The sequence below is a fragment of the Cuculus canorus genome, chromosome 1 (genome assembly GCF_017976375.1).
Source record: "Cuculus canorus isolate bCucCan1 chromosome 1, bCucCan1.pri, whole genome shotgun sequence".
Taxonomy (NCBI): Eukaryota; Metazoa; Chordata; class Aves; order Cuculiformes; family Cuculidae; genus Cuculus; species Cuculus canorus.
The window spans coordinates 67,118,705-67,249,384 of NC_071401.1; the positions used below are offsets into that span (position 1 = coordinate 67,118,705).

A 130,680-nucleotide genomic window follows, 5' to 3' on the forward strand; every position below is an offset into this window, starting at 1 on the left:
TATCTGAATGCACTGCATTTGTTAGGCATGTATCTGCAAGAGATTGCTTCTATTCCTTAAGAGTATAAAAGCAAGTGAGTGAAAAAAGAGTGAAAAATAACGTAAAAGTTGACTAGGTTTTCTTTTTTTTTCAGCACATTTGGGAAAAAAAAAGTTGCTTCTGTGCAGCAGATTAGGATTCCCCATTTGTAATTTTAAACTCATTAAAGTTGACGAATATAAAGATGATGAAGAGACGTGACTTATCTTGCACTGTATCCTGGAAGTTTGTTATAATCCCTTCTAAATGTTTCAACACTTAAAAAGTTTTTAATTTAGAACCAAATTTTTTTTTATGGATTGAAGTTCACAACATTGTAAACAAGTGTAGTTGTGTAAAAAATCATTTTGGCAAACCAGAAATTAATAATCACTAGTATGCATTTGCTCTTAAATATTGATGTCCACATTTTTATTTCAGCAAACATGATTCAGGGTTTTTTTTCAAAAGAAAAAGGTTGCCATTTGTGGAAACAGTAAGCATTACTGCAGGCTTGAAACATGCTGCAAGGCTGAGCCTCTGTTGCTTGCATGAGAAATTCTGAAAAGCCATCTCACATTCACAGAAAGATTTTATTAAGATCAGTCTGATGTGCCATCCTCACATCTTAGCATTCTGCCATTTTCACGTCTTCTGGAAGTTGTTAAGTCTGAACTGAAAAACAGCAGTAGAAAGTCTATTTTCTTTTATAAATAAATTTTGGTAAATTGCAGAAACTTCTTAGATTTTGTTTCAGTCAACATGGAACTTCAAAGGAAAAAGAATTTTCAAATACTGCAGGTTAATGATCCTATAATTTTTTATTTTAAAAAGTGATAATTTTTTATTAATAAAATAATCCAAGGATACATTGAAAATATTAAAATGTATAACAAAGCACTGTGCATTGTGTATCTGAGGGCAGTAAGAGTGCATTTGAGAGGAAAATGTATGAGATACATTCTTCAAAATGCCTCTTAAAATGAAGTTTTGTCTATTGTTCTTCCCATCTTTCTATCTTCCATGATGGAAGGATGATGGCACTACCATTGGCTGCAGCTGCAATGAGGCTGCCAGGGCAGAGTGGTTGTTTTTGTTAAAGTTGCCTGGCTCCGCCTTTCACATTTTAACATTCATCAGTAATATCATTCAAAAGTAAAAGGCAAAACCCGTCTCCATACTCTGAAGTGCAGCAGCACTCCAGGTGGACTCCAGTTTAGTAACTAAGCAACCACATCCTGCATCTCTAACTCACATACGCTGATCTTACCACAGCATTTTCTTTGGCAAATTTTACCTTGAATCACTTGTAGATCTGTAGTTCATGTTTGAAATTTGCTCGTTATAAAATTGTGAATGACTTACTTCTGTGAATAATTGCAGGTCTGCAGATCATCTCTTTAATGAATTCTGAAACCCAGATTGAAATTTTCAACCAGGAATGTACCTTCTGTAATAAATTTAGTGATGTTAATTTATGACCCGTGCATCTTTTGATCTATATTCATATTGTTTTTTAAATTAACAAGGAGAATGTAATGTTAATTGTCCCACTGACTGTAATATTGCCAAGCTTTGCTTTGTTTTATCTACAAGGTTTCTAACATTTAATTTGAATAAGTAATCAAAATAAAGACAATAGAAAATTCTGAACTGCCTTTTGGTGACCCACCATTTCAATTACATGTTTGCTTCCCATAAGTACATCACATGGGAATTCTCACAGACAAGTGTTATTCTAGTTAAACTCTCATGATCACATATTCATAGGAAATAAACATGAAAGGATTACAAACACAGTTAAATAGAAGTTCCCTTTTGAATTCAAATGAATATTTAGGGTATGAATTCACTCAGGTCTAGTCCTTGCTCAGGAAAAACTCCAACCGTACCAACCAGAGAGCCAGCCCTGTGTTACAAATAGCTCACAGTTGAAATAAGAAGTTGGCAGTGGTGGAAATAATTTATGTAAGCCCTCTGAGGAATGCTTAGCAGTAAGGAATGTATTTCTAAGTGTCAGGAATGATGGAGTGTAGTTCAAGATCAGGGTGGCAAATCAGGACAACAAATCAAGGATGTCAGAAACCCATCACGGCTGCTCATACACCAACGCCCCCAAGAGCTCCTTCATGTTAATGCAAAGCTATGAAATCAGTATAAACACTCAAGCTCCTCCAAGGGGGATTTCATATCAAATGTTTCACAAGGGTTTATTTTGTAATTTATTCCAATGGAAATAGCAAGTATATATTAATACAGAAGATATAATCTCATCCTAAACCATATCAGTCTAATCTAAATTGTCAAACTGGGAAAAAGAAACACACTCTTCATTCTACCAGACCAATTGTTCCCAACCTTAATTCAGCTTTGTGGTTGCTGCTTGCTTCAGATCCAAAACAATCTGTGTGGGCTCACAATATCTGTATCTATTCTATCTGCATCAACTGGCCTAAGAGGCTTCTTCTATTTATAAAATTTGTCTTGGCTACATCTTCACATTGCTGCAGCTACAGCGATGCTGCTGCTAGCAACATAAATGAGTGTTCTACTTATTTGAACAAAAGCCAAACATAGACAAATCACGAATACTTCAGATGCAATTAAGAAAGAGACTGTGCAGCAATCATGGAATAAATTAGGCTATGAGGGATGTCTGGAGGCTGTCCACCTCCCTCCTCAAAGCAGGGTCCTGGTGGATCTAAACAACTCAGATGTGTCCTGGGATTCAGGTTCTCCTGTTCCTGAAGTGGTTGTGTGGTAATGCTTATTAAGTCTTTTAGGGTGTTTTCTCTCTCTCTCTCTTGTATTTATTGGTAGTCTCAGATATAAGTATTAAATGAAAATATCATTTATCTAACTAGAAGGCAGGTAGAAATCATGCTATCTCCTGCTACATTTTGAGTCTGAAGGATAAAACAAGACTTGTAGAAGAATAGTAGGAATATCGGTCTTGCAAATATGAAATTTGGAGAACGGTTACATAACAGTATACAGTTTTAACCACATCACCTCTGAAAGTATAGGCACACAACATTTCTTTGTTGTGCCACTTTGGCCTAAGACATTAAAAAGCTGGGAAGATAAAACTACATCATTCGTATAATACGTGCTTTGCCTTCAAAGATCTATTGAGGCAGGATTTTTATTTGTTATAGTAAAAGTCATTCTCAGAGGAGATTAACTGTTAACTGCGTCTTCATCTAATTATGTCAAACTTATGCTGAAGCTTTCAACAAACACCTTCAAGAAAATTGTTTAATCTGCTGTTTATGTGAAACATTTTTACTTGTCTTTTTTAACTTAAAAAAAACCCCCACAAAACAGAAAGCATGTCTTTTCACAGTAAAGTACAGTCTGTATTTATTCTGATGGAGGACGGAGACATTGTCTCTCTTTTCAAAATTTTTGTAGCTGGACTTCACCTTGAGCATATTACCAATTTTTCCTTAATGCCATTCCTTCCTTCAAAACTAATTGATTCACTCTGTAAACGATTCCTGGTGCACAAATACAGTCAAGGGTCATCTGCATGTCGTCTGCAAATCAGGAGCTAATATCAGAGCTGCTGTTTGTTCCACGAGCCTTTGAGGTAGACTAAGCTTTCTGTATGAGTTGCTACTGCTTTTATTGTAAAGAAAAAAAAATATTTTTTTCTGTTTAAATTACTGTAACATGCAAATCCAGCATCACTATTTCAGAGTTTATAGCACAGCCATTAATAACAGATAGTCCTGTTAAACAGAAATTTAACTCCAGTGTACATCCAGGATGTAGAAACAAAACAAAAAGCACGAAATTAACGAATGGGGGAAGCAGGATCAAATCATACTTAGAGGTGAAGGAGCAAACAGAGCTTCTTCTGCCAAGTGTGATTCTTCCTGCAAGTATTACCTCAGTTTCTTCTGGACCCATAGGTTTTTATACATATTTCCATCTTCATGAGTTACTGTATCAATTGTTTGGCTACCCTGGGTGGGTCTAAAGAGGGAGAAATATAAAGAGCAGGTGTCATCAGCACATGATGGAAACCACAGTCCTGAGCTCCAAGGTCACCTTCCTAGAGGCACTGCAAGCACAGCGAGCATGAACGATAACCACCATAGCTCTGTGAGAAGCATTCACACCAGAGCATTCACACTCAAGACAAGAGACTATTGCAGCAGCTCAGATAGACTCTGCTGCCATGTGTGGCAGGGCCAAAAGCAGTGAAAGAACAGAGATATCTGCAAATGCTGTCATGATACCCTCTTTCTTGATCCTAGTCAAAAGGACATCAGTAGCCAACACCGCCCTACATTGCACCAACATAGACTTAAGTGTTTCAGACTCTGTGTGGAAGAGATTTCCACTCAGTCTCCCCGCCAGGCACTCCAAAACCCAGTGATCTGAGGTGTTGTAAGGACTGGAGCAGTTATCAGTGACTGTTCCCCATCTCAAGTCACCAGACCCTAAGCCTCCCTATAGCTTCACATCATTCAAGGGATCTTAATCATGCAATGATTACTTTGTTTCAATCAGTCCATTCTAGTCCTCACACATCCCAATTCACATACTATTTTGTGCTCCCAGCTCTGGCATTAATGTTTAATGCCTTAATTCAGCTACGAATCCCCGTATCTCAGCAAAACGATTCACCTGAGTACATACTTAAAGTTAAGCGCATTCTTAAATACTTTGCTGAAATTAAGTGGTCTTACACACAAGCTGGAATGCTTTGCCGAACTGAGTTTTCATACACAAAGTTCTCTTAGGAGAGGAGCCTTCCTTCCCCTCATGTGCATTCATGTTGAAGTGTGCAGCTTGTGAAGGGCACAGAGTTTTCTACCATGTCAAAGCATTATATTCAAGGAGAACGTGGTTATAAGCCTGTTTTGGCTTTGCTGCTTCTCCAAATGTTGTGACACAAGCAGATATAATCTTTTGTGTTTTCTGAATTCTGTCAAACTAAAGCTTGAAAGATAGCTGTGAGTCTGAAGATCTCTGTTCACAGTAAACTGATCAGATCGAGGTAATGCCAGATCATCCGCTTTATTCAGGTAAGGAAGGAAAAGTAAGTAAACCCTTGCACAGTCACAATTTTGTGCCTGGTAGGTGTGATGATGTGTTCCATTCCCCCTCCTTTAACCAAACCAGGAGCAGTTTGGTTCAGGCTCCAGAGAACACAAAGGCCTGCACACAGCCATGCCTCTAAGAAACCCACAAGGAACAGAGCAACACAGTGAACACCAGTAAGGACCTTCATGCATAGCTCTACTATATGCCATTTGACTACGAGTCAACCATTTTATCCTATGACAGCCTAGGTGAGCCTTTTTTGAGCTCTGCCTGCCAGCCAGTGTGGCTGTGTGGCAGTCTGCCCTTGCACTGGGACACCTCTCAAGGGTTCTCCTTGAAGCAACGAGATATTTCACTGGTGGCAGATTGCTGGCAAGCCCCATTTGAATCCTCCCTGGATGGCAGTTGGACTGCACGAACAGACAATTCTCCTTTTGTAACAAAGATTAGTTCTTTAGCCTAAATAAGAGAAAGATTTTATATAGAATAAATCATTTAGAGTTATAATAGTGAGTGATTTAGTATGCTGTTTTCTTAGCACGAGTAGCAGGACTTGAAGCTCTGAAACACTAGGTCACAAGCTGGGAATTTCCAGTCAAAAACTTTCCCTGCGTGTACAGCCTGTTTAGTCAAAACATGGCCTCCAGAATCAATGAAAAACAGGAAAATGCAGAGGCTTCAAGGACACAGACCATCAACACCAGCTGCACCAAGACAAGATAACAACTTGTCTGAAAGACAGCAAAGGAACCCAATGAGGAATGAGAAGACTCCAGACCCCAAAATTACTACTGGACTGAACCATCGCATGAGGGGGCAGATGAATAGTCCATAGGGGTATAATTACCCAAGGATTTCTTGGTTCATGTCAGCCTCTCTCTGCAGAGTCAGTCTCTCTCCACAGAGTTGACTATGTTGCTGTATCCGTCTATTGAATTATTTATTTTATAGTATCTGATTCCTGATAGTCTTTTGAAAAACCTCGGATTTGAACTCTGGAGCAAACTCACGCCAGATGCCCAAGCGACATGTAAGTGAACTGGGGATAACCATTATGAAACTTTGAAATCTTAGCCAAGTGATACAGGAAATCAGGCATGCATATATAATACTTTGGTGATAAACACATATAATCTGGTTTTCCCTCAAATATTTCCTCCATACAGTGATTAATAGTGTGACCTTATTATCAAGCTCTATTAAGTCACGCTTTTAATTCAAATACAAGTTTTATCTAAAGAACTATTCTGTGACTGTAGGTCAACTAGTAGAGACAAATCAAACAAACAAGTAAACAAACTACACTAATTGATTTCTCAAAGCAGGATATTTACTTTTGTCTATCAGGACTCTTATTCCAACACTGACCAAATTCTTTTTTCATACTGAAGATATTATAGTACATTGCTCCAGAGCCTTGATTTGGTAGGTGAGAGGGAGGGATTTGGTTTTCTGTTTTTACTTTTTGACCTATTTTACTCATTTCTTTCTACAGGAGAATAAATGAAAAAAGTACCATAGAGGCCTTTTCAACTCTAGGCAAAAATAAAATTAATTGCAGTCATATATTTTCATTGCTGTTTGTAGTGGCGGAAGCGGTAGTGGATTCACTTGCTTTCATGACTGTTTTATATAAACTGTAGCTTAAATACTTAAAAATCTTATAAAGCACTTATTTTAAATATTTTAAGCAGTTGGAAGGTGCTAGTGCTTTACTGTTCCTTTACAAGAGAGCAGTCTCCAGCAATAGCTCCTAGATGGTCCATTTACCTCTACAGCAAAGAATAGTTCACAAGGTATCTGAATCTCTTGAATACAGGGGGATGAGGAGAGGGAGGAATCTGAATAGGCAGTTTGGTGCTAAAGACACTCATTGCAATATTTTGGAGATGTCTGTGACCATAAATTTTAATGTAAATTTGCCCTAGTTGCAGTTGGAAGTCAGAGGAAAGGAGTTTCTTTAGCACACCTTTTAATCAGTTCAACCATACTCCTAATTTTAGGTCAAAATTCTGCTCATTGAAAGTGCTTGTTGATTCAATACTCCTTCATTTTGCACAGAGAGGCTGCCTATGACAGCAATAAACAGTTTTGCTACTTTCAGCTTATGCAAGAATAAAGACTTACTACCACTTGACCTGGTGTACATCCACTCAGTCCTATCTAACTGGATTAAACTGAAGAAGCAGATTTCAGGTTTTCAATCAAATTCTACCAGCAGCTTGGTATTTAAAATCAGAATCCCCCTTCTCTTCTCCCCTTCTTGCTCCGTCCCTTCAGCCTGAGCAAAAGTATTAGATTTATTTGAGAGGTTAAAAAGACATTTTCTGAAAAACAGGGAAAAACCCCTGAATTAAATAATAATACCATCAAAATCTGAACAGCACACAGACACATCTAACTCATTATTGTGATTTGGAAATTGGGCAGTGGACACTTTCTTTGTGCATTTTCTTTCTTTTGTCAAAATTTTTCTGAGTAGGAGGTGTTGTCCAGGGACTTTATGATCTGTGTGACTCCCTTTGCTTTTAATCACTACAGAAATAGTCTGTATATTTTTTTTCAGTTTTAGATAAATTTTAAAGTTTTTTTTTTTTCCTGCTTAGGCCTATTTAGGTGTAGAGAGCTTCGTGAACTTTGTGGGATTTCAGATAGTCCGAGTAAGTCAGTTGTTGGCTGTGAACCTTGAGAACTATGACCAGGTGTGAAAGCAACATGGACACATGTAAGCAAGCCAGTTGCTGGAAATTGATGAGGCTTCTGCTTTCCCAGGTACATTAAGGGAGAGGCACTGCTATGACTGTAACGGGGACAGGCACATCCGAATCAGCAGCCACCGTGCGAGGCATGGGCATGGCTGCAGACTCACAGGGGCAGCACAGTCTTCAGCATCTGCTGCAAAACCCATTCCAGAAGCTCTGTAAGCACTTACATGACAAAATCAAGTCTTAGGGTTGCTGCAGTTGCTGCAGTATCACTGGTGCTGGTTATTATGGCAGCTGTTTTAAACTACCTTAGGAAAGCTCTCACTTTACAGTACTGGTAGAAGTATTTGCTGTGTAAGCTGAATATCTCATAGCAAATCATTGACGTCAGATTCTACTGATTACGGTGTGTATACTAACCTGTGTTTTAGCAGACAACATTTTCAAGGCTTTCGTTTGGGTCCTTGTGAATGAATAGTGTTTTCCCATGGGCTTCTCAACACAGCGGGAGGCTTTACAGATTAAAACCAACATGTATTATACATGACATCTGCATGCACTGCTTCTCAAAAGCAAGCTACATAGAAAGACTAGAAAACCAGCAGCCGTCCACCACAGATTCTTCTCTCCTGGTCCCCTTCCCCCCACCTTTAGTATTGCTGTCTACAGACACACAGGCTTTGGTCATCTTGTCATAACAAAGCAAGCAAGCCGGTCTGTGTCATATGTGGGTTTCCAGCAGCTAATTAACACGAGGAAGCCATGGGAGTTTCTGAGAAGCTGAGCTCTGATGTAACCCAATGCCATCCACCAGGAAGCTTTTAGACGTTCCAGCCATACATAATTTACTTCCACCCAGTCACACGGCAGCAAAGCTCATTTTGCATAATGGCTACTTGCAATGGAAAAGTGCTTACAGGGTTTCAGTGGAGCAGACAGCCCTTTCATCTGTCTCTATCAAGAAAAAATAAACAATTAGGGGAGTTTATGGCCTTCTTGCAGAAACCTCTGAAAATAACGTTTTAAAGGTGTGCAAAACCAATTAAGACAGCGCATTGAAACGGATTGCCGCGCAGTTGTTCATCCACGCCTCCTGATTTCCATAGAATTCTTTCCCTCACCGCCGTTGCCTATAAAACCCATAGGTGCCAGGGGCGGCTGGGGTTTGGAGCGGAGCCCCGAGAGTGCCCCGAGCATCCCTGAGCATCCCCGAGCATCCCCATCGCCCGGGCGCTCCCCGGGGCACCCCTCCAGGGTGGCAGCGGGAAGCGTGCCCGTAAGGCGAGGAAAAGCCTCATCCCCCGGCGGGGCTGCGGGGCCGGGATGGTGGATGGGGAGCCGGGGAGGAGGGACCGGGGGAGCCGGAGCCCCGGGGTGCTCAAACGGCGGCGGCTCGCGGGCGGCCGCTGGTACCCAACGGCCCCGCCGCCGCCGGCATGGCCAAGGGCAGCGCCTCGGCATCCCTCCAGGAGTCCTCCATCACCAGCTGGTGCGTGCCGGAGGGGACACAGCCGTCGGGGGGAGCCCGGGAGGGGGAAGGTGGCCAGGCTGGGATCTCCTGTGGGGAGTTTTTCACGATACAATTTCAGGAGTTCGTGTCTCAATCCCCTCAATCTCCCACCTCTCGCCTCCCGCCCGGTGGGGTTTTCTGCAGGGAGGGCAGGGACCCCGCTTGTAACCCTTATCGCAGCTTTGTAAGATGAAAATCTGGTTTGCTGTCAAGGCCACATCACCACGGTGGTGCCTGAATGATGCCATGAAAGCAGGGAAATTACACTGAAAATCCACCTCCTGCTGCAGACCTTGGAGGTGGTTTGGCATAGGGGAAATGGGATTTTGTCTCAGCCTACCCACAATCTGGCTACCAGAGTGGATGTGATGCTGCGGTGCAGATGGCAAGGACCGTCCTTGGCTGGACTACTTGTGTCTGGCATGCTTTTACAACGTGCCATAGGTGGCTGTGAGGCTGCACAACCAGTGGCTCACTGGCATTCATAATGATGCTGAGTGGCTGATGTTCTCCAAGGTTATGTTTCCTTGAAGTGAAGGTAATGGTGGAACTCATCAGTGAGATACTTTCTGTGGTGGAGTGAGGTTGTCTTGTCACCGTCACTTTCTTGTCCTTTGAGAAGGAGGCATCTGTGTGACAGTGAATGAGAAAACCGTTTCTTTCATTCTTTCCCTAAGCACAGCTGAGTCCAGCTAGTAAACAGTGTTGAAAATTTGTGTGAAACAGTAATGAAGCACACAACCGAACTTCTAACTTGACAGCAATATTTTTATTCTCTTTCTCAGTATCTCTCATATCTGAGCAGCAAAACTTAGTTTGTGCTTTTGCTGTGATATAGATATCGTTATTCCCATTTTAAAAGGACTGAAGGAAGACATTCATACAAGGTCACCCAACAAGCTGGAGGCACTGCATAACACCGAACCATAAACAGTCCTTGAAACGATGAACCGAGGGAGTTTTTTCATCAACCTTCTGAGTGACCTTTTCATGTTTTGAAATTTTTAAAATATTCCACTTCATTTTATGATCAGTGCATTGAACAACAGTAAAACAGATTTTGGTCCAGAAATGATTTAATAGCAGACTTGCAAACAGGTTTAATGACCTGGCTACCAATGGTTCCCATATAACAGGTGGCGAACCCCAAAAACCTGGAGTCCGCAGATGTCCTAGATCTGATCAGATAACAATCCCAAAGGAAACTGTGGGTAGAAAGCAGTAGATAAATGAAGGAGGTCCTTTCCTACGTGCTTTTTCTTTAACATCCATCTTCCTCCTTTACCACTCTTTCCTTTTGATTTTGTTGTCTTTATTAACAGTTTTGTTTCTATGAATGCCATAAACACAGATTTGGAGAAACTCAGGGCTAACCGACTAGAAAATGAGCACTGTGCTTTTTGGGTTTTTTTTTTTTGTTTTGTTTTTGGTTTTTATTCTGACAGGCACTATTTTTGTATTATGTGCCAGCACTGAGAATGTGTTTGACTAGTTATTTGAAAAAGGCTGGCAGTTTAATAGAGGGTAAATTCATGAAATGAAAGTCTAAAATATTTTGTCACTAAATAGTTAAATGCTGAGGCAAAACTCTTAGCAGAAATCAGTAACTGAATTAATTTCTGCTGCACTTCCAATGACTCTTGTGGTGTTATATTAAGGATGAATTTGGATTTAGGCTTATCTCCTCTGGGACTGCTCAATTACGAAGAGTTTTGAGATGGTTGCTCTAGAAGAAACAAGCATTTCTGCCTGCTGGGAGGAAAAGCTCAGTCAGAACTCTTATCTAGAATAAATTGTAATACCTTTCAGCCGCATGGCAGGAAATACCCCATTCAGCACAACATCTTCAGTGTTTGGTGCAGGTTCTGTCTCATGTCTAGCCATGAAGCCTTTGCTGTGGTGTGGTGGAGCTGGACGTGGTGAGGAGCTGGCAGGCAGCCCAGCAAAGCTCAGCCCCGAATATTAGCAGCCAGCCAACCTCTTGGGCTCTGAGGAGTTAAAAGTGAGGCATTTGGGGACCTTTTGCTTAGGAGAGGGAAACCTGGGGAAGGCAGTCAGCCTTCTTCCCTGGAGAAAGGCTGTGAATAAAAGCTGAGGTAGACATCACCAGACTTCACAGCTATCACAGTCTTGCTCAGTTTGTTCTAGCAACCCAATTCACTGAAGACCTTATCCACTATCTGCTGCCAACAGATCTAATGCAGAAAGATAAATACTGAGTCACCTGAAATCGGTCTACTAATAAAACAGAGGATGCTGATTTAAAATCCAGCTGGTTTATCTCACCTGGTGATTACAGAAACTCTGCTTCCCCAACCAAATCAATTATCAGTAAAGACATAGTGAGTAAGCGGCACTAGGCTGCACTACCATTCATTTAATAAATTAATTAAACATGTATAAATCATTTGGTGTAACGGAAACAGAGTCACAGTAAGAAAACAATGTCACACAATCAGTGTCTCATGCTTTGAAAATTACTCTCTTGGCTTCTTTGCTCCAGCTTTGCTCCTGTCTTTGTGCTGCAGGAGGCTGTTATCTTCTGACATGGAAACCATTGGCATTATCTCATAATTAAAGGGCTTTTTTTTTCTGGTGAAGGTATTACTTCGGGCTGATAAGTAACTAAGTTTACATCTTCCTTACCTTATTCATACAAATAGTGGCCTTTACTTGACTATGACCATTCTGATAAGTAGGATTAGTAAGGGGTTTGGCCAAAGGGTGAGTATTTAAACACCTAAACCAGTTTCAGTCCTGGCAATTCTGTTACCTAGTAACTGTAAACCAAAATTCTCTTCCTATTAAACTTGTGCTAAAATTGGTGAGGTTGTATGAGAACAGAATTTGGTCCTTCATAGTTTGTACACTCGCTATTCCAAAATATCATACTGGCCATTTTAGATGGAAAAGTGCTCATCATATTATCTTTTGTATAATGAAGACCTCTACAATTGGAAGATTAAAGTTGCATCCTGTTAGAGAGATGTTAATATTCTGTGTGTTGGGGTTGATGTTACAATCATATTATTAAGTTGTATTTTTTTATTAAAAACTATGAGATCTAGTTAATTTATTAGCAGAGTCCCACATAGCCTTTCTTCCACTCTGGAAGCTAGGAAAGTAGAATGTAAAAAGTTCAAACCAAACATAGAATATATATGCATATAAGATGTCTATTTTTTTTTCCTTTGGAATACAGGTTAATGTAAAAGTTTCTATGCTTGAAAGTGTAAAATGCATAAAAGATTCAGTTCTTCTCTAAAAGCAGGGTAACTATTACAGAGTACACTGTAAACCTGGTGAGCTATTACAGTCACAAGCTAACAGTTCTAATTCTGACGTAAACCAATCAATGGTCTTGTTTTAAAGGATAGCTGATAATTTCTATTCATGTGAAGGATCCACTGTACCCCGTTGGCTACTCTATGAATTGTATATTGAAAACTGCAGTCCAGATTGCGAGCATCAAGTAAATCCATCCAACTTTGGAAAGGTACAGAGTAGATAGGATATATAAGATAAGAAGCAGAGATACTTAAACAGAAAATCTGATAACAAATATGCAGACTGTGTGTAAGAAGAGATTAAATAACAAAAAAGAATGAATATGCAATGTGTTATGATTGTGTCTTTCCTAAAATATTTCTAGTAAGCTCTCATGTTTATACTGTTATACAAGGGAAAAGATTACTTTTTGTGGTGGAGTTTATTTTCTTCAGGGAACTGGTGTATTTAATGCTACAAAGACTTCTCCAGCCATTATATTTTAGAAGCTTTACCAGGGTAAACAGAGCAAGGTTAATAAAGGAGGTGATTCTTCTGTGCTTCAAAGACCCTTTTGGCTGTTACATAATGTTATATTTCCCTTTTTAAATATACTTACAAAGATTTCGCTCCAAACACACGCACACATACACACAAAAAAAAGCTTTTACAGAATCTTTCAAGCAAAACAAATGCAGAAGTAAAACCCAATCTCCTTCACACAGTTCCACTTCTCTAATACATGGATGTTGATGCAACCCACAGAGCAATTACCACTTAGAAACCCCAACTGCATCAAACACTCACAGCTTTTCAACTACATTTAGCAAATTAAGCAAGATAGAATGCCTTGCGATTATGGTGCTCAAGACTTTTCATTCAGGATTTTCTATTTTTATCACTAATGGTAGGAGCTCCCATGGTAGGAGCTGCTAAGCATTTTTTTTAACACAAAACCAAAATAATTTAAGTAGAAGTTGTACCTGAAATCAATTTCGTTTGCTCAGATAACTTTGTTTTATGAATAATTTACCTCAATTCACATGAATTTACATTTTTTTAATGGGGTAATTTAAATCAATTTTACTTAAAATTAAGATTTGAGTGAGTGCTCCAGTGTGATTTATTACCATAGCTTCATCAGCCAAGCCCACAGATAGAATTCGCTTGCCTCAGAGTAGAAGTCTGCTGTGAAACCAGTCACCTTAAAAACACTTGGTAGTCAATGGAGAGAAATAAGCAGTTATGTATGATTCCTCTCACCCTAAATGAGTCATTGCCAGCAGCTTAGATTAAATGTGCCTCAGAACTGTCTGTTTTTCTCCATTAACTACAGTAAGCAGTGACTCTCTTAGACAGCTCTGTCTTGTAGTCACATAGCTAAAATTAATCCCATCCTGTCTGTACACTTTTAGGTGCTCCTGCATGATTGAGTTACCACCTGTAAGCTAAGCTTTCTTGTGATTCAAGTTAATGCATTTACTTTTAAGTTGGGATAGGCAGGGATGAAATGTGAGTCTGGTCACGCAGAAGAGCTTAGCTGATGAGCCATAGCTTCTATAGGTTAGTGCTCGCAACTGTTTGTTCACAGCCTTAACTGACCCAGCACATTGCAGTACAAGTTCGCACATCCCAAGTGAGCAAGCCGGGGGCAGTTCCTTAGGGGGTTTAAATGATCTGCCCTTCTGAAGCAAGAGGCGGGAGCATGCAGCACGAGGCTGAGGAGGACAGAAACTGCACCAACCCTAGTTTAAACTAGCTAATGGGCTGAGCTATTAATAATTCATCGAGCTGTAGTAACCTGACTGCATTACATGCATGTAGATTGTAAGGACTTTTGCACTCAAGTCCCATGTGAATCAAACTGTGATGATTTAAGACACTACTAATTTAATTTGCCCTATCCCTCTGCCCAAATACACTGCTGTCTCTGCAGAAGAGGCAGTGGGAAGAAGTATGTGTCTCACGTCACTGAAGACCCAGTTTCATAGGTTGTCCCTTTAGTAAAACAGAATTGTGCTACAATACATGGCTGAGAAAGGGTGGATGCGCCCAGAAACATGCAAAGAACAGGACCACTCCAACACTGTCAAAACTAGAAGTGCACATTAGTGTGAGGTGAGGAAATTTGTCACTTAGTAGGCCTTTGAACCACCAAAGAACATTTTGCACAAAGTCCAAACTTCACACTGCAAACTGGAGGCTCCCCTCCTCCTCCTCTTCACTTCTGTTCCTGCAATGTAGGGAATGTTAGCTCCAGCTGTCCTGCGTTAGTCTCTGTCTTCATGGAGTAGCTCATGCAGAATAATCATAGTGAAGTGCATTATTACCCTGACAGTATCTTATTACTCTGTAGAGCTAACCTTGACAGATGCTGCGTGACCTCAGTTCACATTTACTAGTGCAGTGGTCAGAAGGTTCTTTGCAGCTTGATGATTCAGGTCCTTTTAAAACAGATAAGGCAGGTCTTATCCTGCAAGTACTCCTTGCAAGAGTGAGTGGGTAGGTAAAGTCCCTTGGGTAAGTCCTACTAAAATGAATAAGGCTTGAAGGACTGACAGAGTACTGGAGAACCACAGCACCTTTGAGTTCCCCTAGCTGATATGCCCCATCTGACTGTGGGTGGTCTCCTCATGTGTGCACTGACTGTGTTTCTGTGCAAGGTAAAACAGACTAATTCCTACCTGAGGGAGCTAATCCCTTAAATGACTTAGCTTTCGATCCACAAAAGCCTAATGGAGTTCAGTTCAGTAATTACCGTTTCAGAGAGATGTAAGAACAGGTATTAGCTTGCAAATGGTGGAAAGGAAAAGAAATGATTAAGGAAAAAAATGTAGCAAATATGTTTTTGTATTTTAGAATGAATTTTCCAAGTACTTCTAATTTTCTGAGTTTTGGGTTTTTTTTTTTCAGCTTGTTCGGTTAGTTTTCCCAGGTCTACGGACTAGAAGGCTGGGCAAAAGAGGGAGTACCAGGTATTTGGTTTGCTTCCTTTGGTTAATGTTATTCATAACATTTTTGAAAAGCTGAATTTTCGGCCCCAGCACTGTAATACAGCAACTGAACTATTGTTTGCAAACCTGTAATACATTGCAAGATCCAGAGTGATTTATGATGTCACCATGTATATTAAAACAAATTAATTCTACAAAAGCCACCGCATTGGAGCTGCTTTGGTAGCGGATGAATTCCAGATCAGACTGGGTTTTAAAAAATTGTCTCTTTGAGTTGTAATAGCTTTTACAGCATGGCTTTCATGAGGCATCTGCCAGACATCACAAACTTACTCAGAGCTCTTGAGACACCTGGTCAGGAAATCTTGGTTCTGGGATTGCATGGGGGTGGCAGCCGTGATTAATGTCAGTGTTGTGCTTTTCATTCTTGTGCATATCTGTGGAGTGACCCAGCACGTACTGGTGGTCAATGGAAATGTTGTAAACCATTTAAAATCACTTAAATCAGACCACCTCACATCCTCCTGCAGGTCCTTTCTTTTCCCTTCTACCTCTTATTCTAGAACACAAGTAGTTCAATACTCTTTCATTGATTGAATGTCCAAACTTATAATCACACTCTGAATATCTAGACTAGAAAAAGGGATGTTTTAAGGGCACTGAGACACAGTAATTTTACAAGCATTTTGAGTATCTGTCAAGTACTGGCTTTAGGAATAACATGTCCATACTTGATCTGTGATTTTTCTCCACCAGTCTGGACTTGCTATCAGCTTGATCCAGCGAGATCCTTTATTTTGGGAGCACCTTCCTGGAGACACTCCCAGGCTGCTCCTCGTGGCTGGCAGGATTTTGGACTGTGTGTGTGATGCCCCTCAGCCTCCATGGTCTGTCTTCCCACCAGCAGAAGGTTACCCCCTTCTGCCTGCTGGTGGTCCAAAACCACTGCACTGCTCCCCTGGCTTCCAAGCGCTCCAACCTGGCAAGAGCCAGATGTTAGCACCTGGGTAGCAGGCATGGTCTGGTGGGTTTCTTAGGTGTTAACTTGCTATGACCACTGACAGGACATCCAGTCCCTAAGCTACTGTGAATGGCTGCAGAACAACAGCACTAAACCTTTCAACTTCCATAAGGACACTGGGTCCTCTAGCAGCTGAGACTCTGGTCCTTGACTTCTACAGATGTCTTGTACCAATCTGTTGCACCCTGTTCACTGGCTAAAGTTTTTTTTCATATTAAAGAAGGTATCATTCCAGGGCAAAAACAGTTAAAAAGAATTTGTAGAGAGTGTGTTGGGGAAAATAAATTTTCAACAAAATTAAAATAAAATATGTAGCTTTTTTTACTTTGTCTTTTCTTGTTTAAATAGGATTATCATCTGCTTTCAGAGAGGAATATGAATTATTTGCTGACTTATTGAGAATCATATGCTTGACAGTTGATAGTTTTTTAATTTTCTAGGTACCATTACGATGGAATAGCTATCAAGAGCAGCTCTTCCTTTTATGCACGTTATTGTTCTCTTCTATCTGAAAACAATCATCACAGGTTTGTTTTTCAAATGTTTTAATCATAAAATGTCACATGACAGTCTATATGTTGTATGTATACAAAAGTCTGCCATTCATCTGTTGAACATTGATGATAGTGTTATATTTTTCATCTTATTATGCATACTGTAAAAGTACTGTACTTTTAATTACTATGCCCTAATAGAGAAGCTCCATTTTTAAAACATGCCCTGCCCAATCAGACTTCCATGAACTGGGCATTTTAGCTGTGTAGATCTTAAGAACAGCAGCTCGTGCCAAGCCTAAAAGAAGAGCTTAATATACTGAGACTTTAAACGGGAAATTAGATAAACATATTGACAATTGCTTCATGGTATTATCACCTTCCTCAATAAGCAGTAGGCTGAAGAGACATATATTAAAGTATAAACGACTGCACTGTTTTGAAGTGCTGTATGCAATCATGCTATCTGACTTTTTTACTACTTGAGGCAGTGAGGCATACTACTTTGAAGATACCTCCTTCACTTTGTTTTAAAATTTCAGATTTGAAGATCACCTCTTGTAAGGGAACAACAGTGAGAAAAAATTATAAGACAAGAATAAATTGATTGCAGAAATTCAAGGTCTGAATGTAAGATATTTTGGCGTACTAATGTGTAGATATGAGAACGGTCAAGTTGTGGGCAGGCAAGGAAGAGTTCTCATCATTAAGCTCATGGTTGAGATAAATAAACCATGGGCTTGCATGTCTTCCCAGGGGAAAAAAGGAAGGGAAATGCTGCTACCCCTCAGCAGTTTTACACTCTTTTTAAATGCACAGAAGATAAATAGGTGCAGCCAATGGCTTGGACTTGGAGACCAGGCTTATGCTCTCACTCTCTTACAGACTTGTACATGGCTTTAATGTGTATGTGGATAAATTTGGTGCTTTGTTTTCCATTATTTAATGTGGAGATTTAGCATTTTTCCATAGCATACATGTTATAGAGGGATACAAGTTAGCCTATTAAGGACTCAGATATTCTGGTGATGATGAAACTGTTTCAGTGTCTGTGATATTTTATGTTGTAGTTACTTGATTGAGTGCATGCTCTGCAAGAGCATGGAAAAACTATACCCGTAAGCTTATTGCCTTTCTCCACGGCCTTTATAGCAGAGTAATGTTGCAGAAGTCCACAGAGTGGCAGCAGTAAAGAATGGGACAGGGCAAAGGATCAGGTTCTGCAGATGATTAAGTAGCAGTCAGTTGTTGTGAGGCCAAAGAAATTATTCATAGGGAAGGGAACTGGAGGCTTGTTTCCTGCTAACCCCTTACTAAAGTGATATCCCTCTCTACCAATGCACCTCATATAACCAGATTTGACATCTGTAATCAGGAAAGATCTTGGCCACTATCCAAGGAACACTGCAAGTGTCTGGCTGAATCTCTGCTGATATGTCTTCTTCAGGGAAGGAAAGGTGTTTTCCTGCAGCGTCACTTGAAAACAGCAATCTGGCTGGGCATAGTAGAAGAGCTGTGGCTATAGAATAGATGAGAGAGAGGCCAAAACAATTAGAATTGTCGCTCTTTCTCCTCCCGGTGTAGAAACATGAGAAAAAATTACAAAACATGGGAGGAACCAAAGAAGCGATGTTGGCTGAGTCCAGGCCAGGTGCAGAAACAAGGACCTTAGCCACTGCTGGGAACCTGAAGCACCATGTGTTGCCAGCAAAACTGGTGTCCTTGGATCTCCTTATGGAAACAAGCCATGTTCTCTGATGTGCTGGAGAACATACTATAGCCCATGCTTAACTGTATGGGAGCTGCTGCACAGGCTGCAGGCCTCCACTTTTCTTCTCCAGTAGCTGCCAGAGCCTAAACACTTACTCCTAAAAAATGTATTTATTTGGTCAAATCAAAGAGCAGGAGGCATATTCCTGACAAAGGACTGACATCAGCCAACCATCTAGTAATTCTTATATAGTTTCTTGGAATAACTTTTCTGATTAAAAAAAATTATATCAAGAGGTAAATATATTCAGACAAAGATTATCTTCCTAGTTGCAATAGAAAAGTCTCTTAACTACAAAATTATCTGATCTGATGCTTAGTTGGTTTAAGAAGCTGGTGAGCTGTTGCATGAAGCCAGACAACTGAAATTAGCTTCCATTCTAAATGCAGCCACATGTCCCTGTCCCAAGCCAGCGTGCAGGCCTGCAACACCAGAACACCTGGGTGTCACAATTACTTCTTTGTGTCTCATAAAGCACAACAGAAAAATGGAAAGAAAGCAGTAAAAAGTCACAAAACACAGCCAGAGAAGCATGAGTAACACAACTCCAGAAGAAATAATTTGGTCATGTACAAAATAAGCAGCAGCTTCAACAAAATAAGCGAGTTTTTTCCAATCTGTATTGAATTTTGTACTTTCTTTGCAAATAAATCGGAACACATCAAGGAAATATCTCATGTTTACTGTACTCTCAGTAGGAGTCAGTACTCATTGAAATTAGAATTAATTTTCATGATACAATGAAGTCGAGAAAACCAGCAACGGCAAAATCTAGACATTTTTTTTAAATTAGAAAATTGAAATTTAGAAAAAGAGTAATGAAAATATGAAAACTTCTCTACCTGCAAGAACAGCTTTTGTTCTCACAGAGGTAATCATATAATTGCAGCAGGGGTGTTTGACCCATAACATATCAGGTTTTGAAAGTGTATTGGTGCAGAAATTTTCAGATTATACTAAACAAGATTTTTACCATACCATTTCAATGCAGTCCAAATGTTTATCTGTGGACCAGACCTGGCTAATGGGATATACTTCTCTGGCTTGTTGCCATTTCTCTCTGGCAGAGACATGGAATGTTTGTTTGAGCAGTGAACATTTATGAAATAACTGTTGCTCACTCCCATGCCTGAATAGACTCCAACATGAAGATGATTTTTTCTGGTCCATGTGCCTGAAGGGAAGGAGGAGCTGGGAGAGCAGCTGAGAGACCAAGGCATCCACTCAGCTTGTGGGTTGGTGTATAAAGTTATGGTTTTAAAACTACGACCCACTGTCTCAAATTGCTAAAGAGAATGTTTCTTGAACATATGAAGATAGTAGGCAATTGACATGATGCTAGTAGTGAGGAACTGAGCCCAGGAAGGCAGGTGGGAAGCTTTGCTTGGTGGTGTCACAGAAGCGGCAGTAAGATTATAATATTATAATTGCTTTTGACTGCAAAGATGGCATTTGCCTTTTGATGGTCAGCAGTCCTTTGGATGTGTTGGCTTGCTGGGTTGGAATGTGTTCACGTGAGGAGTGATGAGGATGCTCTTATAAGCACCTGTGAAATGGCTTGTTTAGAAATCTTGGATTTTTTGTAGGTATTTGTACTGCAGCTCTGATGATGATGTTATGAGAGCAGTGCAAATAAACACAACTGTAATCAATGAGCTCTCCAAATGTGTTATAGAGACTTAAGGCAATATAATATTTTACTGGTTTGCATTACAGTATGGTGCCCTGTAGAAATGGGAACTTTGAGGAGAAGCTCTCCCTAAAATGATACCTGTTATGGCAGGTCAAGGGCGCTTGGAGTATGGCAGTGTTAAAAAAAAAGGGTCAATGAATTCTGGCTTTATAAGAGGTACTTTATGGTTCTATTAATAGGGAATAGGAATAGCTTCTGACTTTCTCGTGAAGATAACTCATGATTTTTCAATAAAAAAGAAAATCTGATATGATAGCAAATTAGATTTTCTAATCTCAATGTAATCTGACAGTCAATAGAATGCACATTCACCACCCTCCCTTCTTTAGTTTTTCCTTTGTCCTTCCCATTCACCTTCTCTATTAGTCTTTTTGTCATCCCCACCGTTGTATTTCCCATTTTAGCTCTAGCTCCCACCACATAGCAACAACCAAACTCTGCAAGAGACAAGGTGAAGCTCCTTGTGATTTTGCTGTCACCCATTTTCCCCTTCTCCCACCCACCTTTTCTTTTGTGCCCTGTCTTTACCCAGAACCAGCACTCCAGGGGAAGCGAGCAGCTCTACGCAGCAGCTGAGCACCTATGCAATCACCAGGTCAGTTGGAGCCACCTTTGCTAACAGTGGGAGGACATAGATGTTAGCTTTCTGTAGGTATTTGTACTTAATTGTCACCAAGCTCCCGGCTTGCTGTTGGGGCACAGGAGGACCCATGAAGCACCCATTTTCACACCACACTATCCTCACGTGAGGGAGCAGGGAGCCAGCCTGCTGGTGGAGAGCGATGCTGATATGTGTTGCCATAGTAGCAGCAGCAGAAGATACAGCTGTCCACCTTCTCAGGGAGAGCAGGAGCTGGGAATACTCATTAATTTTCTTTCACAGTCTTTTAGAAATCTGCAGGAAGGGCCCATTTGATAGAAAGATTATGAAACACCTCTGCTTACACGTTCTTCCCTTTGTCCAGGCACCAGCTTTAAATTGTCAGGAAGAAGGAGTTGATAGGGTTACCAAACATACCCATCATGAATGTTGTGCCATGCTTTCAGCAGCCAGTTCGGTGTTTTTGCTGGAGCATCACCTTCATGGCAGAGAGTAGTGGCAGAGGGAAAGGTTGATTTTTCAGGTGGCAGGGGTCAGTCCTGTGAAAAACATGAGGAGGCATTTTCAACACCTTGAGTTTCCAAGCCGATAAGCTGTTATGTTTTCTCTTCTGCTCCTTCAGGACGTATGGTTTTAGCTTGGCTTATAATGCATCACAGCAGTAAAACCCAGCAGCCAGGCTCTGATTAAATAGCCTGACTGTTGGCAGACATCAGTGGAAACACATTTCTACAAAGCCCCTGCCTGTCACTCTTTACAATAGCTGAGTCCAAAATGACATTGGAGTTTGAAATGCCTTCACAGACAGTGAGCAGGTGTCAGCAGCAGGTGGGGGATTGGCTAGAGGAATCCAACTCTCACAGCATGTACTTTTTCCTAGCAACATTGCTTCTTCCTCACATAGGATTATCCTCAGCCAAACAGGCTATCTATGGTGCCCACACTCCTGGCTTTTCAGCCAAAAAACAATGGTCAAGCCATTGTAAGCAGGTGAATTCTGACCGTGTGGAACACAATGGTGAGCTTGCAAAGTAAACGGGGGACAACTAGAAAAAACCAAAAAAGCCATTTAAGCTAATCTAGCTGTACAGGGTGTAGAAAACGGAATGACTGTGAAATCAAAACACAAGGATGATCATGCTTTCATTATTTGCCTGTTTATATTTGCTACTATCTTTCCAGATGAACTGCAACTACAAATATCAAACCATGATTTTGCAAGAAGCTGGGAGATATCGGGCAGTTAAACAGCGAATACCTTGCCATCTTTATAATGAATGGTTTAGTTTCACATTAAAATTAAGAAATTGGTCTTCAGACTTATTAGGAAGTCATAGGGCTGCTAAATGACAGAAAAGAGTGGGGTTTGTTTCCTAAACACAACGCTCCAGTCTAGTGCACTCTATCCAGTTTGTGTTCATTTTCATGCTAAGTACAGAATAAATCGGTGGGCTTTTAAAAGTTTTTTTCCTGTTGTATATTTTACCACAGTAGAAATGTCTGCGGCTCTGGAGATGCGCCTGGTTACAGGAGCAACAGCCAAAAAATAAGAACAGTGAGTTTCAGATACATTAGACTTATAACAAAATGCCTAGATGTGTGTTTAATTAGAACTACTGTATAAAATGTTTTGATGAAATACAGTTAACTCATCATATTCTTCAAAATAATATCTGTCTGCATAATCCAAATAAATTCCCCCAATCCTATTTCACTTGGTGGCTAAATATTTTTGTTGTCTTAATGTCAGCTCAAATAACTTTATCTGTGCTGAGAGTAGAAATTGTGGCTGACAGCCCAGGTTTTGTGTATTACGGGAGTCAGCGGGGCACAACTAACTTCCTTGCTTGAGGCCCACAGTAACAGACCCTCATGCTGCTGAGCTCGTGTCTTTTCGATGCACTCAGAGTTTATTGGCACAAGTATTTAAATACAAGGAAATGATTAAGAAAAAAGAGCGCAACTCCTGCTCATTGAAAGGGGCAGATATGAGGACGACCTGTGTCAATTCTCCCATAAGCGCACTGTTAAGGGTTGGCTTGACACTGAAGCTGTTGGAAATCAGCCAGCAGAGCATTAGCAACAAACTTACTTTGAGCAAAGTGAAAAAAAAACAAAAGGAGAGATTGGATGTCTGTCTTATTTTTACACTGAGTGCTCTGAAGTGGATGTAATGACAGCTGACAAAAAATGTGCTGTCACCTTGACAGCAGAGCCGACTATCTCTAGCCTTTTTTAGAGGGTTACAACTGTGACATCAGTGTTACAGAAAATATATATGGAAGACATGTATACCATTGAATATTTACTGGTTTTGAAAAGAAATTAATATACTGATTAAGGATTTAAATATTTAGTCAGCCATAGCTGTTTCTTTCATCCACCTCTACTTTCTAAAGAAAAGGACAAGCACTCCTCTGAAGAAATATATCTTATGAAAAAAACATGCTAAACAATTTCAAGAAAGAATGTAATAACTTTAACTAACAAGATAACTGTTATTTTTTTTTTTTTCAACTGTTCAAAATAAATTCTGGTGCATTAAGAGCGAGACTTTGCACTGTTTTCCAACTGTCATTTATCTGAAGACTGAACAAGAGACGCCTTGGCCTGAACTGAGCAGTTACTGCCTTTGGGAGCAAGATATGGGGAAGAAATATCCCTACGAAATGGTACGTTCAAGTATTTGGTCATCGAGCAAGTTAATTCTTTGACTGTGTCATCTTTTTATACCCTCTTTTTGGTCACCTTCTGCAGATTGCACTGATTGCCAATGAGTACTACAGCCATTGTCAAGATATTTTACACATGGTGAGAAACAGCCAGTTCAACAAGGTATGCCTTTGCTTCAGGAACACTCGTTCTGATGACAGCAAACAACAACTCTTAAGGATAAAGTTGTTTCTCTGTAGCTTATTTGCTTGATGGTTTGATCTAAGGTAGATGATAATTTATAGACTAAAAGAACACCCAGCCAAATTATTCAGGAGTTCTTAATTAATACAACATGCTCTGAGAATCTGAGTTTCTAGGCATATGCTGAGCACTCCTGGGACATCCACAGGTCTGATATCAGAACACATGGCCGTGGGTACGTATCTTTCATTATACCTATATACTCACGGCATATCCTCTTTCCTGCACCGCCTTGCGAGGTTCAGCTTATTGCCTTAGTGTGCTTCCATTTACACTGGAGCCCAGCCAGGACAGGAACAGGCAAAGATCTCAACTCCATGGTCATTCTTTTGCTTCTGTGCTTGTGTGTGTGGTTTCACTGAATTACACTTCAGATTTCACAAGTGTAAAATCAGTGAGAATTCATAAAAGACTTTGTGCAACAGGTGGAACGCTGTATCATGTCATTCTGGAGGTCTCTGCAGCCTGAAGGAATAGCACTGATGTGCTTGCCAGGTGTATGCAAGCTGTTCAAAAGCTATGATAGGCAGCTATTCAAGGTACTATAGACACCCTTGTTTGTTGTAATTATGTTGTTATGTGTTTGTGACTTTTTGGTAGTTCTACCTCAGGAGAAGGAGCGGCTTTTTTCTCATGTGCTGTACAAAGGGATTTCCCTTTGTACCTTAAGTCTGTTCTTTGGCTTCTTTTGGATTTTTGAAGAAGCCAGTGGAATTCGAGATAACTTCCATTTTGCTGCTATATATTCCTTTGAAAGTCCCCAGTATCAATGGAGTATGCTATTATAAATGTTGTCTGTGATCCTGGCACGAAGTTAGGCAACTGAAATTTCACATTTCTACATAACAGTTCTACAAATTACAAAAGTTATTTTTCCTTTGAGAACACTACTGCATTTCTCAATGACAATCCACATATAAATATGCAGTTTCCTGATAGAAATAATTTGGTACTTATTTACAGCAGGTCATTAGGTATTGCCTAGGAATTAATTGAGGAGACAGTGATCATTGTTAGGATCTTTTTCTTTCTGCTAATAAATGTAGAATCATGGAATCACATAATGGTTTATGTTGGAAGAGACCTTAAAGTTCCTCCAGTTTCAACTCCCTTGCCATGGGCAGGGACACCTTCCACTAGATCAGGTTGCTTATAGACTCATCCCACCTGGCCTTGAACTCCTCCCGGTATGGAAGGGGCATTTTTTATTTCTCTGGGCAACCTGTTCCAGTGCCTCACCACCCTCACAGTAAAAAAATCTTCTTAATGTTTAATCAAAATCTGTCCTCTTTCACCTTAAAACCATTACCCCTTGTCTTATCCCTGCACTTCCTGAACAGCCCCTCCTCAGCTTTCCTGTAGGCCCCCTTTAAGCTTAGCTATTGGCTTAACTGGAAGAAAAAAAAAAAAAAAAAGGCTTGTTTACAGTTAAGCTATCAATGCAATTTTATGTCGTGCTGCTATATATATTCATAGCACACCAATCATGTGGCTCTATGAATTCATATTCTAGGAAATTGAGAACATCCTATTTCATGATTTCCTGGAGGAAGTGTCCATACAACATGTGAAGTCAGTCACATTGTTCAGTGAAAACATTCAGGTTTGGCTGCTTAATGCTTTGGAAGAATTTCCATTACTGATCCAAACATCCAAATCTGAGGGTACGTAATAGAGTGAGTAGTAGAGAGATTTTCTTAAATAATATTTGTTTAAACTGCAGAAAAGATTGTGTTACAAGACCCCTACAAAAATGATTTTAAAAACTTCTTTAGCTGATATAACTTTAATAGTAATGAGGACTAGAGTTAGTTTGGGTACAGTTAAAAATAAATAGTCTCAGATAATGTCTGAGAATAAATTTTAGCCAAAGTTATTCCCAATTCATGGTAAATGAAAGTGCCCTTCAACCTTTTTTAAGATCTATCTCTTGCCATGATTGCTTTGGCTGTGTAGATGACTGAATAATATGCAGTCTGCCCTCTTCACTTTGCAAGCAGTTTTATGCAGATACATTTATTAATTATAGAATCATTAAGTTTGGAAAAGACCTCTAAGATCATCAAGTCCAACTGTCAGTCCAACACCAACATGTCTACTCAAGCACGTCCTGAAGTGCTACAGCTGTAGCACAGTTCAATATAAAGGGAAAAATAGCCAAAGTTCCATAGGAAAACTATGATTCTACCATAGTTAGAGTAGTATTTGAAAAAATCTGTACTATACAAAGTTGTGTGTACATATGCATGTTTGTAAATACGTATGTATGTACATACGTAAATTTATCAATGTTGCTGATGATTCTAGCCAAAACATGTTGCTTAGCTGTTCATTGAGTGAAAACCATCTATTCAGTAGTAAAGCAGAGCTTTTCTCTGTGTAGAGAAAAGGTTGCATTAACATTTATGTACTTGAGGAAGACTTGCAGATAGTCTTAGTTTTCATATTTCTTATATTTGAATACTTGACAGAGCAAACTTAGTAATGTGTTTTTAACGTGTGTCCATGGAATTATGTGTGATTAAGCAGCTGCAACCTCTTGTATATACATCCTGGTCTTTTTGGTTTGTACAAACTTCAGGGAAACAAATTTTCTATTGGAAACCATTGCCTGTCTACAAAAATTTCTAAGTTGCTCTATACTTTATTTTTCCATAATGAAGAATCAGGGGTTTTGGTTTTTTTTTTTTATTTGTTAAAAAGCACTTTCTTGGATCATGCTTGTCATAATTACAAGGCATTATAAACAAGAAAAAATAGAACCAAAGAAACCAACTCCTATTAACAGGGCTGCAGAATTATAGATACGTAAAGGTGGAAATGTAGAACTCTAACCAACATATAGAAGGTTTAGAATTAACATTGATTTCATTCATCTTAAACTATACTTGTAAAAGAATATTAGCCTTGATTGAGAAGTCTTTAACGTGAAAAAAATATTAGAAGCATTTTTCCTGTGTGTCACAGATTAACTGATTTGCAGTGAAAAAAGAGTGGTGACCTGGGCAGCTTCTGCTTGCAAGCTTAAAACTGTCAATGTCTCCAGCCGTCTTGCTGGCTCGGTGTCTCCACTGTGCCCTTCGACAGCCTGTTGCTCCCCTAGGAATCTACTTTTTAACTTTAAAGTTCTCTCTTCATTACTGGGTTTTAGACTGTAAAATATCAACTATGTGAAAAATCTGCCTCTTCTTTTTCTTCTTTAACAGAAGTTACACTGTTTATAAAAAGACTCAGGAGGAAGATTGACCTTTCTAGCATGGCCGAGGTACGTTCCAGAATCTGTGAAACAAAAAAAGCTGGGCATCTCATTCACTCAAGCAGTTTGGACTGTTTATGAGATATTCCATTGTAGGACAACAGCTGCATCACAGGTATTCTTACCTGTGTACTGACCATGGTTCCAATCATGCTCACCTTCCTAACCATTTCTCTCCACACTGTAAGTATATAGAGGAGGACTTTTCCTCACGATGGATTAACGAAAGCTTCTGAGATATGATCAGTGGTGCCCCATGGAGAGGAGAACATCACAGTAGCTGGGTCTAATGACAGGTTTCAGCACCTATGCCAGGCCATGTGAAAACCAGTCAGATAGTACATAGTCTAAAATTGGTTTTATGCTGCATGCTGGTCACTGTCTGTGATGAGTGCTAACAGCAGCCTGCACAAGGGAAATTGCTAATATGTCAGCTGCAGCAAAGCTGCACAGTTGGGGAGCAGACCATGAAGTCTGTAAGTGCACAAGACCCTCACCTTTTTAATGGATCCCAGGGATCAGCTGGCAAAATCTTCTCCATCCTCTGACTAGATAATATTGGAAGCAGCGCTGCAGGGAAACATCTTCTGAACTTTACTCCTCAGGGTCATCACTCAGATTGGCTTCTTGCCTTGGGAAGAAAGAGACAAAACTCTCTAACAATTAATATCTCTGCCTGCTCTTTGCTCTACACTATCATTCTTCTCAGCTACAGAGGTGCACTCAGGAGCTGCATTTTTAACCCTTTGAACACTGTAAAATAAATTATTTCATTCTTTACTGTGTTATTATCAGAAGCTGTATCCTTCCTGCAGAGTTCCCCCCACTGGTGTCCTTACAAAACCTTGGGTTTTGAGGTGATCCAGTCCACAACAGAAGAGATAGGTCACAAAAAGAAAAGAAAGCAACATGTAAAACACACACATCATTTACTTTGGAAAAAAGTTAAAAAAAATTTTAAAAAATGCACAAACATGCATAGGTGTGCCAACACAGGCAAAAAGTTGACTTTGTGAAGTGCTGAGCACAAGCACTACAGCAGCCATTGGAGATACTAAGCACTTAGAAAGCTTAACTTCATGTGCTTCTAAACAGAGCTTCTTATGCAATAAAGAATGTGATCTGGCAAGATCACAAGTGCTAACTATTCCTACTTATTTGCACTTTATTTGTGTGCTCAGACTTTACATTATTATCCTTCTTGTGCTCGAGCCATGATATCAAGGGACTGGTTGTAGGTTTTTGATTCTTCCCTGCCTGTTCCAACTGTGCAGAAAAACTGCTGAGAATCAGTATTGAGTTTACACCCTCAAGATTTAGTGCAAGAGAATTGCAGCCTTGTTGGGGGGAATTCTCTACTAGCAGCAGTCTTTGGCTGTCCTACAACCCCTTTATGCTGTTTAATCCACAAAAAGTGAGCTTTACAGACTAGAGGATCTGGGTCAGATCTACACTTACAGCTGAGAATATTCTGAGTATGGTTCTCCTTCATGCTAATGAGCTCTTGGCACTGTTGTCACAAGTAAATGATGTTTGCACCTTCTCTAGAGCCTCTTTAAAATGTAACAGAAGAGCAAAGGAGTTTCAGTGTACCTGGTGATTAGTCCCACTGGCAATTTAAAAACAATAGTTTCAATAAGTAGAATTACATAAGTCTTGTAAATGAGCGTGTCCATAGTATTTCAGCAGTCACATAACCTCTATAACAACTTTGGTTAGAGATTTTGCCAGAGTCATGGATACTGGGCTCCAGCAAAGCAGAGCAGGAAACATACCAGCTAAACTTTCTCCCGCAAATGTGTCCTCCTGTCCAATGCAAACCAGAAGATGGTTAGCTGAACACCACATGTGTTTAAAATTTTCAGCTTGTGAGAATCGTGCTATTGCTTCATGAGGAGGTAGATATCCCTCAAAAAGAACTGCTGAGTGTTTCAATCAGCCAGAACCAATCCTAGGCTTGTGTGTATTTCTATCCCACTTCTCCTGGTGGCCCTCATCAGGTGCTCATGTGAAGTATGTATGAGTAGAACAAGTGATACCTTACTCCTCCGTTGTACTGTCCTGGACTATATCCACATACTGGTATTTAATAGCTTGATATTGGCGTCCGCAACACCTAGGGTAGGGAGTTCCAGGGTTTGATTATATGTGGTGTGAAAAAAATACTTTGTTCTATTATCTTTAAAGTTTCTTCCTTTCTTCACACAATTATCCCTGCAAGCCCCCCTACTACACCCTCTCAGTTATTTCTATATGAAGCTGAAGTTTATCTCATCTTCTGACACAGGAATCACTTGATATTTCTAATAATCACTCTTGGTTTTCTCTGTCTAAATGTACCTTGATTTTCAACTACAGACTGATGGTCAAAGCAGGTGAGAGCGTTCCTAATAATAAATACTACAGAGGAGCTCTGCAGCTTCATCCTCTGAAGGATGTAACTGATCCTTGTAGAGTACCTTGCAATAATTTAACCACCTGATGACCAGGGTCAACATTCAAAAGAAAAAGTATCTCTCACAATGTGTAGATAAAGCAGACTGACATCTGCTACTATCTGGACATGCAGAAGCAATTAGAGCACTAAAAAGTGTGAATTCCCTCTGAGAAAGGAACATGAATATGATGCTTGTAGTTTCCTGGAGCTAATTCCTGCCTCTGGTAAGCTGTAGTTAAGTGTTGTCAGAGCTGGTTCTCAGTCATTTAGAACACTGCATTTAGTAAAGTGCAGTATCTAAAGGGACTAGTGTAAAATGCTGGGGCTTGGAGTCGGGTGTTAGCAGTGCACTGAAGGTACTGCCCCTGATGGTTTCCAGGGTCACTTGTTCTTGTTGGAAGCAGCAGTTCTTCTGTTTCTGGAAACTCCAAGCAAAATAAGAAAAAAAAGACTTTTTCTGTAATGTAGTTGTAGGGGCTTACTGAGTGACAATCAGAGTGCTTTTGGTATTTCAGTAAAGCTAGCAGAATGACAGAAAAGAAAAATTGCTAGACTGGGAATTATGTTTTTAAACAAGTGGGTGGCTGCATTCACTTCGCTTGTGAGGTTATGGTAAGGACCTTGTGAATGGGATTTGTTAAAATGTTTATGAATCCTGAAGTTTTCTGAATTTTACAAAAAATAGCTTTCCTTTGGGCGGCCAGATTGGACATGGAATATTCATGTAAAGCTCAAACTTCAACCAAAGATATAGGATCTTACTGATTTCCACATGGAAGTGAGAGACTAGATGAATGGATTAACAAATCCATTTTAAACAAATTTTAATGGATTTGTGTTTCATTTCTTTCACTTTTTTTTCATCATTTCATCAAGAATAAGAGGCAGTACTGTGTGATATTAGCAATTAATTAAGAAAAAGTGAAGAGATGAGGATCAAATGTTAGGCTGAAAATTATTCGCAATATCTTTGTGAGTTATACTTTTTGGGACAAACATGAAGCCAGATTCATTCACAGATGACTTGTAAGCAGATAAATGGGATAAAATCCCAACTAATTTTAGCTAATATATTTCTAATATTATTTTTATCTTCTCAGTGGTTTGGGCAACTTGAGAAAACTTGTCTTCCAATCTAACTGAAATATACTACGGATGGGTAGCACTGAGGGAAAGTCAGTCCTGACACACCATTTCATATTTTAAAGAAAATACCATTATTTGTTGTAACCACAATAACGTTAGGCAAAACCAATTGCTCAGGCAGTTGCCCAGATACTTCAAGAGTGTTAGCCATGTCTCCTACACCACAGACAACACCACAGACTGTCATTACGAATACCTCCCAGAAGAAAAAAATCTTGAAGACAACTTAAGATTGTCTTATATCCTTGGATTTTTTTTTTTCCTCCAGTTTGGAGACTGGCTCTATAAAGTCAAGTATTGAATAAAGGAAGCTTTTTGGGTGACTTAAAGGCTCAAGAATATGAAATGCATTAACTGTTTTCTTCTTATCTATAGACAATGAGAAAAATCCTTAACAGCAACAACAAAGTCACTGCTCTGAGATCAAACTTGCATGCTATCATCAATCAGGGACTTCTGGAGATGCCTGGAAACATCTTTGAAACTAATTGTAAAAATCCAGAGGAGCTGCAGATTGACATAGGAGTCAAATGTAATTTTCTTTTACTATATTTTGTTATCCATTTAAGCCCTTGCTTGCCATTGTTAGAGCTCCAGCATTTCCTCTTGTTTATTCATCGCATCTTCCCTAATGGGAATTATAGTCTTTCCATAACCTGACTGGAAAAGAGCCAATAGAATAAAGAATAGAGCATGTAATCTCCTTTTAGCTTTAAAAGTTAAGAATGAAAGGCTTTCTCTTAAAGCTTTCTATGGCAACCAAAGTGAGGTTTGTGTAACTAAACGATGTATCATCTAGAAGAAGGCTGACAAACAGGGATATTTACTTATTATCATTTTCTTTAACAAAAAGAAGCTTCAAAGAGTTGTATTTTGCATTTTTCTCTGTTATTAATCGAAGTACACAAAATTATTTATTGTGGCCAGATTTTAAAATATTGTATGCTGAACTGGACAAGGACTATTGGCCTTTCAGCCTCCATGTCCTTTCGCAGTACTGCAGCCTGTGCTGTGCTGTGAGCAATAAAATACACAGTTTATATGTAGCCATGACATAATGTGTTTACCAGCCTAATGAAAAAGGATTACAACATAGTGGCAAGTTAATTTTTAGATTAATGGGCAGACATTTAGATTATTAGCAAAAGATGGGCAAGATGGACTAGGCTGTGCACGGAACTGATAGGAGGAAACCTCAGTTCATTGTTGCTGGCCCATGACTAACTCACTTGCTGACAAGAGATGCACCACAGCCCTCCCATGACTGCTTTCAGTGAGTATAATAATTTGCCGCCTTCACAGAACCATCAGGAGAGACATTTAAATAATATTTATATACAGCTTAAAATAAAAAACTCTGTGTAGAATGCTGTTATTATCTTTTTTCATTATACTAAAGGTGATCTTACTCTTTCCAAAGTGGATTTATTGCATTCTCAAGTTTTGTTGCTTTTTCAAACTGTTTTTTATAATAGGCAAGGTTTCACAGACCCTACCCATATGCCCTCTTGAAGGAAGATGTCTCAGTTAGACAGTAAATTCTTCTTGAAGAAGGATGTCTCTGTTAGAGGAGTGTAAATTCAAAGAGGTGCCAGAATGGTGTACCTTTTGGCACTGGTAGGTCCCAATCTTTTGGGGGAACAGCTGCACTGCTATGTGGCAATATTATCTGTATTTCTGATGGTCTGCAGAATATTCTGCATTTTCTCTAATTGTTTTGCAACTGTTTTGTCCCCTTTGAAAGATAAACCAATATTTTTTTTTCTCCACCACATAAAATCTCAGACAAGTAAACTGGTATTGCATATAACCAAATCCCAGCTTTCATGCAGAAAGTGTTTATTCTTGCCACCTTTGCCGTGATGACCAGGTCAGTGCAGATATGGTGGAAATAGACGTAAATGTGAATTGTGACTGATTTCAAAGTGGAGTACTATTCCTCACTAAAGGAATAGTAAAATTACATTAAACAAAATGCTATAAACAGATGTCTTAATATATTTTAAGCTAATGATTAAAAAAAAAAAAAAGCTAAAACCTGCAGAAACAGATAAAAAAGAAAGCCAATCGCTTCAAGTAATGATCTTCCTTCTATATTTCATAGGTTTGAACGACTTACTGCCTTTGCTGGCACCTTACACAGATATTCGGGTTCTCCTGAGCTGCATGTCTTCAAATCTCCAGGCTTTTGTCATTAAGGTATAAAATTAATGTAATAATTTCAGAAAAAAGAAAGAGTGATCACATCTTTTATCATGCTACATGCTCACTGCCACTAGTCTGCAGGAGCTACATTGTACTTTAGCAACCTGACCAGACTGCAGATTTGCATAAATACAATTTATGCATGCTGCAGAAAAAGAGAGAATTAATTGGTATACAAATATTCCATTCGTGCAAACAGCTACAAGCACATTTCTGCACATATATCTAGTCATGCAGTTTCAGTATCTGCCCTCATTTCATAGACATGTTATAACAGTTCTCAATAAACCAAAATTCAGAAGAAAAATGTTAGTAAAAATGAAGAGAACACTTCATGATTTCCAAAATTGTTGGTTCACTAGACTATTGACTTTTAGCAGTTGGTAGGGGAGTGACAATTTCTATGACAACGACTCCAGCTCTTCTGAAAGATTAAAGGATGATCATCCTCACATATGCACCTGTCCACAGGTTACCAACTCTACCACTCCTGTTCCATCACTGATTCAGAATTAGTGGTAGCTTGATGGTACCACTGCATTCAGTTGGTTGCCAGACCAATTATCTTAGGTGTGACAGTGGTTAAAGAGTTTTTTTACCCTTTCTGAAGAAGCAAGGTAAACTATACTTCCTTAGCTTGATTATTTTCCTAATTTATTTTTTTTAATTTAGAACAGTACTTTGCAGTTCTGTGGTACCTTCATCTCATAGAACTCTCATCTACCTCGGGGGATGGTACAGAGGAGACAGAGCAGAGACTTTTCCTGGGCATTCACAGTTGTACAGCAAAAGGCAATAAACACAAGCTGCAGCAATGAAAATTCCAATGGACTAAAAGAAAAAAAAATACCATGAGGGTAGTTAAGCATGGGAAGAGGTTACTTGGAAAGGTCGTGGAATCTCCATCCTGAAGCTATTCAGAGCTTGGCTGGACAAGGCCTGAGCTAAGCTGGCCGTGCTTTAAGCAAGAGTCTGGATGTCCAAAAATTCCTTTCACTAAATTATTTTAGGATTCTAACAAAAAAAAGCCTGCTCGTTCTGCATTTTTATGCTGTTTGCATAGGGAAATACTTCACAACACGATAAGGAATTGTTGTGAACAACTTTATCACAAAGCATTTTCTTTCTCTACCTGCAGCCAAGCAGAAGTAAAGAGGAGTTCAGAAAACTGGCGTCAGATTTCCAGTTGAGATGGAACTTCCTACTGAGTGCAGTAAGCAAAGCTATGACTCTAAACTGTGGACACAGTTTTGGTAAGCAGGATCTTAGTGATTCTTACCTGATACACCTCTTTCTGACCTGAGGTGGCAGAAGCACCACATCATGTTAACGAACATAAATTCACACTACAGTCAACAGGGGAATCATTGCTTCCTACTCCTTTCCCTGCTTCAAGAAGCACCACTTGCCTGGTGATGCAGCTAGCCAGGCCAGGGAAATTAAACTACTAGTTCTCAACCAGATCAGTTCACTGATCCAAACTCTAGGGTGAGCAGAACGGAGGAAAGCGGGACCATGCAGCTGGAATGGTGGGAAGGGCAGGACTCCTTCTTTCTGCAGAAGCCATCATTTGTCTGGGGGGAAATGGAGAACAGCAGCCTGAAGTGTGAGCCTCTGCTCTCCCCCCTACAAGAGCTGCAGACCCAAGCAGCAGGATTTGATGGAGAGCTGGGGTCACTAATAGCCCAAACCATAAAAATTCCAGATCTCTCAAGTGATAGTTCCCGGTCCCTTGGGTTCTTCCTGTATAATACGGCCAGAGCAGAGCCACTGCAGTAACTACTTGCCAAAAAGGCTGTTGGTTCCTCTGACAATGGCTATATGCTCCTTCCTTTTCCATAGGCCTTACACTAACATAAGTGCTTGCCTGGCCAGAAGTAGGCCTGTTTAAAGTATTAAACTGACTGAAAACTAGTCATTCCTTTAGCTGGGTTAGTTTTCTCTCTGTTTTGGGGCTTTGCTCTGTCAAGCATCAAATCCATCCCACACGACCGAAGAAGCAAAGGGACTATGCAGTCACACTCATTTGAAGTGGCTTGAAGTGCTAAAACAACATCTTGAATCAGTTCAGTTTCTTCCATTTCTATATTGCATCAACCTTACATGCCTTTCTCTTCATCTGTGAAACATTTCGGAAGCATTCTCCCTATTATTCGTTCTGCAGAAATGCACTACTCCTGTGTATAGCATCTGAACCCAAACTGCATGAACAGCTTTTTAGATTTTCAAAGAAGCACCTTCATATTTTTCCCTCTTCTGTTGGATGGGGTTCCATACAAACAGCCGAAGAAAACCTCATTATCTTCTTTGAAATTCCCCTTCAAAACCATACTTTCATGCATTTCCCACAAAGACATAGCAAAGGGATACGTTAAGGCTGGTGCCTTTTGTATTCTTCAGTGTTCCCCCACTGATGTCAGTGTTTGTTCATGTACGAGTGCATGCCTTTTCAGCATCTAGCTGCTAATTTTTGCCTTATATTTAGACTGCAAACTCTCTGGAGCAGGATCAGAATTTTGTTCTGTGCCTGCAGGGAACATAGCACAGTAAGGTCTCTTGTCCATCAGCTGCTGCGCTACAGTAATAATAAAATAATCATTCCTTTCTGCCTCTCCAGAGGACATCTGCACAAAACCCTCCAATGTCAAACGCAATATTTTGAGCAATAAGGAAACTGGGAATTAATTTCAAGAACAGCACTGGAAGCATAATGTTTATTGAAATTTCCCACAATGATGAAATCCTCTTCCCTCTTTCCACCACAAGAAGAGCTTAATGAATTGCCTCCCTGTTCTGCAGTTGTCAGCGGTTGGGGACACAACTGATAGAGAGGATCCCCAACTCTGCTGGACCATCCTTAAACTAATTGCAAATTATATTTTTGTCCCGCTTACGACAGTCTTCCTACTATACTTCAGTAACACTCAAATTGAACTTATTCTCACATATGAGAGAGATGTGGATGGGATGCTCCAATTAGTTTGGTCATTTTTATCTTCTTTCTTAATATCCTTGGTTCTTTACGATGTTGGTTTAGGTGATCTAACAATGTCCCTCCTTTCCCATGTTTCTATTTTGGTAGGATGTCGATTTTTAGTGGACAAGACTGAAACAGTTATGTTAACAAGTCATTTGGTGAGAAGGTTCATCGTTTTTCAGAAATTTCTTAAATCTCAGCATTTCTTACTGGAATGGAGAGCAGCCTGCAAGTCAGAATACGTAGCATCCATACACAATTACTTATGGAAATATCTGAGTATCTTGTCAATGCAGTCTGCTGCTCCTGAAAATAATCCACGTACTAGTAAACCAATCCAAACTTACTTCTGTCTGGGGCTCATGCCTTGGAGCTTGGCACATCTGGCACACGCAATATGCTGGCATACTCATACTGCTGAATTTAGGATCAACTTTTACCCTTTTCCAGCCCAGCCTCTACATGGGTGGTGCCGAAGTGTGATCAGAGGAACCGTGCAGCTAGTCTTCTGTAAGGCAGCAAGCAGCAAGAATGCTCCATCAGTGAGGGCTAATGGATCCTCTACAGCTCTTTCAGCTCCACCTTCCCTCCAGCAAATGTGCCTCTATATACCTCCGTCATAGAGCCTCACTTCAGCTTGTAGATCTCCATTTCCTTAATGGTCTCCCTTCCAAGGCATTCATGGATTTATTGTTGAGCCACACTGCCTGGACAGTGACCTGTATATACACCTACCTCTGCCACAGAATTTCACATCTACAAAATGCTTCCAGGATCCTAATAGCTAAGATAGCTCTCTTTTTTTTTTTGTCATTGTGTGACTCTAGAAAGGAAAAAAGGTCCCTATAACTGCCTAACAATTCCCAGTATGACCTCCTTTCAAAAAGGAGATGCTTGCAGACTTCTATCCAAACAGCTTCAGGTTCATCAGGATTGCTACAGCTCCCTCTCCTCTGACTTATACAACGTTCATCTCTGTCTTGGGTCTACACAGATGATTCACCGGGTAACATTGATTCCTCTGGGAAAAAAAAAGAATCTGGGACTAGTTTTCAGCAAAAACTACCTAACACATAAACTAAAAAATGAGTTTTTATGACTTTTTGTGACTGTTTGTGACTACCAGTTTATACACTGCTCTTCTGTAAGCAAGGTGCTTCAGCCTACTCCCTCTTCAAAACTGTGTTCCTCTCTATTTGTATCGTTTCAAGGGAGAACTGGAGTGGTAGATTTTGTTTCTTCTGTAATGTACTGAAAACAGCAGTGCTGTAAAACTGTTAGAAATGATCATGGCCTACTGTTGTCAGATCTGTATAGTTTGAACTCCAAGTATAAAGGTTCTTTTCCTTGTCACATAGCTAAACAAGTATTTTCACTTACTTTGCTATCATTTAAAGGTATGTGAAAGGTCAAATAACACAAGCAGCAGCTTCTCAGACACATATAATACTAAAAGAGACTATTTTTCAATTGTAAAGCTCTGTCAGCCTTGCCAGTTCATACAAATTGTGCTATCTCCTTGTTGATATCCCTGTAAACATGTTTGTGGGTTATGACTTACTTGATGACTCCCTATGCAGATTTATGGCTCAGAAGATGACCTGCTCTTTACTGCAAGGGCTTTCAAAGACATTATATTCATAAGCCTCAGTGTGTCTTTCTCTTGCCTTGAAGTTCTTAATGCCTCTAGCTGCAAGACAGGCCATTTAATGTCATAGATACAGGGCACACAGACATCCGTAGGAGGGTTTGCTTGGGAAGAGGATGATTTAACTGTCCAAGGCAAGAATGAGGATGATACGTAGTTGTTGATAAACCTTGTAGCAGCGGCGAATATAGGGGAAGAAATTGAATAAGAAAGCAAATAAACACAAGTACATCTTCCTCTCTAGCTGAAGTAAGGGGAAAAGGCTTTTGCTTGTTTAAAATACAGGGCTACAGGAAAGAGGGGGGTAGCTCTTTTTCAGGGATTGCAGTGATAGGAAAAGGGGTAACAGTTTTAAGCTGAAAGAGGGGAGATTTAGATTAGGTATTAGGAAGAAATATTTTACTCTGAAGGTGATGAGGCACTGGCACAGGTTGCCCAGGGAAGTTGTGACTGCCCCATCCCTGGAGGTGTTCAAGGCCAAGTTGGATGGGGCTTTGAGCAACCTGATGGATGGTGTCACTGTCCATGACAGGCGGATTCGAACTAGATGACCTTCAAGGTCCCTTCCTACCAAACCATCCATGATTCTGTGAAAATCTGCAGTCAGTTCCTATTTTGCTGTGATGGTTGGAACTACATATTTTTGTAAGTACTATTTGGCAAGTGCTAGACTGCTACTTTATCTAACCCATTACTACAATGAAGCCTGTCAGAAAAACAACACACCAAGATAAACAAATGAAGAGGTTGTTAAAATAATTTTTGTTTTTCTTTAAACCTAGGACACTGGCATTTGTTTAATTTGCTACTCATGGATTATGTGGCTCACATTTTCCTGTCCTATACAGAGGAGGAAGATGAAAATTTCTGTTTTGCAATGCAAAATGAGCCTCCTGTTCTTTGGCTTTACGGGCCCAGCAATACCTACAGCTATTTTGCAGAGGAGCAACATCAAGCCGACTCTCCACGAACAGCTTTCACAGCTGTGACACTGAGCCAGAATAACTTTGGATTAACCAACACCTTTCCAGAGTTTTGAAGTGTTCGGTGGACACGGCCATGGGCAGCAAGGTGAAATAAGACTTCGTAAATTTAAGAGGTTATAAATTGGGAGGGGTGTGGATTTTTTGGGGAAGGGTTTATGTGTGTAAAGTGGAACTAATGGAATCTAGGTTTGCATAGAATTGTGTTCAAAGTCACCTAAACCTCAAGCCACAAACCCCACGCCACATCCCCCACTTTCCCCACGACCCTGTCAAGGGATCATGATCTCCACACCACTCACCTCACCATCACTGCAGTTCCTTAGGTTTCCCACAGACTCCTTTAGATTTCTTAAGTGTTGTCTGAGGAAGATCTGATCTGGTGGGTTGGGAGCAGCTCGTGGGCTAGCTGTCCAAACAGGCCGCAACTATTTATTGATAGGAAGAGAGAGCATATGGCTTGATTTTTCCTCACTGTTGGAAGTAGAGTGAGGAAAAATCCTCTTCCCAGCCATTAGTTTTATCAAAACATGCAGAAGTATGAAATCCTTGAGACCTTTCTGTTCCTCAAGACTTTCTTGCAACCAGTTCACTTGTTCAAACTGACTAACATTAAGGGATGACATACAGGTAGAAAGCAAGATAGACTATAAATCTTCCTAGCATACAAAGCTAAACATACAAAGCTAAACATACAAAGCTAAACATAAGGTCATATAGAAACCTGGATCAAGCCTCTGTGTTTAATACAAGTGATGAATTGGGCCTTCACCTCTTTTCAGATTTCTCTTTCATGCAATAACAGCACTTGTCTTAAATCTCAGAGAACATTATGTTTTCCAGAAAACAGGGCTGGACAAATGTTAACGGGTACCAAGACTTGCAAAGAAAATTACATTTTGAGAGCTATTCTGCTCTAGTTATTTTACTCCCAAGGTGTGTTCAGCTTCCATAAACTAGGACCAGAACTGAAAATGGACTGTTTTAAGAATATCTTTATTGGTTACAAAGACACTTGGTGGACCCCTGTTTTTAAGTATAAAATAAGTGTTGTGGTTTTGAGCCCCCACTGGTAACAAAGAGCCATGTAGTTGTTTGCTTACCCCTCCCTCTTCCGGGGAGGGGAGTCAAAGGAAACAAGGGTACAACTCATGGGTTGGGGTATGGACAGGGACAGATCACTCACTAATTACTTCAATTAGTAAAACAGATTCAACTTGGGGAAAAAAAATCAATCTAATTTATTACCAACCAAACTAGAGAAAGATACTGAGAACCAAAACTAAATCCCAAAAGGAACACCTTCCTGCCACCTTTCTCTTCCTCCTGGGCTTAAACTGCTACTCCCAATGTTCTCTACCTCCTCCCCTGGGCAGCACAGGGAGGACAGATTATGGAGGTTGCAGTCAGTTCTTCACACCTTGTTTATGCTGCTCCTTCCTCACCAGATGGAGGACTCCTAACACTCTTCCTCTGCTCTAGTGTGATGTCCCTCCCATGGTCTCTAGTCCTCTGCAACCAGTTCCAGCATAGGTTTCCACAGGGCTACAACCTCCTTCAGATGCCTCCACCTGCTCCAGCATGAAGTCCTACAGGGGCTGCAGGTGGATATCCACTGAGATTCTTCATGGTTGAACCCATTCCTGTTCAACCTCAGTCTCCTCCACGGGCTGCAAGGGAATCTGTGCTGGTCCTCCTGGAGCACCTCCTCCCCCGCCTTCTTCACTGACCTTGGTGTTCCCTATTGTGCTGTCTCTCTCACATCTGCAGTCTGGATAGTTGTTTCTCTTGCATCTGGTTTCTCTTGCACCCATGGCAGTTCTGTTTCTTCCACATCTCACTTCTCTCTTTCCTCCGCTGCAGCAGACCAGGCTGGCATGACCCTGGCAGACTAGCCACAGGTGGGTAGTGGGGGAGGCCTTGCACCTCCTCCTCTCTCTACTGCTGCTGCTCCCCTTACCGTTTCCCTCAACCCCCCCTTTAAATATGTTACCATAGAGGTGTTGCCACCATCATCAACTGGCTTGGCCTTGGCCAGAGGGGGATCTGCCCTAAAAGCTTCTGGCAGCCTTCAGCAGAAGCCGCCCCTGTAGCCCCTCCATGCTACCCAACCATCTTGCCACACAACCCCAACACAATATGATAAAACTAGCTGGGCAGTAAAAATTGGAGGGGAGAAAGAAGGCACAAAGGGGACAAACCAAGAATGGTTTGTACACATGATGTGCAAATCCAGAGTGCAAAATCCGAACTGAGCTGGGGTGCAGGCTACAAGTAAGGAATCTCTAAACCACTGATGGTCAGAAATTAGGAGATAAACCAGTAGAACTCTTAGAATGATTGAATCATTTAGGTTGGAAAAGACCTTTAATATCATCAAGTCCAATGGTAAACAAAGCACTGCCAAGTTCACCACTAAGCCATTTCTCTCAGCACTACATTTACATCTTTTAAATACCTCCAGGGATGGTGACTCAACCACTTCCCTGGGCAGACTGTTCCGCTGCTTGACAAGCCTTTCAGTGAAGAAATTTTTCCTAATTTGCAATGTAAACCACCCATGGTGCAACTTGAGGCCTTTTCTTCTTGTCCTGCTTCCTATGCTCTTCCATTTTGCTGCCCATATGGGCTTTTTAGTGGCCCACTATGCCCACTGCAGTGTTCTCATGCAGATGTCAGCAGACAAGAGTTTGACCCAGGTTTTGTCTGTGTAAGAGATATGCCTATATTTATGTGTATCGATTTTGCATATTTTGTACATGATCTCAAGCACAGAGCAAGGCTGAGTGAGGGATGGTGGGTGTCAGAGTAAGAGAGGATGTGTATAAAATGTGAAATGGGGAGCAGGACAACTTGAAAGGAGGTATGGATGAGGGAAGGAGACAGTGAAGGATTGAAAGAGTGTAGAAAGAGCTTGGAGATGAAAGATTCCAACAGCTGATGCCTTCTACCAGTCCACATGAAAGATGCTGCTAACACTGGGATGAAAAAAAGGTTCTAGTCAGCTCCTGCTGATGCTGTGGTTCAAGTGTTTGCAGTTTGTAAGGGAGCAGAAAATCCTGAACCTGGGGCTCAGAAGACTTTCAAGCACTGTGACAGAGTGAATGAGTGCTTCTGCCTACTTGTGTCCTTTAAATGGGCGGTAGCTCCCAGCTCAACCATTGCAGCCTCCTTCTCTGGGTGTCTATACTAATTCACAGGCTACTGAAAAACACAGCTGCCTAAAGCATCTCCATCACCCATCACTTTGTTCATATCATCATCTCTGTACTGCCTCTGAATAGATTCCCATTGCATGAAGCTTTGCATTCTGCTGCTTTTGATCACCAAAAATCATCATAATCATGCTCCCAAGCATCTGTCCCTGCTACTGACTAATCCCTCTTCAGCCACAACTCGTTCTACCGGGTATCTAAACCCTCAGCAGTCTTAGCAGCATCCATCAGCTACGCTGTGGTTTCTTGGAAGATATTTAAGCTGCCTGACACATTGTTCTCTGCATTATGGGTATATTTCATAATTTTTCCTTTAACTCCTTTACCTCATGCAGCCTCTGCAGCTCTCTGCAACCCAGTGTGTTTCGTCAGCTCCCTTCCTCCACTCTGTCCTCTGCCAAGAACACCAGCCTTCGCATCTTTTTCATCTTGCCCCCATAAGGCATTTCCTATGCCTTCTTCACAGCCTGTTATGTTTGGGGAAAAAAAATCTGTTCATCGCACCTCCACCCTCATCTCATTGAAATTAGTGCTAAAAACTCCATTCTGCTGTGAAACCCTCTAAAAACAAGAAGGAGGACTGGTAACAGAAATCAGAAAAGAATCTCCCAGCCCTGCCCTGATATCAGCAGCATCCACACACGTCTGTGACTTAGCAGATCTCTTCATGATCTTTCAGTTGTCACCTTCATTCTTCCTTTTCTGCGCCCATCTGTTTTTCATCCTCCATTCCTAGCTCATGCTGAATATAAATTATGCTTCTCAGTAGAGAGAACATATTTTTCCATTGATTCTCAACAGCACATTTCTGAACCTTTTTTTTCTCTTAATTTGAAGCATGAAACTAATTATTAATAATCTTGAAAACAGAATAAATTCCAAGTTAGCGACATCTCCCAAGGAATACATTATTTTTATATGAAAAAGTGTAGAGGGTGGGGAGTGAGACAATACAGGATTTAAACATACTGGCAGATGAAGTGCTATATAGCCAAACGCATGTAATATGAATTAAGAATTGTTGAAACTGGTGGAAGATGCTCCAAGTGAGTCATGATGTATAAAAGTGCAGCTCAGAGAGCAGTAGCCCCATCTTTATTCCTTATCAGAGAGCTTGCAGTCGCTTTCTCTCAGCACGAATAGTACTTTTTCATCTAGAAAATCCAATTCTGGGCTTCCTCTCTTTGTTCACTTGTTACCAAATTAAAATCCTATTAAGCTGCACACCTGCAGTGGGTTTATCTGCAGAGCACCATGCTGTAGCTTTTAATCCAATTCCACACCTCTGTAACACACAATATACCGCAAATCAGGGCACGGAAAGGCTGAGGTTATGCTGTTCATGGCTCTGTCGGCAGAGAGCAAATCAAACACTTTGATTTGCTAGAAAGGAAGTAAAAAAATAAGGACATAGTTAACTACTTCATTCAATGCACAATAAATGTTCATCTGAGTGATCTATATAATCTAGGACACAGAGATCAAGTGAAATCGTTAACTGAAATTACCAAAAAATGAGAGTAAAATCTTGACGCCATCTTAAATTCAGGGGCAAAACTTCTGCTGATTTTAAGAAAGTCAGAATTTCAGCATCAAGAACCAGTCCCCATCGGGAGTGGAGACAGGGAGGAAAGCGGTGGGTACAGGCTGAGAGTATATTTTTTGGAAAGCAATAGAAGGGCTTACAGCAGGCGTATAAAGTGTGGATGATGTATTAAAAAGAGGATATGGCCTTCTATCAGACCTTTGCCACACTATGAGGAAACTCAAGATGTAACTCCTCTTGTTGGGTTAATTGATGTAAAATTAAGTTGCGTATCTGCAAAATACCTCAGCTTCAGCAGGAAAGGAGAATACTTTTTTTTATTCCATGAAAGAGACACAATGATTTTCAGTCCCTACAGTCAAAACATTGTCATGTTTCTTTTCTGATTTTCAGCTCATCCAGGTCGATAACAGAAGAGAATTACTTAAACCTTTACCAAGTTGGATCTTCCAGTTAAAAGGGAAGGACTTCTTACTCAAAAAGACAGACAGACATTTTATTTCTGTTTCTGATGAACAGAAAATCTTCAGAGAAAACCAGCCTGATTTGAAAATTCCTTATGTTACACTACTCCGACTTTTTGACATAATTTTAAGAAAAACTGTTTTTATTCTCTTAAATTTATCACCTTTTTCTGGAAGTACTAAATGTGGAGCCGTGCTAGCCACACTATTATTTTAAGCTGTCATATGATTCGTTTATTTGAATTTACATGAATAAAACTTCAGAAGACAAAGGTGCAACATTTGTGGCTTTTTTTAAATATATTTCTTGTATTTTTTTGCCACCAGTAAAACTGAAGGCCTATCTGAAGTAATTGTAATAAATTTATCTGGAAGATACAGAATAGATGAATCACTTTATGTCAATGCTGCTTTATGTCTACAGCACAGTATTTAATATTTATATTTATTGCATATAGAACTCGACAGTAATTCTTATCTTTTGAAAAATTCTTGCTTTGTTTCCCATTTCTACAGGGTAAAAGAGTATAACCTTTAATTGTATTAGCCAAAATACAATAGGTTGTATGCAATGTTATTGATTTATCTATGTCAGCCCAGGTTGTTTAAACTCTTTCTATAAGCAAAATACAAGCAAAGACTCTATAAAGAGAAACCCTGGAATAAATTTGTATTAAATAGTAAATGCAGAGTATGAAGTTTGTCTCTCACATGCACGAGACCTCATGAAGAAATTCCCTGAAACACCAGGAAACTAGTTTTTTTCAATATTTGTAAAGAGTTTGTCTGTAGGGACTTGACTGGGCCTGGTTGTTACTTCAAGAAGGGACAACTTCTTCATTATTTTATGAAGGGATATTTCCAGAAGCAGAGAAGAGCAGTCACCAGGAGTTGAACAAGTCTTCGCTCATTTCAGTTTTGCAAATCTACATTTATTTTCCACTTGCAACTACATTTTTCTATCTCAGCTCAAGCAATGAAGTAGGAATCAATATTCAAAAGGGTTGTGTTTTAATAGATACAGACAGAGGCATGTGCTAAAGGCAAAGCTAGTCATGTATTCCATTTTGCAGATAAGATTAAGTTTGGTGGTGAAATGACATACTCTGGAGAAGTATCTTCACAGTCTGAAAAATTCATTTGGGCCTTAAGGCTTGTTATAAGCATTTTCACCATTCCTTCAGTTTTTTTACAGTGAAGCTAAAAAGCACAACAGAGGGTCTATGAAAAATATAAACTAAAAATACTCGGTCCTTCAGCCCACTTTTATAAATAGAAGTTTATATTCTAGACTAGATACGTAACATATTCTCACGGAGCAATTAAGCAGCAGTTGTAACGGCACACTGATCTCGTGATGTGTTCTTCACAGTTATGGAAAACAAAGGTATATTAGATGTATCTTAGAACCTTGCACAAGGCAAAGGCTCCCGTGAAATTCATTCCTCCTGTCTCCTATTGAACCTGTACTCCTTAAATAATATGCATGAATGCAATGAAAGTTTACAAGCATATATTTTAAAGAATTATAAGTTTACATTGCCATATTGAAGGAGTGTACTGCCAAGAATAGGCAAGGGGCAGGGATGCAAAAGCGCCTTTACTAAACGGGGCCATTGATAGAAACTCAAATACACATTCAAATCTTTGCTTAATTAAAACCTTGCCTGGGAAACATATAATTTAATAGCAGCTCCACATACTTACACGTCAAAATGAATCCCATGAAATGAAAACCACAACTAATGAGGTCTGCCTTTCTAGGACTTGAGGTCTTGCTGTTGCCCAACCCCAGTGACCAAATGAAGCTTTCCCTGCAATGGGAGCATTCACATAGGCATGCTTCTTCGTGGATTCTCCCTTTTCTATCATAATAAATGGAGAGACTGCACCGCTTCCACCTTGGTGGTTTCATGTACCTGTTTTTGCAGTACATATAGAGAACTATTCTGTGAAATAACTGCCCGACTGCACATCTGACTAAGACAGTCCAGCAGCCACAAAAGTCCCCAGCAAATGACATGCAAACACAGGTCAGACAATGGGATGAGAGTAGCCCTCAAGAGAAGGATTTGGGGGTGCTGGTGGATCAGAAGCTCAACATGAGCTGGTAATGTGCACTTGCAGCCCGGAAAGTCAACTCTGTCCTGGGCAGCATCAGAAAAAGGGTGACCAGAAGGCTGAGGAAGCTGATTCTGCCCCTTTCTTCACTCTCATGAGACCTGGAGTCTCATCTGACATAAATGCTTACCCGGAGTACTGTGTTCGTTTCTGGAGTCCTCAGCACCGGAAGGACACTGATCTGCTAGAGTATGTCCAGAGGAGGGCCATGAAGATGATCAGAGGTCTGGAGCACTTTCCCCATGAGGACAAGCTGAGACAGTTGGAGTTGTTCAGCCTGGAGAAGAGAAGACTGGGGGGAGACCTTACAGCAACCTTCCAGTACCTGAGAAGGGCCTACAAGAAAGCTGGGGAGGGGCTGTTCACAAAGGCTTGTGGTGATAGGATGAGGGGCAATGGGTATAAACTGCAGAGGGGCAGATTAGATGTAAGGAAGAATTTCCCCACCATGAGAGTGGTGAGGCACTGGCACAGGTTCCCAGGGAAGCTGTGGATGCCCCATCCCTGGAGGTTGGATGGGGCCTTGGGCAGCCTTATCCAGTGAGAAGTGTCCCTGCCCATGGCAGGGGGGTTGGAACTGGATCATCTTTAAGGTCCCTTCAAACCCAAACTATTTTATGATTCCATTATTTAGATTAGATATTAGGAATTTATTTTTTTCCTATGGGCGCCATTAAGGCACTGGCACAGGTTGCCCAGGGAAGGTGTGGCTGCCCCATCCCTGGGTGTGTTCAAGACCAGGTTGGACGAGGCTCTGAGCAACCTGTTCAAGTGGGAGGTGTCCCTGCCCATGGCAGGGGGGTTGGAACAAGATGGGCTTTGAGGTCCTTTCTAACGCAAACCCTTGCATGACTCTATAACCCCGCTGTGAGACCCACGCCCGGGGCTCACCCCTGCGTGGCTGCAGAGCCACGAGAGGCTGAACCCCGCCCCAGCCGCGGGGGTCTGTCCCGGCGGGCTGCGGGTGGGCACCCCCGACACCCGGGATACCCCAAACCGCACGGGGGTGGCGGGAGAGGGCCCGAAAGGAAGGCGTGCGGGCGGTGCGAAGGAGGGAGGCTGCGGCAGCTCTGCGGGGCGCCGGGAGGGGGTGCCGCCGAGGTGCCGGAGCCGCCGCAGAAGATGTCGCCGAGGCGGTGGCTGCGGGCGTGCTGGTGGCTGCCGGCGCTGCTCTGCGGCGGCGCCGCGGGCTACGTGGTGGTCAGCTCGGTGTCCTGGCCGCTGCCCGAGGAAGGAGCGCCGGCCGACGAGCTGCACAGCTCTTCCACCGAGGAGGCTCTCCCCGCGCTGCTGGAAGAGCCGGGCGGCCTCTGGAAGCGGAGCTACCCAGCCTCGCCCTACCGGGAGGATGCGGCGCTCAGCTCGGTGCCGGCGGCGCGGCGAGCCGGGATGAGGGATGCGCCATCCAGGATGTTTTCCTACCCACGGGAGGGAGTCGGGGCGCCGGGAAGCGCTGGCACCGCCCGGTACCTCGCCCGGTACAACACCTGGGGCTTCGTGGCTACGCGGGCGGCGCAAGGAAAGGTACCGTGCCCTCCGGGATACCCCCCGGGATGCTGCGGGATGCCCCCAGGATGCCGCGGGATGCCCCAGGATACCCCTTGGAATGCCGCGGGATGCCCCCCGGGATGCCGGGGATGCCGCGAGATGCCCCCCCGGGACGCCCCGGAATACCCCCGGAATGCCCCCGGTTCCCCCCCGGGATGCCGAGCACCGGGAGCGGCGCTTTGGCCCCGCGGCGGTAGCAGCAGCGGCAAAACGCGCGGATAAACTGGTTAAAAAAACTCCTTCTAGGGAGAGAAATGACGTTTGGAGTCCGGCTAAGAAAAAAACACCCCACACCAGTGATACAAGAAGTAATTACTGGTACCAAAAAAAGCGATATTTTGATTCAAGCTAAAGCCAAGCTTCATCATTCAAAAGCAGCGTGGCCAGCAGGGCGAGGGAGGGGGTTCTGCCCCTCTATTCCTCTCTTGTGAGACCTCATCTGGAGTACTGTGTCCAGTTCTGCAATCCTCAATGTAAGAAGGATATGGAGCTGTTGGAACGGGTCCAGAGGAGGACTACAAAGATGATCAGAGGGCTGGAGCACCTTCCCTACGAGGACAGACTGAGAGAGTTGGGCTTGTTCAGCCTGGAGAAGAGAAGGGCCTGAGGAGACCTTATAGCGACCTTCCAGTATCTGAAGGGGCTACAGGAAAGCTGGGGAGGGGCTATTCAAAAAGGCTTGTGGTGATAGGATGAGGGGGAACAGGTATAAACTGGAGAGGGGCAGATTTAGACTGGACATTAGGAAGAGTTTCTTCACCATGAGAGTGGTGAGGCACTGGCACAGGTTGCCCAGGGAAGCTGTGGCTGCCCCATCCCTGAAGGTGTTCAAGGCCAGGTTGGATGAGGCTTTGAGCAACCTGTTCAAGTGGGAGGTGTCCCTGTCTATGGCAGGGGGGCTGGAATTGGATGATCGTCAAGGTCCCTTCCAACCCAAACTATTCTATGATTCTATGATCCTTCCATTGTTTTCTTTTTTTTTTTTGAAAGACAGACAGAAGGTCCCTCCCATAGCATGTTTTCTTTAAAACACTATTTTTTTTCCAGACACTATTTCTTCTTTGAAGATGATAATGTCTTGTGTTCAGTATAAGCTGTGCTGAACAGATCTGTCTTCTATAATCACCTCTGTTTGGAGTTTTCTTTCTATCTCATATGCAAGGTCAGACAGAGAGATGGCTCCAAAGCTCCAAATTAGTAAGAGTTTGGACTGTTGCAAAGTTTCATAATAACATTAAAATTAGACCTTGTAAATTAGTAGAATATGCATAAGATTCTGGGAAAATTTATCCAGATGCATGTAAGTGGTAAATATATTCTCTAACCAGCTCTTGTCTTGCTTCATGTGACTGGTGCAGATCGCTCCCTTGTGTTGCCCAGGCCTGATAAAGGATGCTCGCTTTCTAAAACTCAAAAATGCATCAGAGAGAGTTTTATTTGCTGGCATTTTCAGTATCACCTGAAAGGCACAGAGAAAGCAAAATATTTAAGCCAGAACCAGGCTTTTTCATTCCTGTTTGCCAGGGATGGATGTTTGCACCCTCCAGCCTGCTGCCAGCCCCTACCAATAGGGGGTGAGCAGGGCCTGAGCCTCCTCCACCTGCCCTGGGCTCTGGCTGTTATCAGGGGAAACGGGAGAGAGGGAGACCCAGCTCTGCTACTGCTAAAACTGTCTGTCCTGCAGCGGTCAAGCTATAGTAGCTTAAAGGGTAATTTCTCTGTCAGGAGCATTAAGCAAAATAACTGGGCTGCGCTGAACAAACAGAGTCATGAGTGTTTAAATATTTCCTTTTTTAAAATGAAAGTTTGGAATTAGAAACAGCATCCGATACCACTCAGACAAAAGAAAGAAACAAAAAGGACGAAAGAATACACCTTCACATTTTCTTGAAAGCACTCACAGATTGATTAATGTACAATTAAAAAACAGGCAAAGTTAGCACATTAATCTTCATAGAATCATAGAACAGTTTGGTTTGGAAGGAACCTCAAAGATCATCCAGTTCCAACCCCCCTGCTATGGTCAGGAACACCTCGCACTGGATTAGGTTGTTCAAAGCCCCATCCAACCTGGTCTTGAACACTTCCAGGGATGGGGTATCCATGACTTCTCTGGGCAGCTTGTTTTAGTGCCTCACCATCCTCACTGTAGAAAAAATTCTTCCTAATAACTAATCTAAATCTCCCCACTTTTAGCTTAAAACCATTACCCTTCATCCTGTCACTGCAGTCCCTTATAAAGAGCCCCACCCCAGCTTTCCTGTAGCCCCCTTCAAGTACTGGAAGGCTGCTATAACGTTTCCTCCGAGCCTTCTCTTCTCCAGGCTGAACAACTCTGACTCTCAGCTGTCCTCATATGGGAAGTGCTCCAGCCCTCTGATCATCTTTGTAGCCCTCCTCTGGACTCACTTTAACAGATTCATGTCCTTCCTGTGCTGAATCCATCTTCAGAAAGCTTGACTGACTTAGTGGCAGTTTATGTTATTGTGAAATACAAAGCAACGGCTTAAATAAATATACCATTAAATAACAAGCTGGACATACATTTGATGAGGGAGTGTTGCTGCTGTGAATGGTGAGTTATGCTGCCGGCGATCTCAGTTCTTTTCGAGAATCCACTGTAACATCAACCATGCACAACAGACTGAGCATTTTAGGCTATGGAAACATGTCCTGCAATATTACTGATGACTACTAATTTTCTTTTCTTTGTAACTCTTAATAATAAACAGATATTTGTAATTTCTAAGTCATGTAGCTGCATTAAAGCATTCCTTCTAAGGAATGCTAACAAAGTCCAGTTATAAACATTAAAATTTTAAACGCATATGAACAGTAAAAATGAGAAAGCATGCAATCCAGGTAATATTATCCAGGGTTTTCTTATTAACTATTCATACTTAATTTGATTTTAGTGCAAAGGATTTGCCAGTTACATTGAATTAATGTGTCGACTCATAATTTTACTATTTAACATCTAATTGACCATGAGGAAAGAAATCTCTGAAGAAATGAAAAAATAGTAATTTAGTAAGTATCTGTCATTGTGATTTATAATAGGATGAAAAAGCATAGCAGGAGTATAAATCATTATGGAGAATATTAATGTGTGTTACTAGTGGGCAAGGATATTTTTGCTTGTGTTGTATCCACTGTGTGTACACAGCTCAGTGTATAGAAGAAAACTTTTTGAAAACTTGACTCCTGGGTGTCCCTCTTTGCATGTGGGAGGAAAGTTTATTCTGGCTGTTTTGATGTCTGAGACACAAACACACCCACCCCACCCCCCATATAGATGGTGTTCTTGCCCAGGCAATGGAGCTGATGTCCAGATTTATTTTAAACACAAGTCTAGCTAAAATGTGTTCCCCTCTCTCTTCGCAAATCGAAGTCAAAAGAGTAGGCAAAATTAGTGGCAAAAGCAGGCTGAATCAAGGCTAAATTAGGCTCTGTATTCTTTTGGATTTGAGAAAGGTGTCAGCACTGTTCTGGAGCAAATATTTCTTGACGCTGAGGGCATTGATTTTAATGCAGTTGGTGGAAGAAAAAACGTACTCTGCAGTGTCATGGACAGGACTGGAAAGAAGAAATAGAGGAGAGATCTATTTTCATAGATGCATGATTTATCTAAGTTAGAAGAAAGACTGTCTTATTCACGATGACAACAGAAAGTGGGAGACTGAGCAATGAGGGGTTACTGTCCCCCCTGCTAGAGCCCTTCAGGGAATCGGGACATTGTAAACTGTCCATATGCAAAGATGTAACCAGTTGCTTATTTGAATTTTGCAGATCCAAGGTATGCCCTATGGGAACTGTTTACTTCTAAGTGATGGTCCTGTCAATAACAGCACTGGAATCCCTTTCTTTTATGTGACACCGAAGGATAACACTGTGGTAGATCTCCTGAAGAATTCCGTGGCTTCTGTGACCCTGCCAGAGGCAGACGGAAATTTCTGCAGGTAACAGAGTTTTAGCTGCCTACTACCACCTTCAGTGAGAAAAAAGTCCTCAGAAAAAAATGCTGGGTTACCACCTTCAGTGCCTCACATTTATTTTTGGCTTTCACCATCAGCTACAGGCTCGTCCTTAGATTTGTTTTGCAGTAGGCTGTCCCAGTAAAGTCTGGTAAAGAAAAGCAGAAGTGTCATTGAAGTATGCTGTACCATCCAGAGCTGCAGGGGCTTTCAGCTTGCACAGTAATATACCTACATTTTAATGTCTTCTTGGAGGTGCCAGGTAAAATCTACGTGTTCAAGATCCTATTATACCCCATGGTGATCTAGTCAATAAAGTCCATATTGTTTCGGGGGGTACCCAAGTCATGGTAAAGCAGATACCCTTTGCTCCACTGAACAGCTCTATAGGTCCTGCTGGTTGCCTTGACAGAGCTTTAGTTCCCCAGAGTCTATAGGGGGACCTCAGGCTCCCAGTTTACAAGTTATATACTCAAGACCATGCCATTCAGTCTAATTTCCACTTCTTCAGAGGATGTGATTGAATATAGTATCATCACAAATTTTTGGCACCTTGCATATCGTAAATAGTCAGTAATCAACATCCCACATAAAGGAAGCCAGGTCTGAGATTTACCCATCTACAGCCGGCCCCAGGTTTGTCTCTCCAGAGATAGTAGTAAGTTGACTTCTTTCTTCCTAATCATATGTACAGTGAATAAATTCCATATCACTGAAGCATTACATGTGTAAAATGTATGTAAATAAACTTGACAATGATTCAGTTTTCCCTTCCAATGCTTGTCTCCTTGAAAAAGACGTATCCCTGCCATATGTCTGTTTACAGCCAAACATGTGGCAAACTTGACTGGGTCACTCTTGTGTGAAGCGTTATTTCCAAAGGCCTCTTTACGTGACTAAGTACATGACACCAAAATTGTGTCAGACAGGGCTCTGTTACCAAAGCAGATGTTAGCTTAGAGAGAGGGGGAAGAACTGGAAACTACAGGCTGCTTCAGAAAGAAACAGGATTGAAAGTTTTTACCCCATTTTAGGGTTCTTTTGTGGGGAGGAGAGGTTTATCTTAAGAACTGGATCATATTCCCCAGCTGGTAATTGCCTTGCGTATTATCCCACCTCTCAAGCCCACTAGCTGAGAACACCACTGGAAAAAGGAATGATGAATGGCAAATATATCGCACATTATGGTTGCACTTGTCTGCGTTTGCCTCCAGAACACACTATATGTTTTCTTAAGAGTTATACGATGGCAAAATGGAAGGTTTCTTAGTCTTAAGCAGTACAAGTGATTTAAGACTTACATCGCATTCACAAGGAATGGAAATCAAGGCTTCCTCTTGCAACATCAGACACATGATAGGAACTTTCTGTCACAACATTTGTTAGGGTAATTTGACTTCGAATGCTTGAGAAGGTCATCAGAGTGGTGATTAGGACCAGAATGATTCTGCTTGGTCCTTAAAATTATTTCATTAAATATTTTGCATTAATAATTTCAAATTTAAGTAAATATATCGGTTATTTCCTAACAGGCTAATGGAACTTACTGCTGCTTTTGAAGTATTTTCATTCAAACAAAGTGTGACCTGAATATCTAGACGAAGTGCTTAAAAATGTATATTAAGTTTGATGTCCTACCACTTACCCAATGGCCTGTTTTCACTTCTGAAAACTACACACCCAGTTAGGCACTTAAGTGTAGCCTTTTATCCCTGACTTTAAACATCCACTCTTGGAAGTCTTTGTCTTTTATGTTTTAGTAACATCACCACCTGATCTACCTGTTTGGAAAGTGCCAACTCACCAGCTAAAGAGAAATACTACAGGATTTGTAGAAATATTAAATTCATATGTATCACAACCCTTTGAGAATATTTATTTGCTTGTTTTCTAATAAGTAACTATTAATTTCCAAACTAAACCACTGCCTTTTTTGTTCCATGTGCCAGAATGTGCTGCTGTTTGTCTTGCAGCCTGGATTCTGCCACCTGACTCTTTTGTCCCTTCTGCAGCCTGATACCATGCTTTCTGACAAGAGTTCTCTGGGCACCACCAGGGAGCTAAACCTGGATTTTCAAGACAGCTTAGGCCAAACTCATTACTAGTTGCCACATCCCTACTCTCCCCTCCCCACGACCAGCCACCATGATGTGCTGTGGCCTCCCCAGTCTCCACCAGCTCTGGGCTTTGCCTGACCCTGAGTTGAAACATAAATCTGAAGAAAATTAACCCAATGACAAGAATAAGGTTTTATGCCAGTCCTTCACCTTTTTTCCCATGGCCCCTACTGCTTCTGGCCATGCAATCCCACCCCTCCCTTCAGATGACCATATAGTGGGCCTATTTTAGCTCAGTGCCCCAGCAGAAACCTCTTCCCTTTTTTTAATTAGATTTCTATGGGGTTAGTAACTTGGATCCAAGAGCCAGAGGAGTGCAAAGGAGGAAAGGAGGAGGAAAACAGGACATGTCTATTTCAGCATGTAACTATACTCTAAATATTGAACTTACTACTGAATTGAGTACAAAGATCCAGAGTCTAATCAGTGTTTTTAGCATTATTTATTTATTTTGTTCTTGGATTCCACTTGTTTTCATTATTTTTGAAGTTCTTATCTGGAACAGATGTTGGTTGGCATTAGTGCAAAGAACAAGCGATTACGGGGAATGAAAAGCCAGGGCATTTGTTGAGCTGCAGTTTGTGGGTTTGCTCATAACTAGGAAAATGTGAGCAAGCTTTGGGGGTGTCTCACAGTCAGGAAGCATGTCAGCACTGAAAAGTTTTCTTGGTTAAGGATGTCATAATTGTTTGGGCTTCAAAATAATTATACAAAATAACTAAATGAATTTAGCTCTGTGAGAGAAAGTTCATGTCCTTGTATGCCAGCAGTGTATTTGTAGCTTGTTTTCATGTGGAATTTTATTAGTATTTCATTATTAACCTACTGTGAGTTGTAAGGATTAAAATAAATGTGAAAGCTGGTTGATGCCTGTAGTCAATGCTCCTGGGAGAATTTGGCACTCTGGTGAAAAATGCTTCTGACCTATTGCATGCAAAAGAAATCTCTGGCCTTTAGAAAGAAAATACAGCTGACATTTCAATAGTCTTCTTGTATCTAATGAGTATCAGGTGACTAGTGTGTGTGTACATCAGTTTGATATTAAATTTATTTAGTAGCAGATTTAATTTCTTTTGTTTCAGAACAGACTCAAATTTCAAATGATGACAATAAATATTTTCACTCTCAGGGATGTAAGGAATAAAGAGTGGCCTTTTTGGTACTCAAGCCTTAATGTTTAATCAGCTGGAGAGAAAATCTGAAAAGCCTAAACTAATAAGAGAGATAACACTTAATAATGAAAGAAAGAGAGCTGTGATGCATCTGAATAGGCAGTAATTGCAAGACATAATAATGTTGCAGCTACAGTCTGGATTCTTCATCTCTGACCTAGAGATTGCCATTTCCCACAGGGAGACGGGCTGTACTTCTCTGAGAAGGCTGTCTGATGGCCAGGCTACAGAAAACATTCATTAGCCACTACATTGCATTCGATCTGAAAGCTGATAAATGGATAAGAGGCAAGAAAAATTAAATGATTCAGGCCTATAAATAGACTAAGCTGGCATGTCTATTCCACAGACAAGCTGAAAAGAGTGAGTCTCATTCTTATAGCTTTCAGAGGGAGCAAGACTGAGCCCGACATTAAAGAATAGAGCAGCTATTGTTCTAAACACATTTCCCAACACACAGTCTGCTCAAAGGATCTCTCTTTCCAAGTAAGCTCCTGGGCCTGCCTCATTACAGCTGCAGTCTGGAAAACAGGCAATTAATTTTAAACGTGTGTCGCCTCCTTGACATCAGGTTCAGCACATTTGTAGGGACCATCTGCAGCTTTCTTTGAGAAGGAGCAGTTACACAGCTGCCAGAAACTGGTTTTCACTCAAGGGGAAAAAGAAAGAAAAGCAACGAGCTTTGGGGTCAGTCCATGCGTTTATTTTCCTTTGCTATTAGTTTGGAGGATGGTGTTTCAAATCCACGGTGCAGGCTGTGAGTGATTTTGAGGGACCCAGGTTCCTCTCCTGGTGTATGACTTGCATCAGGGATGGCCATCAAAGCCATTTTACCCACCATGCTTCATCTATAGTTTGAGGTAGCAGATCAGCACGATCAGGCAGATGTGTTCAGTGGATGTAAGCTGGCTCTGTAGGTTTCCTAAACTCTGCACTGAAAAGGCTGAGTTTTCACTGGGAGGCACTGAGCCTCTCCAGCACTCCTAGGTACCACCAGGCCATGGGAAGAGGAGAGTAATTTGGTGGTTTAGGGTTCCTGCTGATCAGCAGCATATATAAACTACTAACTTCATTCCTCTGCAATCCCGAGAGACAATAGACCTTCCATGAGTTGCAGACAACTTTTGAGATGTCATTTGGACATCCAACATGTAGCCACCTCTGGGTTTGTAGAGTCACTGTCTGTTAATAGAAGGATGAATGTACCAAATCTGGTGCTGCACCTTCATGCAAAGAGAAATGACGCATGCAGAAGACAAAGGCTAAATACAGACACCCCTCGGTTTTTGAGATCCACCTCCTGGTCCTGTGGTGCAGACACATTTCTAGTTCTGGTATTTGTATTTGCCCTTTTTAGTCATATGCAAATAATTATGTCAGTAGCTGTTCCTGAATAATCTGTATTTAAAAAAATCAGGAAGATACCAAGTTAGAAACTCAAATATGAAACCTACTATCATCATGACCCACTGTACACAATATAGCTCTAAATTACTATTTTTTTCCTGTATTCTTAGATAACCAACTTCCCCAAAGCCCTTTCTAGTGAAGTAGTATGTGTTTCTCTGACTCTGTTTACAGAAATAGTTGCTGTGATTCTTCCTTTTTTTCCCTGTGAATTGTCTATGGTTAAACTATATAAAAGTTTCCTGTCTGACGCATAGGGTTCAGCCAAAGAAATGAGCTGTTATTGCCAATGAAGACAGACAAACAGATTGACTTCACTTAACAAATTCTCATTAAAACATCCTAGGAAGAATTATCTTCTTGGAAGAGTGAAATTGTTTAAAACATGAAAATAGGTATACTATGAATACATGTTCACTGAGATGCAGAAGAGCCACGGTACCAATGCTCCTCAGCTCCAGAGCCTGACTTCAGATTCAGAACAGATGACTGCTCTTCCAAAAGCAAAAGCAAAAAATGTCTTTTAACTATCTTTGCTGGCTCTCAGACACGTCTGATAAAGAAATTCTTGTCAAAATCAAAGCAGGGCAGGTCAAAACTGCTCAGCCGTATCCAGCTGAAGGCCGGCAACAGCTTTTCAGATTATAAAATTGCTTTCAGCAGAGATTTTGTTTGACGTTCAGGCCACATAGATTAGCAGCACCAATACATTCTTTCTGCTTCAGAGACTCTGGTAGTTAGTGGTAAGCAAATTAATTGTATGAGGAGGATAACTTGCTTTTCAAAATTAATCACATTTATGAATCAAAATTACATGCGCTTTACCATAATTCTCTGGGATCACAGCATTTCCTCCCTTCCTTTCTGTAGATTTTAGGGAACCAAAAAATCCTATGATGTATCATATATACTAGGAAAAAGAACTCTGAGCCTCATGCCCATTTTGGGGCTAGGCAAACAGGAGCCCTGCACAGGGTGACAAGGTGCCTGCCTTTGGTCTATAGGAGGTGACAGGGATGAGTCGTTCCAGCAGCCAGTCCCCACCTCCTCACTGCATGACTCTGAATGGCTGCTGCTGCTGTTGTAGAAAGGCTAGGATGTATGGAGACAGTCATTGCCCTTATGCCACGCATGAACTGCATGCTCTCAAGTAGAAGAAAATGTAGAAAAAGTGTCCTCTGGGGCTTTCTTCTTGATCTGTGACTCCCGTTTTCTGCAATAAGAGAAAGCTGTTTCCCAACTTCTTTTCTTTTCTTTCCCATTCTGTTCAAGAAATCATCGAATCATAGAATCATAGAATCACTAGGTTGGAAGGGACCCACTGGGTCATCGAGTCCAACCATTCCTAACACTCCCTAAACCATGCCCTTCAGCACCTCCAGGGAAGGTGACTCAACTACCTCCCTGGGCAGCCTAGAGGAGTGTAAGCAGTGATTCCTCGCAGAGCGGGGAGAACTAGGTTCAGAGGAGATGAAGAGGATTTATGTATCCTGACAGGGAAGATAGAAGGTCCTATCTCCTCAGGGGGGGTAGAGGAGAAGGATGGCAGCTCCTTTGTGGGAAAAGGAGGCTAGGGGGGAAAACTAAAACAGAGATTTCTCTCCATAGACCCCTGCTTTCTCCCCCAATTCCTGAAGCATTACTGAACTCTCTCACCTTCCTGGCTTTCTTTCCCAAATGCCTCCCAAACTCCTGTTTTGCCTTTACTGCTGATGTGTGCCAGATCCATTTCACCTCAGTAACAGACTGTAGGGGCTTAGAATAATGAAGATAATGCTCAGGGATATTTTTTGGTCAGAAACCAGGAGACAGAGCATCGTCAGTCAAAGCAGAGATCTCAACTGCAAAAGGGAATTCTAACAAAGTCCCAACACCACCACATCAGCCTGAACATGAGTTCGTTAGATTTGGACTTGGCTAGTTGTTCTATAGGAACCTTCTAATTAAAATCCAAGAGATTGCTAGTGTAGTAAACTATTTAATGAGTAGGTGGCACTCTTTACTCTGAACCACTCTTGAACCATGACCCAGAAAGTGCAGAAGTGGTATGCAGTAAAATAAGGCTGACATGTTCATCAGCAATGCACTCCCTGGCATTGCATCGCTGTTGGGAAACATATTTCACTTGGACATAGACTTCTTCTTGAGCTCAGTAAAGCTAGAACCTTTCTATGGTTTATACTCTCATCTCACATGCTTGGAAGAGACAACTGACTGGACTGGGTTAAACTTTGCATACCTAGTTTGCTTACCATAAGCAGAGGAAAAGGGATAATTCTTCTCTTTCCACAAATCAGATGGATAACTAAGATAATATCTTTCAATGCACTGTGTTCTTATAAAATGCATAAAAATCTTCTTCCATTTTAATCTGTCTTTCTTAAATTTCTGCAACAAGATATGTGTTTTCATAAGCATAAAAAATAAATGTGTCCCCTATTGCTTGGTCTCCTTCCATAGTTCTCTGCTTTCTCTTCCCTTCAGTTTGCTTTTTGTCGTAGACTTCATGAAATCCTCTCCAGGGAGGCAGAGAATCCGATTCTGGTAAAGATAGAGCCTGACAAGCCACCTCAGGTTTCCTCGACATCGTCCCTCCCCATGGCTGTGCCTCCCCCTCGGCCCTAGTCAGCAATGTGCAAGTGTTATATAAAGCCACTCCTCTGCACCTACTTGTTCTTGTGCCAGCAAAGGTAAAGGGAACCCATGGACTGAGAGCTGAATATGTGTTTATTTATACAGAAGGCAAGAAATTATCTTAGAAATTATCTTCCTAATTCTTAATTTATGAATTAAAAATTAGAATGCATTACTAGACCTCTATGGATGTGAGGGAGGAATACTGATTTATTGCAATTTTACCTTTATTATTTTTAGTAAAAATATGAGGTATATCCCTATCTATATCCCTTTACTACCAGGAAGCATAAGCCACATTTACATTAGTTGCACCAGTAACACCAGTGAAAATTCAAGACCTGTTCACAATAGAGGTAGATGTGGTAGCTTTAAGTTTAGTGATTTTTTTGTGGTTCAGAAAGTATAAAAGTAATCATGTGCTATTAGGGAAATACTATGCCAAACTATGCAGAAACAGATTACTTCAGAATATGAAGGGCTCCTTTGATAAAAGAAATACTCTAATGCTATAATGTAAGATTAGAATACAAGGTTCCTATTCTGAAACAGAAAACCTATGATAAGTGGCAGCAGTAAAAGCAAAGCCAACAAAGTATAAAAATAACACAGAGTATTCAACTCAAACATATCATTGCCCTGCTCAGCTCTTCCAGAACTTCATTTAAAATAATCTTAATAAATGATTTGTTTGCTTCACTTCCCAGAAAAACAAACTGACCCTCCAGAATATTATTCCAATGTGCAAAATTCAGAGTGAATAACTTCAACTGGGAATGGTAATATTGTGTGTGTGTCAATTAGTTAAACCCTGACTGATAAGAGAAGAACATAGAGAAAACTGCAAATAGAAGAAGGAGCCAGGGGAAAAAAAAATAAAAAAACAAAGCAGAAATAATACTATTCCAGATATGTATGCACAGTGAGTGGGTTTTGTTGTCAGCCAGACATGTGGAGAGCTGTTTTTTCTGTAAATCAGGTAAGAGTCACATCTGACACCAGTCCTATGGGGCAAAACCATCTCAGCAAAGGCAGGCAGAATCGCTGCTCAAACACAGCGACATCAGGTCTATTGCCTACTCAAAATCAATGAACACGCTTTTAGAATAAACTGGTACTTGGACAAAAAGACTAAATGACTGTAATTTGAGGTGTCAAACCAAAATCTCTTACTGCTCCTCATCACACCCAAATCCATTGCCTTGATCCATTCTGTGAAATGCAGATGTCGTTTAATAGCAATCCCTTTCTAATTCCTCTCTGAAAGTAATTAACAATGTCTTACCTAGGAGCTACACCCAAGAAAGGCATTTGCAGATATGCCTGCTTTTTGCAGATCTTCAGATATTCTATGATACTGTTAGGCTCTGGAGAGCCACACACACAGATACGTAGTGAGCAGTTTAAAGCAAACTTCTGAACTGAAATTTTGCTAGTGTGAAGTCCCTTCCATATCTGTAAAAATAATGTTGTTAAATATGCAAAGGTACATAGGGCTGTTGATAAGCTCTTCAGATTAAGCACGAATGATAACAATAGATCAGGAGATAACTTCAAATGGACTTTAAATCTCTGCTATCCAGGGCCAGCCATTGCAAGAGCATGAATCTGCATTGCCCTGTCTGCCGGGTGTGCAGGGCCTCAGCAGATACCCTTTGTCTGTGTGATTCCGCTCCTCTCTCTATAGCTGCAGACACTGTATTCACCTATATTTATTCATGATTGGTGGGTGAGCTTCTCCTTGGACCATGGAGGCTGAACGGCCATACAAAACCCGAAGGTTATGCAACAGAAATGCTGGGAACTACGGATGTCCCTGGGGCATGGAGCTGTGCTGCTAAGGGACCGGACGCTCTCAGTCCACTGTAAACGGGCTGGGAGACTGCACCTTCAGTGCACAGTAGGAGTTAGTGTTGAGGATCATCAGCATGCCAAGGTGACCAGGTAGACAAGTTTGTACTCTGAATATACACTCTAAAATAAACCCAGTGCCAGGGAAGGGAATGCACATTTTCAGGTACTCAGAACACAATTTATCTATTACCTCATAATGATAAAAAATATACTAGAGAAAATGAGACCATTAGTTATTGATGTGAACTGAGAGTTTGAGCTTGATCTTTGGCAGCTTTCCCATGGCAGAGGGAAAAGAGTGCGAGTAGTTTGTCCAAAGGTCGTTAAGCTGAACATCGTATTCAGACAACGCTGCTTCAGACTGAACAGGATGCTGAATAAACATCTCAGAGATGATGTGAATGCAAATGGCTCTTTGGAGCTCAGGCTACAGATGGTGCCATGTGCTTCCTGGGCGTAGCTGAGTATCCATCAGCCCGCTATACTTCCTTGCCTGTCTCTATGTTCATGTGCCAATCTATAAAAGCAGATACTTAATCCAGTGAGCTACACAGTCTTTCATAACCATCTGGGGGGGAATCTGCAGGTGTTAAATTAGCTGCAGGAGAATGCCCATATGTTTCCTGCATGCAACAGACACATATCGAGAATTACAACAACAACAAAAAAAAAGCAACCATTGCAGATTGCATGCAGTTAAGGCTAAAGGGCTCAAGCCGAGATCTTTAAGCAAAATCACACACAGATGAGATGTAATTTACTGTGATTTGCTGCTTTTGATTAAAACACACAGAGAAGAAGAAATGCAGTCTTCATTTCCTAATGTAGTTTCTTCGGGCTTATGTTCTTATGTGGGGTGACAGTCCTGTGATATGCTGAGCAGTCTCAGACCGCTGGCAGTGGGACTTGGGGCTGCTCAGCACTTACCAGGATCAGACCTTTGCAGTCTTTTCATACAACTTTTTATTTTGACTGGTCAATTTACTTCTGATTTATAACCTTGTATCATATATGTCAAGAGTCAGCAGTTGCCCCACAGCTACTAATGGGGGTTATTTATTATTACTGTACAGAAAGAGCCAAAAAGACAAAAGTAACTTCTGGTCTGAAGGATGAAAGCAGCTGGGGAATTTTTTTTTTAATAGATCTTGTCTCTTTGGTGGAAAGCAGTTGAAGAATGGGTAAAAAAATGAACAAAGATTGAATTTCCAAGGCAGGCACAAGGAAAAGACCTTATGTTTTACACACAAATACACACATGCACGCTTATTTTGTAGGCACAGGCACAGATTAACCATATCGGTAATTCTGTTCAGAATCCTGAATTCAGGTCTGCACATGTGTCTGGGAAAACTGCCATTTCCCCCCTTTTTTTACCCTCTAACATACATTAATCTATTTTTAAGAGTATAAATTAAGCGAATCTCTACAACAGAGATCTTCAGGTGAGTACTCTTTCAACAGCCCTACTGAATGTTATAGGTGGGTGTAGAGAAGACCTGCAAGGCTTGACAAAATATTGCAGCTTTTTACGTGCAAGCAGAAATTCATATTTCCTCGAAACTCTTAACAAAGAAACCAAGCTATTACACATAAGAGTTTTTCTCTGTGAACAGAAAAAATTTAATTGATCCAGAGGATCCAAGGTGTGCCAGGCTGACTCTCATGGGACAGATGGTCACGGTGCCTCCAGAGGAAGTGGAATTTGCCAAGCAAGCAATGTTTTCCAGGTCTGTATATAAGCAGCACATAATACAGTGCAGCCCGCAGGTTTGATGCGGCTGTTTGGTGTGGAAAATCTGAGAAGTAACAAGCCTGATCTTTACCTTGGGGCCATGAAGCATGTTGGCTCCTGTGTGGCTTGGAATGACAGGCAGAGCTGTGCAGCCTCGTTTTAACTCTTGGGGTAGAGAAAATATGGAAATGCAACTAGTCAGTACTGTTGGATTCTACTAAGACAGGTGGTTTATAATTTGGGGATTATGAAAATATTTCACCTGGATCTAAGAGTATATGTTACCTTTAATGATTCTTCCCCATCTTAGGACAGGTAGTGCTCTTCAGTCACAGCCCCCTACTCAGAGACAAGCCTTTTTTTACTAACTTTGCAGAAAATTGATTCCTCTGTGAGCCAGAGCTCACTAGCACCTTGGCAGCGGATGCTGGGAGCAAGAGCCAGAAAAATTTGGTGAGGATTGCTGCAGCTCACCCCATCCAATGCCAGCAGCAGCTGGAGCCACTGCCCAATGCCACGGTCATGGGTGCTCAAAGGGAAAACCCAGAAAATGGTGGGAAAACCTAGCTCAGTGCAGAGGGTGCCAAACTAACCATCTCCTCTGCAGGGTTTTGTACAGGGACAGAAGGGAGCTGAGCCAACCCTGCCCAGACTTGCACTACTTTCCACCATGCTCCCACGAACACCACGACTCAAACTGTACTATCTGCTCCATGCACCTCTGCTGAGCATCCCACGGCATCCTCTGCAGATGCACTCACTGGGGCTTGAGGACCAGACATCTACACTTAGTATTGCTGGCAGGAAGGGTCTCTTTGAGCTGGCTTAAAGGCAGACCCAAGAAATGAGACAGAATTACAGGACAAGAAGGCTGTAGCAGGCAACACCTCTAAGAGGCTGTGCTCTGCCTGCTAGCCAGTTCTATTAGCTCTCCTGCTGAACCAAAACAACTTCTACCAAAGAGGTATTTTCAGAACATTGCTGCCTTAAAACAGGTACAAACACAACCCTGAGACACACTCAGAGGATCTCTCCTAACTGTTTTTCAAACAACATCTACCTTTAGAGATGGGGTGCTGCTACAGGTGGAGGTGGTGTTCACTGGCTGCCTTCGGTGCAGTTCTCCTCAGACTGTGATGTAGAAGATCATAAACCTTACTGCAAGGGAGGGCAAGAAACATGAATGGTGGTGGTTATAGGATCTCAGGTTTTGCTCTAGCTGAGCATGCTGCACTGCAGAAAAAAAGCAGACAATGCTTATGCTTTGGCACATTCTTTTTGGGTTTGGTTTTCTTTGTCCTTCCAGGCATCCGGTGGTAAGAAAGTGGCCTCGCAGCTATGAGTGGTTCTTCATGAAAATGAACATTGAACACGTCTGGCTCCAGAGCTGGTATGGAGAAGTTTCTGCCATAGCAGTGGAAGAGTATTTAAAAGCAGTTCCCAGTAAAGGATGACCGAATGCACTTTGAGACAGAAATCTTCTGAGTTTCCATTCCAAACACTTAAAATTTCATGCTGGATGGTTACGTTACAGTGACATTTTTTTTTGCCCTCCCCCAAAGGCTTCAAAATAGCCCTGTCTTACATGGAGCAGAGCTAAAATAAACCAACACAGACTTTCAAATTACAAAGGATAGGTGGATACTAGCTCTACCCTGCAATGTACAAATGTGTCATTTCAAACAGGCAATGCACCATCTTGAACACTGCTCAAAAACACTTTGTAGCTGTTTGTTTTGTCTCTTATTGCTGTGGATCCACAGGGAAACTATGTGCTAAACATAAAGTTCTGATTTACAGAAAAAACAAATGGTGTGTTTGAAAGCCTCTATATATTGTGGAGGTATTACTGCTGCTTGGTCTCCTTTGGTTTGTAAGTACTTCTTAAGATAATAGCTGCAATGTTAGATATTTTAAGTTTTAAAGAACTATTTTGTTAAAGCGGTCCTTATTTGCTAAATTATATTTTCTACATGTGTTTTTCCCCTAAGTATCTAATTTGATATTTCACTAGAAAATTGAGCAGAAATTACCTCTTTTAGTAGAAAAAAAATGCAAGTAGCTCAAACAACGTGCCTCCAGTGTAACTTATCTCTTACTGACACAAAGCTGGTTAAACACGTTAAAGGCCCAAACCAAGTCGGCCCCACAAGGATTATCCAAACGCAAGTATAAACATTCTCATAAGAAGAATTTAAGTAAATGGTCTCAGCTAGCCTCTTCCTGTTATGAAACAGGAAAAGTATTTTTAATAGCCTGTAGTCCTCATTTTTTTGCAGCACTTCTCCAGCCACCACTGTATTTTTAACTCACTTGTGGAACTGATATTTGCAAACCACCCCTAACTCATCTAGGGGTGAAGCCACTCCCTTAACTCTGTTTTCTCACCAAGTTTTAAAGGGCTTGTTATGCTTTTCTTAAAAAAAAGGAACTCCAAAGATAGGTAGATTTTTCAGGCCGTGAAAAACTGATTTTCCTACCGTGGAAAGAGCAAACTTTGTTGAAAATACATTATGGCATCTCATGTGATAATACCAAAAGCCTTAAAAGGTCTTCTATTCACCTTCAGTCCTTTCTCTAGATACCCTGGTAAACTTATTCTGCAGTTCTTAAGGGTATTACTGTAACAAAGGTCCCATGGCTAACCCGCCAAGTCATTACACAGTTTGCAAATTATACAGCTATTCTCCCCCTTACATTAGGAAAGAAACACTGAGATGAGGTTTCTGTGCCTGTGGAGAAGGTCTTCCAGCATCTCTGGGAAGGCACGTGAGCTCTGGACACCAGCCCACACCACGATGGGGCTGAAGAGGAGCCTAGGTCCCTGGGTGAGTGACCTGAGCTTGTACAGGTTAATCCCTGAGCAGAGCTCAGAGGCAGCTGCTGAGCTCTGACCAGCTGGAAGCCAATTAAGTGTAGCTGAGCTGATTTTGCTTCAGGCATGAAGAGAGGCAGTCATTCCCCAACCAGTGCTGGGCACCATGCTGGTTTAACTACCAGGAGTCACTTATAGCCCCTGGGCAAGTTTAAGACTGCCAGCATCACTTCCGTTCCTGATATTCTGTAAGAATCAAAGACGAATGCAGGGGAGGGGAACTTTGTTTAGACACATGGTAAGCGTTTTCTTTTTTCTTGTCTCATTGCCAGAGACTCTGTTAGTCGTGCAGATTTTTGCAGAGGTAATTACACAAAAGGAGGAAGCATCCTGCCTGAATCTATTTCCTTTTTTTCTCTTGGCAGATGAGCAACATTTTCCCATTTGAGTTTGCCCCTGAATCTTGTACTGGTTAGTACTGAAGCAGAATGGCCCATCCTGTACAGATTTATAGAATACAGTCTCCCTTGATTCATGTCATTTTGCCATGGACATCTTTGTGGATTTTATACTTTGCCCATTAGGATTTATGGGACTTTAAAAACTGAGTTCAACACTAGACCCTGTAAGGGAATCTTCACACGTCTGACATTTCTGTTCAACTTTAAGTACATGTTTCATTATCGCAGTTCTCTGCTATTCCCAGAGAAATCTGAACTGCCTATTCCCTCCCCCACCCCTAAACACACACACACACACACACAGATTAAGCAAATCCAGTGTATAAACTTAATGTTTAAATAAGCTGAAGAAGAGAGGAAGAATTTTAGAAATGCTGCTATTGCTGTACTCCCAATTTCACTTACATCCTTAGACAGACTGGGAACTGCAACATGGTCCGGTGTCCTGTCCATTAACTTATTAACATCCTTGCCTTAAAACAGTAAGGGATTGTATTAATGATGTTCAGCAGAACTTTAACTATTTAAGAAGTCAGCAAGCACTAAGAAAGGTTTTGAATGTACAATACCCAACTTGCTACAGGCTGTCTCTCTGCACACTGAGATTAATTTGAGTTGCTTCTCCACTGTAAATTGACACATTCATCAAGCAACTTTTCTGTATGGGCCTGCCATGAGGTTCTTGACAGAGCTTCAAAACATGAAATGGGTATGGCATGTAATGTGATAAAAGGGGCTTCATGACAACATGCCATCTTAAATCACTGTTCTCATTTCATGCTTCTTTCTCCCAAGGAATTGCTACCATGAAAGTCCTTAAAGTCTGTAGAAATTAATGAAAAACATGACTTGCAGATTTTGAGTGGAATTTTCAGGACTAAAAAAAAAAGGGGAGGAGATGGTAGTTTGCTTAATTGGGCTTTGCATTATTAATTACACACTAGTTACGGTTTTTCTTTAAACTGACTAATATCTCAAGTGATATTGGTAATCACATGATAAATGATGCCTGTTAAAGCTTTTAACCCAAAGAGTGTTATTGAGATATAGTAAAATCATACTTCCTTGAGACTGTAAAGGGTTTGATCTGGCTTCACTTCAAGTCAATGGCAAAAAATCCTATTTATTTTTTGTGCTTTAATTATTAGATCAAATAAGCATTTTATAAAAGGTCTTGATAAACCTTTATAAAATTATTAAGCATTTAAACTAGCTGATGTGTAATTTATTTCCATGTGTTCTGTATTTTAGTTATTTCTGCAGCTTCCCCAAAAAAAGCTTGTTGTGCAATGTGTAGTATTTAAAACTTTAACTGTGGTTTTGCAATATTTAAGGAATGTATTTAGTCATGTCTGTATACTTGCTGAAAAAAAGGAAGACAAAGTTCTAAACTGGGGTTCTCAGTTTCTGCTAATTTGTGCAAACATAATGCATGTACAGGATATAAGCACAGCTAGTTTGAACTGCTGACTGTATTTAACCAAATAATGCTCTGTTCCTGATGAAATTTTCATCACTTCAGTGGATGAAATGCAACCTGTCTCATTTCTGGATGTGTACTGCAATTTACAATGTATTCTGATTTCTAAAGATACAGAATGTTGTTAACAAAATGCTGATCAAGAAGAAATGCAAATAAAACAAATTTCAAAGTGGAAACAGTAGTGAGAATATTCTTAAATCTGCAGGACAGCCCTATGCAAAGTAATTGACCTTTTGCTGACAGCCATTATAATTTCTATCTGATCTGAACATCTGCTCTTTTTTTTTTTTTTTTTTTTCTTGATCCAAGCTAATTTCCCTGAAAATACTTCTGGGAATTGAGACTCAGATCTGCCTTGGTACAGCCTTGTTTTTCTCTGGGGAGTAAGGTCTAGCCAAGCACCTTTCATCTTTCCTTCATCTTCTCATTACTGTCAGATTTGCTTTCACCCTGGCAGTTAAATGTCAAGCTTAACAACGTTTGCTCTTCTTTTCTGCAAGTGGGTACTGAGCACGCACCTCTCAGGTGTGCATTAATGGTGTTTTGGAAGTGTCCTTAGTGCTATTTGTTCCGTTGCTAGCCTTGCTCTTAGAAGTTCTTGTTACAGCTTGTTCTCTACTGTCTGCTTTCCTCTGGCATATTTTCTTAAGCCAAGGCTGACAATTTACTTTTTCATCTTGCTTTCCTACATCATCTATCAATAAAATCCAAGCTCTCCCACTACAATTCTCTCTTCATTTCCAATAAAGATTATGGGAAACAGCCTGTGTTCCCTATTTATGCCCTTCAGTCTTTGTCTTGCACTGGTTGGGCTGCATTCACTGTGAGGACTGTGACAACAGTTTCCTAACCTGTACAAATAACAGTCAACATCAGTTTCCTATTTCCAGTGACTCCATGTTCTTAAAGGAATATTTCCTGCAGGTATTCTTTTCTTTTGTACTGATTCTTTTTACTTTTATCCCATTTCCAAAGCGATACCTATTCTGATTACACCAAGCATCTTTCACTTTGTTACCAAAAAAATCTTGTTAGAGCAACATTTCTGGAATCACTGAAGTATTGTCAGTTTATTCGATTTGCTTTTTGCCAAATAACGAATTTGTGTTCCTTCCAAATTGTCTGTCACTTGCCATTCTTCAACACAGCCAACCCTCTACCTGCTTCTGCTCTGCCACCACCTCCAAATGGCCTGTCCCATCTAAGATTCTCCTCCTCCTCTGTTGCCTTATTGTCTTTTCCCTAAGTTTTTCTTCATTAACTCCACTTCTGCATTCTTCCCTCAACTTCCTTTTCCACGGCCCTCTCCATGCTACTTTGTCTGCTTAGTCTGGTCTGTTTTCTTGATTTTGCTACTTTAATCTTGTTCTCACAATGCTCAAGCATCCTAATGCTGCCAAATCTTTTGGGAGAATGCTGAAGAGACACTTTAAAGTATATTTTGGGTTTGAAGCCCTTTCTTTCTTTCCTTCCTTTCTTTCTTTCCTTCCTTCCTTCCTTCCTTCCTTCCTTCCTTCCTTCCTTCCTTCCTTCCTTCCTTCCTTCCTTCCTTCCTTCCTTCCTTCCTTCTTTCTCTTTCTCTGTCTCTCCTCTCCTCTCCTCTCCTCTCCTCTCCTCTCCTCTCCTCTCCTCTCCTCTCCTCTCCTCTCCTCTCCTCTCCTCTCCCCAACTCTGGAACAGAAATGGGAACGTATTGGCCTTATTGCTGACACAGTGTAGGGCAGTTCACTTCTGCAAAAACATATTCCACGCTCCACTAGACCTTGTCTGTGTCAGCAGCCACAACATATAATCATGATTAGGAAGTAAAGGATATTACACAATTCTGATCATGTTGTTTGACGACATAGTTTAACAATGTATGATCACCAAACTGTTGACTTCTTGAATGAAAAACTAGTGTATGAGACCATTAAAAAAAGAATGGTAGCTGGTGGGAACAAGCAATCCATAACAGAACCTGAAAAAGTGCACAGATGTCTTGCATGAAAAAATAGGCAAGCCTTCAAAGGTGTTTATTTGAGAAGAGGTATATATCAAATAGTTCTGTTTAATGGAAAATGAATCCATAATTATCATGTTTATTCTGTACCTTTATCTCTTATTTCAATAAATTTTTCCCCACATTTATTTTGTTTGCTTGGTACCTCCTACCATTTTTCACCCTTCTGAAATGAGCTCCCCTAGGCACACCACCACGAGCATCTTCCCCGTCCAACCTTGGAGCGGCTTTGAAACCTTTCCCCTGCCTCACTGCACCCCCACCCCCACTCTCGCTGTCCTGTACCCCTGCCTTCCCTCCTCTCCCCCCACACTTGCTTCCTGACTCCCTCTGCCTTCCACTCACGAAGCATGCACTTCAGTCTCCACTGAGGGCACTATACTTCCCCTGGGGGGGGAGGGGGAGGCAGAGCAGGGGCTGATTTAAATTCACATGTCTTTCTTCTGTCATTTTTACTGGAATCCCTTTTCATAAACCATCCTGTTTAAACCATCTCGAGGCCAATTTTGTTTCATATCTTATCAGTGATCTGGATGAGGGGATTGACTGCTCCCTCAGTAAGTTTGCAGACCACACCGAGCTGCGTGGGAGTGTCGATCTGCTCCATGGCAGGAAGGGTCTCCAGAGGGATCTGGACAGGCTGGATCAGTGGGCTGAGGCCAGTCGTATGAAATTGAATAAGGTCAAGTTCTGTACTTCAATCACAACAACCTCATGCAGTGCTACGGGCCTGGGGAAGAGTGGCTGGAAATCTGCCCAGCAGATAAAGACCTGGAGGTGCTGGCTGAGAGCTGGCTGAACATGAGCCAGCAGTGTGCTCAGGTGGCCAAGAAGGCCAATGGCATCTTGGCTTGTACCAAAAATGGTGTGGCCAGCAGGACCTGAGGAGTGATCGTTCCCCTGTACTCAGCATTGGTGAGGGTGCCCCTTGAATATTGTGTTCAGTTTTGTGTTCCTCCCCACAAGAAGGACATTGAGGTGCTGGAGCACACCCAGAGGAAGCAAATGAGGCTGATGAAGGGTCTGGAGCACAAGTCATATGAGGAGCGGCTGAGGGAACTGGGGTTGTTCAGCCTGGAGAAGGCTGAGGGGACCTTATTGGTCTCTACAACTGCCTGAAAGGAGGCTGTAGCAAGGTGGGTGCTGGTTTTTTCTCCCAAGTAACAAGAGACAAGATGAGAAGAAATGGCCTCAAGTTGCACCAGGGCAGGTTTAGGTTGGATAGTAGGAAAATTTTCTTTACTGAAAGCATGGTGAAGCACTGGCACAGGCTGCCTAGGGCAGTGGTGGAGTCTCCTTCCCTGGAGAGCTTCAAAAATACACAGACGTGGCACTTGGTGACATGGTTTAGTAGGCACAGCAGTGTTGTGTTGATGGTGGGACTGTATCTAAGAGGTCTTTTCCAACCTTAATGATTCTAATAGATCCATACTGCCTCCAATATCTCTATTCCCTTTGGATGACCATTCCCTTCTGAAGGAAGGAATAAATCATTAAGAATAATAAGAAAAATAAGAACGTTTAACCAGTATTTCCCAAATAAGTGACCAGTGTTTCTCTCCATCTATATGAATATGTATGTTTAACCAGTATAATAAGTCCTGTAACCAGCCTTAATGGACACACGTTAGGCGAACTGATTCCCTGTGTGTCTGCTGCCGTATTATGTATTAAAGCAATATCTGCTTTATAATCAAACCGGCATTTATTATGGAGTTTGGCTTTTTTCGGGACATCCCTTCGGACAGCCAACCACGACCACCCGGCTCCAGAGAACGGGTTGAGTTGTAAAGACCATTAATTCCACCCCACGGTCAGGGGCACAGGCTTGAAGGACTGGACTTAGAAGTGCCGCCCACTGCTGCTGTTGGAGCCGCAGGGCCCCTTGTGCACGAGCAGCGCCAGCAGCAGCTCTCCATCTACCTCCACCTGCCTCTTTAGTCCCTCTCCCAACGTCCCTCCCCGGAGCATCCCTCCCCTCCGCGACGCGTGACCCGCGGCAGGAAGAACAGGGCGGGGCGGCGGGGGGGGGGGCGGGCCGCGGCACAGCGGAGCGGAGGCGCCCCACACTCCTCCTCCAGCTCGCTCCGCGCCTGCGCGAGCGGCGGCCCCGCCTCCTCCTCCTCCTCTCTATTAACCGCGGCGGCGGGCGGGGTTGGCTCCGCCCAGGGCGGCAGGCAGAGAGGGCGGAGCCTCGTCCCTCCTCCCCTCCGCGGCAGCTCCTCCTGCTTGCGGCCCCGCCTCCTCCTCCTCCTCTTCTATTAACCGCGGCGGCGGGCGGGCTGGCTCCGCCCAGGGCGGCGCGCGGTTACCTGCGCGCGGCGGTCGCGCGGCGGAGCAGACCGGAGCGGAGCGGAGGCGCGGCGCGTTGAGGCGTCTCCTCCTTCTCCTCCTCGCTCTGCGACGGAGCCATGGTGCGCCGCGCGCGGCTGGCGCTGGTGGCGGCGGCGCTGGTGGCGCTCGGGGCGCGAGTGAGCGGGGGCGCGCGGGCGCTGGAGTGGTACACGGCGTGGGTGAGCACGGCCTACGTGGAGCCGCTCAGCAACCGCACCGTGCGCGGCAACACGGAGAGCGGGCGCTACGGGGACAGCTCGCCCAAGGAGGGCGCCCAGGGCATGGTGGGTATCCCCCGCGGCGCCTCTCCGCGCCACATGGAAGGATGCGCCGCCGACACCGACTACGACGTGCCGCTGCTCCCCGGGACGCCCGAGGGGGACCCGCCGCCCTGGATCGCCCTGGTGGCCCGCGGCGGCTGCACCTTCAAGGACAAGGTCACCAACGCGGCGCGGAAGCGAGCGGCCGCCGTGGTCATCTACAACGAGGCGCGGTTCGGCAACAGCACCGTGTCCATGTCCCACCTGGGTGAGCGGCCCGAGCGCCTCGGCGGCCGGGGGAGGGCAGGGGCGGCTCTGGAGGCGGAGAGGGGGACCGTGGTGTGTTTGCCCGTCCTTTAAACCGTGCTGGGAAAGCGCCGGGGTCGGCTTGTACCTTCCCAGTGTGCATTCCGGGTGCCGTGGGAGCGGGCGGGCTGTGGTGGAGGCATCCAGTCATGGAACCAGCGTGGGTTGGGTTGGAAGGGACCTTAGACATCATCCAGTTCCACGTCTCCGACGTGGGTTATCGAATTATAGATGGTCTCTGGCTCATCAAATCCTAGAATCAACATGGTTTGAGTTGGAAGTGACCTTAAAGATCATCCAGTCCCAATCCCCCTGCCATCATAGAATCATAGAATGGTTTGGGTTAGAAGGAAGCTTAGAGATCATCCAGTCCTAACCCGTCTGTCATGGATTGTGGAATTATCGATGCCTCTGGGTCAACGAATCAGAATTGGCATGATTTGCGTTTGAAGGGACCATAGAGATCATCCAGTCCCAACCCCCCTGCCGTGGGTCATGAAGTCATAGAATTGTAGAATCATTTGCATTGGAAGGGACGTTAAAGATCATCCAGTCCCAACCCCCCTGCCATGGGTCATCAAATCATAGAGTCATAGAATGGTTTATTACAGAATCCTCTGGGTCACAGAATCAGAATCAGCATGGTTTGGGTTGGAAGGGACCTTAAAGATCATCCAGTCCTAACCCCTCTGGCATGGTCAGGGACACCTCCCGCTAGATCAGGCACACTGAGAAGGGCACGGTCTCATTTAGGGCTCTGTTTTTCATTGTGTTACCCCCCTGGCAGGATGGCAACACTAGTGACAGGTTAGACTGCTTTCTGCAGGCCATGTGGAACCACGCCAGGTATCCTGAAGGATGCCTTCTGGTGCGCCTTCTTGAAGGAATCACCATAGCTATTTGAAGATAGCTTGTGGTACAGGCCTTATTGTAACAGCTTCATCGTCCTCTCCTGCGCGGGACTGCAGGGGACAGGAGGGAGATGTAAGCATCGGGTAATACTTTAATGCTAGCAAATGCCGTAGGAAGACCAGAGCCTAGAGAAGGATGTTGACTTGGCTTGTCTGAGCGTGCTGATGATGTGTAGCCTTCGGATTTTTGCCGAGATAAGAACCCAGATGTTCTGTCATAGCAGCCTCTGTTCAGGCTGTGACACTAAAGCCTTGCTGGTTTTTTTATGAACATCAAATGCTTAAATCAAAGGGGAGAAAAACTTCAGAACTTCGCTATAAAATCTGTTTGCATTTATAGACTTCTGAGGAATTGGAAGGCCTTCAGAGGAGGATATAAAGACAAAGCAAACTAAGTAAAAAATGCTACAAATGTGTGTTTCATCAGATCCTCATACAATGAGTTTGTTAATGCCCAGGCCATTGTTCTTTGTGGTGAAGAGGGGGAAGACTAGGGAATTGGTTGAAATACAGCCATGTCTTATTTTCTTTAATACACTGAGTTGAAAATCTTGAGGAGTTGTTGCTTCATAGCACAGATGATGTATTGGGTGGAAAACAAATATCTCTTCTTGGAATACCAAGTAGCACGAACTTCAAGGTTGAATGTGAGATTAATGTTCTTCAGTCTGCTGCTTGCTTGGGTAGATCAGCCTGTCCCAACTCTTCTGTTCTTAATCCATTGTGAAAGTGGAGGTGGGATGCCAGGTTAGAATTACCTTTGATTTTGATCCTGTGTTGCAGTTAAGGTACTTTCTTGGGTAATAATTTTTTCCTCTTTACCTACTCTGTTTCTTCTTGTGGGTGTCATTCTGTATTGGCCAATCAGTACAAAATCTTTTTCTTCCCCATTGGAATTTTCTAACACTCATCTCCGGGTCCTGTTGTAGCCTTTCATAAATATTATTTGCTCTGTTGTGGAATCTATTCCCTCTTTTCTCATGTTGTTTATTTTACCAAACCTTTATGATTTTCTCTTTTCTACTGTCATCTCTGCGCTGTGGAGGACCTTCTTGGCCTCATGTTCAGGTTTGGACTTGCTGGTATAGTTAGATCGATCAGTGATATTGAAGAGAAGTGCTCACTGACTGCTGGTGTTTTATTCTTCTTCAGCTGGTAGAATGATGCTGAAAAAAGCTCTGCCTACCCAAAGAGTGTGGTTTAGTACAGTAGATATATAAGAATACATTTGTCCTTATCTATGTGGACTTTGCAAATGCAGATTGGACCTCAGGATGGTTTGGGTGGGGCAGGAATATAATAATATATTACACAATAATTACTAGCTATACTAAAGTAACAAATCTTTGTTTCGTGGTTGAAGCCTTCAAACACCTAATTTTTCACATTTTTTTCAGTGCACTTTGGGAATATAGGGAAGAATTACTGTTAGTGTTTTAAATCTTGGATTTTTTTTTTTTTTTAAGGAAGCCTGTGGAAGACAGGCAAGGGAGAGAATGTGGAATGTAAAGCTGTGTTTTACAGGATCCAAGTTTGCCACTCCTGTGAAGGGATTTGTGAACTGACACATGAGGAAGAAAACCCTGCTTCTGGGAGGAGTGCTGAGAACAAGTTCTCTGGGAAACCTGCAGTGCTCTAACTAGGGAGTGCAGATATATAAGAAACATCCACTTAATGGATTGCAATTAGTGGCACTGAAAATGATATGAGATGGTTATGTTTAATTGAGGTGCAGCCTGAATTACGCGAGAGTGATAAATGGGTAACTTTTCTGATGTCCAAGTTTCATCTTCTCATCCTCCTTCTAAAAACCTGGCCTTTGAACTTCCTGGTGTGTGTGATGTGTTTGTACTTCCATTGTTGTTGGTTTTGGTGTTTTTAGACTTATTCCAACTTGAGTAGAAAGCGAGATTCTTGATCAGGCAAAGTAGTTATTATGAATCTTTGCAATCCTGTTCCTCCTTCCAAAAGAAGGTTCTTCAAATATGTCTGTACTGATAGGTCTTATGTTTTTAAGGCCTTTGCTCTTGGCCTGAATTATGTTGTTCAAGATGCTGGATGACTTCCCTCCTAGAGGGAAGTAATCATGAGACAACTTCACGTGTGGATGAGGAGGAGGAAGGGTTTAACTAGTGGAAGACACCCACTTGACCCATATGACTCAAAGAGTTGGACTTCAGTTATTCCATCTGAGTAGTATAAAATCAAACTTCAGTTTTACAGGAATATGGACTTTGCAGGCAGTCTTAACTGTGTTCACTTTTGATGGTGGCAGTGAACTCAGTATAATACAGAGGCTTCAAATTCCTTTCCAAAACCAGAATAAATATTGTGGGTAGATATTAGCTTTAGTATACTTTCCACAATACTCAGTACCTTGCCACTCCAGACTCCTCTCCAGCCCACTCCCAGCAAGTGCTGCTCAAGAAATTAGGTGTATGCAGAGATACATCGCAGTGGAAAAAGGTCTTCTGAGTCTCTGTTTTTCCTGTCATGCTTCATGCTTACCATCCAGCCATCTCTGCATTCCCTCTCAAGATGGGATTTGGTGGTCCTGATCAGACCGTAAGTTTGATACCTTGAAGACTATGGAATAATGTATGATTGTGGTTAACACGTAGGTGAAACAGAGGAAGGAAGACTGGCTACAGTAGTTTGAGATAGATCTGGAGTGGAACTTAGGTGCATGGCTTGTGGATTTAAAGGAAGCTTGGGGCTTAGCCTGAGTGTATGACTTTGGTTACACAAAGAAAATGGTCTTTGATTTGGTGCAGCTTTGCCAAAGTGCACTTATCTAGTTCTTTCCTCTGTCTTTTCTTTTTTTGTGGGGGGAGAGCTAATGAAAAAGATGTGAATGAATTTGCTCATGATTCTATAAGCTCTTGCCAGCCCCAAAGCGGCAAACTTAGGGTTATTTCACATGTAGTTGAACTCTTTGCTACTCTGCTTTCAGCACTACTCAACGATTCTCAGGTGGTGCATAAGTTCTGTGTTACTGATGCTTTCTACCAAAAGCTTACAGGTACTGTACTGCTGAAAGGACAGAACTGAAATCAGTGGTCTAACTCAGACAGTGACTATATAATGTTGAGCTACTATGTTGTTCTGTAGAAGCAGGAGATACTTCAAAATGCTTATATCTATTTTATATGTAAGCGTGCACGTGTTGGAAATGGATGTGGAAGGAGGAATGCACACCAGTATTGATTGCTTGACTACTTGACTCTTGGGGTTACGCATCCTCCTTCTTGATGCAAGTGAAAACACAACACGCATGAGGGATTTGGTGAGATGAGGTTGGGGTAGATGGCGGAGACAAAGCTTGTCATTGCATTGTTAGTGCACTGTTACATGTTTGGTAAAGATCAGAGACATTCATTTAGACCAGAAGCTACAGAGAATATTCAGTGTTAATTGTGGCAATAGTAGTCGAGTACTTATGCTTATATAGATCTAAGCACTGAGGTCTAACGTTTCTGCCGAGGTGCTCAAACGCTGGAAAGTTTTCTGGTGTTTCTCATAAGGACAAAAACTAGAGTGTTTGCAATTGGTTTCCGAATGATAGAAAATTATCTTTGTTGTCTGTAGGCATTTATGGGAGTAGATGTGATGGGTTAGGATGCCTGTAATAAAAATATGAACTGTACTACTGCTTTCCTTGTCTTGGGAGGTTTCCCTTTGCAAGAGAAGAATAGCAATACTGGCAGTAAAACTGACCTTGGCACACGGGCAGAAAACGTGCCTTCATCTTCAGAGTTCCAAATTTGCTTTGCTTTCCAGGTATCCTGACAATCTGCCAGCTATCACTGCTTTATTTGGACGATAATGTTAAAAACCCCCACGTGCCAGACTTTAAATCTACCTGATTCCACTGAAGACTCAGTCAAACCTAGAAAAGAAAACAAGTTTACTCTAGCAGAGTAAAAATGTGGTTATTTATTGCCAAATTAGAAAATTATGGAAAGGTAAAGCCAACAAATTGTGCTGAGTAGATATGTGTACGTGACACTGAGTTCTATTATAAATGTGATTTGAAGTCTCCAAGGTGTGTTGCAGTTGAAATGGATGGAGTGACTCAACCGCATTTCAGTCTTTGAATAATGTGTTTCAGAACAGAAGTCTAAAATTAGTGAGGAATGAGTTAAAACCCTTAGTCTTACAGGCTGCTCAGGGCAACTGCTTCTCTGAGACAGTTCTTGTTCCTTTTGTAATGGTGGATCACAGTTTCTTTTTTTTTTTCCTTCCCCTCCTTCTGTCTTGTAACCTTCAAGGCCATCACATTTAGTAGCATATATTTTTAATGGCAGATCACTAAGTCTTTAAAACTGTTAAAATGCTTTTAATGGTCATTTATTAAAAGATGTATGGTGTACTTGTGTTATCTCTAAAACTAGAAGGTGTCACAGTGTCTAGCAGCTAGTGCACAAAAGTATCCTGTCTTCCATTTCAAGGCACTAACTGGCTGCTAGTTGGACACACTAGCGACGAAACGGAGAAAAGTATTACTGATTGTTTTGAGGTTTCTAGATATTACTTTGCTAGAAATCACATGGAGAACTAGGTAGCAGGATTAAACTGACTCAAGATTTTGTGACTGAGAAGGAAACATTTGAAAAATCTTGATTGAAAAATCCACTGGGCTGCCTCTAATCTTTTAACTGTCTTTTCTCCCCTAAGCCTGAATAAAACCACATAGATCTTTCAAACACTTCTGTACTGTTCACAAACCATCCTTAGGCACCCCTCCTGTAATTTATAACTCTTATAGTTGTTTAAGGACATAGGACCTAATCTCCTGATTTAGGTATGTGGATGACAGTTCTCAGCAATGTGAGATAAGTTTCTACCTTTGTACATTCTTTTCTTGTTAACTCCTTGTGGAACTGTGCGGGGTCAAAAAGCAAGGAGTGTTTCACATGCTCCTCTCAAGATTCATGTGTCTCTCTGGTAATGCTTTCACGCAGGTACAGAGAGGAGGATAATGATAATTAAACCAATTCTTAGTATGCTTGAGCTTGTGGTATCATGTTTATCACCATGTTGTTGGTGAGTAGAACTAATTAGCGGAGGCTAGTTGCTTGTGGATTTGTCCTTCTTGTCTTCAAACAAGACAAAAAAGACTTTGCTGCTTTGTGTCTCCTGATGCGTGCACTTGGGCAAGGCCCTTTGCTGCTTTGTGTCTCCTGATGCGTGCACTTGGGCAAGGCTGTGCATGCTGGGAGCTGGGCAAGTGCTGCTGCCGAGTGAGGTGCTTGGGGTGAGGCACAAGGCCTTTTCCCAGTAGCGTCTTTGTCTTTCCACACCATCCTCAAAACTTGCAGAAATGTAGCCCTCTTTGGAAAATCTCTCTTGGTGGGCCTGGATCTGGCAGATAAGTATAATGGTTCTGACAGTAGATGACCAGAAGCAGGATGGGTGTGCGAGGTGGAGCTGAGAAATGGTAACTGATATTGAGGTAGGGTTATCCTGCTAATAACTGGAGCCTTTAGTGTTTCAACCACAGAGGACAGTCTGTACCTTATGGAAGGAGAAGATGCTATGTGCAAAAGTGAAACTTCTGCAGATTCCCCTTGGCATGTTAGTGGAGTGGCCAGATTGATGAAGTGTCAAAGCCAGAACCGCCTCAACTAAAGGAATTTGTTTTAAATGTTTCAGGCAAATGGCTCTTTTGTCTTAGTAGGCAGAGAAGTGGGTGAGTCTGGAATGCTGCTTTGAGTTTTGAAAATCCCCACTTGATGTAATATTATAAATTAGGCAACCATTTCTTTTGACATAGCTTCTCAGTAGTGAATCTAACACAGCCGTGAGGGAAAAAGGTTTTAAGTGTTCAGTGGGAGGTCTTATTGAAGGTAGGTAATCTTGTGAATCTACCTGTGATGTTACAGCTCTAGCTTTCTGGCTAGGAACACCCTCTCTTCTCTCTTCTTCTACTTTCTCTTTGAATCAAGCTTAGTTTCACTTTTTCTCAGAGGCAGGAGTGCAAAGTAAGCTGTAAAGCCAGGACTTATCAAGGATGAATAGCAGTGTTGGTATGCACAATGAAAGAACAATTAAAATAAAACAGCATAGACTAGTGTAAAGGTGACATTTTTAAGAAGTACTTTTGTTTGTAATTTATTTTGTAATGCTTAGGTTAGATGTTTCTGAGACGATACTGGAGATGCTTCCAGACAACACTGAATAAAACTCTAGTCACAGAGGATCTTTGTTTTCTGCTTGTTGGTCTTGACTTTGTCTTACTGCTTTTGTTGTCAATGTGATGCTGAAAGGTTTTCTTGGAGTTAGGTGACTTTTTTTTCATATGGATTGAGTGCTTTTCTAATATAATAGAAAAGTCCTTTGGTTCCATGCTTCCAAGAGAGTCCCAAATTATTTTTTTGACGAGTCCTTGTGAAGTCCCATTACATTTTGAATATTTAGTACTGAAGAATCTTTTTTTATTTGAGGTATAATGTAATTTAACATTAAGTATATGAATATTTTGTCTTTTTGTTCACATATCCCGTATAATTGTGCTTTGGAGTCAGATTAAAACTTAATTGAATGTGTCTCTCTTCATGGTATTCACATGCTGTCTCCAGCTGCAGCTAAAATTCCTACACTGGCAAATAAAAGACCAGCTGTTCCTGAGCTGCCTGTCAGAATTTCAGCAAGTTCAAGATGAGATGTGTATAACTTGTTCTTTTTTTATGGCATCCACATCCCATCTCCATGTGTGGAATGACTACAGTACTTTGAACAGTGAAGATGCATCTGTTGAAGTTTATCTTGTGTTGAGAGTTTCACAAAGTAAATAAAGGGGATTTTACCAGTAAACTTGATATAAAGCTGCTATGCCTGAAAAAACTCAGAGGTTTTCCTGTAACTTTGCTTGCTGATCTTAACTGAAGATGCCCAAACTACCATCAAGCCAGAATACCTGTATTTTTACTGTAATGACTGACTTTTTATTCTTTTTTTCCCCTCCAACAGGGACAGGAAATACGGTGGTGATAATGGTTGGCTATCCAAAAGGAATAGAGATATTGGAGCCAGTACGAAGAGGGATTCCAGTAAAAATGAGCATTGTTGTTGGCACGCGACATGTGCAGGAATATATTAGTGGGCAGTCCGTTGTGTTTGTAGCCATTGCCTTCATCACTATGATGATTATATCGCTTGCTTGGCTCATATTTTACTATATACAACGTTTCCTGTATACAGGATCACAGTTTGGAAACCAGGTAACTGGAAATGACGATGCTTTAGAGTATTTACTGTCTTCTGGTGTCAAATCAAGCTGGTTAACTTTGCTTGTTTGTTGAAGCATTCTTGAAGATCTGTGCCTTCTTGCTACTTCACCATCTGTAAATGCTACTTGGTAATGGTTACTGAGGCTAATAAGCAGTGTGCTATTTGGCATCACAAGTTTGGCTAGTTGTAATTATTAGATACACTTATTAAATTGTGGGAAATATACTTAGCCACTGTCAACAACAGAGTAAAGACAGCTTCTTGTGTGATTTGTCACCTAACTTAACTTCCTTCCTTTTGACATTAAAAATTATTTTATTTCGTAATTTTCATTCTGCAAGTACTAATTTCCCTAGCTACATTTTTTTTCTCTAATAGAGAGAGACCGTGGTATTTTTTTTTCTTAAGAATTAATTAGGTCTAAAATTTGATTCTAAAGCTTTATGAAAACTGCTTTTTCACATTGATAATCTTACTCCTCTACTGTAGAGTACTGAATGGCAGCAGGCTAGAAGGAGCATATGTGGTGGGATTCAGCTCTTTTGGACTTTCTGAAGTGCTAAGAGTGGTGGGAGTACTGGAAAGACCAGGAAGGAATAACTTTGCTTGTTAATTTGCCTCTTTCAAATCCCTGTTGTTCTTTGATAGGTTAATAAAAAAGTCAGCTTTACTTTTTTCCCCCGAGGGAAGTACTTTGCCATAAAGTAATGTATGTTGGAAAGGACCTTTGGAGGCTGTCTGGTTCAAACCTCTGCACTCGAGAGAGCAACTTACATGGAGTTGTTGAGGAGCTAGACGGGACTTTTAAAATATCTTAAGATGGGACTTCCCTGTGCTTTTCAAGCCCTGGAAATAGGTTAGGTGCTTTCCATGGTCATTATCAGCTCTACCACAGTTCTCTCTGCTAACATTGAAAAAGTTATACTTGTTTTTCTTTGTGAGCAGTTAGCTTTTTTTAATCTTAAGTTAAGAACAACAAAATTACAAATTACTGCTTACGACATGGACTTCCCCTGCCTTCTGTTTGCACACACACATTCTAGCTTTTGGGAAGGAGGGAAGGTAATTTTTGTCTGCCTTCAGGAGTCTGAACTCTGATTAGGACTTGCAGGATGCATCTAGGAAAATACTTAATTTCTCTTTTCAGTAAGTGAAGGTAACCTGTGGGACTTCTTTATTGGCTAAACTTGTGGTCTACTTGAAATGTTGGTTCCCTAGAGACTTTTTTTACTAAGCTTTGAGTCTTAGAACTTACATTCTGAGAATATTTTCAAGAAAACAAAATTTTTGAGAAGTATTTACAGAAAAGGGGCATGTTTTTGTATTGTAACAGTTCTTTGGTGAAGAAAGCTGCTTCTTCCTGTTATGTTTGCTTTAGGATAGTTCATTCTAAGGGAAGTTCATGTACTTTATAAATAGTTTTAAGAGTGGTTTTTAGGTTGAATGTGATGTTTCCCAAAAATATGTAACACAGAGTCGTAATACATCTTGCTGTTTAGCTTGTCATTGAGATGCTTCTTAATTAAATGAAATTGTCTAATGTAGAAGATTATGCCACTCATCAATTCTCTCTTTTAAAATGACCATTGGAAAAAAAATATGAAAATATGCAAAGTTTGAAAATGCAGAGTGAAAATGGAGTTTGAAAATGTTGTGAAGATCTTTGTCAAGAGCTACCATTAGGAGTTCTAAAAGAATTTTAGAAACAAAAAGCAACTTTTCTATCCTGAATTTTTATAATTAAAACTTGGGCGTTAATTATGCAGTGCTTTAAAGCAAGTTATTATGTAAGTGCTAAGTAGGGTGAAGAAGATTTATTCTAACATCAGTTTAGCAGTGGAAGACTTTCTTGCTACTGAAGATGAAGCAGGAACGTGCAGAAAACCATGAGCTGATAGAGAAAGCAGAATGGGTGGCTGCTGCTGGTTGTCTGTTTCTGGGAGAACTTTCAGACTAGTTCTTTTAAACACCATTAAAAAAAAAAGTCCTAGTTTTCAATATGATAAGCTTGTAAAAGGGATATAAGTCATCGTAATTATCATTACAGAGAAAAGCTGCCATTATTTTTGTTTGATTCTTTGTGGTATTACATCAGTGAGGGCTGCTGCTAGACAGATCAACATCTGTTATTTGGAAAGTTTAGTTTCTTGATTTCTAGCGGTGGCTAGCACTTTGTCTTGGAATACAGTACTGCTTTCTGTTCTTGCTTCCCCTCTAAGCATAATTAGGACCGTTACTGTATAGAAGTCCACTATGGTGCCTCGTACTTGTTGAGCCTTTCTTGTCATCTCCTTTGCATAATGTGTCCTTTCAGTGCGAAGCTTTGTATAGTGTGTGAGACAGTGTTTAACTGAAGGGAAGCATTAATAGCTACATGCAGCCTTTTGACCTGGTGGCCAGCTGTAGGCTGCCTGGCAGGATTCCACCTTCTCTCAAGCTTTTGCAAAACCTACCATATTGCTTGCTCATGGACTTGTCCAACTAGGAGGTCTGGTTCTATGGCTGTTGTTTCAGCTCTGATTGCCTCTAAAGCCTACATTAGTTTCAATTTACCTGTGCGGGAAGGCCCTTCGTGCAGGCAGTCTCAATACAAGGCTATGTATGTCAACTTGGTCTGCATAGTTCTGTGCTGGTTTGAGTTCATTGTTAAAAGTGGTATGCTTACAGATAATGTTTGCTGCTGTGGCCCAAGAATGCAAAACTTGCAGTTCTTCAACATCCACTGTCTGGAAATATTTTGTAAATAAGGTAGTCAAAGAGTAATTTCTTTAGATGTATTCAGAAGACTTAGTAATCCACATGGAAGTATTTAAAAACTTCGAAATTTGACTCTTAAAACTACCTTGTGCACTAATGCTTAAAATCTTTATTCAAGGGACATAGGAAAGAAACCAAGAAAGCAATCAGCCAGCTTCAGCTGCATACTGTGAAACGTGGAGAAAAGGTAATTCAGTGGCTTTGGTTATTACTGTACGATTTAAAAACTGTTGTAATGTACTTATAGAATTTAAACTAAAATTCTCACAAAATTGCAGCGTGACTTACAGTTTTAGACTCAATTTAGGACCTTTGCTTAGAAGGCAGAATTTAAAATTGAAGACTCGAATTAATTATGTAATGAAAGGGTGTTTTGTTGCAAGTAATATCTAATTATGCAAAACGTACAGGAGACTGAAGGGCTGGTACTCTAAAGATGAGGAAATACTTGTATCTTATCAGTACTTGAAAACATCAACAAGTGGATTGCAAAATACTTCCTAGGACCTACTGATTGCACAGATCTAACAGCTGATATCATGTTTTGTTTTCTTAAAAGGACATTCATCTTTTTTATTTCCAAGGTCTTCTGATAAACAAAAAGTTTTGAAAAATGTAACACTTGATTCAATATGCTAAGAAGCCATGTAGACTTAATTGAGGCATACACTTTTTAACAGTACTAACTTAAAATTGCATTAAAATAAAGCTATTTTAAAAATTAAAACAACTTTCAGAAAGTTTGCTTTAACAGCATGTGGCCTAAACTCATAGCTGTTTTAGAATAACAAAATAACAAAAGTATAAAAAGCTTTTGAAAGAAAATATTTTGGTCAGTTTCAGGCTGCTCTGATTCTAGGTGCTAAGTTAGTTTGATTAGACTTCTGCTACTACATAAGGATTTTCCCCCTGGCCCTTGTTTAGCTTGTTTGATTTGTTCTTAATTAATGGCTGATTTGCTCAGAATTGAAAAACAAGGATGATTTTTTTTTTTAGTCTGCGAATAAAATTAAGGTGAGAAAGGACATTTATGTGTAAGAACTTTAAAGCTTTTGTTCAACAGAAGCTGTTCAGCTCAGGTCACATGTCCTTCATTTAGTACATCTGTTTTGAAATTTAAAAAACTCCCCAAACTGTCTTTGAAGATTCCTCTTTTCCTCTTATGCATTCAGTACTTTTAAGTAACATTTTACAAGTATTTGTTACTTTCAATTATATTCTAAATTCCATTAAAAAGTAATTATTTCAAGCTGTGAACAGAGGGATGTTCATACTTCTGTTCATGCAATGGTGACGTCACAGATCGAGAAAGATGGAATGGAACCAAAACCTTATGTAAAGCAGTATCAACTTTCATGAACTAATGTAAATTTTTCTGGAAATAATCTCATCTACTCTGCAAATGTACATTTTTTTTTCTTTAAATATTTCCTTTCATCCAATACAATTAAAAGAATATTTCTTTTATTGTCCACAGGACAGTCTTTCATTATCACTTCACTTGAGGATGAGGTATTTAGCTAAAAATAGGTCAATATTTTAGAAGTGCATTTACTATCATGTAGAGCTTTCCTGAGAAGCTTATGGGATTATTGTAAAATGGACACTCATTTGAGTTTGTGCTACATATGGTGTGCTTGGATTTTGTGTTTTGTACAGAATAAAAAATATTTTTTACGGAATAAATACTTGTCTTAACTTTGGTTATGTAAAAAAAAAAATAAATCTTGATTTGATTTACGTGGGATTTTAAGGCATTCATTATGTAAATTGATAGCAGACAAAGGAGGGAAGAACTTGCTTTGAACTTGAAAGTTTGCTTGTGGTACCAATTCATTTGAGTGTTTGTGGTAGTGAAAATGAAATTCTTCACCAAGCATGAAAAACAAAATACTTTGTAGGGGATGAAAGAGAATGTTTTATACAACCCAATTAACATTGTATTATTTCTTTTGTATCTGGAGACATCCGTCATATTTGCACTGCAACTCTAAGCCTGGCTTCGAGCAGGCAGTAAGACCTGTCAGTAAGGATGTATAACCTCAAGAAAGAAACAGATTGGGGTGGTGAAGTACTGTGATTTGACACTCTCTCTGGTGTGAGTTTGAAGAGAAGTTTTAAACACCATTCCAGATTGCATACTTGAGCTCTCCTCCTAGATACCAAGAGATATCTTTGTGGATATGGTACAAAAAAAAGGAGTTGGCAGTATTCAACCCCAAGAATCTTGTTCTGCTTAACCACTTGCAAGTCTCTGGGACCATCAGTTAAGAATTAGATTATGCATTTTCATCTAAGCTGACCTCTTAACATTTCTTCATCTTATAGTGCAAACTGAAATTTTTCTGTGCTTCCATGAGCAAAGCCGATGTTTGAGACTTGACAAATTACCTAAGGTACCATGTATAGCCATTTAAATTAGAAAATCCAGGTTTGGCTGCTTTTAGTATTTGGTATCACTTAATCAAACCACCTGTTGATGGAATCTTGAATTAAATCAGGGAGGTTTTTATTTGCTAGACCATTTTCTGCATCTTACGTTCTGCAAAGCGAGGTATTACACAAAGCTTGTTCTCTGATGAAATTTGGATGTAATGCATTTAAATCTGTTGTCATCTTTAGGGTTTAGATGTTGATGTGGAAAACTGTGCTGTGTGCATTGAGAATTATAAACTGAAGGACACTGTCCGAATTCTGCCATGCAAGTAAGTTGCCATGATTATTCTTTCCTCTATAACCATGTTTTCTCTAAGAAATATGATATGAGCTTTCTGGAAACTCTTCTGAAATGCTGGTGGCAGAGCTGAAGCTGTGCCATTTTCATTGCCTGTTACGTTTTGAGGGGCACGGGGTACCATGTTGCATTTCACATGTATGCAGGTAAAAGGACCAGTTGGGAGAATCATAGAATCATTAAATTCTAAAAGACCTGTTAAGATCATCCAGTCCAACTGTCAGTATACCACCACCATGCGTACTAAACCATGTCCCAAAGTGCCACGTCTGCGTGCTTTTTGAACATCTCCAGGGAAGGAGAAATGTAGGAATGAAGCAGCACTTTCTTATTAAGTTAGAACTGTACCCTGTTGAATTGGTAGCTCTGTGGTGTGCTTGGGTTTAGTAACAGTTCTTATTTCAGAAGTGTAGTATGAAAGAAGATGCTTCTGTAAGTCTCTGAGTAAACTAAGCAGTACCCAATTGTCAAGGTTATAAAGAAATGGGTTGATTTTTTAATGTAGTAACCTGCACATCATTTGAAGGAATATATGTGGCTTTCATGGTAAGTTCTAAAGAGCGTTTCTTTTCTTTAGGCACATCTTCCATAGAACGTGCATTGACCCTTGGCTTTTGGACCATCGAACTTGTCCAATGTGTAAACTAGATGTTATCAAAGCTTTGGGATATTGGGTATGTTGCACACTTAACTTCAACTTTTAAAGTCTAAGTACTGTGCAGGAGGCAAGACTTTGTCACTGTTAAGATGAGAGCAGTTTGTTACTTGGTGAGACTGAGGAAGCTGGGCAAAGATGCAAGTATAATTGAGTGAGAACCAGAAAAATAAGGGAATTTTATGCGTAAGAGCTTAAACATTGTATTGAGCAGCTTATGAATCCTCTGTGTACTCTTCTGTGATAACCATTTTTTCTGTCTCCAGCTGATGATAGTAAAAACATAAAGCAGAGGTGAGGCAGTTTGCCTAAGCTGCAAAAACGTCACTTAATTCAGTAGATCTAAAGCATATATTTGATCTTGTTGAGAACTGCAATTCAAAGGAAGAAATAACAGTTTTTCTATCCTGTTTGTGTACTTCTGCATATGCCCAGTGTTTTAGACCTATAAATGAACCAGTACTTAGAACCTTCCTAAAGACATTCACCAGAAACTGGTTAAGTAGAGAAAATGATGTGCTCTCATTTCTTTCTGACAGCACCAGAAAAGAGAGATGAAGACACGTGCGGTAGGTTACTTGGTCACTGTTGATAAATAGTCTTGAGTTCCACTAAAACGCCATAGGCATGAATGTACCTCTTTTCTTTTCCACTGATTTACAGAGATCTTCAGAAGACAAGGGTGTTCTTTGGTTTCAGGAACCCTCCTTTCATAGACTAGCTCTGTGTATTGACTAGCTTTTCTCTTATTTCACTTCAGAGACTTAGCAGATCTATGGAAGACTTTAATGCACTACTTTTTTGTCAGAGGTGACAATGTATGCTATGTAACATATATACCAGATTGTGCTGCTTCTGTGTATTAACTCAGACTTTATCCAAGATTTGCAATCTTTTTGTCATGTAAAATAGTTATTATTACTTTAATATGGTTACGTTAGCTGCTTATATTTTTCTCACTTTGAATTCTTGCAGTTGATGTAATGTATGCAGAAGGATATATCCATTTGTATACAGACTGAAAACTGAAATATTAAAACATTCAGAACACTTTTATTCCCTGAATTCATGCTGTTGCAGAGGATAGTGATGCTAAGCCTAATCAGGAGGAGTAATACCTCCTCAGCTTCTTATGCAAAATCAATGTTGGAAAGCTGATTGAATAGGATTATATTAAATACAGAAGCCCAGTTCTTTTTTTTCTGGTGAAATGGGGGAAATGTCTTGCTTACGCATCAATCATTCAAGTCCCACTGAAGCTAATAATGTGGGAAATCATTCAGTATTTTCTTCTAGCTTAGTTTTCAGCCTGATCCAGGTTGCCCAAACTAGTTTGTAGAGTGATTGTGTGAATCTCTTACTGATGTGAGGGAAAAAAAGTGCAAAGAGCAAGGCAGCTTCTTTCAGCAGTGTGCTTGCCGAGTGACATAACTGCAGACAAGAATGTGCAGCCTTTTTATAGAAATCTGCAAAGAGGCTGAAAGCTCAGTCCAGTTTTATGGAAAACATATACTTCATAGAATCATATAGTTTGGGTTGGAAGGGACCTTAAAGATCATCCAGTTCCAACCACCCTGCCGTGGGCAGGGACACATCCCACTAGATCAGGCTGCCCAAGGCCCCATCCAACCTGGCCTTGAACACCTCCAAAGATGGGGCAGCCACAGCTTCCCTGGGCAACCTGTGCCAGTGCCTCACCACTCTCATGGTGAAGAAATTCTTCCTATTGTCCAGTCTAAATCTGCCCCTCTCCAGTTTATACCTGTTCCCCCTCATCCTATCACCACAAGCCTTTTTGAATGGTCCCTCTCCAGCTTTCTTGTAGGCCTCAAGATTGAGATGCTTCAGAATTTTTAAAGGCTCAAAGTAGAAGGAAGGTAATAAGTCCTATTACCCAGTCTTTGTTTTGTAGAGAGCGAACTTCAGTGGTCTAGTAGCTATTTCTTACAAGAAAAAAAAACCCCGCAGGTCAGCATGTCTGCCTGATTCAGTAGAGCCTTGTTTAATCCTGTAGCTTTGGTGCTTATTTTATTGCCTAAGTTTTGGAAACCAAATTAATGCCCCCCACCCACACATGTAGAGATTAATATCACATGTGTCTTAACTTGTGTTCAATGATAGCAGTTCTATAGCTTATTAAAATTCAGTACCTTTTAAAATATATTGCTTTGGTGCTAAAGAAAGAATCTGCCTAGAATTTCTTAAGTCTTAGGATGGGCCTTGGCTGATTGTTTGAAGAGGGGGAAAAATACTCATTATAAAGCCCACAGAATAGCTACTTTTACTGCAGTATACTTGCTTATGTATAAATGATGTCAGTATATCAATGGCAATACCGTAATAAAGGTAGACTTTAATTTTAGGAACAGAATTGTGCCTGTAGGACTTCTAATTAACTTTCAGAATGGATTATAAATAGCTCCTGCTATACAATAGATGAAATAAATTCCTTTGTGCTGCAGATGTTTTTTGTTCCTGCAAAGTGACAAGCCAGCATATTTGCATTTTTGGAACAGACTGAAAGTTAGTCTAGAGCGAAGTTTGTTCTGATGTCAAATGTTTGCTCACCTCAGTAAAAGAAAAAAAAGTCTAAGCTTGTCCAACTAATAATATGAAAAACAGAGGCTTCCACAAACTCATGATGGATCAATAGGTTTGTTCAGCGTGGACTTCACATATACTGAGCCTGCCTCTAACCAAACTGCAGCAATACTGTTGCTGCAGTGTTGAAATATTCAATCAAAGAGGCTGGCTGGGTTGACTTCTGCTGCTGCTGCTGTTCTTGGCTTAGGGGTGGCTTTGAAAAAGTGGCTTTTTCTTTTGCTTGGCTTTATTTCTTTGTGGTTGGACAGTAGCGTTGAAAATAGGTGCTGCTCAACACTGTACCCATGAACACACAGATAATAGGCAAAAAAAAAAGGTCTTTTTTCCAATAAGGTGAGGTCACAAAGTGGTAACATGGTGGAATTTTGATGCCTAATGGTAGACAAAAGTGCCAGTTAAATGTATTTAATTTTGAAGGGGGACCCTGAAGATGTACTTGAAGTTCCAATACCTGAATCAATAAGCGGCAGCGTTTCAGTTGGAAGTCTGAGTATTGCTTTACAAGATGATGACAGAAATGAAGTAAGCGAATTGTCAGCTTCTTCCACGAATGAATCTGTATTGCAATGTACCAGTTTAAAAGAGGATGCAGGTGAAACCACAGCATTACTTGGTAAGTCATAATTTAGTTTATTGCTTAACAATCTTTAGCACTGTTCATTGCATTAGAAGAAGCCATTCTTTAAGTAATATTAGCAGTGTTAGCACTGCGGTGCGGACCAGACTAAGTGGTGTCACTTCTGATGTTCAGAAAATATGAACAGGTAGATTTTGAGAGAATTCTATTGATCTGGAGAAAACTGTTCTTGGGAGGGAGGGGAGAAAGTTGTAAATAGTGTCTTAGGAGGATTACTTACACAGGGAACATTGGAGAACCTTAGGTATACATGAATATGAAATTTGTTGCCAGAGTTTGGATTAGTATAACAGAAAAAATGTATTAAAAAGGTAAATCAACAAACAATTTTTCTTCCAATTCCTGCCTTCTAGACGTGGATGTCAGTAATAACCGTCATGGAGAGCATCTATCTAATGGAAATTCCCACTGAACTGCTTCATGGAAGATACCTTGAATAGACTGTTGAAGAACTATTATTTTTTATTTAATTAGTATGGACTTTTGTCTAGTTAATGGAAAAAATAACAATGTAAATTATTTTACCTTCAAACTTTTCTAGCTGGTGTTCCAAAAGGGCTAATGACTAAGAATTTTGTACACAGGAGGATTTTATAAAACCTCCTCTGGATGTCTCATCCTAAAAAAAAAATGCAATAACCCTTTTTCTGTAAGCATTGTTACAATGTCGTTGTGTTCCAGAGGGCTGTAACAAAGATGAAGACTAGGCAGTGAAAACAGTGTAGAATGTCTAACAGATAAATATTTTGGATGCACTATTTACATTCAGTATGTACACATGGAGAACACTTACGAGACTACAGTTATTAAAATGCTCTGAAAGTTCTGATTTGTTGTAATTGGAGATGGATGTTCTTAGGAAAGATATAACCTAACATTGAAGGAATCAAATAACTTCATGGATATGTTGCGTATCCTTCTTTGTGATGAAAAAATTGCTAGTTGCAACTTTCCTTACATGTAACGAGTACTGATTTGATCTTGTAACGTGTTCTACTTAAGAGTGGATGCTGAGAGAAAAGGAGACTTTCTCCACCTTGCTAGCTTTTAAACTGAATTTGCCAGTAATAGGTTGTGCTAGGTGGTCTTCACGTGCTGAGCATGTAGACTTATTTAGGTATATGCACACTGGTTACCTCTTTGAATCTTAAACTCAGTAGAACAGAGGTAAAGGGCTAATTATGGCTACAATATATTTATTAGTGTATTTATAAGAATTTACTTAATTCCTTCTTTCTCCCGTTCCCATCCTGTCCCACTTAGTTATATACGAATTGAAACTGTTACTTAGAATCTACAAAGGTTGGGTTTGTTTTTTTCTTTTCCTTTGCATAGAGATGCTGGAATTCTCTTGGATATTCCACATCGGGAGTTTTGACTGGATTTGCCATTAGCTTTTATTCCTTCCTTTTAAATTAGCAGTATTGTGCCTTATAGTAAAACACTTAAGAAACCTGAAGCATCTGAGAGTAAATATAAACCCTGGCATCTCCCATTATGACCTCTTATTCAAATATTTATATACTGTAAGCGGTATAAGGAATTGCTAAACTGTTTTGTAAAGAAATGTGTATATTTAAAACACTACTTAAGAGTGTTAAGTGAATTGTTTAGGATTTTAGCATTGCCATGTTATAGTATACTACATTCCTCAATTTTCTTCTGTAAAGCTGTTACTACAGGTTGCTTAAAACAGTGTCTTTTACTAGACATTTGTTTTAGAGTGCATTTTGTTTTTAAAATGTATATTTGGAATGTTTTTAAGAAAATATGCAATTCTTTTTCTAACTTATATTGAGCTTCAATAGAAGCAATAACTTTTTTAATTTTAGAATGAATGTTCCAGAAATGACAGAGGTTTCAGCTGGGGAAATATAATCTGAACTTCTACTTCGCGGAGCAGATGTTTCACCCTAAATTTCCTTCAAAATATTCCTACCAATGTCTACTTCAAAAATACAAATCTGCCTCTTCCCTACAGGAGTGTAACTTTTTAGTTTACTGGAAAATTGTCAGGTTGTGGTTCTGATGTCACCAGCAGGTGCAAGTTTTTGTGATGCCTTTATCTTACAAGAAGCACATGAGAATGGAATATGACTGACCAACCATCTCCAAAACTGAACAAATAACAACCCACAACTAAACCTAACAATGTATAGGGACATTTATGTCTCCAAAAGAAGCTTATCAACACTTCCAAAACTGCCTTTTTAACTCTCTTCAATATTAAAATCTAAGTCTTCTCCCTCTTCCTTAACACAAAACTGAACATTGACATAGTAAATGTTGAGAGGGTTTAAACTCTAGCTCAAGGAGGAACCAAAAGGCGTTATCAAGAGAAGTATTGTCAGTCTGTGGATTGTGTCTTGCTGATACCTGCAGCGCAATATTCTTGCTGGAGGGGAGAAATGTGGTGAGTACTGCAGCTTTTGTGTCATACCTATTAAAGAAAAAAAGCTTTTCTTAAGAATCAAAGCTAAGCTCTGGCAAAAGAAAAGCTAAAGAACCTGCAAATTGAAAAGTGTTCTTATAAAATCTGAAATGTAAGTAATACTATTGATGTACAAAAATATCTGAGCGTGAAGGTACCTGTTTTGTTTCCACCTTTCACAGTAGTAGTTACAGTTGTTTCAGTCGAATTGGTTTGCACATAGATAGTCTTTGATCTAGTTAGGTCTTGTAAGGCCAGCTGTGCTGCTGAGGAATGATGACAATAAAAGGCCGAATTGCAGTGCCTCCAGCAAACAGTTTGCTCTCATTGGAAGCACAATGACAAAAATCCTTTGAAGCGAATCATTAGTCTGACCTCAGTCCAAAAGCTGACATGCATTTGGAAAAAGAGAGTGACACGATAAAAAGTACAAGACAGGAAAGAGGCAATGTAGGGAGCTTAAGACAGTAGCAAGAGAGGATTAGAGACATGAAGCATATGACCTACTGTTACAGCTCATCTAATACATAACTTTTAGAGTAAACAGTTGTAGGCAGCTATACATAAACACAGGTTCCCAGACTGCTGATCTGGACCTGCTACGTTGGATCAAACTGGTATTTCTTGTTTCTAGCATTTTACCTACCAAAAGCTTATTTGAAGGTCAGAACTAATGAATCTCTTTACCCCCCTAAATGTTTTTGCTTCTTGCTCTTAGGCCATGCCCCACCTAATGCGGGAGCTGATGCTGTGTGTGTTGTGGGTTCTTTCTGCTGCACCCCGCCCCCTCACCCCAATCTCTTTTTCCCTTCCAAACTGCACATTTTTCATAAAATGTGCAGGAACTTATGTCTGAGACCTCTGTGTCTCTGTCAGATTTTACAGTAATCAGGCAGAGGGCTTCTTATTAGAATTGATATGGTATGATTATACGAAGGTAAAGCATGGTTCCCCACATGAGGCGGACAGCCTGTCAGTTGTGATGCTGAATAAATCGGTCGGGGGAAATCCCTAGCACGACAAGGGGATATTACTGTAGAATAAGTTTTGTTAGTCTCATGGTCATTGGTAAGGCTTCGTTAGTTCTGGTGTTACTGTTGGGGAGAAAATTTGTGAAGTTCCAGTGCTTTTAAAAAGGAGCTGTGAACATGTCAAAATGGACTGGTGTTTAAAGCGAGAACTAGAGGCGCCTCTTTGTTCAGAAATTTTAGTTTATTAATAATCTACAAATTCCAAACTGGATAAGAAATTTGACAGTCCACAACTGTTTCAACTATCTTCAGCTTTCAGACTTGATAGCAAGCAAAAATGAATCCTAGACATTGCAGATCTAAATGCATATTAATAGTTAATTACTTTCAGTACCAGTGTAACTAGAAAATTCGGGGGGTTCTACTAATGACCCCTAGACTGAATTCCTCTTTAGCTCTAACGGGCGCTTAGAGAAGATTCTTTGCATGTACTAGGGAGGTTTGCTTAGATAACAGTAACTCCTTTCCGCTGCCCCTCACATCCCCTCCTCTCCCCCAGTATGTGACTGTAATCCACTAAACTGTTACCAGTAATTATTGCTAGATTCTGGAAGTATGCGGGGGGAGTTGTAGGATAACTTAACTACAGAGAGAATGCTTGTAATCCATGCCAACTTAATACATTGGGCCCTGGTATATTCCTGCCAAAGCTGGGCTGTTGCACTTGGGGAATTCCTGTCCTGTACCAAAGTGTAACTGGCACAGAAGAAAACCATTGCAACAGTTCTGTCAAACATGCAGACATTTGGGTTTCTTTATCACTTCTTGATTCAGGAGTGGTTGTCTTGGTTTTCTGCCTTGCCTGCTAAACTTTCTCTGGGAGCAGCCTGTAGTAGTTGTGCAGAGAGGAGCAAAGCAGGTGTGTAGTGATGGTTGCCCCGCTCCCTATGCCCTACTGCTCAGAAGGCGTCTGAGGCAGAGGCAGCATCTACACTTGTAGGTTTTGATGAGCTCAGTCAGAAGTGAAAGGTGCTGGGTTTACATTGTAATGGCAATAAATAGGACACAACAGGTTGAGCTAATTATTTAGCTGCCGCATAAAAGCAGACTTACCCAGTCTAGGCAAGTCTAGACATGCAGCTACTGTTATCAGTGCCAAATGTACCTTGAATTATACACCAGTCGGCTAAGAATGGTATTCTGAATTTGTGGAATATTTTTTCAGTTGCTGCCACAATGTGTAATAGAGATGTTTTTATTACACATCAGCATTCCAAGTGTTTGGTAAAACCGGTAACTCTTGCTCAACAGAGCCCGTAGCACCCTCAGTTATGCCAGCAGTTATGGTTAGGTGGGTATTTGGGGGATTTGTTTGCTTTTCTGGATTTTTTTGTTTTTGTTGTTGTTGTTGTTGTTGTTTCAGCTTTGGGTTTTTTTTGAGTGGAGCAGTTGCATGTGTAGTTTTCATTTGTTTGACTTTCAGTACTTGGCATTAAATGCAGTGCTTCTGTGCTGGGTGAAGGCGCTGACATCAATAAGAATGTACTGAAACCTAGTAGAGGAATCGCCTATTAGTATTTCATCAGGTTAACCTGGAGGGAATGGAGTTCTTGGTGCTGGCAACTTGACAAGAGAGCATTCTCTGCTGTATGTTTCCCTTCAGCTGCCAGGCTGGGTGAGACTTTGCCCAATGTCTTGGACTGATTTAATAGCCTTTTGCTAAAGGGAGAGATAGTGGTCCTTTCTGGCTTCCTTTTCTGGTCTATTTACTTTGCTCTGTCTTACATAACGGTTAAGAGAATGCAATGAACTAATTCAACAGAAGTGGCAGAAAATTAAAACTATCAAAGCTGTGTTTTGACAAGTTAGGAAACGAAATTTCTGTGCAATTGATGGAGTTTTAAAACTGAGCTATAAGCATATGAGGAGTTGGGGTGGAGTAGGGAAAAGCAAGACTCTCCTTGGATAAGTTAAGACATGTGGTTTTATGATAGGGCCATGGTGAATTACAGTTCCTGAAATGGAAGGTGGGAGCAGCATATTTATTTTTAACTAGAATGAGTGTAAAACTTGTCTTCTGTCCTTGAGAGAGTGATCTTTACTAGATGTGTTCTTTTCTCTTGCAGGTGATATGTGAAGATTTGGGAATTGGAATTGTAGATTAAACATGCACAAATCATGCTGAAGGCTTTTGTTTTTGTTCAGTATGGGTCCTGATCTCCCTCCTCAGATATCCTGTTGTATTGCAAAACTTGATTTGAGAAAGTTTAAAAAGTAGAATGTCTCTATAATTGCATGTGTTTGTGTGAAGAATGCATTGCCTGGAAAATGTCTACTATATGTCCATTGAACCTGAAGCTACTTTTCACCATCTGAAACATGGTAACGATACCGCACTTTTAAATGAGTGTATCCTTCTTAATTCAGAAGAACAATTTGGGTTTTTATATTTTTTTTTTCAGTCTGAAGCTTAGGTCCAAAACTTTGAAGCCAGTTACTTCTACTGTAAACATAAATGCAGAGAACCATTCAAACTTGCTAGTCTGTCAACAACTATTCACAATCAACGGTCTTTTGTGGTAACCTTGTACTAACTTGGTTGCATTGTTTGGATTAAGCACTGGGCTATGTCTTATCCATTGTGTATGTACAACTGTAAGAATGTCAAGTTATGCATTGTTGTTGTAACTTAATGGCTAAAAGCTCAAATTCCGTAATAAATTATACAGATCTTTTAAAAAGCACCATGTCTGAAGCTTGAAGGGTTTATTTGCTTTGCTTATGTAAATGGATGTGGACACTTGACTAGCGCAGCATAAAACAATCCTAACTTCATCCTGGGTAACCAAGGGGATTATTTGCTACACTAAGTTCACATCTTTTCTGTATGTTGTGGAGTTCCCCCCGCCCCGAAGTAACCACTATGTATGTGGGTTAGTGGGTTAACCTGTAACCTGGGCTGGCTCTCACTCCCTCTTCCCAACAGGACAAGGTGAGAAGATGCAAAAACTTGTGGGTCGAGATAAGCAACAGTTACCAGTTACTACAGGCAAAAGGGACTTGACTTAATGAAAACTAATTTCTCGCCATTTGAAAATAGAATAGGGTAGTCAGAAATAAGGACAAAATTAAATTCACTTTTCTTTCACCCCCTCTTCTTCCTAGGCTCAACTTCACTGCTTTTACTCCTTTTCTATCTTTTCTATCTCTTCCCTTCCCTGACTGCTGGCAGGTCCATGGGGAAGGAGGGTCATGATCAGTCCATACCATTTGGCCTCCGCTGTCCACAGGCTCCCTCACAGAGTTTGCAGTTCTTCAGGAACTGTTCCAATGTGGATCCTATCCCTGGAGTGCAGACAGCTCCAGTGTTATGGAGATGCCATAGGCCTGCCTGAGGGGCTCAGCTGTGCCCTGCAGTTAGGCTCTTGGAGCAAGAGCCTCAAGGTCACACTGCAAACTTCTTCCCCCTCAACTTTGCCATGTAAACTAAATAGACTAAGAAATGCAGCAGAGCATGGGTCACCTTCCCTCCTAACAAGCAAACAATGCAGGAGCATACAGGAAATTCTGTTAACAAGTTTAAGTATTTTCATCAATGCACAGGGCTTGGAAATGAAGGGGTTGTGCCTCCTTCCTAAGTATAGGAATGTATGATCATAGAATGGTTTGGGTTGGAAGGGGCCTTAAAAGATCATCTAGTTCCAACCCCCCTGCCATGGGGCACCTCCCACTAGATCATGTTGCTTGAAGCCTCATCCGGCCTGGTCTTGAACACCTCCAGGGATAGGGCATCCATGACTTCTCTGGGCAACCTGTGCCAGTGCTTCACTACTCTCACAGTAAAAAATTTCTTCTGAAGATCTGATCTACATCTCCCCTCTTTCAGCTTAAAACCATCCCACTTCATCTTATCACTGCATTCCGTGATAAAGAGCCCTTTTCCCCTGCTTTCTTCTAAGTCACCTTTAAGTACTGAAAGGAAGTACTTAGGATTTTATCATAGGTACTTCTATAAGAATGTTTCTTGATAATTGATTTTTTTCTTTTAGCTACGGGACAGTTCCAGTGACGGGGGATTTATGCATGGCAGTACAACTCAAACAAATACCGTGAAAAGGCAGAACCAGCTAAGCTTTTACTATAGTATCACAGTATCAGCTTTGTGAGGGTTTTTTTGCTAAGCTTAAATTCTTTTAAAGAAGTTGTGCAAGTTCTAAGGTAAACAGCACTGCCTTGAAGTAGCAGTAATCAGTTTCTTGATTTGTTTTCTACTGTGCTATAAGCTAGAGTACAAAGTTCCAAACAAAAGCATAAAGTGTTTTTTTTTAAACCAAGTTTTTGACGAGGGGTACTAATACATAGAAAATAATCAAATTGCACTCCTACTTTAGTAGGTGTAAAGCATTAAGGTACAAGTTCAGAGCATGAGCTAGGTAAGCTGTTACTGCTAACAATGACTTACAGCAAGTATCTTGGGTTTTAGAAGGAAGTCAAGATTGCAACAGACCTTAAATAAATACAGCTTTAGTTGGCATAAGATATCTTAACTCTGGGAAGCTATACAAGTCTTGTCATTAGGGGTTAAAGAATACCTCTCAGAGGACTTCATACTAAAAGTCTTGCGTGAGATGAGAGATCAATGGGATTTTCAATCTAAGCCATTTAGCAACGTAAATTACTTGGAAAGAAAAAGCCAAAAGACAGTCTTGACCTTGCATTATTGATCTCGCACTTCATAAAAATTTGAGAAGATGCAGATTTAAAACAGCTTTCATTTATCAAGTAGCATTAAATTTGAACTAAGCTAGGTTTTCAAGTTATTTTCCTTTTCAGTCTCAGGGCTTCAGTAACAGCAGCTATTCTACTATCAGCTTATAACACTACTTTAGCAGACTCCTTCCCCAATTTCCCTAACACCTGACATCTAACACCTCTCCAGCAATATGCTTTTAAAGAAGAGTATCTTTTCTTTTTGGTAGACACAGAACCAACTGCTTACACAAATTTTGAAGTGAGAGGAAGCTGGAGAAGGCCAAGGGGAGACCTTTATCACTCTCTAGAACTGTAAGGAAGCTGTAGCAAGGTGGGTGTTGGTCTCTTCTCTCAAGTGACAGGATGTGAGGAAGTGGACTCCAGTTGCACCAGGGGAGGTTTAGATTGGATATTCGAAAAAATTTCTTTACTGAAAGTGGTCAAGCATTGGACCAGGCTGCTCAGAGAAGTGGTGGAGACTTCCCTGACTGTTCAAAAAATGTATAGACATGGCTTAGTAAGCACTGGTGTTGGGCTGATGGTTGGACTTGATGATCGTTGAGGTCTTTTCCAACCTTAATGATTCTATGACTTGGATTTTTATGGAAGAAATGGGACCACATCTTTCCTCAGTGCAACATTCATACAAACATAGATAGATGAGGTATTTCAGCTACTAACGGTATGAGGCCACTATTCTGGAAAAATTCTGCAATCTTGAAAAGACGGAGTACAGCACCCAACCCTTCATTTCTGCCACATAAAGATAAGCCTTTAAGCTATTCCTAGCATCACAGTATCATTAAGGTTGGACAGACTTTCCCTTACTCACCAAAACGAGCATGCATCATTAGAAGTTGTACCCAGCTTCTAGAAAGTCTTTCACAGTAAAGAAAGGGCAAACAGGAACTGAAGTTACTTACCTTGATACAAACTGACTTCAATTATTTACAAGCCATTTTGGACCCAAAGAGAGTGAGTGCCAGACTAACAGTTATATTTGCTGTGAAACAGCAAATGCCCTTTACATTGTCTCTCCAACTGGAGCCTGTTGTTCAGGATATGTATATGACATACACAGTTCAACCAATAGCCAAAAATAGGCTCAACACTTTTCACAAACTCAATCACGTATATCAGAAAAGGCAGCATTTATTTTTTAAACACACAAAATGCTATTTATAGTGTATTACATCATTAATCCAGAAATTTAAATTTAAAATATACAATTAATTAGTATAGAACAGTGGCAGAGTTGAGGGGTTTTTTTGCCAGTGACACAGTGGTTTTATTTTGATGTTTTTGTCTCTGATGGATTTTCCCCGGTGTCCAGTGTCTTCAGCAATCTGAAAAGGCCGGCTGCTTCTCGTATCCGACTGAACTCAATACAAAATGCTTGCACTTCTATAAACAAGTCCTGTACATTAATAATTTTGTTTCTGATTAAGGACTGAAGAAAGACACAAACAAGACGGACCAGCCGGTTCTGAAACAGAAGAGACAGGGTTTCATAATCCAAGTAAGTGTTTGCAAGCAAGTCAGTTAAAGGACTGCTGGCCCTCAGCAGTACAACTGAGACATTTTCAGGGGCAATTTCGCTTCAGTAATCTTGTTCCCAAGCTTTGTACACACTGCTTCCCCTATTTTTCTACCTCCCATACCGTTACTGTGTTTAAAAAATTGACTACTCTGCTTTGTAGAGCTTTCTCAAGATTAATCCTGTACACGAACAAAGCACTGAAGCTACATACACACTGCACTTATTTTATGGAATCTCTAGAGTCAGAGAGAAAGGAGCATAGCTGAAGATGATGTCATCAGTAGGGTCTTGCTTAGTCTTATTTTATACAGTAACACTACAAAGAAAAATGAACAGGCTCTACATCTCAGAATTCCCCAGTCACCATGTGATTAAGGCACTCCAGCTGGGAAGTGACAGCAGCAGAACTGATCCCACACTCATTTGGTGAGAAGCGCCTTATCACTGAATTAGTAGACAACCCTCTTCATCTTAGAAGTAAAGAGAGTATCAGTGTTACCTAATGCAAGAACATGCTTCAGAGCTCCTGGCTGTGAGCTATGATTTTCCACCTGATTCAGTAAAAAGATGGTATCTCAGAAGCATTCCTCCTTCCTGAGGGTTGCTTAGGTAACCTTTTGCAGACCACACTGTTGGTTGGGAACTGGCGACCTAGGAACGGTCACCTACAATTTATTGTACACAGATCCAGTCACTGATTACCTAAGAGTGCATTCTTTAAGGACAAAAGCAGATCTTGCTTTATCATTAACATGGTCTCATAGTTCACTGTGAGAAAGAGTTGAAACCAAACCTTTCCCTAAAAGCAACTATATACACGAGCAGTTATCCGACAGAAATAAGGGGACTTGGTGGATTAAGTGTCCAAAGTGTTTTAGATTAACTGTGAAAATAAGCTATCAACTAATCTTACAGGAAAAGAGCTTACTACTGCAAGATTTGCTACCTCTACCAAGAGAATTCAGAAACTGAAGAAGGTATTTCCTTCAATGCCATCAAAAGGCATCACACATTTTTCTCTGCAATACAAATGCATTACAAGAATAGCTTTAATAATTGAGGGAGATTAAACTCAGAACAGAAGTACAAATGCAAGGTGCTGGCTGACTCCCAGTCTCTGAGAATTGTGCCTCTGTTACTTCCAACAGAAGTGGGTTTTGTAACATGCTTTTCAAACAAAACATCTTGTGTCTCAGTTGCTGTGAGGCCTCACACACAGTATTAACAAACATTACATCTCACAAGCTTTGCATGTTACTTGGCGATCAGTATCTAATATATCAACATATATGCATTCCTTGATGCTCTAGTGTGCCTGTAGTACAGCAGCTACTTGCCCTTAGCAGCTCCTTTGGGCAGTGTCCCATCCTATGGGCATACTCTCAGCTACAGCCCAGGTTTGCTGCCATTTTCCTATTCTGCTACTAAATGTGACAGGTATGGCTATGGCTATTCAGTGGGTCACCAATCAAGCTACTCATGTGTATCTGGCAGAGTCACAATGCACAGATAGAAGCATCAGCAGCCACCAAAAGATAACAAATGGTTAGTCATCTTCTGGAAGGGTATTGAAAACAAGGCAGAGGGGGTTTTGCTGCTATCTAAATTCCCATTGCACTCATCCTGTGTACCGCATCCAATTTTTGTCTCTGCAGCTTAAGGATGTAGCAGAGCTAGAGAAGGCACTAGAGAATGACACCAAAATGCTCAAGGGAAAGGAACAGCTGCTTTGTTGCAATGGACTAAGGAGGTTGCAGTCTTTCGGTATTGAGAGGAAAAAGATGAAACAGGACTTTGTCAAGATTCACAAAGCCAGGGGTGACATGAACTGGTTTTCACCAATAATGTATCCAAGGAAACAAGATCTACTGGGCACTAAGAGAAACCAACAGATCAGTTTAGGATAGAAGGAAGTACCTCACACAGTATGTACGTGCCTTCTGTGCCAAAGGTACAGAAACCACTCCAGGGGTTAAAGATCACTGAAGTGGCTACAACTTGCATGCTTGTTCTGAGCAAGTATGTCAAGCTTGGGAACGGAGAGTATGATGTTAGAAAAGAGAAGGGGTTTAGGTCTTTTTAGGTCTTTAAGGAGATCTGCAAGCCGATGTCAGTTGGTAACATTCCTGATTGAAGAACAAGACCTCCACATGAAGTGCTGGGTGCTCTTCTACAAAAAAGAAACTCAAAGCTTAAAATGAAGCAGAAGGCAAACAACTAAACTGAGGGTGAAGAAAAGGCACACTAGTAACAGATGAACCTTCTGGATGCAAGCAACAGACTTACATAAAACTACAGTTTTGCCAGGGAGAAGTGTATTATGTCTTTAGACAAATAGGGAACAGTAATTACCTGTGAAACCTCGTAAAAAGGTGAAGAAACATCTGTTAAGCATTATAAAGAACTGCACAGTGTGTTAGGAAAAAAAAGTGCCCTTGAAATAAAGGAACAATAAGACAGAAAAACTTAAAGCTATCAGCCTTATAAAATCTTCACACACATTATACAGCAGTATGTGGGATCCTTTTTCCTAACCAGTTTACTAAAGTACTCACCTGCATATATTTGTCTTTTATCTGCTCACAGGTGGAGATACAGTTGGAGATATAAAGATGAATAAATTCAGGTGGGAGATCAACTGCAGTAGTAAGCCTGTTCAAATTAAAAATAGCCATTGGCTTATGAAGCCATAAATCTAGTGATTCCATGGCAAAACATGAGTTAAGCCTGCAACATTAGTTTATTCTCAGTCATGTCATACAGAGCTTGTATCTGACAGTTTCCACAGACATATTTCTAAACATTTAAATGTCTCCATTATGAGACTCTGACACAGTACAGAAGCTGAGAGTTAGACTGGTTTCTAGTATACAACACACCTATAAACATTTGCTATATATTATACAAATGAATCAATGATACTAGTTTCCAATTTACTATAAAGACCCCAAGGTGAGTACCAAGATTCTTCTGTAATCAGCACTGCAACACAATTTTGCTTTTCACATCTGCATTTCATTCATTTGCATTCACGGAACCTAAATGCTGACTCCTTCCTTAGGTCTACAACTGGAATAACTCCTTTGTTGCATCAAAAGATCAGTTTCCCTAGTTCTTTCAGATTGAAATTTTATTCCTAAAAACTGAAACAATGGCGCTCAAATACAAGAGACCCCGACTAGATGAAAGTGTTAAGTAGAGATTCATGATGCAAAATAATCTCAGAATACTGCAGCAGAGTTAGAGAACTATTGCATCAAACAATGGTATTGGTGTATTTTTTAAGTGTTAACAGCAAAGCACACCTATTTGTAGTTGAATACTGGCTAGTTGAGCTGTTGTTTCTTGCCCGAAAAAGCAATACAGCTCAAGTTTTAGATAACAGCATACCTTAAATGCATAACTTGCCATAACGTTACAACAGAATGTAACCAAAGTAACTCTAATCACAGTCCCATCTTAAGTAGAGAAAAGGGAAAGGGCAAAAGGGAAAACCATACACATTTAAGAGATTTTGATTTCAAGTTTTTGTCTTATTTCACTTGAAAACTAACATCTCCCTGTTTGAACTGACAGTAATTTTGCAGTTTAAGAGAAGTTGCTCCTATGGTAGTTATGCTTTGGAAGAAGCAGCATGCCTGACTGGTAGCATAGCATCCCTGAACACTTGTAAAAGCTCTTTTCTTACCACTATTTCTCCATGTCACGATCATTAGGCCAGCTTCAGGGCAGTTAACTGCTGTCAGTCTGCACCAGTGGGAGAGATTTATTTCAGAAATAAAATGTTTCTTTCCTCCAATAATATTTAAGGTTCATTTTGACTCTGCTGCAAGAGGCCTGCTAAACCAGGCTGACTGGGGAGTTTACATTCAGTAACTGGCAAGAAACTAAATGGAAATAAGTGGCAGAAATGTAATTTTGTAGTTTGTGGGGATTAACTGTCCAAAAAGTTTCCCATCGAAGAGGCTAGCATTCTGTTAAGAAAATTGGTTGTACCTATATGCAAAAGTTACTCCCAACGAAGACATGGCACGAACATAAAGCAGGATGGCTATTTAACAATACCACCTTCTGTTCACTTAAGCCATATCAAGAATGCAAGTTGTGTTTAAGCAGATTAGCTGCGTGGCATTAACATTTTGTTGAGGGTTCTTACAATAACTGCTGTTTGTCCCACTTTAGTCCTCTATCTTCCACACAGGCATATTTCAGGAAGGACCAAAATTAACCTTTCCAGATGTCCTAATGAAAGGCAAATGCTACCTCAGTTGAAAGAAGACAGAAGCTAGAAGTGAGGCTAATTTATAGATATATAAACAGAACACGAACTCTTCATCAGGAAGAACTGGATGGTGACCCATTAGAGACAGGGACAGTCACTACAGTGATAAAACCATACACATCCAGTAACTGGTTATCTTTACACGTCAGTGACTGCACTTACAGCTTCCTGGGATATAGGACATGTACTTGCTAATGAAAATCATATATTAACCAGGAACCTAATGTTTGAATAAAACTTTTTATAAAATTATTTTCTAGTACTTTTCAACACCAGCTCAAGTTATCCACAACATTATATGTGGTTTCCCACTCTTTTCAAAGTAGAAACACTTGGCAAGTATTAAGAAGCATCAGTGTTTACTTGGAATAAACATCTCCATTCCTGAAGCAGCGACTGAAACATTAACTAGCATAGCACTGTGCTTTTCACCATACCTAATATGGTAAAACCCAGAACATTATAAATTATGAATATAAAATTATATTAATTAAAACAAAATACTATATAAAAATATAAATAATTCATATAAATTGTGTATATACATGCCTCCACCATCACATCTTTCTGCTGGGAAATTGTGGCATTTTGCTACTGCTAAAAGGAAGATGTTAACATTACAGTAATATTTTTAAATAGCACTGCTGTAAAAAGGAACTTACAAATTCTCTGAACTTAGCATTGAAAACGTTCAAGAGATTCAATTCCTTATTACCAACCCACAGGTAACTTCAGAAGCTGAGTCTGGACTAAAATTTTGGGGTTTTTTTAACTACAGACACTACTAATAAGGAACTACATGAAAAGCAGCTAAAGCCTTTATAAAAGAAACAGACTTAGTCCAATAGTCTTAGAAAGCAACAAATCCACAGCAGTCTCTTCCTCTGCGGGATTAATCAGAGAACACTAAGCCTCATTATTAAAAGAGTATTAAAAAAACCCAACACAATACAAACAGCATAGAGAAATCGAAAAAGGAATGACAGTTGGATACTCTTTTCCTTCACTATAATCTGACAAGTCATTTCTTCAATTCCTGTTACATTTGGTAGCCTTTGGAATGCATCCAAAGACAGCCCTGTGGCCAGCCTCACAATCCCTTCAGAACTGTTCAGTTATTTATTTTGCATACTTAAGGAAACCTTCTGAGATTTGAGATAGTACTCACCGATTTACGACTTCCATTGAGTGTAAAGACATGTCCATGTTGACCAACACAGAAAAATACTCTGTTATCTGACTAGACTGCATCAGTTTCAGCAACATTTCTATAGCTACTAAAGGATTGTTTTCAACCAGGTCTGGCAGTTTGGCAGGAGTTAGACCAATATGGTAAACAAGCTTGGGGTCCTTTTCCAGTTCTCCAAGGAGCTGCAAAGACAAAGTTAAAGACTCAGTTTTTTTTCTCCTTAACAATTCACATTATTGCTTGAAGAAACTGCTATAATACATCTAAGCTACAGCAGAATGATAAATGAATAATTTAGGCATCTCTATTAAAGTGTAACTCCAGTGTCTTTCAAAATTTTTATATAAAGGTAACTGTGCCCATAAACCTTTAATAAGGTATTTAGTAGTCTTTTATCAATGGGTGGTAAGGAAGGGAATTTAAAAAAACATGGTAAGTTTCAGCCTTCTTTAGCTTCCCATCAAGCACAAAGAAACCTCCATTTTGAGTTCACTGTTGTCATAAGAAGTTCCACAAATAAAGGCTATCTTCTGGTGCTAGAATAATGACTATCAAAAAAGCCTACTGAAGTCAAGAATAATACTACCAAATTGAGAGGAAAAAAAGATATTGTTGGCATTTCTGAAATAATTATTTATCAAAAGCTTCCACATAAGCATGAACAGCACAAACAACTTTGTTATAGATTCTTTCATGCAGAAAAATACTGGTGCCATATTGATCAGCTATAACTATGCCCAGTCAGTGCTATGAAGTTCAAAATTTTGTCCCTTATTCATATAAGCCCAAATCAAAACTCTTGAGTTTTACAATTTAAAGCCCTTGGAGTTTCCTGAATTCAAACACTGGTCAATTAAAACAATCCAAGTTTTCTAAAATACGTGAATGAACAGGTACCATTAGAAAATTATTTTAGTTGGAAAAGTGCATGAAACTTACCTGTGTCTGCTGTGGGGAAGTCAAAGGACTTTTAAAAGCTTTTGCCATGATTCTTTTTATCTCAACTCCAGTGCTGTTCTTAACACACATTGACTTATCCCACTGAATTGTGTGATCTGGCTCTATTGGATTTAACCATGCCAATTCATCCTCACATATATGAAGTGGAGGTGGTGGTCGAATAAACTCTGGTCGAAAGTGACCTAAAATGGCAACAATGTGAAATGTTTAAGCTTCAGGTATTCATTTTCACATCAGTTAAAAAAAAAAAAAGAGAATGCCCGAAGCCTCCACTTTTTCAAAGTACTATAACACTGAGAACAGCATTACAATTTATGTGCCTACCAGATTTATTTCTGCTTCTGTGGTGCTGTTACATCACTTTTGCTCTTGATTCAGATCACTAAGTTACTGATTCTGTGGTCTTTTTTTCCTTCCACAGGGAACCTCTTCCTTTTGGAAGGTGTTAACATTTGATACTAATCTCAGTGTAGGGAACTAAGACCGGAGGGGCACCAGACTCTGTTTTAGCCAACAGATGACAACGGGTAACAAACTGATCCAGGCTTTGGATTTTTAAAAGTCTGGAAACGTGAACACTATGGAGTCTCATCTGGAGACAGTGTGACAATTTTGCACTCTTTCATTCCTCTCGATTCCCATTTCATACCTTGAAAATACTTCTCGATTACATCACATTTTGTCTGGAGAACTATAATAACATAGCATGTCATAAGTTACAGAAAAAAAGATATGAAAATGCACATACTTTCTATAGGAGGTTTTGGTCCACTCACTAAGGCTTCTGTGATCTGAGAGGCAACGGAGCTGTCAAAACCGGAGTTGGAAGAATCTGGGTCAGGATCACTGAGAATGCTGGGGAAGCTGGCCTTGCTCTGTGTTGGCAACTCAGACTGACGTTCTGAAAGAAGGCCAGTCCATAATATTAAAGCATAAAATCGAAACAGAGATGCCTGGAATACTAAAAGTAGTGAGAAACAAGCAGCTTTAGAGAATAAGTAGCTTAAAAAAAACAACCTAGACTACATCAACATGAAATTTAGTACCATGTCAGGCAGCTACCACTCAGGGTGCCAGCTGACAGGCAAGGGACAGAGGCCGGCAGCAAGGATAAGAAGAAACAGAAATTAATCTGAAACACAGCCTTGGCTTTAGAAAAGTTAAGCAACTGATGCAATCAGCATCTAAAAGCACATTAGTAGGTCCACATGGTACTTCTGAAGGAGTTCACACGCTATATCTAGTTTTGCAATCACTACTTAGCAGAGCAGAGAAGTGAAAAATCCACACAGATACATTTACAGGCTCCACAATGCTAATGGTCATAGTAGACCTGAAGTCAGCTATTCATATTTATCCAACACATTTCAGTGGCATTTGCATTCAGTGCCAAGCTACAGCAAGTGAAAAAGATGGAGTTTAATTGTTATGTGACACTACATGCATCGTCACTAAAGCAAACCTGAAGCATGCATCGTCACTAAAGCAAAGCTGAACATGTCTCTTTAAAGACGAAATTACAGGACTAGTTACATAAAACCAATATTAAACTTAATTTATACAGCTGAAGACTTGAAGACTATGGGGCTCAATACTTGCATTGTCAGATTTTTAAGTGTTCTGTCACAATCTACTGCTCTGCTCTTCTGTATCTGAAGACTTAATGCCTGAACATCTACATTCTCTGTATTATTTTGAGAGATCATAGTTTCCATTGCTTTGGAAAAACAAAACAAAACCAGTAGACAAAAACCAGAAAAAGACCCCTACAGAACGCCACCTTGCATTCCTCCCACTCTCCACAGAGGGCATTGAGCAGCAGGTTATGACTTAAGACCAAATTGTTGATGCCATGCAGGGAATCTCTTGAAGAAGTTCCATGTGAAACTGAATACCACTTCTTTTTCTGACTAATTAAGCCTAGTGCTGTCAGATTCTGAGTACAGTCTTCGCATTTCTAAGCAAAGTGTGCTTGCTCCTTTTAGTGCAAACACTTTGACCCTTCCTGGCTTCCCTCACATGGGAGCTACTTCCTATTACTCCAACCAAATCCACAAGAGATGCCAAAATTGTGAGTGACAAAAGGAACATCAAAGCAAAGCACCATCCATCGCTAATTTCTTTTTTGGCTTTCTGTCCTACTTTATATAATTATTTCAGATCATGCAAACTTTTGTATATATGCTCACTGAAGCCCCACAGCAGAGTGTGTTTTTCTGTTAAAGGCAACAACTAACATACTTCTCAGTTGTTTAAAAAAAACAATCCCAATTTTAAAACTCAAAATCTAAATGAGGTGGTTTTATAGAACATGTCCTTGACTTCGTAAACTACTTAAAACTCCAGCTTGTGAGTACTCATTTAGCCACTGAGCAAAAGGGTTCAATTAACAAACGAAGTCCTATGAGAAAAAAAAAAAGATACTGAGCATCTTATTCAGTCTTTTTATTTGTAGTCTAGAACTTAAATCTATCAGTTTGCAGAAGTAAATCACTGATATGCTGATATTCCCATAATGTCAAACAAAGAATGATGCTTAACCAGAAAGATAGAAGTTCAAGATAGTCCTTCAATTCACTGAATTTAGAAGCCTGCATGAGCCCTGAGATATATGCACTGATGATAAAAAGCCCACCTTCACTGCCTTCAAGAATTAGGGCTGTATCAGCTGTTTCAGGTGAAACAGAAGCTGATTCAACAAGAAAGAACATAGCATCTAGTGCTAAGGCATTTAAATTTAAAAAATTAGTATGAAAACAATCACTCAGGTTCCCTTAGGGAGCTTTTCCCTTCCTTCTAACAGGTAAAAAGAAACTTTCTTTCTTACATGAAAGTTCTATAATGTACTGCAAACTTTAACACAGGATAATTATTCTGAAATCAAATAAGGGCTAGCATACAAAGTTACAAGCGCTTTGCCAGAAGACTCATCTCTGCAACTAGGAAGTGATATCTTTTATACAGTAACACATCAGATCAATAAAACTAAGTTATGAGGAGAGACAGAGACCCAAATGAACATTCTGTAGACTAAAGGGAGAAGAGAACAAAGCAAGATTTAAAACTCATTCCCAAAATGCTACTCTGGGGGGGGGGGAACCCAACCAAAATAAAACAACAAAATAAACAAAAAATAAAAAGAAACTACACCCAGAAAAAACATGACACAGTTGCAACTGAATTGGCACAAAGAGCTCAAGATCAGCAGAGAAGTCAAGTATTTTTTTCCTCCCTTTACAAAAAAAAGATCAGTATACATACACTGATTGAAAAAAATTAGTACTTTCTAAATTGATTTTTTCTAAGTTGATTTTGTAGGTATATTCTACATCAAGTCAATATCATCCTGCTCTAAATAGCCCTGAATTCATCAGGGACTACAATTCTGAAGGCCTAGAAAGTCTTACAGCTGTAATGTTCTGCAGAATATGGAGGAAAAGGGTGTAAAAGCAACCCCTTAAACAGTATCTCCAAGTACCACAATACAAGTATTTATGGAGAAATATACTGAAAACTTGTAAAAAATTCAGAGGCCTTCTGAAACATGATAAATAGACAGTCAAGAAGCATAAGAATATAATAAATCTCTTGCTCATTTTCTTCTAAGTGAATAGAAAGCAGACATTTATTCCAGGGAGCTACAGGAAGAAGCCCGATAGAGCAAGCACGAAGCTTTTTCAGATGCAGTTTGTTTTGTTACATAACTCCTACAGCTACTCATAAGCAATTAATTATGCATGTTTAATGTACTATGTAAATAAAGATACAAGCACATCTTACAGGCTTTAATTTTGCAAAGCCTCAATAATGTCTTTATACTGTACTTTAAGCCATCAGTGTTGTCTACTTTTAAAAAAGAACAAATCAAAATGCATAGCCTAGAGTACCCATCCATGTAATTAGCGTTTTAAGGCTCTCCATATGGTTCATTTTTAATGAGAACAAACTGTCCAGAAGAGAAACACAGCACCAAGGGGAAAACAAATAAGAACAAACAAAAGAGCTCCAGGCTTCTTTAAGGCATCATATCTGCCTTATTCTAAAATCCACAAGTTACCTGCAGGTCCACAAATCTAAATTCACAAAAGTATTCTAGAAAAAACTAACAGGATGAACAGAACAAGAACCATAAGGGTTCATTTCCCCCTTGAAGGTATGTTAAAGTGTTCAATTTGCATTTTGAAAAGATCCTGCAGTCTGGAAACAGTATCTGAGCAGGACACGAGAGGACATCTGTAAACTGCAAATAACCCCGAGACAGAGTTTACAGAAAAAAAATGATGATATCAACATAGAACTGCAGGATGGAGAAAGCCTAGTTAGGGCCTGACCGCAGAGAAGTAAACCACATTGTACAGACATAGAAGTCGGATGGTCAGTTTTCAAGCGAGTAGGTCCATTGCATGCACCTAGGAAAAAAACACTTTTTTGCTGTCCAAACTAGCTCCTTGTTCCCAACAATATTTTCTATTTCAGATTAGCTCCAGATGTGACTCATCAGTCAATGTGATTAGAACAATCATGCTCCTGTTTCTTTTCTGCTGCCAAAGGATACGCATCACATTGCTTTTCTTTTCAATCCATCAAAAGCCAACCACCTTCCCACTCTCAAGCAGACGCTGCAAGATCTGACTTTATTTTATAAAACCAAAGACATAATTGTAATAGCCAATTTGCCAGGTGCAACTGAAGTACCAGTACATGACGGCATGGCAGTTACACTATGTTCTCTCATACCAGAAATACTGCAAAGAGTCAACAGGAATAAAAATACGCCAAAAAAGTAAAAAATCACCTAACCCTGCACCTCCTCTTCCTCTTCGCTTTGGATAAAAATCTTCCTATACTTGCAAAATATTCCCATGTTTAAGGCAGTGACATGCTTGAAAAGCTGTTGTTAAGTAGGATAAAACAGTTAAGGCATAACCTGCACTTGAACTTTATGTGCTTGAAACGAGCTTGAACACTCTAAAGCATAGCTCAATCTTTTTCATATTAAGGATAGGCAAGAACATTTCTCAGGTAATTCACAATTAGCATTTCCATTCATAACTAAACCACAGCCACAAATCTTCCTTACCTGCTAATGCCAGCTGAAGCCCACTTATGTCTACTGACTGGGCCATGTTTCCCACATCCATTGAAGCAATCTGCCGAGGTGTCTTTTTGAACAGTTCTCTGGGGGGGGCCAACATCAGTTGAGAAAGAAAGAATTTTTCTGGAGGGGTTATGGGAGGCAAGAAGCCTGTGGGAACATAAAGGAAAATAATCTTCAACTTTTAAAGCAGTGGCATGAATAGTTTCCATATGCTTCACACAGAATAAGCAAAAATAAAATGGAAACTAATGTGTTACTTACAGGAAGAGAAGAGTAACTGTAGAGTCTTTGTACATACACTCAAAACTGCTACCTACTCAGGAACTAAAGTGATGCAAAACAGCATTATACTGACCAGCATCACACATCTCGACATGCAGTGTATGATACTAAGTCAGTCACAGCATTTTTTTCACATGCTTTCTAAATTAGAAAACTAGTGAGCTATTGAATATGACCTAGCATTGCAATGCATATGGTATGGCACAAAAAAAGTTTATAAAAGTTATATAAAAAAAAAATTAGAAACTGCTTTACCCCTCATGGCTGTGCTTGTATTTACTGAAGCAGGGAAAAGTGCTTCACTCTCATCCATTTCTTTAACAGGCTTGTTTCACACCTTTAAGGCTGTCCAAAGCACCCCATTACCTACAGGAAAGCTGGGGAGAGGACCTTTATCAGGGAGTGCAGTGACTGGATGAGTGGTAATGATTTTAAACTGAAAGAGGTGAGATTTAGATTAGATAGCAGGAAGAATTTTTTTCCTGTGAGGGTGGTCAGGCACTGGCACAGGTAGCCCAGAGAAGTCATGGAAGCCCCATCCCTGGAGGTGTTCAAGGCCAGGTTGGATGAGCCTTTGAACAACCTGATGAAAGGGAAGATGTCCCTGCCCATGGCAGCAGTGGTGGAAGTGGATGTTAAGGTCCCTTCCAACCCAAACCATCTTGTGATTCTATGACCTCCTGTTTTTCACTGGGGCTTTGTCCCAGAAGCTCCATGTCATGGTCCAACCAAGTGGCCTACCCGACATCACACCTAGCGATGCTTCCCATGAAGAATTCCCACTGCTTTTTCCAAACGCGGGAAGTGCAAACCCCCTAGGCGCGGGGAGGAGCCGAGACCGGGCAGAACGGCGAGCGGTGCGCCCCATCGGTAGCCGCGGGGGGGCTACCCGTCCTTCCCCCCCCTCCACCCCGCCCCCGGCACGAACCGGAGAGCGGCGTGCGCTCCGCCTCGTCGCCGCCGCGCTCAGGCGCGGGGTTGAGGAGGTGCGCGAAGACGGCGGCGAAGGGGTTGGCGGCGAGAGGCTCAGTGCGGTACATCTCCCAGAGGAGGTAGAGGGCGGTGAGGCGCTGCGCGGGGCTGGGCAGGAGGTCGGGCTGCTGCAGCAGGAGGACAAGGACAGAGCCCAGGCGGAAATGCTCGGCCTTCCCGAAGTAGTGGTGGAAGGCGCTGGAGAGGCCCTCGAAGGTGCTGCCGCCCGCCTCCTCCGACACGATGCTCAGGAGGCTCGACAGCTCCTTCGGCGAGAGGCTCATCCTGCCGCCCGCCGCCTCGCCCGACTCCGCTCCCGCCTGCGTCCCGGCCGCCGGGCTCCCCCCGCCACCGGGCATCCGGCCGCGCTGCCGTAACGCGCGTCGCGCGTCCCTCGCTTTACGGCGCCGTCGTGAAGGCGGAGGGGAGGGGCGGTTCGGGCGGCGGGCAGGCGCTCACGCCATTGGCTGCGCGGCGGAGCGAGCCTCCTCGACTCCTCCCCTCCCCTCCGGCTTCGCTGATTGGCCGGAGACTGACGGGGTGACCACGCCCCCTCCCACACGCCCCCGTCCTCGCTGAATGGGATTGGCCCGAGCAGCACGGCGGGGGGCGGTTGACCACGCCCCCTCCACCCCCGTGCCTTCTCTGATTGGCCCGAGCCCCACGGCGGGGGTTGACCGCGCCCCCTCCATCCATCTGGCTTCTTTGATTGGTCCAAGCCTCCCGGCGGTGCAGGCCGACCACGCCCCTTATGTCCCTCTTTTTTCGCTGATTGGCCCGAGCCCCCCCTCCGGCGGGGGGCGGGGCGGGGCGGGGCGGGCGGTGGGGATTGGCTGTCGCCGCGCGGGTCCTCGCCCTCGCCTGGGCTGGGCTGGGGCGCGGCGGCGAGGGGGGACGGCAGGTGGGGGTGTGGGGTCTCGTCTCTACGCTGTGGGGGACCGTGGCCGGCAGCGAAACAGCTGTGACTGGAGGCCGGAGCAGGGTGGGAGCGAGTTGCCTCTCTTTTTGATAGTGGAACAGTTACGACTTTGAGGTCATCCCATCACTAGTTACATCACTTTGAGGTCATCCCATTGCTTTCTGAAAGAAGGGAAGCTTCCACCCGACATCTTCCTGTGCTGCCTCAGTCTTCCCTGACTGGGAGCACATGCAGATTCCAAACACTGTGAGGGGTTGAGTGCCCTGGGGAGGGTAGCCATAAAGAAGAGAGACACTGAAGGTGTGCTTATATTCACTGACTGGGCCATTTTCCGCCACCTTGGGTTGCTGCTACTGGTGGTCGCCTCCTCTCCCTGCCTACCTCTGCCCTGCCTAAAAGGTGTCCTGGAAGCAGTGTTCATCTGTTGCTTCCATGGTCCAGTTCAGCTGAGAACTATCTGCTTTACTGGTGGTTCTTGGCAGAGCTGAAGGATGGTAAGCTCTAGTAGTGTGTGTCTGGAAGTTGAGGATGGACAAACACCCCTGTTAAGTGCATTGGTCTGTTTCACTGACTTACCTTGTGGAAGCATATCTTGAGGGACAGCAAACTCACAGATGCACTGGGCATAGCCTGAAGAAGTGCTGAGGGCATGGCCTGCAGGAAGGGCTTTCTGTGGTATGTGCTGTGAGAGTAAGGGCTTGGAAAGTCCTGGGAGCAGATACTGATTCTGTTGTTTGATTCTTCTGTTAGCTGTTCTCTTCCCAAGTCACTAAGCCCAGTAGATCTTGACTCTCCAGTTAGCCATGCTGATGCAAGAAAAGGGATTCAGTTCCTAAAATAGCATCGATTGAAATCTAGATTTCCAAATATAGACCAAGTAATGTATGTGTTCCTTAATTAACATTATCAGTGGGAAAGAAACTTGAATCTGAGAGGTGTAAAGGCTTCATGAACATCTATAGACATTAAAAAAAAATGACTTCGGGGGAAGATAGGGTCTGCAGCCATGTGGGGTGTGATCAGAAAGCCTTGTTGCTAGAGAAGCTAACCCTTGGCTGACTAGGTATCTGTGAGAGGCCTGCTGGCAAGATGCACAGCTAGAACAGTAAACCAGATGGAAGAGGATGCCAGCAAGCTTCCTGCGATGGCCAGCATATTCAAAAAAATAGAGGAGTCCATGGAATTTTGGGCCGATTTGGAATTTACTATTGGCTACTGCAAAGACTTTGACTAAGACTTTGGAAGATCAAAGGAATAGAAACTACTGAGGAAGCAATCTGTGTAGGTGTGCAGTGGGGCTAGCTGGAGAACTTGGTAAAGCATGGACATGCTTTCCACACTTACTTGTGATGGAGAGGTGAAGTTGAATATCTTCAGTCAAACAGTTTGAAGGTTCAGTAGTTTAGAGAGGAAAACTGTGGGAGAAGAATCATAGAATCATTACAGTTGGAAAAAACCTATAGGATCATCCAGTTCAACCATCAGCCCAATGGCACTATGCCTACTAAACCATGTCTCAAAGTGCCACGTCTATAGAATCACAGAATCATTAAGGTGGGAAAAAAACCTATAAGATCATCCAGTCCAACTGAAGAAGTTCCTCATAACTCAAATGAATTTCTGTATAAATGATATAAACTCTGTCTTCTGGTCTGTCTTGCTGACCTGTAGAGAAACTCTAGTTCTCTGTTCCTGTCAGAGAAAGAGTTGTGGTGCTGTGGAGTTGAAGAACCACTGCAATAAACCGTGAAAGCGAAACCATGTCAGTGGTCTGCTGAATGGAAAAGGCCCAAGTGGCTGTTTCTGAGTCTCTTGGAGAGGAGGAGATATGGTTTGGTACAAGGGAATAAGAGACTTTGGAGAGCGATAGCTTATTGCATCAAAACTAAGTTTTCCTGATGGGAGTCCCTGGTCTAAATGAAAGAAACTTTTGTGAGTAGCTGTGGCTATAAATGTCTGTAACTCTACACAAACCCGTAGGATCAGCGTCTTGTCTCAGCGGAAGTGTGTAGTAGGGAAGGCACAGAGTGCTGGTTTACCCTGCATATGCTTGGCATCTGGCAATCTGTGTGTAGCTACTTCCTGAGATGAAGGTTGAATTCTCATCTCTGTGATTCCCAGGCCCAAGGAAATTTTGTTCTTTGAGCTCCTCTTAAGTGCTGTATGAAACAGATTCTATTTCTGGCTTGCAAAAAAACCCCATGGCAATGATCTCTGTGATGTAAGAACCATGCTGCACAAACCAATGCTTCCTTCTCCACTCTACTCATTGCTCATCATTCTGTGCATCTCTCATCATGTCTTAACTCTATTATTCCTCTCTAAGGTCATGTCCCCTTCTGTGGCATCTTCATTCTACCATCCTTGTTGTCCCTTACTGTCTTTTCTACTTCTGCCATATCCTTTTTGTGAAGGGGGTGACCCAACTTGTATCAGTGTTCCATAGATTTTTACATCTTCATAGTATGAGTCCCATTTATTTCTCTTTTTGTTTGTGTTTGCTCTTTTGAGCTGTGTGCCTGGCAATAAGAACTGTCTTTGATACCTTCCTCAGCAGGAATAGAGAGGTAGCACCCACTGCTACAAAAGGGAAGATTCCTTCCCATTCCACACCACCGTCATTGCATTATTTTACTTTGCATTTATCAGCTATCTGATATCACTGCCATTTAATTCAGTCATGCACTATTAACAAAAGTCTCCTGCGGCACCTTCCTGTCAATTTTTGTTTTTACAGTCCTGAATGAAAACTTAGCATTTGCCTGGGAAGACTGCATCGTCTGCCCCTTTATACATACACAGGGTGTTGCTCCTCAGTCTCACCTGTGTGTGCACAAGTTCTGGTCATTGCTGCAGTTGCATGCAGTTTTCTCAGTACAGAGACTTAGTGGTTTATATTACAGTTTATTGGATTACCTCCATGGCCTTTTTAAAGATTGATATCAGACTTGCCACCCTTATTTCTTTGATACTGAGACCATTTTAATGACCAGGTTGCACATCGCAGTTTATAGCTCAGCATCTTTATCCTTCAGCTGATAAAAATCTTTTGGGTGAATCCCATCTGATCCTGGTGATGAACAGTGACTCCAGTGACTCATTTCATGCGTTTAATTTCACATGTCTTACTAACACTTCACTGTGAGACAGTTCTTTCTACTTGTACCCCATCAAGAAAGGCTCTTGTCTAGGAATGTCTCCAAGAGCCTATGCAGAGATGCAAAGCATTAATTTAGCTTTTCTCCTAATCCTTCCTTAAGGATTTTGTATGTTGCGCTCATCTGTTTACCACAGACTTACCAGAAAATTTTCTGTTTCTGATGTGATGGCAAAAATTGTATTTGTTCTTTTTGAGGATGTAGTTTATGGTTAGAAATGATTATGCCTAAAATTGTACCTTAAATTAAGGGACAATTTTCTGGGTGCTAATTCACAGCTAAACAGAGCTTCTGTCCAGGTGGTCTTTTTTGTGCAGCCTGCTTCTAATAACAAACTTAACTGAAGACACTAGAGCAAAGCAAAGAAACATTTAGAAAGAGAAAGCTTTCTCTTCTTTTCCTATAGATTTGAGAAATGCAAGCCACTCTTGGATAATGTATTTACTGGAATCGCAGAAATGGACTTCAGAGCAATAAGTTTCCCCAGTGACTGAGATAGCAAAAAATAACCATGTGACTCATATGTGGCTAATGCAGCCCTTTATCAAAATTAAAAGGTTTCTGGTCAGAGCAGGAGAGCTAACGGTTTAGAAGATGGAATACTTTAATAGGAAGTGGGGTGGGCACAAGCATCGGTTGACAAAAATAGTTTTGAAGTCATAATGATTTTAAAACATGTTACCATTTCAAGGTAGCAAGAATCTCATTCTAAAGAAAAGATGGAGTAAAATAATCTTGGAGCAGGAAGTGTAGTAAATGTGCTGTCAAAGAGAGTTTCTGTAACTATGCAGGTTGCTATATTTTGTGGGCATGTGTGTTGGATATTCTTGGGCTCAAAACTCGTGTAATGAAGAAGCAAGAGTAGGTGATATTAGTGCAGACTCAAATACATGAGTTCCCAGCCAGATTTTTTCCTGAAATGGATCACATTACGCTCAAGGAGGAAGATTGGAGTCCCAGCTGCTTCAGTGAGCCTGGAGGGGTCAGATTCTGCAGGAAATGCATCACTGCAGCACAGTTTCATCGTGTAAAGAGAAGGGTTCAGTTTTCTGCCTTTGCACAGCAGCTCCACTGGGACCAGGCTAAGCATATCCATTTCTTTTAGATGGCTTATAGAATAGCTATTAAAGGGCCAATAAAAGAATAAAATATATCTGTCATTCTTTATGTTTGGGTTTGAATAAGAACCTCAGTAAAGGTCATGCTTTGTGTTCCTAAAGGGAGATAAAAGGATTGGGGCTGTGCTTAAATTACTCTCAGTCTCCTTGTCTAACTTGTCCTGTTGGCTCATAAATGCTAGTACAGACGCACAGATTCCAAACTAATAGTAACACAAACAGTCTAGCTTAGCAGGTAACCCTTTGCAAACACAAATAAACCTTTGCAAATGATTTGTCCATTAGTATGCAATTGTTTTACTATTTAAATGAACACCAGCCCCTGATAAATTGTAATTGTTACTGGAAAATTAGATCTGAGACCAAAGGAGAACATTCAGTTTGATTTGATTTCCTGAGCTAAGGGAAAGGCTGTACAATTGAACTGTAGATGTTGTTTTTCTTTCTTTCCTTATTAAAATTGATCATGTTATTGTTTGCTATTGTATTTTAGGTGATGGCAAAGGAATTTTAACTGCATTGTGGGCAGCAGGAAAAAAAAAAACACTAATGAGGCAGCAATAGAAAAAAACAGCATTTGGAAGAAGAAAAACTAGAAAAGAAGATATATTAAATTGACTTGCTCTGGAGCAAGTACTTTAATTTCCTCTAGCAAAGAGGCTGAATACTTAGGAAACAACTCCCACCAGCATATCTTTTATCCCACATTTCATTTGGGAAGGACACAGTGGGAAGAAATTAAATCACACCTTAAAGTTGAAGGGAAAATTAAAGCACTTCCAGATTGTTCTGTTTATTCTCATGAGACTTCTCTCTTGTGCATGAATTCCTTTCCATGATAACTGAAGTGACCCGTCCTGTCTACAGTGTATTTTAAATAGCAACATAGCAGAAAGAGGAAGAAGTAAATGCATTTTGTATACATCTTTTCGTGTGTCTCTTTCTAGCAACCATTCTATATTTTTCTTCCTAGTTCCTCTCTTCAATTCAAAACGCAAGATGGGACCACCAATGCAGAAACAGATTTTGTTATTCCTGGAGTAATCAACAATATTGGCATGCTAACTATGCCTAAAAGCCTCTCCCAGTAATTGTATGAGAACACATTTTCACTTGTTAGGCAGACCTCAAAGATGCCTAGGGATTCTTGGTTACAGCTTGAAAAGCGCTCAAGAAACACCAAAACTATCATAGCACGAATGGCTTCATAAGTACTGAACAATGAGCGGCTTAAAAATAAATATGTTTTTTGCTGAATTCTGTAACTACTGTGAAGTCTAGTGATACCTCTGCATTTTAAACCAGTTTTCTAATGGCAGATGTTCATACATGTAAATTAATGTGAGTCTTCTCGCTCTGTTTCTTGAATGTTAGACACTTCCAGAAGAGATGGTGCTTTGCCCTCAGTTAAAATTAATGGTGGAACTCCAGCAGGGTCCTACAGGCATGTAAAAGCAGAATGCAGTATGGCTATTTGCATATACACATTTATATAGAATTTTCTTCTGACTAGGAAACCCTTCCCTGATAACTCAGAAAATTTTTTTCCTCAAAATATGATTTGAAGCAAAACTACATTTTCATTTGTCCTTTTTTCTTACTGTTTAATGAGACAAGGATTTTTTTTAAAATCCATCTGTAATTCTAAAATAGCTGAGCACGTTTTATGTGAAAACATTCAGTATATGCATTGCTTGGGATCTCTTCACTGCGTACTTTAATTTGAGCACTCAGCATTTATAATTTGAGCTATGCAATTGCACATCTGACTCAAATGGCACTATTTCTGTCCCTGCTTGATGATTTGATCTATGCTTTATGTTTCTGTTTTCATCCAAAATCAATTTCAGTTGAATCTTTACCTATGCAGATAAAATTGCAGAAGGAAGGACTTTATGCTTAAACTACAGGTTTGAAATCCACCTTCTGAAAGAGTATTCAATAATTCTGAGCTGATTAGAGAGCTCTTGTCGAGGAAGTGGGGGATTCAGGTTCTTTTTATTCCTCTACCCATAGGGTTTTAAAATCCTGCTCAGGCTATGGCAGAGCAGAGGGGAGTGTTCATATCCTCTGGCTGATGTTACTTTGCTTTGTTTACAGGAATTAAAGCTTTGCTGCAAGAGAAAAGGAGCAAAAGCAGGGTCTGATGGTTCGTGAAAATGTGCTTGCTGAGATATAGCATAGTGGTCTGTGTTCTAGTCCTGCTTTGAGTCCTGCTTTGGGAACAAGGCAAGCATGTGCTCGATAATAATTGGGTATAAAAGCATAAAAATACATGTGTGCAGGGACTGGAAATCTGTTGTCCTTCTTGCCCATTTAAGCATCCAGAGACTGAGATAGTCATTTCTTCCCATTCTTTCTCTTTCGTTGGAAAGAAAATTTCAGAAATTTGTAAGGAAGCTGTCTTTCCCTCATACGCATATAATTGTGTATGTATGTACTTTTTCATGTATAAACATACATGCACACATATTTAAATATTAAACCAAAAGTTTCTCATTAGAAATCTATTTCAGATAGAGACGAAGTAGGTTAAAGTATTGGATAACTTGACACTTTTCCACATGACACTTGGCCAGAAAGACACTTAGAAAAGCTAACGTTTAAATGTGCTTTTAGGACCCGACACAAACCTTTTGTGCAAGAAGGCAAAATGTCAGTAGTATTTTTAGGGGCATTACTGAGCATTGTGGTGTAGTGATATACATAGACTAAGCAAAAGGAAAACCTCAAACTGCAAAGACCTGTTTATAACAGTATCTGTAGAAATAATTTGACAATTTTGTTTTCCTCCAGCAGAGGTGCAGTTTCACTGATTTGTACCCTCAGAGTTCTGCGTCATTCGTTTTCTCATGTTCCCATATGTTCAAACACCCAGTGAGCTCTTTGCTTTCCTACTGCCTACAAAGTTTCTCTTGTGCCTGACGTGCAGCACGTCCTCAAAGTGTCTTGTTATTCATCCCATTGCCATTTTATGCTGAAAGCTTTTAAATACATTTTAATGATGCATAACAGCAATATGATGAGCCTAATAGCATGCTATTGATTTTCATTTGTAACACCGACATTGGAACATTTCAATAGCCTTTTAACAATGTGTATATTTAATGTGATTCAAAGACAAGGCAAATGCAACACAATGTCTGTCTGCTAAAAGAAATCCAGTCTCTATCTACCCAAAGTTTCCCCACGTCGCCTGCAGTGTTTGTTGCAATCATCTGCATTAGAAGGTTATAACTTTCAGTGTCTTAAAACAAGCGAGCCATCATCCTTGGCACAAGGAAATAAAAGGGAAAACCACAAAATAATTGTATCCAGATCCAGCTTTGCTTTTCTGCTCTGGTCATGATGAAGGTATTAATGACCCACATCCAGTCAGTACTGTCAGAGAATGCAGCGCATGGTGAAGTAAACTGCCCAAGGATACCCTCTAGGCAGGAGATGGCTGAGTTATGGGACACCTTAGCTCAGGCTAAGTGGGTGGACCAAGAAACACAAAAAGAAAAACAAAATCAGCAAACATACACATCAGCGTAAGGTAAGATAGCAGTTCCCTTTTGATGAATAACTCAGTAGTTACATCCTGTGCAGAGTTTTGTTATCAGGAGAGGTTTCTGAGAAGTCAGTGAGCAAGATGTGAAGCAGCCATACAGTGCCCTGACTAGCCTGCATGTGTGCCTACTTGAACATAAAACAAACAGCAGCGTTGCCAGCCTGCACCAGCCATAGATCTTCCTTTTGTTACAAGTAAAGATCTTCTTTTTTCCAGTGCTGCAACTTGTTTTTTTGAGGGGTTGTTTATAACAAACAAATACAAGTCAAGTTTACATCAAGTATTAACCTTATCCTTCTGGCTTTTCACAGCATCACTCATGTTCTTTATATATCAGTTATCTGTACAGCAACATAAAAGTGCATGATGCTATCAAAATATTAGGAAATACAGTTTCTGCCCTATGGGTTGATTGAGCATAAGGTAATACAGAGAGAGAGGAAAAAGCAAAAGGCCAGGGAAACAAGGAAGGCTTATGCTTTTGTAAGGTCTTCAGTTAGCTTGCTTTCCCAATATGCAGCTGTTGGTTTGTAACCACATCAACCAAGATGATCATCTGACAAGTCATGACTCAGGCTTTATTGCAGCTGAGTATAATTAGATAGAGTTCTTGCTTTTGAGTTTAAAAAAACATCAGCTGCTTTGTGTACCATTTTGTTATATTTTTTCCAACCTTTGTGCTTTGCTTTCAAGATTATGAGAATACTTCTGAGAATATGTAAGTGATTTTGAAGCCTAAGATGCTTTTTGAATCAGTAGTAGTTCCCAGTGTGCATAGCTAGCTCAAATTAAGATACACTGTTCTCTGAGGTTACTTAGGAAACTCAAAACTATTTAACAAATAAGGTACCTAAGAAATGTATAGGCACGTAAGTAGAGTTCTATTTCTTCCCATACCAGAGACGATCAAGAAGACCATCTTAATTTGGTTGACAAATGTGGAAATAGGAAAAGTAGTCTATCTTGAATAGATGGTAGTAGTAATGAGTAACTCTGCTGAAAACAGTAGAGGGGAGCATGGGTTTTAAACCAGTCTGAGAAAAAAATCTCAGATGCATATAATTTTAGACAGAAGAAACGGCTGTTACAATTTTATTTAAGATAGGACACGATTGGTCTCCTGGAAGTACCTAATTCTCTTGTCTGACCACGGAAGGATTGTGGAATGATCAGCTCAGATGTTTCATTTTTTGACTTCTAAGTTAGGGTAGATGAATCCCATCCTTGAAGCTTTGCTGAATTCCCTGGGAAAGCAAGATGAAGTCTAAAGTGGAGCTGAGGCTAATTCCTGATAAGAGCCCCAGCTATACCTGCAATCAAGATATATGTTCCTTTTCTTATCTTGCATTGCATTGCATTTCTTTTTCCAGGCTGTGCTAGTCTTTCATATTTTAAAATTAAATTCTTCAGGACAAGTGCTGCCTCTAGTGACAGTCCTTAGTACAGCATTTTCTGGGACTGCAGATATCCCTGAAATGGAAATTCTAGCGTGTCTCAGGAAGAACGGGCTTCTGTGCATAGGCCATTCAAACAAAAACTAAAATGTCGTGCAAAGCAAAGGAGACAGACGATACAACTGCTTTTGTTCAGCCAGCCCGCTATGAGGGAAGTCCCCCTTGATTCCTGCTGAATCGTTCCCTTTTTTGATGTTTTGTCTCACCGCAACCAAAGGTTGTAGAGGATGTGGAACAACTTTGTTCCGTGTAGTAAAAGTAGTAAACTCAAATCTTGTCAAAAAAAAAACCATTTTATATATAGTGTGCATAAAAATAAATTACTGCCACAGACTATCACCAAGACAAAGGCTGGAAGGAGGAATTTGACATTTTCAACGATAACAAAACTATCTGAAGTTAATGCAAGAAAGGAGAAATTTAGAAGGTGTATATATGCTTCTTCATCTTAAACAATCTATTAATGATGGATGAGACCTTTTTGAGGAGTATTTTCTCTGAAGTAGCTAGTCTTGATCGCCGTCAGACAAGAATCTCTAGACCATAAATCTGATCAAATATAGCAATTTCTGTGTTGCTCACTTATAGCTGAGAGAGTCTGCTGACTTCAAAGTGCACAAAGGATTTGGTCTAAAGCACATCATCCATCATAGGTGCAGAAAACTTGCATTCATTCAGCGGTGGTGTGAAAAATTGCCCAATAGGCAGTTGGTTTGCAGGCCAACAATGTATGCACGTGACTAACGTGGCATTGGTGTGCAAGACCCCGCATTCATTGCTGTGCTGTCACATACCTAAAAGGATCCCAGGTTTCAAAATTCATGCACCTCCTGCTCTTCTTTTTAATTCTTTGCTCAAATTCCAGTGCAAACTTCCTCTCTCTTCTTGACTATTTATAAGTATACATAGAAACAAATGTTTTGTAAAGATGTGAGAGACATTCTGCTTTATTCCCAGGGGCAAATAAAGCCTTTTATTTTTAGCCCAGTTTCCTAAGGAAATGAGAGTGATGCAATCACATTGTCTATTTGTCTGTCTATCAAATCAGCTCCCTTCCCCCCTTCCCTCCCCCCATCAACCTCTCACCATTAATCATTTCCACCCAGATCTGACAGAAAGGCAACATTCTTTCAAAAGTGTTAAATGCACTTAAGTTCTATGAAAATCGGTGGCTGGGCCAGAGGAGAGACCAGTTCCCTCACTGTAGAAATAAGTACTGATGGAATTCAGTGGTTAGGCAGTGACGTGCTGGCAAGTCAAGCTGCGTGTAACAGGTAATCATGGTAACACTACCATGATGCATATTGTCTCCTGATGGCAGAAGAAGAAGATGGACTTGGGTGTCAGTTCTGAGGTACTTTTGGAGAGGCTCTCCTGGGTACTTGGCAGTGTTGCAGGGATGCGAGAGAGGTGGCATAGGGGAAGGGAAGGAGTAGGGTTGTCGGACACGTGGGAGGTAGGGGCCAGAGTACACTTGGTTGTTTTCTTTATATCCCAAAAGGACTGGATGTTAAGGTCACATTCTGGGGAGCTTCTCAGTGGTGGATTAAAGAACAGTGTGAGAAAGAAATGGAGAGCTAGTACTAGAGAAGCGGTCATCACTGTCCTTGCCATTACCTGACAAGTGTTTCCCAAGTAATTCCAATCATGGAAAATAATATACACTGGAGAAATAGGGACAGGTTCACATCTAACCAGTTATTTGATAAACCCTTTGCAAGAGCATGTGCTGCCTCAAATGGAGAGTGCAGATTTATCCACATGTTAAATTGTGGGCAGTCTCTGGAATTTTTTCCAGCATCACTGTTGGAAGACTTTTACGTTATGTACGAAGTATATTCACACTAAGGCAGAAGCCCAGCCTGTCCCTTGGCTTCCTGTTCTACCTGTTCATGGTCCTGAGCAGCATGTATGGTTCTGTGTTGAAGGGAAGCGTGTAATTGAAGTATTTACTTATTCTACCTATGTTTGCAGTGATGCCTGGAAAATCATCCAGGTGCCTGGAAAATACTCTTAGATAAAGCTAAGAACATAAGCCTGGTGAACATGAGTTCATATTTCCCCTATGACAGATGCATTCTCTTATATTTCAGCATCACAGCATTATCCCTAGTGATTTGTATTTTAAGTCTCAGTGGTAATGGAAGCGTGTAAACACCTTGAAAGTATATAGAATGATGCCACATTACGGGAGGAGGGCACACGGCTAAAAAAAATGCAACTTTTTTTTTCAAAAAGCTTCTCCGACTTAGTTCGACATCTGCTAATGCCTTCCTAACATCCATATTGCGGTGTTTGAGAATTAATTTTTTTATGAAGAAAATGGTAAGATCATTTAAGAGACTGAGCTTCTTTTAGTTCCTCCCTATTCAACAATATGCTGTTCAGCAGATGATGTTTATACATCTTTTTAGCAAAGACATAAGGTCTATTGTCACAGCTCTGGGAAGGATCTTCTTCTGTTAGGGTATTACAATAAGTTAGTACCCTAAAAATCTATTTATACCTGTGTTTGTGACATGCCTTTTCTTCACCTGCCCTATCCTTTCTCACTAAATCTGAGCAACTTGTTTCCTAAATTTTTTCAAGCCTAAAAAGAAGCTTTCTTAGTAGAGGGAGCAGGATATGATTTTCTTCTTAGATAAAATGACAGAGCAGGAATCTGTTGGGACAGAATAAAGGTTCCCCATTCTCCTGCAAATGCTTAGTGATCTTGGACACAAATCCAAATTATTTTGAATGTAGTTGGCCCTAGAGTGCATGTGAAAGGCAAAGGAGTCAAGAAGTACCTACAGCATGAAACTCTTCCTCTCACATAGTCAAATTGTGATGCATACAAGTGCATAAGCATGCCACTTGCAGGATGGAGATACAAGACCCTGTGGCATCGCTGATTTCTCTTGCTGTCTCTGCCTATCACAGAAGACTGGCATCTTTAACTGACACCCTCAGAAGCTGTGTAGGTGCAGAGTGCTGCATTAATATAAATGGCACGGAGCACAGTGGCATCCAAACAAGTTTGAAGGCTGGGCCATTTTGCCTTCAGCAACTGAAACCATTCTGCAACTATTTAATACATAATTAAAACTTCTTTTTTCCATAAGGTGGTGTGACCTCAGCATATAACTTTGCTTACCAGAACAGAGGGTGGTAAGGTGGGTCAAACAATGTAATAATGGGCAGAGACATTGTATTTGTAAGTATATTGTTGGAAATAAATAAACTGAGTCCCTTGTTCAAAGGGGAAACCCTAGCTTTCCTCAGGATCCTTGTTTCATGCACTATACATCCTGTGCTTGTGTCCATAAATGTTTCCCTGTGATCAGCCACCATCTGCAGATTTATGTCCCTGACTGCCAATCATTCTTGTGTTTCTTGCAGAGAGCACACCAAGGACAGACACATGCAGTTGGTGTAGTTGGAAAAGTGCACTCTCCCTCAGTCAGCTACTATTTCACGTGTATTAGCCACCGGAGCCTGTGGTTTGGCATCAGCAACCACAGCACAAACATCTTACTATCACAGCATTAGAAGCTGCCTAATCAACATGAAAATTGTTATCTAAGCCTGGTGCAGCCATCCCCTGGTTAGTAATGATGACCTATTCATGCACTGGCCCCCTTTCCTGCTTTATTCTATCACCTGTAGGTCACAGCAAGCTCTTCACAAGCCTCCATGAAGATGGCTTTCCCTATGTAATAACTGTAGCTGCCGCTCATCACCCCTACTCTAGATCTTGATGCAGTTTCACAACCCTGTGGCACCAGAGACCTCAGCTGGCAAGGGCTGAGGCCAACAGCAGCTGCCCCCATTCTGCTATATCCGCAGCACCTTTTCTTTGCCAGGAAATATCACTAACAAGTAAAGATTAAAAAAACCCCACTGCTAATATGCCATTTGTGACCAGAGCCTCCTGTGTGCATCCTTCTGAAATAACATCACAGTCCAAAACAGGAACAGCTCATTCACTGGTGCAAGATCCATGCCTAGGCAGCAGCTGGAGAGGACACAAGGAAGAAAATGCTGAATCAGATGTATTTTATTTTTGGTAGTTTAATAATGGAGTAGGAAGTCTGTGAGCAGGAGCTGAGGGAAGACAAACACGTCTTTCTGCAGTGTGCAGTGAAACAGCTGCTTTGGTACTCCAGATAGGTGATGCTTTAAGGTCCTAGCCACCCTCCAGAAACTCCTCATGTGAATTAAATAAACGCTTTCAGGCAAGTTTGGTTTGTCTGGGTGTCCACACCCACATATGTAAACCAGGGTAAAGCCTATAGTGAGAAGTGGGTAAAGGTATAACTTGCCAGAGCTGCGGATGCGTGGCAGAACTGAGTCAGGTCTGCTGAAACCTAGGGCTGCTTCTCAGCCAAAAGTGACAAAGCACCAACATGATTAGTTTAATTTCAGTTCCCCATTAGCTCACTGCTTTCTCCACATAGGTACACAAAGTGCCTACACAGATGTATATGTTCCTTTATTTTTGCAGATACATTCATTGTCTTTAGAAGATGGCATGCCCCAGCAAGCTCCTTGGTTTACAACATCCTTCCTTTGGCCAGAAGGAGTTACTGCAGCGTCCACAGGCCATGCCAGGGCAGAGTAAACTTTATATCACATTGGCACAAGGTAAATGGGCCGAGAGCTACTACAGGGCAGTTTGATAGCATGAAAATGCTTTTGAAAATGCTTTTTCGTTAATGTCCTAAGTCTCATTGCTGGAGAACAGAAGCGCCTCTGTGGCAAGCCACTGTGTCCTTTGGAAGACTTAATCTGTACCACGAATGGATCAAATCACATACATCCACCACTGGGAGTGCAATGTTGTAAAAAGCAGCAGAGAAATGTCAATATTGTAATCAGATAAATTATTTTAATAGGAAAAAATGGGTTTGCTCAGTGTGGTTTTTTGATGATCTGAACATTCAGAGCATTTCTAATGTCTACTCGATCAACAAAGGAAGAAATAAACTAAACTCTGTGTTTATACAACCTTGTACCCACCTTCCCATTCCCATTAACTCTTAAAACCGTGGCTAATTTCAGCCAAAAGAGAGGGGGAGGGCAGAGGCCTGGAGGAGATGGACCTTCTCAAGATGGAAGGCTGATGGAGGAGAAGGGCCATACTGTGGAGTCTGCCCCCATTTTTGCTCTTCTCCAGTCAGCCAATTTTCATGCTCTCATTTCTTGGCCAGTCTGCAGCTGTGTCAGATCCAGTGGTCTCAGCAGGAACAATTTGGGAGAGAGTCGTGGACTACACTGGAAGGACAGGAGACAGGAGGCGTTGTGGGAAGGAGAGAATGAAGATATAAAGGCAATATGGGAATCTGGAGAGGAGGGTTACAATGAGGGAAGGCAGAGAGGGGAGCAGAGGCTGTGACAGGTTTTGTTGGTTTTGCTGCCCACAAAATCCTTTTTTTTGACATATGAAAGGAATGTGAGAGTGCAAGACAATGGGAATTAATAAATAATCAGTAATACTCGGTGCTTTTCAATTCCAAGTGTTTTATAAACATTAGTGAACTTTCATGAGCTATTGGAGAGGTATTTAAGCCCCATTACATTGCCATAGATAAGGGGATGAAAGCTCTGGCTGAAGTCCAAAGTTTGCAAAAGCAGAAACTACTTTTAAGAGCCCTGCTTGACACTCAGCACCAGAACTCCAAAGAGATTGATTTCACAGTTGCCATCACTGTCAACTATACTTATCTTGTCAACCATACAATTCTTTCTGCAAAACTAGGTCTAAACCTGCACACTCAGAAGGAGCAACAGCTTCTGAAAATTCAGGCTGGTCTGGCTTGTTAGGATTTCCCAAAGCTTGTAAGGAGAGGCTGGTTCATGATACAAATATATAGATTTAAAAAAATAATAATTTTTCACTATTGCACTGTGACAAAAATGGAAACAAAGACTTGTGGGCTTAAGACACTTAGAAAATGGGGAAAGAAAAGAAAAACAAAGATTAAAAGAAAAGACTTCCAAGTAAACATATTCATCTGTGCAAATGGGAAGGGAAGCAGAAAATGTTTTCAAATCTTTCTACATCTCTCATTAAGACTAGGTAGATGGTTTGCATGCATTTCTGTAAGTGTACGATGAATATTTTTTTCCTGAAAGGAATAGAAAACACAGATGTATTTGTAGTCACCAGCTTCACTAAAGTTAGGAAGAAACGACACAGGACTTCATTAGAAACCATATGAGTTGATAGTCCAGAGAAAATGAAAAAAATACATTTGGTTTATAGCAATATAAGAAAAATAGGAAGAGAAAGTTATAGCTGTTTTCTTTGGAACCATGCATTCTCAATTCCAGTTGCTCTGGGGCCATGTTTGTTTCAAATACTAACATCTTATTTGCCTATGTGCAAAAACACGTGTTGCGTAAAAGCCTCCAAATTCTACAGAAATGGAGAGTGTCACATTTACATTAGACAGCAGCCAGAAGAACAGGAAATCACAGAGCTTTCACACAGAATGTAGCAGTCAGGTAGAAGCAGATACGCAGTACTGATCACAGAGAGCAGGTTCAAGCCCAGTTGTAAGCATGTGCAGCATGGTCCCTACCCAGCAATATCAGCGATGAGCTAAGAGTCATAGCAGATCAGCGGGAATATGTAAGAAACACAACAGAAGTGTTCCCTGGGGGATCTCCCAAGCACAAAAATAAGTAAAAAGAGACCAGAAAAATTATCTCAAAGGGCATCTCAAAAGCTCTCACATAAATATTTTAAAACTTGTCTCAAAGCGCTGACACTCCTGTGACAATCAGGTTTGTGTTGTGACATAGTTTTGCCACTGTTGCAGCTGCAGCTCCCCACAGCTGATTTGAAATCCTCAGAAGGTACGCAGAAATGGTGGTTCCTCCCTACGCCTTCTGCTGCACCAGCCCCACCAGCAGTACTGTCAGCTGCACAGTTCCAGCACGCTCACTCTGCTGCTGCTCAGGTGGTAGCATAGTGTTGAGCCCTATGGTGGGAGATGTTGTATCTCCACAGCTGCCAAATGGGTGGGCAGGATTTGCAAAAATGGAAAGCAGTAGAGTTCTATGAGGCTTCGAGCTGGTTCTTGGGTCGCTGTATGCACAGCGTTATAAGAAATCCCCTGGAACAGGAATATGGCATCAAACTCCACTGCATATAGGCAGGATGGAGGCCATAATAACTTTAAGGGAGATAGCATACTTTCATGGGTTTCTGTTCTGCAGATCTTGTGTGCCTTGAGTCATCTCTGACTGAGAAACAGGCATGGTTATTTCATGATGTCAAAAAGGTTTTACTGTCTACATGGACACTATTCTGTGGAATGGTTGTTCAAAGGAAAACCAGAGTAAGTACCTAAACAAAACAACAAAAACCTCTGGCTCCAAATACAGTGAAGGAAAATGGAAATTCTGCCAGCTTTATAGGCCATACTTTTAGTTATGGTGGATATTACACAGATCCAATGAGAGACAGCTATGGTAGAAATACTACTCCCCATTTTCATATGTAAACAAGATTGGGCACTATAAAGACTGCTGGCATACTTTTGGAGGTGGTTTGGGTTTTGTTTTTTTCAATCACCTAACTGTTGCAGAACTCTTGAGGACTTTCTGATCTTGGAAGCTGAATTAGTATGGGGATTTTGGATCAGGAAACAGCCTTAGAGGAAGTTACTGCTAACACGGACCGCTCTACTTCAGGCTTCCTTTGAGACTGCCTAGCATGAGCAAATGCCAGCAGCTATGCTCTCAGTAGCATGTTAGTGCAGCAATACCTTTTTCCTATCAAGGTCAGTTCCTTTCACTGCTGGTATGCTGCCCTATGGAAAATTGCAATTAAAAAATTGGCAGGTCAGAATCTCCATTTAGGAAGTTCTTGTCCTCTCTGCTCTGCACTTTTCACCTTGTCACAGGTTATGGAGCCTTTGCAACTCTACCACTGATTCTGCCACCTTTGTTCTTGGCACCACTCATTTGCCCTATTGTTCAAGAACCCGTATCACCAACATTAATTCATTACATTCCAAAAGTTATAAAAACTACTGTCTGCTTGCTTAATTCTCCCTAAAGAGTGTCAATGCATTTTAGGAGGCCAGCTTTTCCATTCTCACTACGTTATAGTGCCATGCCAAAAATAAATGGTATTCTCAGAATGCAGTTTCTTATATAGGGCTGGGCATTCCTCTCCTTCTGTACCAGAATAATTTTAGACTTATTTCATTGTCAAACTGTGTAATATATGTAAGTCCTGAGAGGATGACGTCTATCCACAGCTACGTCTTTGAGAATGAAAATGCCTCTGAGATGAGGGGTCAGGCCCCTGGAGAGTGGGCAAAGAGGGTATCCTAGGTGGTTATATGAGAAGTACCTTCGTCTTTC

At 40.9% G+C, this 130,680-nt stretch overlaps 4 protein-coding genes and 1 non-coding gene across 7 annotated transcripts; 4 read left to right on the forward strand and 1 right to left on the reverse strand.

The window, feature by feature from the left end:
- Window positions 1-5,962: 5,962 nt before the first annotated feature.
- Window positions 5,963-44,536, forward strand: RFX8 (regulatory factor X8). Of its 2 annotated transcripts, XM_054087605.1 has the most exons (15): window positions 5,963-6,107; window positions 15,473-15,534; window positions 16,975-17,061; window positions 21,025-21,087; window positions 22,585-22,648; window positions 23,640-23,765; window positions 23,851-23,928; window positions 24,435-24,548; window positions 25,523-25,673; window positions 27,216-27,274; window positions 31,224-31,380; window positions 32,953-33,047; window positions 34,192-34,306; window positions 38,461-38,749; window positions 43,816-44,536. In XM_054087605.1, exons 1-14 carry the CDS (start codon window positions 6,093-6,095, stop codon window positions 38,715-38,717), a joined length of 1,443 nt encoding a protein of 480 aa, XP_053943580.1. In that variant the 5' UTR covers window positions 5,963-6,092; the 3' UTR covers window positions 38,718-38,749; window positions 43,816-44,536. The 2 variants fall into 2 exon arrangements, with proteins under 2 accessions (XP_053943580.1, XP_053944284.1); XM_054088309.1 differs by lacking the exons at window positions 38,461-38,749; window positions 43,816-44,536 and adding an exon at window positions 36,481-36,862.
- Window positions 44,537-46,950: 2,414 nt separating this feature from the next.
- Window positions 46,951-67,477, forward strand: CREG2 (cellular repressor of E1A stimulated genes 2). Its single transcript, XM_054055444.1, has 4 exons — window positions 46,951-47,531; window positions 51,345-51,514; window positions 62,330-62,443; window positions 63,755-67,477. The coding sequence occupies exons 1-4, from the start codon at window positions 47,130-47,132 to the stop codon at window positions 63,900-63,902; spliced, it is 834 nt and encodes a 277-aa protein (XP_053911419.1). The 5' UTR covers window positions 46,951-47,129; the 3' UTR covers window positions 63,903-67,477.
- Window positions 67,478-71,478: 4,001 nt separating this feature from the next.
- RNF149 (ring finger protein 149) lies at window positions 71,479-95,788 on the forward strand. 2 transcript variants are annotated; one of them, XM_054061156.1, is made up of 9 exons: window positions 71,479-72,071; window positions 79,993-80,243; window positions 83,129-83,197; window positions 85,633-85,715; window positions 86,322-86,418; window positions 86,939-86,968; window positions 89,421-89,616; window positions 89,994-92,053; window positions 95,169-95,788. In XM_054061156.1, exons 1-8 carry the CDS (start codon window positions 71,621-71,623, stop codon window positions 90,050-90,052), a joined length of 1,236 nt encoding a protein of 411 aa, XP_053917131.1. In that variant the 5' UTR covers window positions 71,479-71,620; the 3' UTR covers window positions 90,053-92,053; window positions 95,169-95,788. The 2 variants fall into 2 exon arrangements, with proteins under 2 accessions (XP_053917131.1, XP_053917140.1); XM_054061165.1 differs by lacking the exon at window positions 86,939-86,968 and having other exon boundaries at window positions 71,480-72,071.
- On the forward strand, window positions 92,337-92,452 carry LOC128851052 (small nucleolar RNA SNORD89). Its single transcript, XR_008448341.1, has one exon. It is a non-coding gene; the product is annotated as a small nucleolar RNA SNORD89 (small nucleolar RNA).
- A 3,125-nt stretch (window positions 95,789-98,913) lies between the features above and the next one.
- Window positions 98,914-112,518, reverse strand: CNOT11 (CCR4-NOT transcription complex subunit 11). Its single transcript, XM_009557973.2, has 7 exons — window positions 112,074-112,518; window positions 110,846-111,010; window positions 106,514-106,666; window positions 105,745-105,947; window positions 104,785-104,987; window positions 101,890-101,986; window positions 98,914-99,280 (listed from the first exon to the last, which is right to left on the reverse strand). Exons 1-7 carry the CDS (start codon window positions 112,474-112,476, stop codon window positions 99,083-99,085), a joined length of 1,422 nt encoding a protein of 473 aa, XP_009556268.2. The 5' UTR covers window positions 112,477-112,518; the 3' UTR covers window positions 98,914-99,082.
- Window positions 112,519-130,680: the final 18,162 nt, after the last annotated feature.

Excerpts from the sequence above, each read along its gene's own strand:
- CREG2 (XM_054055444.1), top strand. The coding sequence starts at position 47,130 with ATGTCGCCGAGGCGGTGGCTGCGGGCGTGCTGGTGGCTGCCGGCGCTG. Across the intron at positions 51,515-62,329 it reads GCAGACGGAAATTTCTGCAG|AAAAAATTTAATTGATCCAG; the intron begins GTAACAGAGTTT and ends CTCTGTGAACAG. Across the intron at positions 62,444-63,754 it reads AAGCAAGCAATGTTTTCCAG|GCATCCGGTGGTAAGAAAGT; the intron begins GTCTGTATATAA and ends TTGTCCTTCCAG.
- RFX8 (XM_054087605.1), top strand. Across the intron at positions 15,535-16,974 it reads GGCAAAAGAGGGAGTACCAG|GTACCATTACGATGGAATAG; the intron begins GTATTTGGTTTG and ends TTAATTTTCTAG. Across the intron at positions 21,088-22,584 it reads AGCACCTATGCAATCACCAG|TAGAAATGTCTGCGGCTCTG; the intron begins GTCAGTTGGAGC and ends ATTTTACCACAG.
- RNF149 (XM_054061156.1), top strand. The coding sequence starts at position 71,621 with ATGGTGCGCCGCGCGCGGCTGGCGCTGGTGGCGGCGGCGCTGGTGGCG. Across the intron at positions 83,198-85,632 it reads CTGTGAAACGTGGAGAAAAG|GGTTTAGATGTTGATGTGGA; the intron begins GTAATTCAGTGG and ends TGTCATCTTTAG. Across the intron at positions 86,419-86,938 it reads TCAAAGCTTTGGGATATTGG|CACCAGAAAAGAGAGATGAA; the intron begins GTATGTTGCACA and ends TCTTTCTGACAG.
- CNOT11 (XM_009557973.2), bottom strand. The coding sequence starts at position 112,476 with ATGCCCGGTGGCGGGGGGAGCCCGGCGGCCGGGACGCAGGCGGGAGCG. Across the intron at positions 106,667-110,845 it reads GCTTCAGCTGGCATTAGCAG|AACGTCAGTCTGAGTTGCCA; the intron begins GTAAGGAAGATT and ends GCCTTCTTTCAG. Across the intron at positions 101,987-104,784 it reads TCAATGGAAGTCGTAAATCG|GCTTACTACTGCAGTTGATC; the intron begins GTGAGTACTATC and ends TAATTTGAACAG.